Below are 144,179 nucleotides of genomic sequence, written 5' to 3' on the forward strand. Positions count from 1 at the left end.
TCAGTTACAACTATATCAGCGAGGTCCAAGATTTGATGCTAGATTTTAACCAACCCATGGCACTAATTAAATATGACAAGAGATTCTCTCGCAGTGAGGGAACAGTCAGGCAACAGCACCGAAAGTAGACTAATTGGAAATTCATCTCAGTGCTATTGGAGGACCTTGCTTTATAAAAAAAAGGCTACTGTGTTTACATGGAAAACACCAGTGACTGCACTTCAGAAGGCGATGCGTTCACTGTGAGGTCATGAGGTGGGCATGATATAAATGCAACTTCAAAGTAATTCAGATCATTCCCTTTCTCCCAGTATTTGTGTAATATAATAGATTAACTGGGGAAGAGTTTATGAATTAAGGCCCCCAATGCTAATCGTCATGGCAGAAATGGGTGTCAAGAGGGCAAATGCTGCCTTCAGTAACTCTGTCACAATTTCAGAAATTGCCTATTATCTCTTTGGAATATGAACCATACCTTACCAACTGTTCCCTAGCAGTGTGTATACATCATTCCTCAAGAGCAGGATTGAATTTTTCTCAATAGAGATTCAGTTCAATTCGATTGGAATAGTATTACAGCTCATTCCCCTCGACCATCCCCCCACACCTCCCCTCTGTTCAATTAGTCTATCATCAGTGTCATCCCTCACCTTACTAAGCAGCAAAACATCATCAAAAAACCATTATCCAAAGTTTCCCTTTAAAGCGCTCATATTACGCTTCAATCCTAGACATTAAAACCGAGCAGATAATGACGGAACCTAATGAAGCAGTATTACACATTCACATACTGTAAAAGCATAATTTAAAACAGTCAAAATCATCTGCTCATCACCTCTGTTAACACTTCAATCTTCAACTAAAATATCCTAAGCAGTTTCCTGGAAAATTCAGCTGGGAGGTGCCATTTCAAACATTGGAGACTCAGATGTAAACATGTTGCTGCATTAAGCTCTAAACAGTGGCATGAAGATAATCTGAGTATATGATGCAGTTTAAATGCAAGGGAGCAATACTGCATTTAATTATCCCCATGATCCAAAAAAATAAACTTATTGTTGACCTATTTACTTCTTCTGTTTTCTGCGTTAGAATCTGTTGGTAGGACGCATGAGGGGAAGCAAACATTTGACAAGGGACTTCTTCTCACTCTAACACCCTGAGTAGGGATTGCTCTCCATTAACTATTGTTGAAGAGCTACCTCTTGGATACCTACAACTAGTGGCTCTAAAGCATAAAACGGAGCAACAAGGAGCGACTGATAGAAATTGGCACATCGGCAATTCACGACAATTGGACTGAGGAGGAATTTCAGCAAGTTTTATTTCCCTCTTAAAGGACAATATTAGGGATGAGCATTCCCAATAATCTTGAAAGATCAGACTTAGCTTGAGCTAGACAAAATTCTGATTGCCCTTTCCTAAAGAAAGAAGGTCAAAAATAAAAGTAGACAATTTACATGGGGCACAAGCAGGTAGACTTTCTGTTGTGTTAAGATGTTCATTCTTCATGAGCAATCACTGATTCCAAATGAGTCAAAATTGGGATTCACCAAGAGTCGGAGCTTTAGTCTAGTTTTCATCAGTATGCGCACTGCATCTCAATAAGCATATACAAAGATTTCTTCCTTTCTAGATACAGCTGACTTTTCCATATGGACTTTAGTGCTGGAACTGGGACACAGAGCTGAAGAATGCATTGAGTCTGGGGTCATGCAATAGTAGCTAACTACAAAATGAACCCAAATACTCTCCCAGTGGCCTTGACTACAAAGAGACGACAACTTTATTAGTGAGGGCCAAGATATGATGCTAGATTTTAAATAAGCCATGGCACTAACTGAATAGGACAAAAGATTCTCTCACAGTGAAGGTCAACATTGCCCCAGAAACAACACCACCGAAAGTAGATTAATTGGAAATTCATCTCAGTTATTGGAAGGTCTTGCTTTATGGATATTCCATTTATGTGCAAAACACCAGTGACTGAACCTCAAAAGGTTCTGTGAGATCCTGTGATGGGTATGATGTATCATCTGAACTGATCTCAGCCAGAGATGACATCAATTATAGAAGACAAACCAGAGTGGCTTGCCTTTATAAGGGGCCTTTCACAACATCAGGATATCCACAAGTGCTTTCCACTCAGTGAAGTATTAGCCACTGTGAAAATGTGAGAGATACGCCAGCCAATTTGCACACAACTAACTTAAACAGCAATGTGATAATTGCCAGCTATTCTGTGCTTTCGGTGTAATTTGTTAAGGGATAACTATTGATTAGGGAGCATCCCTGTTCTCATCTTCAAGATTGCAGCATGTGTCCTTAGTTTAATGTCTTATCTGCAAGATGGCACCTCCAGCATTGCAACACTCCTTCAGTACTGGACTGAAGTGTCAGTCTTGGTCATGTACTCAAATCTCTGGAGTGGATTTTGAACCCACAACCTTCTAACTCACAGGTAAGAGCGCAGGTGAGTCGCCAGGGTGTAATTTCCAACCTACTGACAAAACTTGTTCCAAATCCATTTTTTTCAGCAAGAGTGCCTGGAACTCTGGGATTAACATTCCTTTTATTTTCAGAAAGTGAACAAAAAACCTGCAATGTTTGTGTGTGTGTGTGTGTGTGTGTACTTGTGTGCATGGTGCACAGGTGTGTGTGTGTATGCGGATATGTCTGTACGTGCTTGTGTGTGTGTGTGGGCACACATATATGTGTGCATATGTATATATGTATGTGTGTCTGTGTCTGTGAGCATGTGTATACTTGTGTGCGTGGTGCATGTACGTAAATGTGTGCATGTGTGTGTATATGTAAACGTGTGTCTACATGTATGTGTGTGCATTTGTATATGTATATGTGTGTGTGTATATGTATATGTGTGTGTGTGTAATGAAGTCTGGGAATATGACTCTATTAAAAGTAATAGAAAGAAAAGTAGCCATTTACCTAAGATGATTAATATTCAGTGCTTTCTCAAGCAGCTAAGGAGCCATTTAATAAGTGCAAACACTGAAAGATTCATTACTCCACCCTTTGAGTGGCAACTCTAGTAGAAAATGGGCCAACACTAGTTGAGTCATAGTGAGATTCATTTGCAGAACGATATGGGCACTTTTAAGTCAACAGATAGTTCGCAAATAAGCAAACAAGGAGACAAGCATAGCAACAGAGATGATTTAAAGAAGCTCCGAGACAGACCTAAGAAATAAGCTCCACAGTTTGAAGAACCATCAATGGAAGGTGGAGGCAGTGGTGGCAAATTTTGATTGCATTTAGACTGGGCCTTGAGCTGATGAACATCTCAAGATGCTGCTTAGAGCATCACATGGAATATTTGCTGAACCTTTGTGTGAGCAGATATATTGGAAATCTTGATTTGAAGAGGTGGCTTTTGAGAAAGGTTTTTAGAGTCTGGAAGGAAGTTCAGAAGTGGAGGGGCTTCAGAAAGGGAATTGCAGAGATCAATCTGAGATCACAGAAGCAATTATAAAGGGCATTGTAAGTGGCACAGAGCAGGAAGGAATTGTGGAAATGGGTAGCCTGAAGCTGTGGAAATATGTAGAATGTGCAGAGCACATTTCATTTGATTCAATGGGGAAGAGTGAGCCAGTGTATGTAATTAAGGGTGAGGGGATGGTGGTGAGGGCTGAGTGGGGTTCATTGTGAAATGCCAGCTGTGATAGGTATTTAGAGCTTATTGGTGATGAAGCTTTGAACTGTGCAGGAGGTACTGAGAAGTGAGGAAGGGATAGATAAACATTTTCAATAAATATTACTGCACAACAGGAGTACAGGACACCGGCAACAGAAATTCCTGAGGCTGTTCTGCTCAGTCAGTGTAACTTCAGTGGAAACTCAACAAGATCTCCACTCTCTTATCTAATTGCAGTTTCCAATAATCTTGCACCAAAGTTACATCAGCCAACTGGGAGAGACCCTGAGGAAATTCCCAACATCAAGGACATAACAGATTACTATTATTACTAATTTTATTACTAATGTTAATTACTAATGTCACTAAGATTACTATTAATATTATTATTATTATTTCAAAGTCCTTGCTGCTGATTCACTTCAGAAAAGCATCCCACATCCTTATCTGACAGTTGCTTGAAAATTATTAGTAATTATTACAGGTACTTCATACCTGGCTGATTTTTTTTGTTCAACAATTCTGCTACTTAAATTGTATTCTGGACCTCATCCAACTGAAGTCTGTGCTAAACTCCACATTAAAAAGTTATTGACCCGGTGATTGGCAGCAGCTTTGACATTACGTGCCGGGCAGTTGTATATTAGCATCCAGTTTCACATCTTTATCAATTTTTATTCCCTTTGACAATACATTTTACAGTGTCGCACCAAGAGAAAACTGCCACATTGCATGCAGAATTATAATCGGGATAAAAGAGCTCTTGGAAATGTTAAGAAAGAAACAACAAACTATATTCATATAAAGCCTTTATAGATATAGAACGTCCCAAAGCACTTCACAGGAGCAGTATAAAACAAATGATTTTTTTCAAAAAATAATAACCGAATGTTGGTAACCTTGAAATATTCCTTGTGAGAACATTGAGCTTGGTGCTGACAGTTGGTCTTTGCTTGTGGCTGACTGTGTGTTAAAAATGATTCACAGCTGTCTCAGGAGAAGGACTCAATGGTGAATTGACATTTGCTGTTCTTCCTGTTCCTTACCTTCGGCTGTGAGGGCACAGGGTCCACCCGCAGTCTCCTCTCTGACTTCTCATGCTAATTCCAACCTGGGGAATAGCACATAAGAAACCAACAGGGTTTACTTTACTGAGTCAGAATGATCTCACTGAGAATCAACTAATTATATGGGATCTGACCATTAGCAACTTCTGGCTGGTTTCAAAGGGAAGGAAGGCTTCAGCAAGAAAGTTCGCCTTTGAACAGTCAGTTCTTTAGTATTCATATTTATAATGTGCTGCGTATTATGGCTGGGTAACAGGTTCAGCTTGAATTCTCCTTTTGTTATTTTAAGTGTTGCTATAGCTGATTCATTATTAACACAGCACTTGGAAACCTCACCCAAACACATTCCGAAATAATACAAGGGTGGTGGTTCACTGAAAGTGGGCCAACTGCAGTTATGGCACAGCAGATTTCCAACTGCAAGGGTGTTTGATAAGGGCTGACGTGGTTACTGGAGACTTGATTCTTTGTGTGCTTTTAACCGGCACAAGCTTGTGAGAATGAAAGACTGCTTGCAGAAGTTGCTGCTGCAGTTGCCTTTCTTTGATAGTAGTGTTAAAGAAGCTGGGGGTGAAATTGGATGTGGGTGGGGATGAAGAATGTTTGGGGGTATCAGGTCAGTCACCCATTAGAAACTGTACCTGATATTCAGTACCACTGATTCAATAGGACCGGATATCGGAGCAACAAAAGTGATTCTGCTTGTGTTGTATCCCCAGGCCATATCCAATTTCACTCTGTCTCCCTCAGGAAAGGCTGCAGTGATGCACTCCACCAAATATGGCCATTTATCTATATTTGCCATATAGTTCCATTGACCATTTGCAAACTTGATGTTAGGAAGCCTGATGCCCCCACCCTACCCCTTCCAAAAAAACATCTCATCTCTCTCTTTCCTTCCTCTTTCTCCAAAAATTGTAGGATGAAATTTTAGAAACTGAAAATATGATTATCCTTATTTGAAGATAACTAATTACAACCTGTATGCATTTCAATATAGGACGGAAGGGTGTTGAGATTAATTTAAACTTTTATTTGGCTTCCAAGGTACAGGCAATTTAGATAAGCTCCTTGGACTATTTTACTACTTTATGTTAAATGTGCAATATGAATGAAAGTGGTTAGTGTTGAATATAACTTCCAAGTTTAAGGGATTTTCACCAGTTGTTCCTCTCTAGCTAAAGGTGGTGATTTACACCAGGGTCAAGAATCTAATACCTTGTCCAACTGACTATTCTTTATGTGTCAATGAGTGCCAACAATTGAATCACCCATAGATGGCATTAGTGCCAGGCCCAATTATGTCTTCACCCACACGTTAATGGATAGTGCGCAAGAACAAGAAATTTCAGTTGATTATTTTTCCCCCTGCTGGTAGCCCAATGAACAGTGAGGTCACATCCTCGCAGTTTGCTGAGTGGCCTTTCTCATTGGGCAGTGTATCTACCAACTGAGCCACTGGCTAGCTGTTAGGTAGCTCCAAAGAACCAAAATCCCAAAAGCTATTGTCGACCAGACATGGGGCAGAATTTTACACATGTCGTGTGCGTGCTGATTGGCCGGACCGGAAGCAGATGTGCTATCTGCTCCCACCCACAATCACAAACCAGACATGATTTCATGCTGAATAGCCAATGAAGGGCTGGCCAGCGTGAAACACACCCAGACATTGGCTCAACGCTACCAAGGGGTGCGCAGGAGCGTGGCAGGCACTAGGTCCAATGGTGACCCAAAGAGGGCTTTTAAAAGAGCACTGGCAGCTCCCGCAAGACTGCCAGGAGTTGGTGAGGAGCCTCAGGGAGCTATCCACAAGACAGTGTAAGATTTTCGGCTTGGCAGGAGTTATGGCCTCAGCACCCGCTGGGCAGCCAGGCGGGAAGGCAATGCTGGTTGGTACTGTCACTCCCGGTTCTCTGACGAGTGCCTGCACACTTTCATGGAGGCAGTGAGTACTCAGTGTGACATCCTTATGCCTCAGGATGGCAAGAGGAGGACACCCCATCAGACAAAGAAGGCCAGGGCTGAGGTGGCTGCCCAGGTGAGTGGGCATGATGATCTGCGCTGCACATGGATCCAGTGCAGGAAAAGCTTAAGTGATCTGCAAGGGCGAGTACCAACTTAGCATGGAACTGTGTATAGATGTCTTGAAGGGTGGCTGTTCTTTGTGGCGCTCAGAGGTGTGAGATGCAAAATGCCAAATGGCATTTATCCCTGTGCATTCCAAGGCTGGGAGGTGTGACCACTTGCCTTGGAAGTATAGAAGGGTGAGTCACGCTAATCTGATGGGCACTTCAACATGCATCTACCTGGGTTGGGGGATGGGGGGGTGGTGGGGGCTGATGTTGGGATGGTGTGAAAGGTAGAGGGTACACTAATGAATGCACATTTGCCCGTACAGGAGAAAAGAAGCCTCTGGATAATGCTCTGGAGCACGCATGGATGGGTGGTGGAATATCCAACCTGCTGATGCTTTCTAAGTTCAAGATGGATGCCCTGTACATGGAATGCGAGTGTAGAGCAAGGCCGACAGGTCACGAGAGGCAGGCGTCACGAAGGACGGTAAGAGTCCAGTGTACAGGTGGGAGACTGGGGATGTGTAAGAAATGTAGCATCGTCTCATCTCCAATGAGAAGTTCAAACCAAGAGTCCGTATTGCTCGTCCAATCACAATGCCTCAGTGCGGCAGTTGTCCATTCTGACAAGCAACCATCATGCAAGCACAGTCACTCTGTTACAATGTAACTAACTGACATATTCTCTTCCTCCATCAGAAGCACCTTCCCCACGATGCCTGAGAGACCCCGAGGACCCTCCCTTGTCACCCAAGGAGAAGCTGCGGACAGGTGCACCCGGGTCACATCGTCTCTCCGTCCCAAACACTAGCATAGACACAGGTATGTCAGTGGGCAATAGTGCACCTGCTCAGATGTTACTGCACAGTGGCGAGGGCACATCACACTCACATGAGGAGCTGATGAAGGCGGAGTGTTCCCAGGGCACCAGCAGTCGGGGGATTGTTGGAGACCAGGATGATGCTGAGTCTGAGGTGGATGATGAGCCGCTGGAGTCGTCCATCATGTGGCAGATGCTGGATGTCCAGTGGAATGCACGTGACGATCTGGCGATGATCCCTGGGGTCTGCGTGCCATGGTCTCTGTCTTGGAGGAGTCCATGCAGAGTGTGTGCACTGCGTTGACCCAGAGACCCTAGCGAACAGTGTCTTCCTTTGAGAGTAGTGACTCTCATGGAGGGCAGCTCCAGGAGGTTCAAACAAATCTCACACTGGCAGACAAGCTGCATGTTGGATCTGTGGGTTCCTCTCAGGGCACTCCAGACAAAGGCAGAAGTCCCTCCGTCCCTCTGTCAGTGGCCATCGCATCTGATGAGGCCATGATGACTGAGAAGTGCCCAGCTACGGTGCTGGATGCTCTCACCCAGGTGGTTCCTGCACATGTTCTGCCAGCCAGAGGATGTCTGCCAAGGTCATCAGGGCTGACAGGGCATCACAGTCAGCAAGCTGCCACTAATGCCGCTGCCAGTGAGGGAGGGTGGGGCACCAAGACGCAGCACTCGCAAGCAGAAGTTTAAGGCACTATAAACATAAGAGGGGTAGGCACAGGTGATTTAATTTCAGTTGAAAGGTGTTCAATGTTCAAATTCTGTAAACATGATCACTATTTAAGGATGTTATGATGTATCATGGCCTGAAAGTGCTTTATGTTTCTCACAGGTGTTGGACATATGGGAGTGGTTTATGACTGACAGGAAGGAATACAAACTTTATTTCAGAGGCCGTACCTTGACCTGAGGGTCACAGACCTCATCAGGAAAGTTCAGTAGGGAGGCATTACACTTGCCCTCACTTTCCTGCCAGCCTTGGGTGCCGAGCTGAGTGAACGGAGAATCAAGGCCTCCCTGGACTCCCTGCCTCCCACAAGCTTCATCACTTCTGCAGCCACATCCCCACCCTGGGCCTCCTCCGGCTCTTCATCAGGCTCATCAGTTGAGTCGTCCTCTGCGGCTTGGGGAGCTGCCTCTCTGTCTTCATCCTCCATTAGCGCCCCCACTTGACAGAGCGAGATTGTGCAACATGCAGCCCACAATAATAATGTGAGACGTCCTCTGGAGGATATTGCCATGCACCCCTGATTGGTACAGGCAGTGGAACCTCATCCTGAGCAGGCCAATGGTCCTCTCAATTACCGCCCTTGTAGAAGCAGGACTTGTACCTCCCCTCTGCTTCTGTCCTTGGGTGCCGCAGTGATGTCATGAGCCACCTTTTCAGGGGATAGTCTTTGTCATCCAGGAGCCAAGCACCCAACTGAGCTGGAGCAATGAAGAGCCTTGGCACCTGGGAGTGCCACAGGATGTACACATCAGGGCAGCTGCCCAGGTATCTGGTGCAGACCTGAAAATTCTCTGTCCTGTGGTGGCAAACAATTGATGGAGTGGAAGCCCTTTCTGTTGACGAAGGCACCCGGCTCACCCACTGGAGCATTTATTACCACATACGTGCAATCTATGGCATCCTGGGTGCAGGGGGAACCCAGTAACTGCAACAAAGCCTCTGGCACACTCAGCCTGACTGTCGGTCTGGAAATTACTGAAGTTACTGACCCATCTGAACAGAGTGTCAGTGACCAGCTTGCTACAGCTGTGTGCAGCAGATTGGGAAACACTACACTGATCTCCCACTGAGCCTTGGAAAGGACCTGAGGTGAAAATGTTCAGGGCCACTGTTAGCTTCAGAGCCACTGGCACCGGATGGCCACCAACACAGGTGGAGGTGATCTCTGGGCCAAACATCTGGCCTGTGGCGGACACAGTCTCCCTAGAGAAACAGAGCCTCCTTCAGCGCTGGATCTCAGACATGTTGAGGTAGCTGGAGCACTGCCTGTAGACTCTCGCTGCAGGATAACGGCATCTCCAGTGGACCCTACAGCCTTGCTCTTCCTGTTGGCCCTGCGCACCCTCTGGCTGCACCTCCCTTTCCACAGGTCGTTCTCTGGGACGATGCCTGCGGACATCAGGAGCAACATTTCCCCCCCCTTCGGGGGGGGATGTGCGGGAGTGAGTGTGGATGGGCGGGTTCCCGATTGGCACCCCCAGTTGGGGGCGCGCCACCATTTTACGTGGGTGGGCCAATTAAAGCCTGCCCAGCGTGACATCCGCTAGGAAGCGCTGTGCGCTCCCTGTGCAGGCAGAGGGATGGGTTCCCTGAGCCGGGAGCGCAGTCTTTTGCGTATGTGCACGGAAGAGCGCACAGATCTCCCTGAGGCTCAATGCTGCTTCAGGGCGATTGGCTCAGACTTGAAACTTCAAATAAACATGAGAAAAACAATTTGCTGCCATGTCCCCTCATGTGACACTGTCACATGAGTTGGGATATGTCCATAACTTTTATTTTGAAATATTCCGATATTTTTCAATCACTCATGAAACCTCATCCCGCCTGTGGATGAGGTTTCATGCCTTTTCAGAAGGCTGCCAGGGCTCGCAGCCTGCCCGCCAACCCTAAGGTTGGACAGGCAAGTCCATTAATGATTTCTATTATTTTTTTAATGGCCTTAATAGGCCTTTGACAGGTCGGCAGGCACGCAGCTGCCTGAAAATTTAGATGTTATTTTAAGCATTGGCAAGTGGGCTCTGCCCCCGCTCGCCAAACAGAAGATTCAGCCCCAGGCCTCCTTGCCCCTCTGGCCCTCTCTTCCTCTTCAGAGGAGCTTCCTCCAGCAGAAAAAACAATCACTATTTGCTGGAATACAGATGGCACAGGCCAGGGCCCTGAAGGGTGCGCTCAGCAGAAAGCATCTAAGAAAGCTTGGAAGCCAATGGGTCCTCCTGGAAGCACAGAAAATGCAATGAACTGTCAGGAAAGCACCGACAACCAACTCTCACCTAAACCCCTACCTACTCACATAGCCACAGCCCTGCTCCACTTTCAATCCGCCTTGGATTGAGTTTCAATTGAGAGCGGGATGGCTGCCTGCCCGTGTGCCAATTGCAAAATCGCACAGGCCATGTAAAGTTTGCCTTTTTAATCTGTTTTTTCAATTATTGATGGGCGCATACCTGATACCCGCGCGCACCCACCAACTGTAAAATGGTGCAATGGCGTGATGACACCGGGACGAACGCCCAATGTTTACTCGGGCAATTTCATGCCAGTTCAGGTCGGCCACATGCCCATTCCTAGAGCGTAAAATTCTGGCCACAAAGTTCCCATATCAGGCATTAGCTTGATTTAACCTGCATCAAGAATACAGGAGAAAATGTCTTTCGTTTCGATATCTGGACTGCGTGTTCCTTAGCATTTGATGAGGCTTGTCAAACTTGTTTTACGTGCTTCTGTTAAAAATTTATTCATGTGGTGTGGACATTGTTGGCAAGGCCAGCATTTAATGTCCATTCCTAATTGTCCTTGAAGGTGGTGGTGAGCTGCCTTCTTGAACTGCTGCAGTCCCTGTGGTGTATTTACTCTAAGAGTGCTGTTAAGAAGGGAGTTCCAGGATATTAAGACAGCAATGATGAAAGAAAGGCAATATAGAACAAATAGGAATGATATCTTTCTCAGCTCATTGCATCAAGTGTTGAAGTGTCCATGGATTACGTCAAGTATGACAAGAGATGTATGTATTTTCTAAGTAAGACAGACAAATGAAAAAATGTTCAATGAATAAATTGAAGCAAAAAGTCTTCATGTGAAATTTTCATGCAGGATCTGACTGATGGATGGAGCTGGATGGGCTGAATGGTCTCTTCTGCATGGTTACACTCCTACATAATCACCAGATGCAGCAATGCTAATGCACAAGACTGCAGGACCTGCAATTTTCGACTGACTTATTTTAATATCTGCAACCCAATGGAAAAAATGAAAATGTGGCGTTTGTTAAAATGAGCAACTTCCTTTCATTCTTCTCATATGAATAATGAACATTAAAAGTTCTCGGAAGATAATGAGGCTGGAAGGAAATTTTCAAAATGGGAGTGTCGGTTGCAATAGCGCTCATCAATGAGAGGAGAGATTTGAATTTCCGAAGATTTGCCATTCCCTTGGCTAAGACTGCTTCGTGTATGCAGACACATCCAGCTAGCATCCCTCGAAGCACACGATTCAGCATCTGTCATCTAAACATACCCGTGACAACATATAGTCTCACAAATCTCATCAACACCAAGGCAGCTCAAGCAATTAAAGATAATCAAAGCAGAAGTAAAAACTCTGCAGATGCTGGAAATCTAAAATAACACCATTAACTGCTGGGAACTCTCAGAAGGGGCAGGCAGCATCTGCAGTGGGAAAACAGGAAATATTGCAGGCTGATTACCTTACATCCAGGCTGAGAAGAAACAATAACTTCTACATTGTGCCTCTTCAGGACCTCTGAGTATAAAGGCATCAAATGTACTGACTGTTGTTCTGTAAGCAACATGGCAAGGGATTTTTCTGCACAGCAAGATCCCACAGACAACAAATGCAAGATGAACCATTTTTTGTTTGTGTTAGTTAGTTTGTTAGTTAGTTCATGTTGGTCAACACACCAGGAGGAGTCCCTGCCTTCCCTCAAATAGTGCTATGTGTTATGACACAGCCGATGGTAAATGCTGAGCTGCTCAAATCCCAAAGGGAAACTTGAAACAACTGCCACAACTGTTTTGCAATTTGTATAAATTTCAAGGTACTTGCCTTGAATTCAATAGTAATAAGACCACCATGTCATATAGGTTTCTTACAAAACTAAATTAAACATGTATTAATGAAGAAATGATTTTAAATACACACGTAGATCTACAAACTACTATTATGATAGCTTCTAAATTAGTTAATCAAACTCCCAGGTACACTTTCGCTAAGGCAACGGTAAGACACATAAATTTTAAATCGCCCAGGCAAAGAAACATGATACCCTGAACAATCCAATTCAAAGTGAATGTTCTTAACTTCAGTTCTTTGTAGACAGCAGCTTGAGGTGTAGATGCTGAAGGCTTTGCACACTTGGTAGATCTTAAAATTCCTGCCTTTACACACAATCTTCGCTCCTTTATACATATGTTCCCCTTTGAATGCAAATTCCCATTGTTTCACTGTGTCTTTGAAATTTACCTCTCTGATAATAAAATCTCTCATAGTGCTAATTTTACCAGTAATATTTAGGAAAAATAAACACACTGTTTTGGAACTTCACCTGGCTAGGTGACACATTTCACTCCTCCTTTGAAATCAATCTACTCTGGCTTATTTAAAAATGTAAATGTTCCCTTTACACCTATGTCTACCTACTTGACATTTCAACCCTAGCTTATCTCCTAATGTATCAAAGCCTTCAGACAAGCTGCCTTTAATTCAATTAAATCACACACACACAGACATTGACACAGGCACCACTATTACTCTACATAAGAATAAATTCCAATAACATTATAACAATTATTATATATTCCTGACATATGGGATCTTTCACATCTACCTGAATAGACAGACAGGTTTAATTTTTCATCCAAAATACAAAAATGGCAGTAGTTCTTCTTTTACTGAACTGATATCTATGCTCCTGTCTTTGAGTGGGGCTTAGGGCCACAACCTCCTGTTGTGGAAGCGGTCATGCCAACTCTACCAAACTCAGGAGTAGCTCAGAGGTGTGCTCTTACCTCTGAGTCAGAAGGTTGTGGAATCAAGACCCATTCCAGAGACTTGAGCACATAATTAAGACTAATATATCATTACAGTATTGCACTGTTGGAGCTGTTGAGGTGAGATGTGAAACCGAGGCCCTATTTGCCCTGTTGGTTGGATGTAAATTGCACTATCTGATTAAGAGCAGGGAAGTTCTCTCTTGTCCAGCTATTTATCCCTCAATCAACATCACTAAAATAGATTATCTAGTTATTATATTGCTGTTTGTTGGGAGCATTATGTGTGCAAAATGGTTGCTGCATTCCTTACATTGCAACGGTGAATAATTCCAAAGTACTTCATTGACCGTAAAATGCTTTGTGACATCCTGAGATTATAAATGCAAATTCTTCTTCTTTCATCAGTGAAAACTGTGATCAGCAGTACTGCAATGATATATCAGTCTCGATATATAGGCAGGCCATGTATTCCCTGATATTTTCAACTGAAAAACCCTTCATGAAGAAATTGCACACACCTTATATAAGGGAAATGGTTTGAAAAATAAGTTGCTGGCTATCAAAAGGCAACAATTTTAAAACAATAAAAGTGAGTCTTAAATAAAGTATAAAAACAGTCTAATGATGTCTCTGTGAGAAATGTGTGCAGGATAACTGTGTGCAACTGGGACAGTTAAACTTCATCTTCTGAAAGATGTCTTTGTTGCAGTGTTCACTGTCAAGACATTGGCAAGTCATGAGATCAAATTCCATTCTATGAGAACCTTACAATTACACAGCTAGTTTGAGCTACTGATGAGGGAACATCATTTTCAGTTCAAGTATTTGAATGTTAACATCAGTGGGTTGGCCCTGGGAGCTGCTTATTAGTGCCATAAATGAAGCACAGATTCCCTAGGGTGCTGACTTTTAGCAACCTCTGTTATGTAGAAATGGTATTCAAAAAGCAACTGGAATCCACACAGCTCATTCAATAAATATTCTTCTTTATCTGCAGCCAAGCCATTTTACATTTAGATTTTAATTACTTCTGTTGTACAAATTTCAATAATGTAAATAATAATCCAGCTGTAGTTTAAGAATACAAGGGGAGGTTAGAATAATTATTTATCATGTAAAGGGTTATTTAGAGTATAGAATACATTACCACAAGTGGCAGTTGCAGTTGTGTCAGTCCCAGCATGGAGGAGAAAGCTAGATAAATTCTTGAAATAAAACATTTAAGTGTGTGTGTGAGGGATAACGAACATTTGACTAGAGGAGATAGCTGTGCTTTGGAGACAGTGATGGTACAAGCAAAGGGGTCTAATACAGCTTCCTCCTCCGCATAAATTCCATAGGAAATGCAAACTGCGACTTGGACATTGAGTTTACAGAATATGAGATAAGAGGGAAGGAGTGGATCTAACAAGTTTCTTCTGGTACTAGAATTTCAGATTTGTCAGGCCTGTGATCAATTGAAATAAGTTGAAAATGTGGTTCAGCGTATTTGGCATCAGCTGTATGACTGTACAAGTCCACTTGGAATATGAAATGGGTTATTACATTTTACAAAATACAGCTCACGCGCTGATTGGACTCTCTAGTGATGCAACAGTCAAAAAGTCAGCCAACACTGAAAATAAAATCAATTTAGAAATAGTGAGGGATATTTTTTGCTCAGCTTCTTTAATTCAGATGAGAGTTTAAACTTAGCAGATCAGAATTTCCCACTCCAGGACTGATGCTGTATGTGCCTGCATGGCATTGTAATATAAAGGTGCTCAGCAGAGTAAGAGTTAACATGGAACTGGAGAATAGCACTGCCTATGATATGGTGTATAGAGTCACATGGTAATAGACTGAGCGAACAGGGTAGAAAGGACATTCTAGAAGCAGCCTGCATGGAGACAACTTCATGCATGCCTTGGATCTCTAAACAGCTAAAGACTACCAATAAATGGTCCGTGTTTAAATAAGTTCTCATAGTTGAGACACCACAGCTCACCATAGTACAACATGGTTGGCAGTGGCGGCAGTTCCTAAAAGATGAGAGGTGGCAGCATTTTAAGTGATGAACCCAGATACGAAAAACTAAAAGCAGCTGAAGCTGAACTAGAGAGACATGCGCCCAAGAAGAAAAATTGAAGAAACAATTGAAACAGTTTCGCTACAGACTTAGAAGTTGAGGCATCCACCAGAGTGAGTGAAAGTTTATTGCAGGGCCCCCAAGTGACGCAGAGTAAAAAAGAAAAAACAAACCTGGGCAGGTCAGGGAGATCTGTGAGCAAAAATACAAAATTTCAATGCCCTGAGTGACTCAGTGTGAAGAATACTCAATTTCACGAGATGGTGAGCAAAAATATAAAAATTGCAAGGCTCTGAGTGAGTTAGTGTGAAGAATACTCAAACTCACGAGATTGTGAGCAAAAATTACAGAAAGAAGGTTCAGCATATCTATATAGAAGCTGAAAGGCAGCTGCAGTAAAAAAAAAGTTAAAAAGACTGGCAGAGTTAAACAGAGAAACCAGCAGTGCACAGTAAAAATAAAGAAAACGCCTACAGTGTTTAAGAAAAAGGGAGCCGTCTTCAATCGGATCCCTGGCTTCATGTTAGAGGGAAAGCTGAAGAGTTAAAGTGGGAAACCTGCAGAGATTTTAAAACAGTAAAAAGACAGCAGAATTTAAAAAAAAAATGGGTGTTGCTGCAGAGTTGCCAGCTCGCAAGTTTAAAAACAAAAGGCCAACCACCGAATGGCTGGGAAGAACCCCTGGAGTACAGAGCATTCAAAAACAAGAAGAAATAGTTCAGAGTAAAAAAGAAGAAATCATTGCTGTGTTTTTTTTTTAAACAAGAGAACACTTTACAAGTTTAGAAAGTTTAAGAGGAAGCACACGATCGCTGGCGAGCCTACCAAAACCCCAAAAAACATGGTGAATTCACAGCACAGAACCAGCAAACTGCAGAGGCAGCCCAAATGGGAAAAAAACAATTACATCACTGACAGCTCTTAAAGTGGGAACGTGGTTTAAAGTGGCAACTACAAGAAAACAAAAATGGTCATGGACAGCAAATTGGAACAGCCAGATGAATTTCTGCTATGAAAAGTGCTAAACCAGACCCAAGGGTGGGAGTCTTAGAGGAGAGAATTTTTACTGTGGAGGAGATGTATAAGATTAAACAAGGAATCAGAAGCAGTACAAGTTGAAAGGTTTTTATTCATCTTTGGTTCATTTGCTGATGAAGCACACCATAACCAACATATAGATCAATACTCGGCAACATTGGATGAGGTATTAAAAGGCTTTGTCTGATATTTTAAACTTCAAGCTGTGGAGTGCACAGACCCCAGAAGAAGATCCAGCACATCCCCAATACAGCGCCAAGGGCAACAAGAGACATCAGAGAGAACACAACAAAAGACCCAGAGAGAGGGCAACAAAGGTCCTCAGAGAGAAGACAACAAAAGACCCCAGAGGGACGGTACCAAATGACCCTGGAAATAGGGCAATTGAAGTCCCCAGAGAGAGGGCAACAGAAGACCCCACAGTGTGAAGTAACTCAAAAGAAGCAAAAGTAAATGAAGCTGTTCTGCAGGAAAATGTTTGTATCAGAGCTGAACTGGAAGATTTGAAATGCAAGATTCAAGCTGAGTATATACTTGAAAACATATGATAAACTGAAGTCTTCAATGAACCAAACTGTTTGAGATCTGAACAAATGGGTTTCAGAGATGACACAAAGGTGTCAGAAGGAAATAATGACCATCAATTCCACAGTTGGCAAATCAAAGCAGGACTTGGGAAAACTCAAACAGATGTGCAGCCAGGCAAAACAACAGGCAGACAAGGTACACAACGAAGTTGCAACCCTAAAAGAATCCTTGAAGAATCAGCATGTAGCCATAGAAAAATATGAGGAACTAAAAAGAAAGTTGAATGTTACCTCAGAAAAAGCTATGTTGGACCTATCAGTGGCAACAATATGATGCACTGAAGTCCAGAGTGAGTTGGCAAGACGTCATCAAGAAAATAAGCAGTTGAAAGAATAATTGATTGTCAGGTCAAATGCAAAAAGAATGCATAACCATTCAGAAACATGACAAATAAAGACTGTCTTAAACAGCAGAATGAAAGCACAGCAGAAGAAACTCGTGGACACTCTGCTGAGTTACAGGAAGATTCAAGATGAAGCAAGGAAGCTTCACAAAGAAAAGGAAAACCTGTCAAAAGACCTTCACATACTACAAAAATCCCTTAGATCAAAGTTAATTTTTCTGGAAAATTACGAAGAGAAGGAAAATGAATTTAATTTCACTCTGAACAAACTGAAGAGCCAGTTGGCAGAGATGATTCAACAATGTTGAATATTCTAGAAGGAAACCAAAAGCTACGACAAACAGACTGAAAAGCTGAAGCGGCAGTTGAATGGAAAGAAGGAGGCATTGAAAGGAAACGCCTTTCAACTTTCCAACCTGCGAATGAATAATGAAGCCATGAATTGCACTATTGCAGAACTGAAACAAGTTAGGACTTCACCAGAGCCAGACCTGGCCAACAGTGAAACCAAAATGAAGGACAAGGATAAGGTTCTGTGGCAGACAGAGAAAGAAAAGACAGAAATAAGATTGGAAAATGTGAATCTGTCACTGAAGTGCAAGGAACTAGAAGAAGAAAGAGCAACTGGGTGTCTCAAACGTACTGAGAAACATTGAGCTGAATGAATGGGGTCATAAGCTTGCAAGATGATTTGAGAACAAATGTTTGGCTGAGATTGCAAAGCAAATGAAAATGAAAATTGCATTTGTGAAACATTGAGGTCCAGCAAGAACATGATCGACACCACAGAAACAGCAAATTTCAGTCCACTCAAGGAATGAACAGAGTGCACATTCCCCTTGGAAGGAATGGGACAAACCCACAGTGTCCAAAAAAAGCAGACGAGTTGTTAATAAAGTGAGATGCAACTCAGAAGAATGCAAAAAGTGAATCAAATGGAGATAGCCAAGTACTAGAAGCACAAAGTACTACTACTATTCCTCCAAATGTGACAGAACGAGATGTGGAACAACTGTCAAACCACAAGACCATCTGAATTTATAAAGTCAGAAACTTGAGATGGTGGAGCAGGGAAGTAAAGAATGCATTACAAATAGTTATACTCTGTCGGAAAGGAAAGTTTTCTTTGGAGAAAAAAGGGAGATGTTGCATGATGTTGTATGGGCCTGCATACCATTGTAATGTAAAGATGTTTTTTTTTATTCATTTATGATATGTAGGCTATGCCAGCATTTATTGCCCATCACTAATTGCCCTTGAGAAGCTGGTGGTGAGCTGCCTTCTTGAACCACTGCAGTCCATGTGGTCTAGATATACCCACAAAGCTGTTAGGAAGGGAGTTCCGGGATTTTGGCCCAGCAACAGTGAAGGACCGGCAATATATTTCCAAGCTAGGATGGTGAGTAACTTGGAAGGGAATTTCCAGGTGGTGGTGTTCCCATGCATCTGTTGCTCTTGTCCTTCTAGATGGTAGTGGTCATGGGTTTGGAAGGTGCTGTCAAAGGAACCTTGGTGAGTCCCTGCAGTGCATCTTGAAGATGGTACACACTGCTGCCACTGTGTGTCAGTGGTGGAGGGATTGAATGTTTGGGGATGTGGTGCCAATCAAGCAGGCAGCATTGTCCTGGATGGTGTCGAGCTTCTTGAGTGTTGTTGGAGCTGCACTCATCCAGGCAAGTGGGGAGTATTCCATCACACTCCTGACTTGTGCCTTGTAGATGGTGGACAGGCTTTGGGAAGTCAAAATGCTTGGCAGAGCAACTGTTACCGTGGGGCTGGAAAGCAGCACTGCTCATAGTATGATGTGTACAGTCACATGGTAATAGACTGCAAGAAGAGTCTAAAAATGACACTCTGGACCCAGCCTACATGGAGATAACAGCTCCATGCATGACCATACCTTGGATCTGTAAATAGTTAAAAACTACCAATGAAGAGTCCATGTTTAAATATACAAGTCTCAAGATGTCATCACTGAGGCACCACAGTGCATCATAATACAACAGGTGTGATACTTCTGTCTCAGTATTTTTCCCCCATTACTCTCCGCTCTGATTGTGGCAAGTGTGTCTGCCATTCTCTGCTACCTCCAGTAAATAAACATTCTTCTTGTATACACCCAGAGTTATCAGCTTTGCATTGATATGTTGCTGCTGCCATGTCAAAATACATCAAAGTGCCCCATGTAAAGAGAAAAGGAAAAATATCTGAGAGATTGGAACTGGGAGCCAAAGACTTAGGCTGAGATATTACAGCCACTTGGTGGTAGGATGGCAGGCAGGGTGGATGTAAAATTGGCTGCCATGCTATCAGCGCTGTTGCCGCTGCCTACTCATCCAAGTCCACCCTGCTGCAATTTTACCAGTGCAAGGGGAGACGTCAAGCAGCCCATTTGCCCACTGAGGCCCTTAAGTGGACAATTGATGGCCACTCAAGGGCCTCCTCCAGCTGCCATTGGGATTTTACCTGCAGGGGAGGTTGGCGCTAAGTGTCCAGCCCTCCAGGTGAAGACTGTCAGACTGGTGGCTGAGTAAGTGGGTGGGGCTCCTTTTCTGGCCTCTTGTGCCCATTGGAAGTCCCCTCCCCACCAAGGTATTCCCCCCACTGCCTTTCCCATCCTGCCATCCTGTCCGCCCTAGCAGCAGCCACCCCCCTGCGGATGTCTCTGGGATCTGCCAGCCTAGGTCCAGTGAGATCACGGACTTAACTAACAGTCCAGATCCCACTGCAGCACACTTCACTTGGGGACTAACTTTAATCCCAACTGTGGCCACTGCTCCTACTGGCGCTGCTAGGACAAGAGAACTGACAGCCATTTGATTGGGCTGCAGCACTCAGAGGTGGGGCTTCCTCCCCAGTGGGGTTGGAAGTCTCACCTCAAGGCAATTAATGCCTCTAACGGCTGCGGAACAAGCCCACTCTCACCCGTGGGAACATCACCCCAGTGTAGAATTCAGCCCATAATCAAAGAGGATTGTTTGGGAGGACTTTAGGAAAAGGGTGGGAGAGGGAAAAGGCATAAAAAATGGGCAAAGAATTCCAGAGGTCAGGAATGTATTGGGTGAACACAGGACAGCCAAGAGTGGAGCTAATGGTATGGGGGCAATGAGGGGAGATGTGACAGGAGAAAGGGTACATACAAGGACAAGGGAGTGCTCAGGGATACATGATGAAATGGGGCCACAGAGGAATTTGAAAACAGGAATGCAAACTGGTAATCAACAGACCAGGCGGCAGGAGATAGAGGAACTTGGAGAGTAGGTTGCTATGGGACTGTGGAACCTGGCGTCAGTGAGGACACTGGTTGCTGTTTTTGGAAAGAGTTGAACCTTTTAATGAGTTTAGGTGAGGAGGCCACCTTAGAGATTGATACTGAAATCAAGCCTTGAGGTGATAAGGGCATAGACTGGCATTTTGGCAGCAGGATGAAGATAAAAGGCAGAAATGGGCAGTGTTGCACAGGTAGAAGAAAGTAGTAACCAAAGCAGAAAACAATGGAAACACTCCGCTGATCTATCAGAACTGGAAAGATAAACAGCATTTAAAAAGGAACAGAACAAGATATAGAAAGACTTTTTAGGTGTTTCATCGGAAAATGGGAGAAGACTAAATGAGGGATGAGGGACCCTCTGTAAGAACATTGCATTGGCAGTACAGTCTGTACCCTCAAAGTCAGTCTGTTTTTCTCCTCCTCAGATTTTTGGATTCTGTTCTGCTTTGGCAGCCTTATCCAATTCAGCCTTGCCATACCCCTATCCTCTTAGCTTTCTCAGCATGTCCTGTATCCTAAATGCATCTTTAATTTTTTTTATTATACTTCTTGCTAACATCTCACCTTGCCGTCATTCCAAGCACTTAACTGCCTCTTATTTTCCTTTAAAGCAACTTCCAGATTGTGCCAACTCCTCGCTCTTATGAATGCATTCTCTTTTTAGCTCATTTCTCTCTCCCTCATTCTACCCTTTCTGAATTTTTTTCCTTTTTTTTATTGGGTTCGGAGGCAACCTGAAGTGCACATGTCCGAACCTTCCTTGGTGATGACCAATCTGTTGAGTAGTTCTGGTATTTTCTGCTTCTGTTTCAGATTTTCAGCATTTGTGGTAGTTAGTATATTTTTTATTTAGTAGGTAGTATATTTTTTAGTTAGTAGGTAGTATATTTTTTAGTTAGTATGTAGTATATTTTTTCTGCTCCTTTTTGAGGAGAAATGTTATTTTATAACAGAGATGATATGGAGGAAGAGGTAGAGCTCAATTTTGAACAGAACATCAATGCTTTATACTTCTCAACTCAGTTTGAGGTGACAAATGAGGAGGAGGATGGAATCTAGGCCAAAGGCACAAAGCCAAATATGAAGGCCTTAGTCTTTATAAGATTCAGAAGAATCCTGATATCATAGGATGGATTATGTTCCTATTGATAGATATGGCAGAGTGGAGAGGACCTGGGAACATGTATTTAAACTGCGCTTAAGTCAGAGCAAGCTAGATGTAAACAGGTCTTTGCTTCCATGAGAGTTGTGAATCTCTAGATGATTTGATAATGAATGTCAGTAGGCTATTCAACTAAGGAGATGGCTCAGCCCGACCTGATCTCATCCATTGTCCACACACACACGTGGGCCCAATTTTAACCCCATGCGGGATTTGAATGGGTTAAAATTGAGCTGGTGTTTTTCAGCATGTTTGGGTGCAGGATCTTTATCAGAGCTAAGCTGTTGAAAAATGAAGTTGAGGGGATGGATGGGGGTGTGTGGTTATTGAAGGGCACAGAATAAACAATAGGTGTCTGGCAAAGGGCCAACACCTGAAATGCTAGCCTGTCTTTTCTCTAGACGTTTGAAGATTGGCCTGTTGTGTGTTTCCAGAACATCCTTTTTTAACCTCTGAACAACATGCTTCCTCACAAGTTATTACGAGAACTCCAACAGACCAGTTATGCACCACATGTTGCATCGCTGCAAAAAGGTTTTCTACTTCACAATAACTCCAACTGTGAAGTGTAATTTGGCTGTGAAGTCACCCGATCAAATTTAGGCAGGTGGTGTGAGATTAGTTCCAGAACAGAGCTCCATATCACATCAGCTTCACATTGGCTGTAGTTTAGCTTTCTAAGATCTCATTTTTAATGCTTATGATGTCGGCAGAAAGCCCACTACTCTGTGAGCTTCTAATATTGAAATCTTAACTGGCAGTTTGACATCAGCAAGCATATATTGCATGGATGCACCCACACAGCTCCATTTTCCCTGGTTAAAGCGTAAATGGAAGTAGGGACAATCGCAGTGCAACAAACGAGTCACACGCAGTGAAGGGGAATTAAAGGGAATGTTGATCAGCATTTCACTGTGGTCTGCTAGCCCTGTGCTGCTCTATTAGCTACCAGTTTTGAGCTGATAGACAATATTCCACCTTGGACCTTGATATATTGTCTATCAATATTCACACAAGCAGCTGTTCCGGAGTAAATGGGATTGAGCATCGATGGATAACCTTCCCATCAACGTGTGGGAGGGTGATAAGCCACCCTGTGAATATATTGAACTATGAAGGACAGAAATGACAGGAAAGGAAATATTTAGTATTTCCATGTATATTATGAATTAATATTGCGAAAAAAACAACAGAACATGGCTTCCCCATTATGAGAAGTGAAAAATGCTAACCTAATTGATCTGGTGATAATACCATAGGAACCAGACAACAAGATAAAACTATTCAGCTCAACGAATTCATTCCACCACCCAAGGACCCTTTATCATTTTAAAAAAATTTACTAGCAGATCTCAGGTGGCATCACTCGCAGTATAGATAATAAGGAAGGAGGTGTCATACCATGTGGCACTCAGTGTGTTCGTCTACTGCAAAGGTGCAGCTGCCTTTAGCCTTGTGTGTCACCTGAAGGCCATCAACTTTAATTGCTGTATTTAGAACATCCTGTGGTCAGTTGGAGGTTAATTGCTCCATATGAGCAAAGTATACAGATTGGAGAGATGCTTCAAGATTCCAAGATAAAAGAAAGCAATAAGAAACAGTTCTCTCTTTGGTCTCTTTTAATAGTTTGGATGTTTGCAGAGTGTCATGTTTGAAGCAACCATGTTAAAAAATCTTTACTTATTTGTTATCAGATCTCCAATGGCATTGCTCATGCTGAGTCAAGTTACAAAAAGCCTTTATACAACTGATCAAATGAAAATGGTGGGAAGGAAAAAAGTTGAGAGAGTTAGACACATAAAAAGCAGATAATAGATTTAATGGCCTGTATCTAGATTTTAGAAGGCCATAAAGGGGAGTAAAATGCAAGGTGCTATAGAAAAATATGAGACCAAAAACTATTTTGCTATAATGAGAGAGGCTTGCAATAACAAGATCCTTTCCATTAAAGTGGAGAAGACTATGAGGAGGTTTAATTGAAGTCTTTAAAATCAGGAAAGGGCTGATAGTGTGAATAGGAAAATGATTATTTCTTCCTGTTGCAGGAGTGAACAAGCCATCACCAACTTAAATTCTCAATAAGGGAGTGAGGAGAAAGATTGGGAGGAATTTCTATTTTGTTGTTGGTGTAATAGTGGGATTAATATTTTAATTCACGGAAACCATACAACAAGCTACAAGGATTTCTAATTCCCACTGTGGCTGTGAATCCAATTGTCTGCTCAATGAATTATATGTGTTGGGCTTTATCCAGTTTGCCTTTTGTCAGGATTTTTTGTTCTTACTGATTCATCATTTCTTGAAGGGAAAACAAAGTCAAATGGATGTGGAGAGAATTGTAACCAGGGTAGACTTTTCATTAACTAAACCCTGGTGACTTCTGGAGGCATCAGCCTCAGTAATGCAGTACACTGTCATCGCCCCAGTGCATGCCCCAACATTCTTTATTCAGTACTCACTAGCCATTTCTGCATTGGAACTTCAGTCTTTAAAGAGAAATTCCTCCCAGAGAGAGCGCCACAGGAGCAAAGACAGTATGTAAAATTCCATGCACTTTTACAGAATAGGGAGATGGATCTGTGCAGCTCCAAGAATACACATGAAAGTTTAGCTGATGCACCACGAACACTGTTATGATCCTGCTCTGATCAGAATGCTGTACAACAATGACAATCAGGCCATATCTCCTGAAGTGACATAGGATTATGTCTCTGTATTTCTGATCTAAATATACACTTCTTTAATGTAAGAAAAAACCTAGTTCTTCATTCATCTCTTTCATGTACCTCTCTTTGTTTTACCCTTGTTGTTTTTATTCTCATCTATAATAATCTCCCTTGGTCTTTGTTTTTTTTTAAATTCTGCATTCTTTTGCAACTAGTTGTTTTCTCTCTCTCTCTCTTTCTCTACCTATTCATATCACTTGAACTGTCAGCGTGCTCCTGTTATATACTGGACTCTGTCCACATGACCTCATGATACCTCAGAATAAAATGTATTGACATTCTTAATGCTTTTGCTGCTCATATAGCTGTTTGCTACAACACTATTTTGTATTGATTTCAAGCTTTATTCCATATCTTATCTATGTTAAGATTGAACACAAACCACTAAAATCAATAGTAACATCTTATTTTGTAACATCGAGGTTGTAGCCAATAACTTGTATTTGAGTCTTTTGCATTTTTACAGGAACAGTGCTAAATAAACAGACTGAATTTGTTTAGTAGTGAGTTGTTCAAGCCCTCAGCAAGATAATCTTATAAATCCTTTAACTGGCTCATTGAATGGTATCAGCTATAGTTCGGTGTGCTTATTCTTCATGTCTCAGTCAAGAAGCTTATATATTGTGTGCACTCTAAGATCCAAAAAGTCAGATTTTCATCTCTCAGAGTTACAATTATTTAATATTGAGCAGATTCCTTTGGACTTAGTTAATAAAGCAGTTATGTCTTTAATTGCCTTCTATATGCCCAGGAAGAAAGCTCAGGGTTGCAGTCAGCACACGGTGGAACTATTGTTCCTCAACCCAATGACCCATTTTGTTTATCCTACTTTTCCTCAGTATAATGAATGGTGCAGACTGAACCTGCATAGGATCTATTCCGAATTCTCATTCTATTTTTAAGTGCAATCCTGGTCCCACTGTTATCTGCATCTGCACTTTTGATCTTCAACACTGCTCTATGTAAGCATGGTGCAACCTTAAGGAATAGTGCCATCTTCCAAGGTACTTTGGCCTGAACAGTGAATTAAACAATTCAGAGATAAAAACAAAAAAACTGCGGATGCTGGAAATCCAAAACAAAAACAGAATTACCTGGAAAAACTCAGCAGGTCTGGCAGCATCGGCGGAGAAGAAAAGAGTTGACATTTCGAGTCCTCATGACCTTTCGACAGAACTTGAGTTCGAGTCCAAGAAAGAGTTGAAATATAAGCTGGTTTAAGGTGTGTGGGGGGGGGTGGAGAGAGAGAGGGAAGTGGAGTGGGGGGGTGTGGTTGTAGGGACAAACAAGCAGTGATAGAAGCAGATCATCAAAAGATGTCAACAACAATAGAACAAAAGAACACATAGGTGTTAAAGTTGGTGATATTATCTAAACGAATGTGCTAATTAAGAATGGATGGTAGGGCACTCAAGGTATAGCTCTAGTGGGGGTGGAGGGAGCATAAACGATTTTAAAATGTTTAAAAATAATGGAAATAGGTGGGAAAAGAAAAATCTATATAATTTATTGGAAAAAAGGAAGGGGGGAAACAGAAAGGGGGTGGGGAAGGGGGAGGGAGCTCACAACCTAAAGTTGTTGAATTCAATATTCAGTCCGGAAGGTTGTAAAGTGCCTAGTCGGAAGGTGAGGTGTTGTTCCTCCAGTTTGAGTTGGGTTTCACTGGAACAATGCAGCAAGCCAAGGACAGACATGTGGGCAAGAGAGCAGGGTGGAGTGTTAAAATGGCAAGCGACAGGGAAGTTTGGGTCATTCTTGCGGACAGACCGCAGGTGTTCTGCAAAGCCATCGCCCAGTTTACGGTTGGTCTCTCCAATGTAGAGGAGACCACATTGGGAGCAACGAATGCAGTAGACTAAGTTGGGGGAAATGCAAGTGAAATGCTGCTTCACTTGAAAGGAGTGTTTGGGCCCTTGGACGGTAAGGAGAGTGGAAGTGAAGTGCAGGTGTTGTATCTTTTGCGTAGGCATGGGGTGGTGCCACAGGAGGGGGTTGAGGAGTAGGTGGTGATGGAGGAGTGGACCAGGGTGTCCCGGAGGGAGCGATCCCTACGGAATGCCGATAGAGGCGGTGAAGGGAAGATGTGTTTGGTGGTGGCATCATGCTGGAGTTGGCGGAAATGGCGGAGGATGATCCTTTGAATGCGGAGGCTGGTGAGGTGATAAGTGAGGACAAGGGGGACCCTATCATGTTTCTGGGAGGGAGGAGAAGGCGTGAGGGCGGATGCGCGGGAGATGGGCCGGACACGGTTGAGGGCCCTGTCAACGACCGTGGGTGGAAAACCTCGGTTAAGGAAGAAGGAGGACACGTCAGAGGAACTGTTTTTGAAGGTAGCATCATCGGAACAGATGCGACGGAGGCAAAGGAACTGAGAGAATGGGATGGAGTCCTTACAGGAAGCGGGGTGTGAGGAGCCGTAGTCGAGATAGCTGTGGGAGTTGATGGGTTTGTAATGGATAATGGTGGACAGTCTATCACCAGAGATTGAGAAAGAGAGGTCAAGGAAGGGAAGGGAAGTGTCAGAGATGGACCATGTGAAAATGATGGAGGGGTGGAGATTGGAAGCAAAATTAATAAATTTTTTTAAGTCCCAACGAGAGCATGAAGCAGCACCGAAGTAATCATCGATGTACCGGAGAAAGAGTTGTGGAAAGGGGCCGGAGTAGGACTGGAACAAGGAATGTTCCACATACCCCATAAAGAGACAGGCATAGCTGGGGCCCATGCGGTTTCCCATTGCCACACCTTTTATTTGGAGGAAGTGAGAGGAGTTGAAGGAGAAATTGTTCAGCGTGAGAACAAGTTCAGCCAGATGGAGGAGAGTAGTGGTGGATGGGGATTGTTTGGGCCTCTGTTCAAGGAAGAAGCTAAGGGCCCTCAGACCATCCTGGTGGGGGATGGAGGTGTAGAGAGATTGGACGTCCATGGTGATGAGGCAGCGGTTGGAGCCAGGGAACTGGAAATTGTTGATGTGACGTAAGGTGTCAGAGGAATCACGGATGTAGGTGGGAAGGGACTGGACAAGGGGAGAGAGAAGGGAGTCAAGAAAACGAGAAATGAGTTCTGTGGGGCAGGAGCAAGCTGAGACGGTCGGTCTACCGGGCAGTTCTGTTTGTGGATTTTGGGTAAGAGATAGAAGCGGGCCGTCCGAGGTTGGGTGACTATCAGGTTGGAAGCTGTGCGAGGAAGATCCCCAGAGGAGATGAGGTCAGTGACAGTCCTGGAAACAATGGCTTGATGTTCAGTGGTGGGGTCATGGTCCAAGGAGAGGTAGGAGGAAGTGTCTGCGAGTTGACGCTCAGCCTCCGCGAGGTAGAGGTCAGTGCGCCAAACAACAACAGCACCACCCTTGTCAGCGGATTTGATGACAATGTCAGGATTGGACCTGAGAGAATGGAGTGCAGTAAGTTCAGAGAGAGACAGGTTAGAATGGGTGAGAGGAGCAGAGAAATTGAGACGACTAATGTCGCGCCGACAGTTCTCAACGAAAAAATCAAGAGAAGGTAAGAATCCAGAGAGAGGGGTCCAGGTGGAGGGAGAATATTGGAGATGGGTAAAAGGATCCGTTGAACTGGGAGAGGACACCTGCCCAAAGAAGTGAGCCTGAATAAAAGGTGTGGCTATGGGTACCCGCATGGGCCCCAGCTATGCCTGTCTCTTTATGATGCTACCTTCAAAAACAGTTCCTCTGACGTGTCCTCCTTCTTCCTTAACTGAGGTTTTCCACCCATTGTCGTTGACAGGGCCCTCAACCATGTCCGGCCCATCTCCCGCGCATCCGCCCTCACGCCTTCTCCTCCCTCCCAGAAACATGATAGGGTCCCCCTTGTCCTCACTTATCACCCCACCAGCCTCCGCATTCAAAGGATCATCCTCCGCCATTTCTGCCAAATCCAGCATGATGCCACCACCAAACACATCTTCCCTTCACCGCCTCTATCGGCATTCCGTAGGGATCGCTCCCTCCGGGACACCCTGGTCCACTCCTCCATCACCACCTACTCCTCAACCTCCTCCTGTGGCACCACCCCATGCCTACGCAAAAGATGCAACACCTGCCCCTTCACTTCCTCTCTCCTCACCGTCCAAGGGCCCAAACACTCCTTTCAAGTGAAGCAGCATTTCACTTGCATTTCCCCCAACTTAGTCTACTGCATTCGTTGCTCCCAATGTGGTCTCCTCTACATTGGAGAGACCAAACATAAACTGGGCGACCGCTTTGCAGAACACCTGCGGTCTGTCTGCAAGAATGACCCAAACCTCCCTGTTGCTTGCCATTTTAACACTCCACCCTGCTCTCTTGCCCACATGTCTGTCCTTGGCTTGCTGCATTGTTCCAGTGAAACCCAACTCAAACTGGAGGAACAACACCTCATCTTCCGACTAGGCATTTTACAGCCTTCCGGACTGAATATTGAATTCAACAACTTTAGGTTGTGAATGCCTCCCCCTTCCCCACCCCCTTTCTGTTTCCCCCTTCCTTTTTTTTTCCAATAAATTATATAGATTTTTCCTTTCCCACCTATTTCCATTATTTTTAAACATTTTAAAATCTTTTATGCTCTCCCCACCCCCCACTAGAGCTATACCTTGAGTGCCCTACCATCCATTCTTAATTAGCACATTCGTTTAGATAATATCACCAACTTTAACACCCATGTGTTCTTTTGTTCTATTGTTGTTGACATCTTTTGATGATCTGCTTCTATCACTGCTTGTTTGTCCCTACAACCACACCACACCCCCTCCACCTCTCTCTCTCTCTCTCCGCACCCCGCCCCCCCCCCCCCCCACCCCCCCCCCCACCCCCCACACACACCTTAAACCAGCTTATATTTCAACTCTTTCTTGGACTCAAACTCAAGTTTGTTGAAGGGTCATGAGGACTCGAAACGTCAACTCTTTTCTTCTCCGCCGATGCTGCCAGACCTGCTGAGTTTTTCCAGGTAATTCTGTTTTTGTTAAACAATTCAGAACCTAATTGTACCCCTCTAAATTTCCCATTGAATGCTCCCATTCACACCCTACTGCACATCTTGCTCTTGTGCGTGTGTGGTGTGTTACAGTTCATTCAGGGAGTCCTAGTTGCTGTGGCAAAATGCACTTTTATATGCATGTTGCAGTCTGGAGCTATGGGTGGTGATGGTAGAGGCCCCAACATTCTTTCCCTCACATAGATGAACAAGAATCTCTCCTGTTCTTACCACCTGCCATTGGTGTGTGTGTTGGAAGGGTTAATCTACAGGGTGCTACTTAACTTGCTTGGCCACGTTGTGAACCCACCTTCTGTGGCAAAACAGTCCTGTGGTGGGACTCGAACATAAAGTCTCTTGCTCAGAGGCAGGGATGCTACCCACTCCACCAGAAGACTTCCCACCGTTCCCCTTGGGTGCTGTTATTGGTTTACCTCTTATGTCTTTCCAATTTTTTTCCCATACGACTTTGAAAGCCTAGAGGCCAGAGAGGAAGCGTATATCTTTGCCAAGTCTTTCCTGGAATGATGCAATATTATTCAACTGTCCTGCTCTCCCCTCATACCCTTCATCTTCCTCTGCTTCAGATATTTTTCCTCAATAAATGCCATGGGCTACGCGTCAACTGATTTCTGTAGCAATGCATTCTGTTTCAAGTAACTGCTTCAACACAGTTCACCTAAATTTTCTCTTCACCCATATAGAAAAGGGAAAAGAAAGACTTGCATTTATATCATGCTTTTCATCACCACCGGGCATTTTACACTGTTGTAATGTAGCAGCTAAAATGCAGAGAGCCAACTCTGACAAATGGCAATGTTATAGACCAGGCAATCTGTTAGTGATGATGATGGAGGAATAAATACTGGCCAGAACATCAGGGATAACTCCCCTGCTCTTCTTCAAAATAGTGCTGTGTTTCTACAGTGCTTTTATATCCACCTGAGCAGACAGATGGGGCCTCAGTTTGATGTCTCATCCAAAAGGCATCACCTCCAGCAGTGCAGCACTCCCTCAGGGGTACCAGCCTTAGTTTTTGTACTGAAGTGGGATTTGAATACAGAACCTTGTGACACAGAGGCAAGAATGCTATGCACCAAGCCACTCCAAGTGAAACACTTAGCTAATATGTAAAAAGGCAAGTCTAAAGGCACTGTATCTGAATGCATGGAGCATTCGCAATTAAGTAGATGAATTAACAGCGCAAATAGATGTAAACGGGTACAATTTGATTGCAATCACAGAGATATGGCTGCAGGGTGACCAAGGCTGGGAACTGAATATCCAAGGGTATTCAATATTTAGGAAGGACAGGCAAAAAGGAAAAGGAGGTGGCGTGGCATTGTTAGTTAAGGATGGATTAATGCAATAGTGAGAGAGGATATTGACTCAGAAATTCTAGATGTAGAATCAGTCTGGGTGGAGCTAAGAAGCAACAAGGGGTGGAAAACATAAGTGGGAGTTGTATATAGGCCTCCAAATAGTATTGGTGAGGTAGGGGACTCTATTAAACAGGAAATTAGAGATGCATGTAACGGGAGTGCTAAATGTGAGAGGAAGACTCTGGGACAGGCAGTCAGCAGCACCTAGAGGAGTGTACAAGAGGAGGATCCTGGGACAGGCAGTCAGCAGCACCTAGAGGAGAGTGTGAGAGGACAGGCAATCAACAGCAGCTGGAGGAGAGTACGAGAGGACAGGCAGTCAACAGCACCTAGAAGATCTATTCTATCTAGATGACCTAGCATCTAGTTTATACTCAAGTAGGAGTAAGGGTAAAAGAAAATCAAGGGTCCATTTTCTATTTAGTTACGATATGTCTGGGGAGCTCAGTCCTGTGATTTGCACATCCTGTGCTATGTGGGAAATCCTAGATGCTGCTGGCGGTCTGGTTGACTTTGTGTGCAGGAGGTGCCTCCGACTGGAGCAACTCGAGCTCCGGGTTTTGGAGCTTGAGTGGCAGCTGGGGGCACTACGGTGCATTCATGAGGCTGAGAGGTACGTGGATAGCATGTTTCAGGACGTGGTCACCCTGCAGCTTAAGGAAGTGCAAGCCGAGAGGGAATGGGTGACTGCCAGACACAAGAAGGGGACCAGGCAGGTAGTGAAGGAATCCCCCGAGTGCATCTCACTCGCAAACTGTTCTTCAGCCGTGGAAAATGGTGAAAGTGACGTTTCCCCTGTGGAGACCAACCAGAGCCAAGGCCATGGCACTGTGGGTGGTCCAACTGCTCAGGGCGGGAGAAAAAAGTGTGGAAGGGCAATAGTGGCAGGGGATTCATTAGTGAGGGGAGTAGACAGGTGCTCCTGTGGCCATAGACTTGACTCCAGAATGGAATGTTGCCTCCCGGGTTCCAGGGTCAAGGATATTACGGAACAGCTGCAGGGCATTCTGAAGGGGGAGGGTGAACAGCCAGAGGTCGTGGTCCATGTTGGGACCAATGACATAGGAAGAAAAAGAAATGAGGTCCTGCAAGCAGAATTTAGGGGAGTTAGGTAGGAAATTGAAAAGCAGGACTTCAAAGGTAGCAATCTCCGGATTACTCCTGGTGCCACGCAGCAGTGAGTATAGGCACAGAAGGATAGAGCAGATGAATGCATGGCTGGAGAGATGGAGCAGGAGGGAGGGCTTTAGATTCCTAGGACATTGGGACGGTTTCTGGGGGAGGTGGAACCTGTACAAGTTGGGTGGGTTACATCTGAACAGTAACGGGACCAACATCCTCATGGGGAGGTTTGCTAATGCTGTTGGGGCAGATTTAAACTAAATTGGCAAGGGGGATGGGACCCTGAAAAGTAGTTCAGAGGGGAGAGAATCTGAGATGCAATTAGAAGTTAAAACGCTAGTAAGTGAGTCTGGAAGGCAGAGGAAACATAGGCTTAGGTAAGAAAGAAGTGAGTTTAGCAAGGCTAAATGGAATATATTTTAATGCAAGGAGCCCGAGGAATAAGACAGAAGAGCTGACGGCACAGAAAGGCACATGGGAGTATGATATCATAGCTATGACCGAGACTTGGCTAAAAGGGCAGGATTGGCAGCTCAACATTCCTGGTTATAGGGTATTCAGATGAGATAGGGAAGGGGATAGAAGAGGAGAGGGGGGGTCGCAATATTGATCAAGGAATCATTTATAGCAGCAAGGAGGGGTGTTATCTTGGAAGGATCATCAAATGAGGGCATATGGGTAGAAGTATAAAACACAAAAGGGACAAACATGCTGTAGGGTGTGTACTATTGGCCCCCAAACAGTCAGGGAGCAATAGAGGATCAAATGTCTAATCAAATTTCAGAGAAATGTAATAATAAGGCAGTAATAGTAGGGGATTTTAACTACCCAAATATTAACTGGGATAGTTTTAGTGTGCAAGGTAGGGAGGGAGCAAAATTCTTAAGTTGTATCTAGGAGAACTTTTTCAGCCAGTACGTAGAAAGCCCAACAAGAGAGGGGGCAGTTCTAGATCTAATATTCAGAAATGAGCTCCGGCAGGTGGAAGGTGTATCGGTAGAGGGCATTTTGGAGATAGTGATCACGACTCAGCTAGATTTAGGATAGTTATAGAAAAGGATAAGGTTGGGCCGGGAATAAGTTCTAAACTGGGGAAGGGTTAAGTTTACTAAGTTGAGATATGATTTGGCCCAAGTGGACTGGGAGCAACTACTTGCAGATAAAACTGTGCCAGAGCAGTGGGGGCATCCAAGGAGGAAATAGCGAGAGTACAGGGTAAATATGTCCCCATAAAGACAAAGGTGGGTACCAAGTCCAGAGAACCCTGGATGTCAAAGGACATAAAGGTTAGGATTAAAAAAAAAGAGAAACGTCTGGCAGATACCAAGGGCTCCATATGGCTGAGTCCTTAGAGGAGTATAAGCCGTGCAGAGAGGAACTTATAAGGGAAATTAGGAAAGCTAAGATAGCGCATGAGAAAGCATTGGTGGGTTGAATGAAGCAAAACCCAAATGGTTTTTTTTTTAAATGTATAAAAAGCAAGAGAATAACTTGGGAAAGAGTAGGGCCAATTAGGGACCATAGAGGTAATCTGTATGTGGACCCAGAAGGCATGGGTACAGTCCTCAATGAATACTTTGCGTCAGTTTTCACAACGGAAAAGGACGACACAGGTGTAGACAATCAGAGTGGTGGACTGTGAAATATTAGAGGAAATTAACAGATAGAGAAAGGAAGTATTAGTGGCTTTATTGGCCTTAAAAGCTGATAAATCTGCAGGCCCAGTTGAGATGTATCCCAGGCTATTGAGGGAGGCAAGAAAAGAGATATTAGGGGCCCTGCCAGTAATTTTCAAATCCTCTCTGGCCACAGGTAAGGTGCCAAAGGACTGGAAGGCTGCTAACATTGTCCCATTATTAAAAAAGGGAGGAAAGGATAGACCAGGAAATTACAGGCCAGTCAATCTAACCTCAGTGGTGGGGAAGTTACTTGAAAGAATTCTAAGGGACAGAATATATCTGCACTTGGAGAGACACAGATTAATCAGGGATAGTCAGCATGTATTTGTTAAGGAAAGGTCGTGTTTGACAAACTTGGTTGAATTTCTTGAAGAGGTAACCAGGAATGTGGATGAGGGTAATGCACTTGATGTGGACCACATGGACTTTAGCAAGGCTTTTGATAAGATCCCTCATGGCAGACTAGTCAAGAGAATAAGAGTCCATGGAATCCAAGCAAAGTAGCACATTGGCTGAGAGAGAGGAAGCAGAGGGTGATGGCAGACAGATGTTTCTGTGACTGGAAGTCTGTTTCCAGTGGGGTTCTGCAGGGCTCAGTACTGGGGCTATTGTTGTTTGTGGGGTACATAAATGATTTGATTTAAATGTAGGGGGGATGATCAAGAAGTTCACAGATGACATGAAAATTGGTAGGGTGGTAAATAATGAGGAGGATAGCCGTAAACTGCAGGAGGATATCAATGGACTGGTCAGATGGGCAGAACAGTGGCAAATGGAATTTAACCCAGAAAAGTGTGAGATAGTGGTCGTGAGTTTGGAAGGTGCTGTCTAAGGAGTCTTAGTGAGTTCCTGAAATGATGAAGTGTGAAGTTATCCCCATTGGGTTCAGAAAATAGAAGAGCAGAATATTTTTTGAAAGGTGAGAGAGAGGAAAATATAAATATAAAGGGACCTTGGTGTCCTTGTACATAAGTCATGGAAAGTTAACATGCACATGAAACAGATAATTAGAAAGGCAAAGTCTATATTACAATAAGTTAGAGTTTAATAGAAAAGTCTTATTATAATTATATAGAGCTTTGATGAAACCACACCTGATGTACTGTGTAAGGTTTTGGTCTCCATACTCAAGGAAGGAAATAATTGTGTGACAACGAGTGCAATGAAGGTTCATTAGAATGACTCCTAGGATCAGTGGAATGTCTTATGAGGAAAAATTGAGAACACTAGGCCTATATTCCTTAGAATTTGAAAGAATGAGATTGAAACCTATAAAATTCAAAAGGGGCTCGGCAGGTTAAATGCTTGAGGATGTTTCCCCTGGCTGTGGAGCCTAGAACTAGAGGTCGCTGTCTCAAGATAAGAGGGCAACTGTTTAGCACTGAGTTGAGGAGGAATTTCTTCATTCAGAGGGTTGTGAATCTTTGGAATTGTCTACCCCAGAAAGCTGGAGACACTCAGTCGTTGAGTTTGTTTAAGACAGACGTCAGTAGATTTTGGGGTACTCAGGGAATTAAGGTTTACAGGAGCAGTGTAGGAAAGTGGAGCTGAGGTAGCTCGGCCATGGCCTTACTGAAGGGAGGATCAGGCTCGAAGGGCTGGACTGCCTTCTCATGTTCCCATTATATATCATTTATTAGGTAATACTTGTCCTCTCTAGTAGTTAATTCAAGTCTAAACCCTTGGAGCATTTAGTTTTTTTCAGCTCTTGTCTGCCTTAGTATGAATTGAACCAAAGAAGTTGCACAGAATTGCACTTGGCCCACTCAATGTATGTTAGCTCTTTGCTACGGCAATCCAAATCGAATCATGCTGCTTTTCTCTCTCTCTCTCTCTATAACCCTGTAATTTTCTCTGCTTGAAATGTTATTCCATCAAAGTTTGATTTGTCTCCAAGATCCACAGTTCAACGACGTCCAACCTTAACTCTTCTTCAGGTGAAGCAAACCTGGGCAGTTGCAAATCCTCACCACCAGCTGCGGCCAGCCACACTGCGAGTTCCTCAACGACTGAGTTAGAAAATCTCCCAAAGCCCGCCTTTTTTTGTCTTATTTTTACTGCATGCTCCCAGCCCTGCCTTAGTTACATATTGCACGACGCGGAAGAGAAAAAAAAATCCTGACAATTCAGGATGACGAATGGCCGACGGCGGGGAGGGGGTGTCTTTAAATAAAAATCTCTCTCGAAAAGTGCTCCGGTGTTTAAAAAGAAACAAAATCCCCACTATCAGAGGATGCAGCTGCTTTCGTTTCTCAAATTCAATTTAACCCAATAACTTGTGAAACTTGTTCCATTCAAAGCAGAAAATGAAGCAAAGTGGAGGAGCACGTAAGTTAATAGATCCTAATTAGTATGCATCTTTTGATAATTATGTTTTTTAAGCTATCTGATTTCCTGCCAAGCAACTAATTGGAATAAAAACAAGAAATGATTCACCTTTTTACTGCAAGAAATGTGTTTCCATGGTTTAATGATTATTTTAATTTAGTTTAAGCTTTCGTTTTTGCTAAAACAAATTATGGAGGATGGTGTCATAAGACTGTTCCTTCTTTCCATCATTCTACAGCACTGAGCACATCACTGATTCAGCCCAAGAAACATTTGGGAGGTTTTGTTCTATTCATTCCAGGATGCGGCTATGCTGTAAGTCTGACTTTGATTGCCTGGCATCAATGCCTTTGAGAAGATGGTGCTGAGCCAACTCCTTCAATACAATTGATTGCCTAGCAAGGCTATTTTCAGAGGGTAGTTAAGAGTTGGGTTTTTACAACAAAATATTAGATAAAAGCAAAAAACTTCAGATGCTGGAAACCCAAAACAAAAACAAAAATACCTGGAAAAACTCAGCAGGTCTGACAGCATCTGCGGACAGAGATACAGTTAAAGTTCCGGATCCGAATGACTCTTCATCAGAACTAAGGAAAAGTAGAAAAGAGGTGAAATATAAACTGGTTTAAGGGGGGGTGGGGGGGCTGGTGGGACAGGTAGAGCTGGATAGAGGGCCAGTGATAGGTGGAGATTGCCAAAAGACATCATAGACAAAAGGACAAAGAGGTGTTAATGGTGGTGATATTGGCTAAGATATGTGCTAATGGTGACATTATGGTAGAAAGCAGGATGAGCAAGGTACAGATAGCCCTAGTGGGGGTGTGGTGGGGGGAAGGGATCAAAATTCTTCCTTAACCGAGGTTTTCCATCCACCCATGGTGGTTGACAGGGCCCTCAACCGTGCCCATCTCTCGCGCATCTGCCCTGACACCTTCCTCTCTCTCCCAGAACCATAATAGGGTCCCCCTTGTCCTCACTTATCACCCCACCAGCCTCCGCATTCAAAGGATCATCCTCCACTATTTCCGCCAACTCCAGCATGATGCCACCACCAAACACATCTTCCCTTCACCCCCCCCGGCGGCATTCCGCAGGGATCGTTCCCTCCGGGACACCCTGGTCCACTCCTCCATCACCCCCTACATCTCAACCCCCTCCCACAGCACATTCCCAGGCAACCGCAGAAGGTGCAACACCTGCCCCTTTACTTCCCCTCTCCTCACCGTTCAAGGGCCCAAACACTCCTTTCAAGTGAAGCAGCATTTCACTTGCACTTCCCTCAATTTAGTCTACTGCATTCACTGCTCCCAATGCGGTTTCCTCTACATCAAGAGACCAAACGCAGACTGGGTGACCGCTTTGCGGAACACCTTCGGTCTGTCCGCAAGCATGACCCAGACCTCCCTGTCACTTGCCATTTCAACACACCACCCTGCTCTCATGCCCACATGTCTGTCCTTGGCCTGCTGTAATGTTCCAGTGAAGCTCAACGCAAAATGGAGGAACAGCACCTCATCTTCTGACTAGGCACTTTACAGCCTTCCGGACTTAATATTGAGTTCAACAATTTTAGATCATGAAGTCTCTCCTCCATCCCCACCCCCTTTCTGATCCCCCTTTTTTCCAATAATTTATATAGATTTTTCTTTTCCCACCTATTTCCATTATTTTTAAATGTATTTCCATCCATTGTTTTATCTCTACCTTTTAGCCTATTTCGATCCCTTCCCCCCACCCCAAACCCACTAGGGCTATCTGTACCTTGCTTGTCCTGCTTTCTACCCTTAATGTCACCTATTAGCACATTTCTTAGCTAATATCACCACCGTCAACACCTCTTTGTCCTTTTGTCTATGACATCTTTTAGCAATCTCCACCTATCACTCACCCTCTATCCAGCTCTACCTGTCCCACCCCCACTTAAACCAGCAGATATATGGGGCTGCATTTTACATGGCGGGTGTGTTTCCCGCTGCGGGGGGGCAGATAAAGTGGGGCGAGCACCTGTTATATTTTACTGCAGGGTCGTTTTGCTCATGAACCGGTTGCATGCTTATCTGTCGGCAGGTGAGTCGATTACAATATACGGCAGACGCAGAGACCATTATGAAATGAAGCACATGCTATTTATTTACACAGACAACAGAGCACTAACATGATGTGTGCTTCTCCAGGCAAACCCTACTCCAGATTAACATAAACATGGTAGCCTGCATTACACAGCTGTTGGGTCTTACACTCACCTGGTCAATCTGCTCACAGTTTCTTAAAGGTGTGCAGCACCTCAAAATACCACAGCACCCATCTGACCACCTTCCCGACCACCCCTAGTGCTCTTATTCCCCAGTTTTTACTGGTGTTCCATTTTAAGGTATACAAGACCAGTTCAGACCAGTGCTCTTATTTCTCAGTTTTCACTGCTATTTTCTCCTTCTTGGTCACCCCCATAACACGAGAGGCAAGCAGGTGCCAAAATCAGCAGCCCACCTGCCATATTTAAATCAACAATTAAGGGTCAATTAGGCTTGTTATTAAGCCTATTGACCCTGATAATACGCTGCCCATGCCATAATACGTTTGGCATGGACAGCAGGGCAGCAGCAGGAAGCCTGATTTTTAACCTGTATTGGTTAAAGGGCAGGGAGGAAAGGGGGCTCGCTCTTCAGGGACTGCTCTTTGCCGATCGTGGGGCGGCCCTGCGCTTAAGCTGAACACCTCCTTCCTTCCTACGGCTCGCTTCCTTAAACCCAGCCCCACCCGGCCCCCCTTCTCCATCTCTCCCTAACCTCCCCTAACCCAGCTGTCCCGAGGCCTCAGACCTATCTGCTGCCAATGAGGGGTGGAAGTCCCACTCAGCCCTCATTAATGAGCCCCACAGTGCTTTATTGCTGTGAGGTGGGTGGGCGTGGATCATGTCAGCTCCATGCTGACATAATCTCTGGTGTGGGGGATGGAGGGACCGTGCTATCCGGCCCCCCAGTATTTTTCCACCCATGGGCACCATTACTGATACTAGCTTTTCATCTAGATTTGGTTAATATTTTTAAACATTGTTTACGGAATGTGGATGTCACTTGCAGATACACCTACAGTGGTTTTAGAGAGCGGGTTCCAGGATATTTACCCAGTGACCCTGAAGAAACAGTGATATATTTCCAAGTCAGAATGGTGTGTGACTTGGAGGGGGACTTACAGGTGGTGACAGTTCCCATGCATCTGCTGCCCTTGTCCTGCTAAGCGGTAGAGGTCATTGGTTTGGAAGATACTGTTGAAGGAGCCTTGGTGAGTTGCTGCAGTGCATCTTGTAGATGGTACACACTGCTGCGTCTGGGCATCAGTGGTGCAGGGAGTGAATGTTTGTGGATGGGGTGCCAATCAAGCAGACTAATTTATCCTGGATGCTGTTGAGCTTCTTGAGTGTTGATGGAGCTCCAGTCATCCAGGCAAGTGGGGAATATTCCATCACACTCTTGACTTGTGCCTTGCAGATGGCAAAGAGGTTTTGGGGAGTGAGGAGTTGAGTTACTCACTGCAGAATTCCTAGCCTCTGACCTGCTCTTGTAGCCACAATATTTATATGGCTGGTCCAGTTCAGTTTCTGGTCAATAGTAACCCCCAGGATCTAGATCATGGGTGATTCAGTGATGGTACTGCCATTGAATGTCATGGGGTATGGTTAGATTCTCTCTAGTTGGAGATGGTCACTGCCTGGCACTTGTGTGACGTGAATGTTACTTGCCATTTGTCAGCCCAAGCCTGGATATTGTCCATGTCTTGCTGCATTTGGACATGGACTGCTTCAGTATCTGGGGGGTTGCAAATGGAACCAAATTTAAATTTCCCAACTGCTATGGTAGGATTTGAGCTCATGTCTGCATAATATAATCACTCTGCTACCATTCCCTACACTCCTGTATTGGAGTTTTGGAAATGAACACATGTTGGCAAATCACAGGGTGAGTAACTCATGACCTTCCATCCAAAATGATGGGGATTCATGAGCCATGTTTACAGCATTTCCCAGTGTAAACTCTGTGCATCTGGATTTTTGTGCCAAAAGCACGTGATTGGAAAATTTATCCCATTGATCGAAAAGTGGTCCCCCACCGGGGTAATAAGTAACTACATGTGCTGTACGGTCCAGTATTGAGTCGTACGGGTGTGAAGGAATTCAGGTGCAAATCCAGATCGATGCTGAGCTCATTGCTCTCAACCCCAAAGGCTGTGAGGTTTTACAACTGCAACTCTAGGGGCAGGAAGGGAAAGATCAACAACTTCTGCTGGCTCTCAGTGCACTGCTGGGAAGCGTTTAGGTGCAGGGGACAGGCAAAGACAGGACTGTGCTTCATTTTTTGTGCCACCACACAGCACCCCCACCCCCCACAACCAAACACACTATCAAATAGGTTACTAATGCTTACTATCTGGGTTCATGGTGAAGAGTAGCCATTTGGATGAAGTACCTGAGAAAGCTTACCCCAGCTAGAAGAGGGAGAACAGGGAGAAGAATGGGAAAAAATGTGAGAGAGAAAAATAATTTGGTCTTCCATAGAGCATTCCCCATTTTCATTTCCCTTCACCGCCCAACAATTTATAAACATCCTTCAAAAACTGAAGTCACCTGAGTGAGTATTGCAGAAATTTACTGCCCATGTAAGAGCTGGGCCAAGATTTTCATACATCAATATTGAAACCTCATGGAAGGATGACACATCTTTCCCACTCCCAGTCCTTCCCGCTCCCAATCATTTCCACTCTGCAGCCTTTTTTTTGCCCTCTGGCAAAACTTTACGGGCCCCACACGCCGATGTGTAAAATGACGCGTGGTGAAGTCGGGCGAGCGTCCTGGTGTCACCGCACACCAACGCGATATTTAGGTGGGCAGGCATGTGTTGTTCTCGGATGCACACCCAGCATTAATTAATCACCCATTTAAGACCCTTGAGGCAGCAATTGGCAATTTTTCAGAGCCCGTGCAATCTCCTGGATGTTTAGGTCAGGACTCCACAGTAAAGATCATTTTTGGGGCCTGCAGTTTTCAGGAAACCTTCCCTTAGCCTGGGAATGGGAGTTGTGCTCTCTACTGGAGGCACATCCTCTGAGGAGGAAGGGAGGGCCAGAAAGGGAATGAGGCCAGGAGTCCATATTCAGCCTCCTGGGGAGCCACCTTTGGGAGGAGAGGCACAGGCACAAGAGGCACAGGGTCAACAGGAAGTGCAAGGCAGAAGGGGCCGCAGAAGACGCCACTATCCTGCTGCCAGGGTATACAGGCGGCGAAGCAGCTACCTCAATATGTCTGAGGTGCAGTGCCGAAGGAGGCTCTGTCTCTCAAGGGAGACAGTCAAATATATCTGTCAGTTGATAGGCCCTGAGATCTCCCCTAACTGTGTAGGTGGACACTCTATGCCAGTGGCACTGAAGGTCACAGCTGCCCTCAACTTCTATGCCTCCGGCTATTTCCAGGGTCCGGTTGGTGATCCTTGTGGAATCTCCCAAACGGCTGTCCACACTTGTTTCAAGTTGGTGACAGATGCTCTGTTCAGGCATGCATTGACTTTCATCCACTACTGTATGGACGAGGCCAGCCAGACAGAGTGAGCCAGAGGCTTTGCAGCCATTGCTGGCTTCCCCCACTTCCAGGGTGCAATAGACTGTACACATGTGGCCAACGAGGCACCAGCAGGTGAGCCCAGTGCCTTCATCAACAGGAAGGGCTTCCATGAACTCCATGAACGTGCAGATAGTGTGTGATCACCGGATGCAGATTCTGCAAGTCTGTGCAAGGTATCCTGGCAGCTCCAACGACGCCTATATCCTCAGACACTCCCAGGTGCTGAGGCTCTTCAGTGCTCCAGCTCGGCTGGGTGGTTGGCTGCTGGGTGACAAGGGCTATCCCCTCAGAAGGTGGCTCATGATGCCTCTCCGCCATCCAAGAACAGAAGCTGAGCAGCGGTACAATAGGAGCCCTGGCTCCACAAGGGCTGTGGTGGAGAGAAACATCGGTTTTCTCAAGATACGCTTCCGATGCCTGGACCGTTTAGGGGGTACACTCCAGTGCCCCCCAGATTGTGTGTCACTGAAAGTGGTTGTATGCTGCACTCTCCACAATCTGGCGCTGGAAAGGGGTATCCCAGTGAATGAGGAAGATGTTGACGCAGTTGCTCTGGATGCTCACGATGAGTTCAGCAGTGAGTCCGAGGATAAGCACACACAGGAGAACGCTGAGGGGGTAGACGCTGAGGGGGTAGACGTTGAGAGGGTAGACACTGACCTGGGCATACTCCAGGGAGGCAGGGACACCCGGGAGGCTTTAATCCAACAATTCTGCAGCTAGCACACCACAGAAGGACCTTCAACACTCGCCAGGGCTGCAGGCTCCACACTCGATACCTGAGAGCTAAATCAGCTTGGATACTAACATTATCTAAGGCCTTTGTCAATAAAGCCCAATGTCGAACAACATACTCATAACATCAGGGGTTCCCGTCCGCTTGCAGAAGGAAGGAATCACCCTGAGGCATGGTAAAAGGTCAAAATTTATTGAGAGAACAAATGTAACTTCATAAACCAAAAATAAAGTGTTGGACATCACACCAAGTCTTCAATAAACTACGAGATAAAAACAAAAAACTGCAGCTGCTGGAAATCCAAAACAAAAACAGAAATATCTGGAAAAACTCAGCAGGTCTGGCAGCATCGGCAGAGAAGAGCAAAGCTGATGTTTCGAGTCCTCATGACCCTTCAACAGAACTGAAGTTGAATCTGTTGAAGGGTCATGAGGACTCGAAATGTCAACTTTGCTCTTCTCCGCCGATGCTGCCAGACCTGCTGAGTTTTTCCAGGTATTTCTGTTTTTGTCTTCAATAAACTACAATGGGCCAACATAAAAGCACCAGAAAGAAACACGTGATGTGCCTAAGGTGCCTTAAATTTACGCTTACAGGTGCTATGTCTAGGTGCTGTCTCCTCGCTGGCACTGGCACCTGAGACAGCCTGCTCACTGTGCTGTCCTGTTGGCCTCGATGACCTTGGCAGACGTCCTCTGGCCCATTGAGCCTTTGATGGCCCCGCCTGGGAGGGAGCGGCCAGTTCCACAGCTGGCAACTCCCCAGTCACCTCAGCCTCATCAGATGCTACAGTCACTGGCAGAGGGGTGGAAGAGCTGCTGTCCTCATCCAGAGTGCCCTGAGAGGAGCCCGCAGAGACGCCATCCATCCAGCTACTGCACCAATGTGAGGTTGCTTTGGACCTCCCTGCTCACCGTAGATGGATTGGCACTGAGCTGGGATACTTAGTGCTCAAACCATCAACCACACTGGCACTGACCAGCTGAGGTCAATGCTGCTGTGAGGGCTTGCAGGTCCGAGGGCAACCCCAGGAGGCCCTGATTGTTCTCCTGGGGATGCCTCTTCATGAGAGTCACCACTCTCTCCATGGAGGAAGCATGGCACTCGGCGCTGAGGCTCAATACATCAGTGATGCTCCTCATAGACTCCTCCAGCACAGGCACCATGCCACGCATAACTTCATGTATCTCCACCAGATCCTCCCACAAACCCTGCTGCATTTCCAGCATTTGCTGCCTCAGGGGCGACTCAAGAGGGACCTCATCAACCACCGACCGAGCATGTGCCTGGTCCCTAACAGTCCTCCAACTGCCGGCAGCATAGGCACTCTCTGTCTCTGCCTGCACCTCAAGTGAGTGTGAAGTGCCCTCACTGCTGTGACCCGGGACACTAGCCGATCCTCTAACTCCCACTGAGGTGTTAATATCTGCGCTGGTGCCTGCCTGGCAGAGATGATGTGACACTGGTGAGTGGATTTCCTCTGAGCCCTCAGGGGTGAGAGGCAGGCCCTCTGCCTCCTCCTCCCAGCCCTGCTCCAGTGCTGCTGAGAGGAAGAACAAGACAAAGACATTTGATTAGTTACAGTGCAGACAATGTCAGCTTGCATGCTGCTCCCCCAGATCATTATGCGCTCATCCTTCCACAATCAATGGTCAACCCATGTTGCAAACTTCAATCACTGAGCATTCAGCAGTGCCGTGGCTTCTGGTGACCTGAATGCTTGCCAAACATACCTCCCCGTGGCATCCCAGCCTCACCGCCACCTGTGGACCTGGGGGCAAGGTGCGTCTCCAGATCTATGACCTACTGCTGGTAAGTCATTAGGATGGCCAACTGCCAGTCCGCATTTGCTCTGACGCATTGTGCACAGTCTTCTGAAAAGGAGAGAAGAGCATTGATTCGTCCAGCCTGTACCTGGATTCCCATCGCATCCTTGCCACCCCAGCCAGAGTGGGACATTGCAGGACTCCAGCTCTTTGTTACCCCGAGGCTGCCGCACAACAACCCAAACAAGCCAGGGCTGACCCTTGCCCCCCCCCACCATTGCCTAAATGCTGCCTCCTTCACATGTGGCACCACAAGGTGTCATTTTGCTAAGCAAGGAGACACAAGCACGTGGAACGCAAAGAGCAGCAGGTGGATTGGTGCCCCACCAACTGGAAGCTCCCCTCCCAGCCTGTTAGCACCCTGACTGTGACATGCTTCCCAGTTCCAGCACACTGCCTAGATGCAAACCCTTGACTTTGACTCCCATTCTATACTCTGGGTGTCAGTGTCACACATGTTGTGGATGCAGAACACATCCTAGCTCAACCCTCTCAGGGTGAACTGGGCATGGGCAATATCTGTTGACCCACCCACCGAGGGATACAGGCCGTGAAGCATTCAATGCCGTAACTGTACTCAGGGTTGCCGGGGGTGGAGGATGTGGTGGTGGTGCAGGGTGTGCTGGGGGGAAAGGGTGATGGCTGCATTAAGTGACTTGAGGTAACATGGTACCCACCCTTCCAGAGCGCAGAAGATCCTTGAATCTTTTACGGCACTGGACCCATGTGCGCCGCACCACATCATGGGAGCAGACACTCTCGACCACCTCCTCCTGTGCAAGTTTGATCAGGTGGGGGGGTCTCTGCCTCCCGTTCCTCAGAATCAGGACCTCCCACCGTGCTGCCACCTCCTCCAGGAGGGCAGCTAGGCACTCATCGGAGAAACGAGGAGCACACTGCCCCGATGGCCTACCCTCCGGCCTGGCCTGCACCATTGGCCTACCCTCCAGCCTGGCCTGCTCCGCTGCCCTAACCTCCCGGCCTGGCCTGCTCTATTGACCTACCCTCCGGGCTTACGTGATGCACAGTAGCCCTCTGCTGTGCTTTTCTCCCAGCCATTGTGAGGCTGCTAGGCCCTCACTGATACAAGCTGCAGGGTCACCATTGGACCCAGCAGTCTGTGCACGCCCACCGCTGCCTGCCCACTCCCGCTATCCTCAGGAGCCGAGAAATACTCTGGGTGGGCCTTAATTCGCCCGCCCGTGTAAAATGGCAGTGCGGACCTGAGCACAGGCGACAATCAGGTCCGTGCCCACTCCCGCACAGCCTGCCTGACATGGGGAAAATTCTCCCCGTGTAGTTTATAGCAGTGATTGCTAGGTAGCCCTCATTTCTCCTTCCAAGTAAGGACCATTTAGGCCTTGTTGCAGCCTTAGCCAAAGTCCATCAGCAACAATTTATGGTATGATTCCTGGAGAGACTGGTAACTTTGAAGAAAAGATATGAATTTCCCAGTGATCAAATGCAAAGAGTCACACAACACTTCACGTTTTAAGACTTTTACTATAACAAATTAAAATCAGCATTGATTAATCATTACATTACTGGCAACTAATACACTAAACTACAGAAAAGTTATTCTCCATTAACTTCGTAACGCAACTGAAAACCCCATGCTGCATTTATACATAACATCACAGTCTCAGCAGAAATGCAATCTTGTGTTTAAAGTTCCCAAGTTCCCTCCTGGCTGTTAACAGGGCCTCTCTTCCCTGCCCCACTAGAGTGAATATTCCAATGTCCTTTTTAAAACAAAGCCCCTTCACTCAATCATCTGAGCATACTTGATTGGACTTCCAGTAGTACTGGCAATTCTTTGGTTATTAACTCTCAGCCATAAGCTTTGTTTCTTCAAACAAGTGATCCATCCTCACTAGTCCTCAGCTTGGACCTCAACCAGAAAAGAGTCCTTTTCTTCTGCCTGGCGTAGTAGCACCTGTTGTTTGTCTTCTTCCCCAAAATCAACCTGGCTGACTGCCCCGAGAGTCTGTAAGTCTATACACAGCAAGGGCAGGTACCTCCTCCTTTATGTCTAGATATTAAAACTTGCACCTTATATTCAATAAGTTTTGATTTGGCCCCATTCCCCATGGCAACCAGGTCACGTAGTCTTGTCTCTGAGAAGATTTAGTAAGAATTCACATGGGCTTGTCTCTGGGCAGATTTAATAGGAGATCACACACCCCTCTCTACACACCCTTCCTTTTTATCTTGAATTAAAGGGGACATTGACAAAATTAACCGTCTTAATAAGTCTAGTGGTTCTGACACCTGGGTGTTAAATGGAATGATCATCCGTTCAACTAGCCTCACAACAGGTGTAACCTCGTGGGGAATAGTAGCATTGTGATTATGTTACTGGACAACTAATTCAGGGTCTAGGCCACTGGTCTGGGCCATTGATCTGTCAACCTGCATTCAAATCCTACAACTGAAGTTGGGTTATTCAAATTCCATTGATTAAATAAATTTGGAATGAAAACCTCTGTCAGTATTTTAACTACCAGATTCTTATAAAAACACTAAGATAAAAGCAAAAAACTGCGGATGCTGGAAATCCAAAACAAAAATAAAAATAAAAATACCTTGAAAATCCCAGCAGGTCTGGCAGCGGACAGGAGCACAGTTAATGTTCCGAGGCCATATGACTCTTTAACAGAACTAAGTAAAAATAGAAGAGAGGTGAAACATAAGCTGGTTTGGCGGGGGGGGGGGGGGGGGGGGGGGGGGGAGGAGGGGGCTGCTGGTGGGACAAGTAGAGCTGGATAGAGGGCCAGTGATAGGTAGAGATAGCCAAAAGATGTCATAGACAAAAGGACAAAGAGGTGTTGAAGGTGGTGATATTATCTAAGGAATGAGCTAATTTAGGGTAGAAAGCAGGACAAGCAACGTACAGATAGCCCTAGTGGGGGTGGGGTGGGGTGAAGGAATTGAAAAAGGCTAAAAGATAGTGTTAAAACAATGGATGGAAATACATTTAAAAATAATAGTAATAGGTGGGAAAAGAAAGATCTATATAAATTATGGAAAAAAAAGGGGGGAGAATCGGAAAGGGGGTGGGGATCGAGGAGAGAGTTCATGATCTAAAATTGTTGAACTCAATATTCAGTCCGGAAAGATTTAAAGTGCCTAGTCGGAAGATGAGGTGCTGTTCCTCCAGTTTGCATTGAGTTTTAGTGGAACAATGCAGCAGGCCAAGGACGGACATGTGGGCATGAGAGCAGGGTGGAGTGTTGAAATGGCAAGCGACAGGGAGGTCTGAGTAATGCTTGTGGACAGACCGAAGATGTTCTGCAAAGCGGTCAGCCAGTCTGCGTTTGTTCTCTCCGATGTAAAGGAAACCGCATTGGAAGCAACGAATGCAGTAGACTAAGTTGAGGGAAGTGCAAGTGAAATGCTGCTTCACTTGAAAGGAGTGTTTGGGCCCTTGGACGAGGAGAGGGGAAGTAAAGGGGCAGGTGTTGCACCTTCTGCAGTTGCATGGGAAGGTGCCACGGGAGGGGGTTGAGGTGTAGGGGGTGATGGAGGAGTGGACCAGGATGTCACAGAGGGAACAATCCCTGTGGAATGGGGGTGGGGGGGGGGTGCGGTGGTGAAGGGAAGATGTGTTTGGTGGTGGCATCATGCTGGAGTTGGCAGAAATGGTGGAGGATGATTCTTTGATTGCAGAGGCTGGCAGGGTGATAAGTGAGGACAAGAGGGACACTATCATTTTCCTGGGAAAGAGAGGAAGGTTTGAAGCCAGATGCGCGGGAAATGGGCCGGACACGGTTGAGGGCCCTGTCAACCACCATGGGTGCAAAACCTCGGTTAAGGAAGGATGACATGTCAGAGGAACTGTTTTCGAAAGTGGCATCGTCAGAACAGATGCGACAGAGGCGAAGGAACTGAGAGAATGGGATGGAGTCCTTACAGGAAGCGGGGTGTGAGGAGCTGTAGTCAAGGTAGCTGTGGGAGTCGGTAGGCTTGTAATGGATATTGGTGGACAGTCTATCACCAGAAATTGAGACAGGGAGGTCAAGGAAGGGAAGGGAAGTGTCAGAGATGGACCATGTGAAAATGATGGAGGGGTGGAAACTGGAAGCAAAATTAATAAATTTTTCCAGGTCCAGACGAGAGCATGAAGCAGCATCAAAGTAATCATCGATGTACCAGAGAAAGAGTTGTGAGAGGGGGCAGGAGTAGGACTGGAAAAAGGAATGTTCCACATACCCCATAAAGAGACAGGCATAGCTGGGGCCCATGCGGATACCCATAGCCGCACTTTTTATTTGGAGGAAGTGAGAGGAGTTTAAGGAGAAATTGTTCAATGTGAGAACAAGTTCAGCCAGAAGGAGGAGAGTAGTGGTTGGATTGTACGGGCCTCTGTTCAAGGAAGAAGCGGAGAGCCATCAGACCATCCCCCTGGGGGATGGAGGTGTAGAGGGATTGGATGTCCATGGTGAAGAGGAGCTTGGGGCTAGGGAACTGGAAATTGTTGATATGATGTAGGGTGTCAGAGGAATCACAAATGTAGGTGGGAAGGGACTGGACAAGGGGAGAGAGAATGGAGTCAAGATAACGAGAAATGAGTTCCGTGGGGCAGGAACAGGCTGACACTATCGGTCTGCCGGGACAGTCCTGTTTGTGGATTTTGGGTAGGAGGTAGAAGTGGGCTGTCCGAGGTTGGGCAACTATCAGGTTGGAAGCTGAGGAAGGAAGACCTCCAGAGGAGATGAGGTCGGTAACAGTCTTGGAAACAATGGCTTGATGTTCAGTGGTGGGGTCATGGTCCAGGGGGAGGTAGGAGGAAGTGTCTGCAAGTTGACGCTAAGCCCCTGCGAGGTAGAGGTCAGTGCGCCAGACAACAACAGCACCACCCTTGTCAGCAGGTTTGATGACAACATCAGGGTGGGACCTGAGAGAACGGAGTGCAACAAGTTCAAAGAGAGACATGTTGGAGTTGGTGAGAGGAGCAGAGAAATTGAGACGACTAATGTCACGCCAACAGTTCTCAATAAAAAGATCAAGAGAAGGTAAGAATCCAGAGGGAGGGGTCCAGGTGGAGGGAGAATATTGGAGGTGTGTAAAAGTTTCAGTTGAACAAGGAAAGGATTCCTGCCCAAAGAAGCGAGCAAAGAGACGAAGGTGGCGGAAGAAGAGTTCAGCATCGTGCCGAGCCTGAAATTCATTGAGATGAGGGCGTAAAGATATGAAACTAAGTCCTTTGCTGAACACTGAACGTTCAGCATCGGAGAGGGGAAGGTCAGGGGGTATGGTGAATAACGGCTGGGGCTGGGATTGGAAGACGGTTTGGGGACAGAGGGACAGGCAGGGGTGGAGGGTCCTAGATGGGTGTTGGTGTCAATGAGTTGTTGGAGCTTGCGTTCCTTTGCACCTGAAAGAAAGAGACAAAGTTTTTTGTTGAGGCGTCAGATGAGACGAAGAATAAAATGAAACTGGGGGCACACACAGCTTTGAGAAAGGGTGCGGCGGTGCTGCTGGAGGGAGAGGTTGAGTGTGTTCATATGGCGGTACATGGAACTGAGTGTGGATCTTAGAATGCGACGAGAACAGCAGTCCGAGGAGCATTGTATGTCCCGGAGATACCTATAATCCTGGGTGGGTTCGAAACATGAGGGATGGAACTTCAGTTGAAGTCCATGTGGGATAAGTTGGAGATGGAGACAGTTACTGAGGAAGGAAATATGGCTGTGAAAGCAGGTTTTAGTAAACACCTTGTCAAACACCAGGAGAGAAATGGAAAGCAATGAAGGTGAACAAGGCAAAAGAGAGATACGGAAATCCTGTCAGAGAGAAGAGCAATACTTCTTCAAGGTAGGCATTCCTTGAAGAGAAGTGGCAGTCAATTAAACACTAAAATAAAAGCAAAAAACTGCAGATGCTGGAAATCCAAAACAAAAATAAAAATACCTGGAAAAACTCAACAGGTCTGGCACCTTATAAAACCACATCTGGTTCACTAATGTCCTTAAGGGAAGGAAATTGTTTCTCCCTTTTCATAAGTGCTTTGGGGTGTCTATATTCCTAAATGTACAATATTAACGTATATGATTACTATAGGTGCTGCCTTCTTGGAGAGTGATTGCACCACTTTTGGTGAAAGTTTTGTACAAGGCTTTCTCCTCTGGTCAGAAAGTGCCCTTAGAGTGACCACTGCTGCTTTTGAGCCATGCTGGAAAATTGGTTTGCCATACTATTTTTCCTTCTGTTATTTCTTAATTTATTTTTTTTTTTTTTTGCAAATTTTCGTAAATGAAAGTATGTTGGGAAAATAAGGAAACATTTACATTTGTAGCCCATGAAGGGAAATGTTTAGTGCATGTTTGGATGCTGCAGCCATCTCATAAAACACGATAGATTCTGTAGGCAAATTGACAGTGTAAAATGAGAGCTTAAGACCTGGTTGACTCGTTGATGTTTTAGTTATTTTTCCTCATCTTCCACTTCGACATGTCATCCTATGAGAATCCTTATTGATATGGAACTATTGTCATTGTCACATCTTTAAGGAGATTAAGTTTATCCCTTCTGCTTGGTCCTGGTGTTCTATCTATCATATAAATGTTTTTAAGCACTTTCCTTCCTTCAGTGTCAGTTCTTAAAAAAAATGCACTGCCCTTGTTCCCAATAGCTCACATTTTACTTAATTAGTCTCCCTTGTTATAAACCATATATGTGAAAACAAAAACCATTTGATGTTTTTAGCATGTAAAACTCAATAGCTTAAAAATTAGCATTGGTGATAACAGTGAATGAATGTTTCATGTGCTCTAATGACATTCCTTTGTTGGCCATTTTATTGCAGCTGGTAACTGATTTATTAATGTGTTAATGTCACCATTAAAATAAATCAGGTGTGCATCCAGTATCATTAATAGCTATTTCTACCCTAGTATTTGGCCATAAAACTGGTTAGCAATATTCCTATAGGGATAGTTCTGCACCTCCTGTGAGAGCTGCTGCATAAGCGAGTATAGCGTGGACTCAGCATTGTACAATATTGTAATGACAGTTCTCCAACAAATGGAGAGTGCAAATGTGGCTCTTCTCAGGGGCCACGGGGGCACAGGGTTGCCTCTTATTTTTAGTTATTTCAATCTCTGTATCTAGTAATCATTACCGTCCTGATTTATCTTTGTAATCATATCTCTCACTCTCTCGCTATAGGAGTCACTCTCAATCATTATTGTCCCATGATCTTCTGAGGTCAATGTCGAGATGTGATTCTATGAGCACTGTTCCTCTCTCAACCCCATCATGGCATATGCCCAATGGACCATTCTCTCCAGTGATGGCATTCGCACCAGTGTGAATCACTAAGTAGCAATCCGATATAGAAATCCAGACTGATTTGCCCCTGTCTAGTGCAGGGAGCAATGAGTCCAACTGAGGCATCCTTCTGCCATCCTGTTTGAGATCTTCTCACTCAAAACAGGCCACGGATGGAATGTGGGACCACTGGGGCCTGTGTGGTCCACACTGGGCAGCAATTTAACAGCATTTGAGCCTTCAGCAGGAGCCCCATCATTTTATTTTACTTCAAGCTGCATTTGGGAAAAAAAATTATTGTGTAGTGTTATTTATGGCAGAGTATGAAACAGATGGACTTGGCTTGGTATATGGCACTGGGAGAGTATCATGATGACCAGTGTAGGAGAATGTGTGTATAATAGTGTGGATAAAAACTCAGGGGGAGATATAGAGTAAAGAGTTAACCCTAATGATAGTTGCTGAACATGTGCTTAAGGAGCTATGACACAATGAAGTCACTCACTGAGAGGAGATGATTGTGAAGCACCTCAAAGTAGCTCCAGCTATGCCTTGGCATAAAATAATGGGGTAGGTAGCAAAACTCAAAATGATTTATGAAATAAAGCTTTTCCCTCACTGTTTATTGGCTTGGTTCTGGTGAAAGAAGATTACAAATTTTGGATATCTTTCTTATTCCTTCAAATTATATGAGGCTAAATCAACTGAAAAGTTTCAAAATACAGAGTTAGTATTTTTATTAGGCGTTTATAAGAAATATGAAATCAAGGTGGATAAATGGAGTTATGAAGCAGATCAGGTTGATCAAATTGATGGGGCAGAATTTTACCGTCGGTGAGCAGGGGGCGGGGCCCACTCGTCCATGTGTAAAATGACGCGGGATGAAGTTGTGCCGAACCCCTGACGTCACGCCACCCCATTTAAATTTTTAGGAAGGCGGGGGCGCAGCAAAATCAGCTGTGGGCTTGCCGAGCTGTCAATGGCCAACTGAGGCTATTGACAGGATCAATTAAGCAATTGAAGGAACTGCCCGTCCAACCTTAAGGTTGGCGGGCAGGCCAGGAGCCCCGGCGGCAACTAGAAAAAACATGAAACCTCATCCAGCAGCGGGATGAGGTTTCATGCAGGGTTTTAAAAAGTTTAATAAAGTTGTTCTGTAAATTATGAACATGTCCCAACTTGTGTGACATTGTCACATGAGAGGGACATGTAAGGGATTTTTCTTTTCTCTATTTTTAATATTTTTAAAAGTCGAAGCGATCTCCCTGAGGCTGCACTTAGGGCACTTAGGAATCCGCCCAGACCGCACAGGGAGCGCATAGCGCTTCCCGGACGATGTCACGCTGGGCGGGCCTTAATTGGCCTGCCCATGTAAAATGGCGATGCGGCTCTGATCACTGGGGGCGATCGGCTCCGCGCCCGCCGGCGATTGGGTCAGGCCCGCCTGCCAGACAAACGCAAAATTCTGCCCTTGTTGTGACATAGAAACATAGAAACTAGGAACAGGAATAGGCCATTCAGTCCTTTGGGACTGCTCCGCCATTCAATATGATCATGGCTGATTCTCTATCTCAGTGTCATATTCCCACTTTCTCTCCACAATCTTTGATGTCACTAATATCCAAAAAAATATCAATTTGTTCCTTGAACGTAGTGACCTGGCCTCTACAGCCTTCTGTGACAGGTTGACCACCCTCTGAGTGAAGAAATATTTCCTCATCTCAGTCCTAAATGGCCTGCCCTGTATCCTGAGGCTGTGGCCCCTGACTCTAGACTACCCAGCCAGGGGAAACATCCTCCTTGGATCTAGTCTGTCTAGCCCTATTAGAATTTTATAGAATTTTCTATCAAATCCCCTTTCATTCTTCTAAGCTCTAGTGAATACAGACACAGTTGAACCAATCTCTCCTCATGCGACAGCCCTGCTATCCATGGTATCGGCCTAATGAACCTTCCCTGCACTCCCTCAATGGCAAGTATATCCTTTCTTAGGTAGGGAGAGCAAAACTGCATGCAATACTCCAGGTGTGATCTCACCAAGGCCCTGTATAACTGTAATAAGTCATCCCTACTTCTGAACTCAAATCCTCTTGCAATGGAGGCCTACATGCCATTTGCCTTTCTAATTGCTTGCTGTACATGCCTCTTTACTTTCATTGACCAGTGTACAAGGACACCCAGATCCCTTTGTACATCCACATTTCCCAATATATCACCATTTAAATAATACTTTGCCTTGGTGTTTTTCACACCAAAGCATCTAACTTCACATTTATCCACGTTATACTGCATCTGCCATGTGTTTGCCCACGCACACACCTTCTCTAAATTGCTCTGAAGCCTCCTTGCACCCTTGTCACAACCCCACCCAGCTTTCTGTCATCAGCAAACTTGGAAATATTGCACTTGGTTTCCTTATCCATGTCATTTTTATATATTGTAAATAGATAGGGCCCAAGCACTGATCCCTGCAGTACACCACTAGTCACCGCCTGCCATCCGGAAAAAGAACCATTTATTCCCACTCTCTGTTTCCGATCTGTCAACCAATTCTCAATCCATGCCAGTAAATTACCCCCAATCCCATGTGCTTCAATTTTTGCCCTCTAGCCTCTTATGTGGGACCTTTTCAAATGCCTTCTTTAAATCCAAATACACCACACCCGCTGGTTCTCCCTTAGCTATTCTACTGGTTACATCCTCAAAAAACTCCAGTAGAATAGTTAAGCGTGGTTTCTCTTTCATAAATCCATGCTGACTTTGTCTAATTCCGTTAATGCTTTCCAAGTGTTCTGTTGCCATGTCTTTTATAATAGATTCTAGCATTTTCCCCACTATTGATGTTAGGCTAACTGACCTGTAATTCACTGTTTTTCCTCCATCTCCTTTCTTAAATAGTGGGGTTACATTTGTCATCCTCCAATCTGTAGGAGCTGCTCCAGAGTCTTTAGAATTTTGGAAGATGACCACCAATGCATCCAATATTTCCAGGACCACTTGCTTCATTAATCTGGGATGTAGATTATCAATCCCTGGGTATTTTTCAGCCTTTAACCCCAATAATTTCTCTACCACCATTTTTTTCACTAATACTGATTTTCCTCCCTCTCATTAGGCCTGTGGTTTCCTAACATTTCTGGGAAATTATTTGTGTCCTCATTTGTGAAGACAGAACCAATATGTGTTCAATTCTTCTGCCATTTCTTTGTTCCCCATTATAATTTCCCCTGTTGCTGATTGTAAGGGGCCTGCATTTGTCTTTGCTAATCTTTTTTTTCTTCATATATTTATAGAAGCTTTTATAGTCAGTTTTTTTGTTCCTTGCAAGTTTACCTTCATACTCCAATTTCCCCTTCTTGATCAATCTTTTTGTCCATTCTTGCTGAATTATAAACTGCTCTCAATCCTCAGGTTTGCTGCTTTTTCTGGCAATTTTATATGTTTCCTCTTTGGATCTATTACTATCCCTAATTTCTTTTGTAATCCATGGTTCTGCCACCTTTCCTGTTTTATTTTTGAGCCAGACAGGAATGAATAATTGTTGTAATTCATGCATATGTTCCTTAAATATTAACCGTTGCCTATCTACCGACATCCCTCCCAATCCATCATTGCCAACTCGCGCCTCATACCCTCATAGTTCCCTTTATTTAGACTCAGGACCCTAGTTTCGGATTCAACTTCTTCACTCTCCATCTTAGTGAACAACTCTATCATCTTATGGTCTTTCTTCCCCAAGGCACAACAAGATTGTTAATTAATCCTTTCTCATTCACAGTACACAGTCTAGGGTAACCTGCTCTCTAGATGGTTCCTCAACGTATTGATCTAAAAAACCATCACATACACACTCCACAAAATCCTCCTCCACAGTATTATTGTTAGTTTGGTTTGTCTAATCTATATGTAGATTAAAGTCATCCATGATTACAGTTGTACCCTTATTGCATGCTTCTCTAATTTCCTGTTTAATGCCTTCCCTCACATCTCCGTTACTGTTTGGGGGCCTATAGACAAGCCCCACCAATATTTTTTGCCCCTTGGTGTTTCTTATTTCCACCCAACCAGATTCCACATCATGATTTTCCAAGCCAATATCCTTCCTCATTATTATATTGATTTCCTCCTTTACTAACAGTGCTACCCCACCTCCTTTCGCTATTTATCTGTCCTTCCTAAATATTGTATACCGCTGGATTTTCGGTTCCCATCCTTGGTCACCCTGCAGCCATGTCCCCATAATTGCAACTATGTCATATCATAACCATTTATATCTATTTGCATTGTTAATTCATCTACCTTATTGCGAATGCTCTGCGCATTAAGATACTTTAGATTTGTCTTTTTTAACCTTGTTAGTTGTCTTAACTTTATTTTGCACTATGACCCCATTTGTTTTTTGCCCTTGTTTTTTCTGCCTTCCATTTTTGCTTCTTACCTTTCTGTCTTTCGTTTCTATCCTTGTTACCTCCTCCTCTGTCTCCCTGCCTCAGATTCCCATCCCCCTGCCATTCTAGTTTAAACCTTCCCCGACAGCACTAGCAAACATCCCCTGGGAACATTGGTCCTGGTCCTGCCCAGATGTAATGTAGCTGTAATCTGCCCAGTTTGTACTGGTCCCACCTCCCCCTGAACTGGTCCCAATGTCCCAGGAATCTGAATCCCTCCCCTCTACACCATTTCTTCAGCCACATATTCATCCGATATATCCTGTTATTCCTACTCTCACTAGCATGTGGCACTGGTAGTGATCCTGAGATTACTACCTTTGAGGCCCTACTTTTTAATTTACATCCTAACTCCCGTTATTCAGCTTTTAGGACCTCATCCCTTTTTTTTAAGTGTGATGTTGGTACCAATAATTACCATGACCACTGGCTGTTTGCCCTCCTCCTTCAGAAAGCCCTGTAGCCTCTCTGAGACATCCTTGGCTCTGGCACCAGGGAGGCAACATACCATCCTGGAGTCTCTTTTGTGGCCGCAGAAATCCCTGTCTGTTCCCCTTACTATTGAACCCCCTATCACTATAGCCCTGCCACTCTTTTTCCTCCCCACAGCAGAGCCATCCGTGGTACCATGGACTTGGCTTCTGCTGCTTTCCCCTGAGAAGTCGTCCCACCCATCAGTATCCAAAACGTTATGTCTGTTAGAGAGGGGGACAGCTACAGGGGTCTCCTACACTACCTGCCTTCCTCTGCTCTGCCTGGCGGTCACCCATCCCCTTTCTGCCTGTACAATCTTTACCTACGGTGTGACGACCTCACTAAACATGCTGTCCACAACAATCTCAGCATCGCATATGCTCCACAGTGAATACACCCACAGCTCGAGCTCTGAGATGCAGCTAGCCAGTAGCTGCAGCTGGACACACTTCCTGCACACATGGTCACCAGGGACACTGGAAGTGTCCATGACTTCCCATATAGCGCAGATGGAGCATATCACAAGTGCGAGCTCTGCTGCCATGACTTCCCTTTAGATTAAGCTCATTAGTTACTCCCTTTTAAAGAATACTAACTATACTAGGGGCCTTATTCCACTCCTAGCGCTCCCACTACAGTCCAAAATCTTCACCTTATTTTGTTTAAGCTAATGGACTGCAGCAGTTTAATTAGTAGAAACAATAGTAGAAGTACTCATGTGACCCTACTTACTAATCAGCTGCCTCCCCGTGTCAGCTCACTTTATAAATCATGACACCACTTCGAACTCCACCACCTGAAGGTCCTGAGAGTACACCTCGCCTCTCCAGTCTCGGTCTCTGATTTTCACACTCTTTTATACCACTCTCGCTGCCTCTCCTCTCCAGTATAGAATTCACCTTCTTCCAACCCTAACAGCAACTTTTAGTTAATTGCTAAATTAAAGAAAGATTAGACTTTAGATAGAACTCAACCCTTAATTTAATGCTTAAACTCCCTCACTCACCAACCTCCAACTGAAGGTCTCTACTGCAGCCAAACACAGCACTCCAGTGCAGACTGGGAGGGGCTGAATGGCCTACTATGTTCCAAGTTTCCCAAGCATGCTTAGACCCACCTGATCTGTATTGAGTTAATAGATCACACCCTGGGTGCTGGTAAAAAAAAAAGTTTTATAATTGGCTCTGCCCCTTCAAACTAGAGAGGGAAAAAAATCAGCCAGAAGCTCACTCTGGTTTACTATCTAATGATATATACCAGAAAGTGATCCTGGATAATGAGGAACTTGGAGCTTATCAAGGTTAAGCAGTGTGTTATCTGTTATCCACTCTTCTTAACTGATTAACAGTCAGCTTTCCGGTTGTCCTCCTATAGAAGGGAGCACAGGTGCCTGCAGCAAAGGGGTATATCCAAATTGCTCCGTTCAGTGAGATCCTGTTTAGCTGATCCTGCTGCAAGTGGTCCTGTTTAGCAAAGTCTTGTTTAGCAGGTCCCATAGCATGGCATTGTTTAGAGCTGAGTACCAGCATCTAGAGAAGATTATTGCCAGATGAGCCTGGATGGCAGTGTCTGGGAGCAGAGAGCTATCTGAAAGATTGCCTGTTATCTCCCTACACACCAAATCCAGGAAATGGTGAGGAAGGTAACTTGCCACAGTAACCACCAGTCACATTTGCTTCACTTTTGCAATGTATTATAATGCATTGTTAACCCAGTGCAAGTTTATTGCTGCAGCAGCACAGGGGAAGAATAAGCATCACCACAGAAGTGGATTCACATATTTAGCAAATGTACAGGGATGTCATAACACAATTTACCCATGGTCCATTGCATGTGGCAAGCAACAAGCATGAAGGTTATAGGCAGCATGCATGTACACAGGTGGCTCCTGTATCGGGCAATTAGTGACACACATCTTCTCACTTATTTCTTATTCCAGCATATGTTTCTTTTCTATATGCTTGCCACAAAAGGCTGCACACAAACATGTGGCATAGCTGCCTCTAGCCCATTTGGAGGTGGGGGGCTGGAGGCTCCCTCTAAGCACATGGTTGGTATTGTCGGAGGTTAATCACACTGAGGCATCATTGCGTCGTAGAAACCCCATTTATTATTTGTGCACAAGGGAGAACAATACGCGAGAGTTATTGTACTGTCTCAAAGCGGAATACACAGAGACTTGCTTAAAAGCATTTTACAACCAATCAGTAAATTTTGTACATCTCAATCCACTTATTTGCATAAGTTTACTGACCAATCCAGGTTCCAGTGAATTTCCATTCCTACACCACAGGTGCAGTTGTTTATAATTTGACAATCACAACTTTGATTACTTTCAGCCTAAGAAGCTTGGCCTAAATAGCCAAGTGATTATGGTACTGGGCTTGTAACCCCAAGAGTAAGAGTTCAAATCTCACAATGGCAAACTATGAAGCAATGTAACTTCATCTGAATAGGAACAGATGGAAAACGTGTTTGTACTCAAAAGAGTTACATTTGGCCTGAGAGAGACACATGGAATGTCTCAAGGCCCATTCTACTAAAGTGGTCAGACAAGATGCTATTGTTCTTCAAGGTTGCAGTGTTTTTCTCTTAGGCTCAAGCATTTAATTCAATTGCTCCATTAACTCTTTCAATACTGAGTGGGCTCCCCCTATAGTTGTCTTTAGGCCACCACACTCCCCCCTTTTGTCCTGAAAGGACAATCCTCCTCTCTTAGCCAAATTCGATATAACCTAATCTCCGAGCTTCTTCCTCAATGGAATCCTGATTCCGGGGGATGGGAAGAGAATAGGCAACTTGCTTATCACTAGGGTTCTGGAAGTTCTGCAGTCGGCAGATAGAACGAATGCAACAGAGGATAAGCTGAATAATAACATACAAAACAATAAGCAAGGCAAGACCTATAACAAGGCATTTGAGCATGATTTTAAAAGGCCCTCCAAACCATCCCCCGATATTAGAGAGCCACCTCCACCAGTCAATGGGTTCCTCCTGGGCAACTGCATGGAGAAGGCGCACTTGGTCCTGAATAAAATGCACATCAGTCTCAATCCTTTGGTCTCTGTTAATATAAAAACAACATGTCTCATTAATAGCTGCACAGACTGCCCTTTGCGCTGCTAATAGGAAATCTAGGGCCATACGTTTCTTAGAAAGGGACTTGGTTTCTAACTACAAATTCTGGATGGCGTCAACGGTCTTATTCTCAATAAGTTCCATGGTGGTGGAAATATTGATAATGGCCTTTTCCAGTTCTGAGACACCTAGACCTGGGATGAGGGCCCGCACAAATTGGTGAAATCCGGTGTTGCGGGTTACAAGTGGGTTCCAGGTTGATCATTTATGACGCTTCACAGGTCCTAGATGATTGTGGAGAGAATGAATAGTAAGTTTCTTGACCCCAAAGGCCTCAGGGACAATATAGCCAATGATGCAGGTGCCTGCCCAAGCAAGAGGGAGGGTTTTATAAGCCCTGTTCCCGCACAGCCAAAATGAGCCATTGCGGACAAGAGTAGGATACCAATAGGTGGAATTTTGACAAAAGTTAAGCCACCTCTCTACAACAAGAGGTTTTGCCTGGGCATACCAGTGAACACAGCAGGTTCGACTGAATTGTAACGCCCTCAGAGCCAATAAGTCAGGGCATCCAGACTGATTTTAGTAATTGCAAGACTTGGACTCTTCAGTATAGTAGCCATCAGAGGTCCAAGTGGAGGCGGAATTGTTTAGGGTGAGATGGTATGACCGTTGGCAATCACACCCATTCCTATCAAAATATGAGAGTATATCTTCAGATTTTGGGACCTGCGAAAGACACTTCACCTCATTAGCTTTACATTCCCAAAAGGTAGACATAGGACCCGACTGGTTGTAGATTCGGAATCGAGCCTCCTGATAGTTATAATCAGCAAGATAGGCACAGGTACCCTGTGACAGCTCACCCACCTGAACACTACCCCGGTATAATTTCTTCTGACACATAGCCAGGCCTTTCCCTTGACAACCACAAAAGTAGGTTCCCGCCTCCAAATGGGTGCGTGATGGATGAGGGCCCCTGTATTGCCTTGGGGCCATGCTGCACCCGCAGGGAAAGCCAGAAAATGCATCTCTGCAGAGGAGGTGTCAACAGGAAAATGAGTACAAATCCAACATTCAGTCTGATTAGTATGCGAGGCTACAGCCTGCATGCGTTGAACCACAGAATTAGTGGACCATGCAACTGCAAGGACCACACAGGGCAGGACCCAAATCAGAGTCAGCATTCTGATGGCTCAGTTAAAGTTCTTGTACAAACACTTCTGTTCGAGGTCAGCGTCCGCTTGATGTGCAATGTGTGGATCCACAAGTGACGTCCTTCAACCTTCACGGCCGTATGGGTGGTGAACAGGACTTGGAAAGGCCCCTCCCATCAAGGTTCCAAATAGTTCTTTCTCCTGAAGGTCTTTACCAGGACTAGGTCCCCTAGGCTGATATTGATGTCAATCTTCAATATTAGGCTTCTGTGCTTTGTGTATGCAAACTTTTGAGAGAATTAGTAAGCACTATACAATATATAATCATTCCCTCATCCATAGCGTGGATGTTCATTTCCCCAGCAGAGGTGGGGCCACTGGGAGGTGCATAGGATGTCCCATTATAACTTCATAAGGAGAGAGACAAGTGGTACGGTTAGGCTGAGAGCACATAGTCATAAGCTCCAAGGGTAAGGCTTCAGGCCATTTCAAACCAGTTTCTTCCCACAGTTTAGCTAATTTGTTTTTCAGAATACCATTTTGTCTTTCCACCGCCCCAGTAGACTGAGGGTGGTATGGACAGGAAAAGCGATGGCTGCATTGTAAGGCCTTCAAAAGTTCCTTTATCACTTTAGCAATAAAATGAGGTCCATTATCATTCAATAAAATCTCTGGTATCCCAGATCTGGGTATATATTCATGTAACAGCAATTTTGCAACAATAACAGCGTAATTTCATCGGGTGGGATACGCCTCCACCCATCATGAAAACAAACACACTATAACTAAAACATAATTATACCCCATATATTTAGGCATTTGTATAAAGTCCATTTGTAAGTAAACAAACCCGTGCCAGCAGTCACTGTGGGCATCTTGCCTGGGTTATGTTGTTGGCAAAGCAGACATTGTGAAGCTATTTTAGCTGCCATGGCGACAAACCCAGGTACAAACCACATCTGTTTTGGATTTCCAGCGTCCGCTGTTTTTTGTTTTTATCTCTGTGTTTAATTGACTGCCACTGCTCTTCAAGAAATGCCTACCTTGAAGAAGTTCTGTTCCTCTCTGCGACAAGATTTCCATTTCTCTCAGTTCTGTCGAAGGGTCATGAGGACTCGAAACGTCAACTCTTTTCTTCTCCGCCGATGCTGCTGGACCTGCTGAGTTTTTCCAGGTAATTCTGTTTTTGTTTTGCAAACCACATCTGTTGTGCCATTCTGTTCATCCCCCCTTTGCCCGCATGGGAAAATTAATGTAAGATGAGGTCAATCCAGGGCAGGAGTGAAGCAGGGGCAACAGCACATCCGTCAGAAGAAATCCAAAGACTGTCGGAGCGTTGTGTACATGACACTTGAATCCAACTGTCCCGTTCATGGGTAGATGCTTGGGACTGCAAGTGAACAAGATCAGTTAGACTAGCTACAGGAGAAGGGGTTGCAGCCTGATAACAAAGGGGAACCACAGACCCAGTGAGACCGGCCGCGGCTGCACGGGTGGCATGGTCAGCCCTGTTATTACCGTGAGAGGCAAAGTCATCGTCCTGTGTATGGGCAGAACATTTAATAATAGCAAGGGAGGAGGGGAGCTGGACAGCTGTTAAAAGGTTAGCAATGAGCTGCCCATGGTGAACGGGGGTCCCAGCTGACATGAGGAAACCCCGCAGTTTCCAGAGTTGTCCAAAAACATGTGTCACACCGAAGGCATATCGAGAGCCGGTATAGATATTAGCCAATTGCTTGGCCGCATATATACAAGCTCGTATAAGGGTGAATAGTTTGGTGGCCTGGGCAGAGCAGGAGGCTGGTAGACGCGCTGCTTCAATAACAGAATAGGAATCACAAATAGCATGGAAAAACTCAGCAGGTCTGGCAGCATCGGCGGAGAAGAAAAGCGTTGACGTTTCGAGTCCTCATGACCCTTCGACAGAACTTGAGTCGAAGGGTCATGAGGACTCGAAACGTCAACTCTTTTCTTCTCCGCAGATGCTGCCAGACCTGCTGAGTTTTTCCAGGTAATTCTGTTTTTGTTTTGGATTTCCAGCATCCCCAGTTTTTTTGTTTTTATCTCAAATAGCATAGCCGGTAAGTAAATTGCCATTTGGTGATTGAGAAGAGGAACCATCAACTAAAAGAATGAGGTCAGGGTTTAACAAAGGATGATCCTACAGATCTGGATGCGGTAGAGTGGAGTGCTGAACAATGGTGACACAATCATGAGGCTTGCCGTCTTTCTCTGTGGGTAACAGGGTAGCAGGATTGAGGGTGGTGCATCAGACAATACTTAACTAGGGATACCCTAAAAGGGTCGTTTCATACCGGGTGACATGGGCAGTGGTGAGGTGTTGGGTGGCCGAACGAATAAGGAGGGCCGCAACTGCATGGGGGACATGCAAAATAATAGGGTATCCGAGGATAAGGGACTGAGCGGCAACAACAGCAAGGTAGGCTGTCGCAACGGATTGGATACAGGAGGGATAACCACGCGCAACAGGATCTAAACGAGTTCTATAATAAGCAACCGTCTGCTGGGCATCCTCATGGGACTGAGTAAGCACCCCTTGTGAGAAACCGCAATGCTCATGTACTTAGAGGTGAAATGGTTTAGTGTAATCTGGAAGGCCCAACGCAGGAGCAGAAATAAGGGCCGTCTAGAGGGCCGCAAAAGCAGCTTGGGAATCAGAGTCCAAAGCGAGGTTCTCAGGCGCCGACGGGAGAGCGAGATCCTGCAAAGGCCTAATGAGTTCTGCATAATTAGAGATCCACTGCCTACAATACCCTGTCAAGCCAAGAAAATGAATGAAGTCCTTTTTAGCACAGGGAAGGGGAAGGGAGATTATGCTCTCAACACGGCGCTTAGACAGGAGCTGAGCAGGGCCATCAAGAACATGACCCAAATACTCAACATGGGATCTGAAAAATTGTAACTTTTCACGAGAGGCCTTATGGCCTTTACGGGCTAAGGCTTTCAGGAGAATGAGGGAGTCATCGAGACAAGTCTGCTCAGATGAAGAGCAGAGAAGCAAGTCATCAACGTACTGAAGGAGGGTTAAACTTCCCTGAAAGGAGATATCGGCGAGGTCTGCCTGGAGAGCGGGGAAGAAAATAGTTGGACTTTCGGTATACCCCTGGCGTAACGGGTCCATGTATACTGAGCACCATAACAAGTGAAGGCAGAAAGGAATTGAGAGTCAGGTATAGGTATAGAGAAAAAGGCTCCACAGAAGTCAACAACCGAATAATAAGTAGAGTTAGGGGGAACACAATTGAGTATGGTAGCCGGGTTGGCTACTATTGGATAGGCCGGAATTACACAGGCATTGACTGCCCCCAAGTCCTGGACAAAACGCCAAGTATTCTTAAAAACAAAAAAACTGCGGATGCTGGAAATCCAAAACAAAAACAGAATTACCTGGAAAAACTCAGCAGGTCTGGCAGCATCGGCGGAGAAGAAAAGAGTTGACGTTTCGAGTCCTCATGACCCTTCGACAGAGGGTCATGAGGACTCGAAACGTCAACTCTTTTCTTCTCCGCCGATGCTGCCAGACCTGCTGAGTTTTTCCAGGTAATTCTGTTTTTGCCAAGTATTCTTGCTTGGTTTCCATACCGGGAGTATAGGAGTGTTACAGGGGCTGACAGTAGGAACAATAATGCCGGAGCTTAGAAGGTCCTGAAGGACGGGTTTTATGCTTTCCATCGCCTCAGGGTTAAGGGGGTATTGAGCTTTCCGAGGGAGAGATTTAGAGGGATCCAAATGCACCCAAAAAGGCTCTGCTCATAACACCCCACCAACATCATTAGGACCCTCAGCCCATAAAGTATCAGAGATAGTCAGCAGGGCCCTCGGGAAATCAGTGGTCATACTGTCTAAAGCACAGTGATGAAAATAGGAAGGGTATTCAAGGGGCATGGAGAGAACAAATTGAATGGCCTGTTTATAGACATTCAGGCAGCCGTTCATCAACGGCACAGATGACTGGGGATCTGCGCACTGTAGACAGTACACCATAGGACCAAGGTCCCTGGCCTGATATCCAACGGAAACACAAAGGGTGACATGGGGCGCAACATTCTCCCTGAGTCGAAATAATGGTTGGGCAGCTGGAGGAAGGGATACAAAAGCCGCAACGCCTTCTGCTCCAATGCAAAGGGAGGATATAGAGAGAACATAACACTCAAACAGATGGCCTGTTACCTCACAAGCATACTGGTGATCCGAGCAGGCAGAGTAGTAAGCTGTACAGTGAAGATCCCGAAGCCAGTGCTGCAGGGGCGGGTGGACAGCCATTACAGTGGAAACACGGTGGTCAGCAAGGAATCGGAGCAGCAAAGTCTTAAGCTTATCAGATAAATCACAATGTCCAAAATTCCACCACTAAACATAAGAATGACGAGGAATATCTTCCTGTAGAAGGCCAATGACTGTGGAATAAGTGGATTCAGGAACTTGAGGAGCAATAGAATTCTTAGAAAGACAAAAGTACATCCAAGTTTGCAGAGGAGATCACGACCCAAAAGATTAACCAGAACGTCGGCTCTGAGGAGAAATCGATGGGACCCTTTCCGCCCGTTCAGGTCAAACGACATTTCTTCAGAAATTGGCAGTGAAAGCGGCTGTCCCAAAACTCCGACAACGGAAATGAAATCCCTCGAGGGAATGACTTCAGGAACTTCGACGGGGCGAAGGAAGGGTTGAATAAGTCGCCCCAGTATCGATAAGGAAATGCAAAAGACGGCCATTAACAGACAAAGGAAAGGTGGGTTCCTCAATGGTAATGAGAGGTAAAAGGGCGTGGCAACCCTATCGCATCATATCCCCAAATGGATTAGCTACTGAGTAGATGCTCATCTGAGGAGAATTTGATTGAAGGGCGGGATAGGGATCTGATTGGGGGGCAGAAAAAGGATTCAAATGTGGGCCGGGAGCTAACGGCCGCTGAGGCACAGCTTGCTCCGAAGCAGCTGGCGGCTGAGGGCAAGTATGCGCCCAATGCCCCCCCTCACCACAATTATAACAATTTAAGTGGCCTTCCCCGCCTTGGTCCTGCCCAGCGACCGCTCCACCTGCCATACCTGCGAGTCCCCAGGGCACCGTGTCGCCACATATTTTGAGGCCACATTGCAGGTTGGGTAGTGATAAAAGTTAGACAGCTGAGAAGCCAATTGAGGGCCAACATAAAATTCAGGGGCCAAAGAAGGTACTGTGAACAGAGGTGCAGGTGGGGGCGTTGCCACCGGAGACTCTGGGTCGTCTACCACCGGTGCCATTATGCCTTTCTCAAGGGGTTTCTGGCATGGGTTCAATTTGCGCTCGCAATGCTGGAGGGAACTAATAATTTCTTGAAGATTGTCCTTACCATCCCACCCAATGCAAGTAAGGGTAAAGGCTTTCTTAAGGTCAGGCTGCAATCCCTGTACAAGAGCATTTATAAGAGCCGGAATAGAATCCTGAGGATTAACACCAGAACATTTTAAAAACACATTGCGGAATCGTTCAACATAATCACAAACATCCTCATCGGGTTTTTGCACTGTATTATGGATTTTATGCTGATCAATTACATCAGGAAAAGCCTTTCGCACGGCTGTGCAAATGCGCTGCCAAAGTTGTGCCTCCTGATCTGCAGTAAGCAGATCATGGCCAAGCAGTGGCCACTCACAAGTGTCCTGAATTGGTCACCAGCTCTGAGTACCCAAACAAGTATCAAGAACCATATCCATATCATCACAAGTAGGGTTATGACGTTTACAGAGAATCTCAAGTTTCTGTACAAACTTCTCAAACCCCCTCTCTAGGGTCTGGGGTGGATTCAACAATTGCTCGTAAGTCGGAAGGTGTCCATGGACGATAAATATGCACTTGACCTCCCGCGAGATTAGGGTATGCTCTCGTTGGCATTTGCATCGCGGCGCCAGAGGGTGAAGGGTCTGAATTCCGTCTCCGTTGGGAGCGGGATTGGGTTCCTACACCGGTAGTACTATCAGGTTCTGGCGCGTCCACAGGGGGCGGTGGGGCCGGTGGAGTAGCAGCCGCTGCGAGTGGAAGCTGCTCAGGATTATGATAAGGAGGAGGGGACTGGTAGACAGGCCAGTCCTCTTCACTTTGCTCATCATCAGATGGCAGGGGTGCTAGGGGCTGCGCGGTTTGCCGCACGACCAGGATCCTGGATTTCTCTTTATAATTAATTTGCTTGAGCTTTTTCTCGCTTTCCTGACTTCTTTTCCTTGACTCATCAGCTCGTTTCTGCGTGTCGTCCTTCCATGGACGTACGCAGGCCAACCCACATTCTCCTTACCTGACTTCTCTATTTCCTTTAATACCAATGCCAAGCACTCAATCCTATTCCGATTAAAAGTTCCGTCTGGCGGGAAACTCTCTCCCTTACCTTGGGTCCATTTTACCCAATCAGAAACATATTGGACACTTTCAGCTCCATAATGAACAAACATGTATGCATTTGGGGTTCCCTTCAAAGGCTTTCTTTGATGCCATATTTCCCTTTTTTTTAACTTATTAATATACACACACTAAAAAAAACACAAAAATTACTTACTTTTCACCTCCGGGGGATTCGAACTCCTGGGAATACTACTACTACTTTTTTCCACCAGGGGACTCAAACCCCTGGTAATACTACTACTACTTACATCATATTACTAGCCAAATTAATCTCCCAAATATTTAAATAGAGGACTTACCCTGAGAGTCAGCCACAGGCAGGCGAAGGCAGATCGCAGATCAATGAACCCCAGAAGCCCAAGTGAGGCTGCCGCGGACTGAGGAGTCCTTGAACCGCGAGGTTCTAACACTGGCACTCTGGGGCTCAACCCCAGGGGTTATTCATCTCGGTAGAACCTCCAGAAACTGTCGGAGATTAATCACACTGAGGCATCATTGCGTCGTAGAAACCCCATTTATTACTTGTGCACAAGGGAGAACAATACAGCAAGAGTTATTGTACTGTCTCAAAGCAGAATACACAGAGACTTGCTTAAAATCATTTTACAACTAATCATAAATTTTGTACATCTCAATCCACTTATTTGCATAAGTTTACTGACCAATCCAGGTTCCAATGAATTTCCATTCCTACACCACAGGTGCAGTTGTTTATAATTTGACTATCACAACCTTGATTACATTCGGCCAAGAGAGAGACACATGGAATGTCTCAAGGCCCGTTCTACTATAGTGACCAGACAAGGTGCTATTGTTCTTCAAGGTTAGGCTCAAGCATTTAATTCAATTGCTCCACCCTTTCAATACTGAGTGGGCTCCCCCTATAGTTGCCTTCAGGCCACCACAGTATCATCCCTAGTTTCACACTTTTCCTTTCCTTAATCATCACTCCCTCAAACTCGGACATGCACAGGATTGCATACCATGTAGGTATAACTATGTAAACACCGTTGTAATGACTAGTTTACTGAACATTGTATTAAAATAGTTCTTATGCTGTTCCTCTACAAGCCCATTAATAGGAACTGGCAGACCCCTCTGCCCAAGCGTCACAAGGACCTCACAGCATCCTGAAGTCACAGGGTGGAGGTCAATCATCTCAGTGCCAAGACATCAATTGTAGGAGTTCCCCAGGGTAGTTTCCTAGGCCGACCAACTTCAGTTGCTTCATCAATCACCTGTCCTCCATCATAAGGTCAGAAGTGGCGATGTTCACTGATGATTGCACAATTTTCAACTGCATTCATGACTCCTCAGATACTGAAGCAATCTGCGTCCATATTCAGCAAGGCCTGGAAAATATCCAGGCTTGGGCTGATAAGCGGCAAGTAAATTTTGTGCCACACAAGTGCCAGGCAATGACCATCTCCAACAAAAGAAGATCTAACTCTCTCCCCTTGATGGTCAATGGCATTACCATCGCTGAATCCCATCCCCTGCTAGCAACATCCTGGGTGCTGCCAGTGATCAGAAACTGGACTAGCCAAATAAATACTATGGCTACAAGAGCAGTCAGAGGCTGGGAATTCTGTGGAGAGTAACTCACCTCCTGACTCCCTAAAGCCTGTCCACCACCTACAAGGCACAAGTCAGGAGTGTGATGGAATACTCCCCACTTGCCTGGATGAGTGAAGCTTCAACAACACTCAAGAAGATTGACACCATCCAGGACGAAGCAGCCCACTTGATTGGCACCCCATCCACCAGCTTTAATGTTCGCTCCCTCCACCACTGACGCACAATGGCAGCAGTGTGTATCATCTGCAACAACAGACCAACTTTCCTTTGAAAAAACCTTCCAAATCCGTGACCTCTGCCACTTAGAAGGACAATGGCAGCAGGTACATGGGAACACCCACACCTGGAAGTTCCCCTCCAAGCCAATCACCATCCTTACTTGGAAATATATCACCGTTCCTTCACTGTCGCTGGGTCAAAATCCTGGAACTCCCTCCCTTACAGCACTGTGGGTGTACCTACACCACATGGACTGCAGTGGTTCAAGAAGGCAGCTCACCACCTGTTTCTCAAGGGCAATTAGGGATGGGCAATAAATGCTAGCCCAACAAGCTCATATCCCATGAATGAATAAAATAAAAAAATCCTGCAAGGGCTGGCACCACTGCTAATGAATTCACTCTGTGGAGTCTTTTGGATGAAAGGTTAAACCAAGACACCAAGTGCTCTCTCACGTAGGCATTAGCAATGCTTTGGCTCCATTTTGAAGAAGAGCAGAGGGTTTCCTGCCAGCTCTTGGTCAATTTTTATCTTTCAATCAACATCACAAAAAACAGATTAAGCATTCATTATCACATTAGTGTCTTGGGAGTTTTCTGCATGCAAATTGGGTGCTACAATTTCTACATTAGAACTGTGACTGCTGAAGGTTTCTCAAAATTCCCACATTTTTCATATCATCAACAAGGATATGACTTTTAAACTTTTACCTGAAACCAGACAATGAGAGGAGACAGAATATACATTCTTCCCATTAAAACAATCAACAGGAAACCAAAACCATCAAAATCTTGCATAAATAATCGTTACTAACTACGGGGGCAGGAAGATCACAATCAATGCAATAACGCAAACCCATCAATACTCCACACATACAATGGCTTTCAGTTCAAAATTAGTTATGGGGGCAGGAAGGCAATGATAAACATCATGCGAGCCCATTAAAAACAATGAGACATCAATCACCTGGGGAAGCCCACCAAAATCAAACAAAGAATTAACCTTGATTTGGATTGAGATAAGAAATTAAAAAAAAAACAGTATAACTGGGCCAGGAGATCTGAAGTGAGCAGTTTTTGGGCAGGGACACAGAAGGGGGAACAGTTTTGAAAGCTGACACAGGGCAGTGAGCAGTTGGGAACAGTTGAAGCCGAGTTTAAGCACAGTGCTGAGCCAAGTGGAGGTAGAAGATCTAGAGGTTTGCAGGCCCGCAGGCAACATCACGGCGAGGGGCACGGGGTGGCAGGCTCAACCGAAGACAACAAGGCTGCAACCGCAGCCCTCCACGAAGATCGACCACCCACAACCGCGCCCTCCACCCAACTGAAGAACTTCCTCAGATTCCACAGACCAGGACTACGTGGGAACAGCAGGCCCCAAAGGACACAAAGAGCATACCCCAAAACTACAACTGGCTTACTTGGCTGGATTTCGAACTGTCAAGGAACCCTGGTTGGTGAGCATGATCCCTGACCTCTCCTCGTTCAATTTAGTAAGGTTTTGGGGGGTGGGACAAGGATGAGGGGATTAGTAGCGTGATTTTCCCTCATTATGCCATGTGTTCCCCATTCTTAACTAAGTGTACATTGTAGGTCTGTATAATCTCAGTGTAATCTTAATGTTATAAGTTCATTTGTGATTTCAATAAACTCAGTTATTTTCTTGCACCAAAACCAGTTGTCTGCTGCACTTTGTCACAACCCTCAAAAAAGTCCAAGTTCTAGAACCCAGGGAGTGGGAGCGATTTGGACTGCCACTTCAAAAAGTACTTCATTGGCTATATAATGCTTTGGGGTATCCTTTTATCATGAAAGGTGCAAGTTTTCATTTTTGACCTTAAGGAAGCTTTTCTAGCCATTATAGTATCTTATTTAAAGAAAGTTGTCTTAACTGGTGAGCTTTTTGATTTAGCTGATAAAAGTGAATGCTGTCGATAATGGGAAGATAAAATGAAACACAAAACTAATGGCTGACCTTTTAATTTTAGAATGGCTGGGACACAACAATTGACAGTAGAAGCTTCAGTTTATCAAGGGAAAACTTGGTGTACAATCCATATCCCTAGATGTTATGTTCTCTTGTGGGGTCACTTTGCTTGCGAACTGGTTGCATGCTTATCTGTTGGCAGGTAAGACGATAACAATATACTGCAGACACAGAGACCAATATGAAATGAAGCTCATACTATTTATTTACACAGACAACAGAGCATTAACATGATGTGTGCTTCTCCAGCCAGACCCTACTCTAGACTAACATTTACATGGTAGCCCGGGCTACACAGCTATTGGGCCTTACAGTCATGTGGTCAATCTGCTCACATTTTCTTAAAGTTGTATTACACCTCAGATTGCCACATCCCTCCCCCTTTACTTGAAAGTATATTTTAACTATTTACACAAATAAACTATTTACAAAGTCAGTCTTTCAGGAAGCTTTTCAAACATGTCAACCATTGTAGTTCTATGACTTTGGATGGTTTATCTGAGTCCTCCCTCTCAGGAGTTATCTGTCCACTAACCTCCCCAGTAGGAACCTGTAAGTTTGCCTCTTCGACTCTCTCAGGCTCAACAGGTCCTACAGGTACTTCCAAAGCAAGAGGAGTTCCTTCTACCTGTGGTATAGACTCCAATGGGAATGTTTGGTGCACCTTTTCTTGTGGATCTGTTTCTCTTTTCCTGGGGTGATCTATGTGTCAACTGATATATGGTAGGACAGGGGTCCTATCACTCCACTGACCTTACCTGATAGCCATTTGGGCCCATCTCTGAAGATCTCTGCAAAAACCGCTTCCCCTACAGTGAGGTTTTGTTCACGGCTGTAGTAATCGTGTTCATTTTTCTGGGCCTCCTGACTTCTCTCTACCCTCTCCCCTAAATTCAGCCTAATGAGGCTCAACCATGTCCTGAGACATCTCTTCATTAATAACTCTGCAGGAGCAATATCGGTGACATAGTCCTACAGCTAAGCAGGAAACATTTTGTTGCAACAGAGTCCCCATCTAGTTTTTTCATTCTGGCCTTGAAGGTCTGGACTGCCCTCTCAGCCAGTACATTGGATGCAGGATGGTATGGTGAGGTCTTGACATGCGTTATGCCATTGAGATATGTAAATCTTTGGAATCCTCCGCTGGTGAATGCCATTCTATTATCCGACCCTATTATCTCTGGTAAACCATGCATCACAAAACTCTGATGCAATCTGTCCATGGTGGCAGCAGATGTGGGTGATCACACTTTGTATACATCCATCCATTTGGAATGAGCTCCGATAAGTAAGAGGAAAATTATGCCCAAAAAAGGCCCCACATAGTCAATGTGGAGGTGGACCCATGGCCTTCCTGGCCATTCCCAGGGATGCAGTGGAGCAGAAGGAGGTAATTTCTGCAGCTGTTGGCACTGCATGCAGCTCTTGACCATGTTTTCGAATTCAGTGTCCATCCCCGGCAACCATAAGTAGCTGCGCGCCAATATTTCCATTCTGAAAATGCCGGGGTGAGCGCAATGCAATTTTATTAATAGTGGTTGTCTTCTTCTGGGAGGCAAATGACTCTCGCTCCCCACAGTAAGGTGCCATCCTGGCAGGTGAGCTCGTATCTCCTGTTAAAATAGGCTTCATTTCATCTGACTTTGGCTCGTTAGACTATCCCTGCAAGCCATGTTCCCTGACGTGAGACAAAACTGGATCATGGTCTGTCTATTCTCTGACCTGTTTGGCATTCACTGTGATGAATCCCAGAAAGTTTAATAATGAGACAAGTTCTTGAGGGATGGGGACATTCACATTGCTGACCTTTAGAGGTAATCGGCTCAGTGAGTCGGCATTGGCAATCTGGCATCCTGGCCGGTAGATAAAAGCATATTTGTAAGCAGCTAGAATCAGTGCCCACCTTTGCTTTATCTTTCCCAAACAAGCCGAGCAGTGGCTTGTGATCGGATACAATGGTGAAGTGGTGACCATGGATGTATTGGTGGAACTTCTTAATGTCAAATACAATGGATAAACCTTCTTTCTCTATTTGTGAGTATCTTCATTCTGCCACACTGTGCATTCTTGAGACATAGTCAATAGGCTGTTTGGAGCCATCGGTCATCCAGTGGGTGAGTACTGCCCCTACTCCGTAAGGGGATGCATCGCATGGTAAAATCAATTGTTTCTTTGGGTTGAAATGTACCAACAGGGACAATGAATGTAGTAACTGCTTTACTGCAGTAAAAGCCTGTTATTATGGAGCTTGCCAAGTCCAACTGTGGTTTTTCTTGATTAACCCATATAATGGAGTCAGTGCTGTCGACAAATTTGGGAGAAAACAACCGTGGTAGTTGACCATTCCACTGGGTGAAGGCCCTGTGAGCCGACTCTATGACCCAGGTAAACCACTTCTTGGGCTTGGAAGATACATTTTTCCCTTTTCAAACATACTCCAGCTTGTGAGAAACACTTCAATACCTCTTCCAGATTAACCAGGTGTTCTTCATCAGTTAATCCTGTTACCAGGACATCATCAAGGTAAACCACCACATGGGAAGGACCCCTTGACGTAAATTTTCTACAGTCCATTGGAAAATGGCACAAGCTGATGAGACTCTGAGGGGTAACCTGGTATACTGGTATAACCCCCATGTGTGTTGATTGTCACAAAATCCAGAAAGGTCTTTTCTAGCTCATTGCTGGTAAGCGTGGCTCATGTCAAGTTTCGTGTAAGTGGTTCCCCCTGCCAGCTTGGAGTACAATTCATCAATTTTCAGTATAGGGTGCCTACCAAACCAGTTTGTTAATGGTCAACTTGTAGTCCCTGCACTCTGGTCAGGATTTAGTAATGAAACTGGGAAAATTGTACATGTTGTAAGACTCCCAACCTGTTCAGCCTGTCCAATTCAATATCCATCTTCGTAATGAAGGTGGTGCCTTCAAATATCTGGGGGTTGCCCCAGGATCCATGTGGATTTTAGTTTGCAGCCCCTGAAGCTTCCCAAGTTCTTCCCTGAGGACAGAGGCATGTTTCTGTGATAATTCTTCCAGGTCTTTCATTCTGAGTTTCGACCAAGCAGAGTTGGGCCCTCCCCTGCTACCACTATCAGGGGTAGATTAGCAGACTGGTTTCCATATTGTACTGGAACATTGCATATACCTTTTACTCAGATGTTTTCACCAGTATAAGTCTTCAGTCTGGCCTCTGAGTTTTCCAGCTTTAGTGAGTGGCCTCCTGCATTCAGATACTTAAACATGTGTTCCCTATAACTGTCGTGATTGTGCCTATATCCACCTCCATTCAAATGGGTTTTCTGTTGACTTCCACTGTCACATAGACTGGCTCCGTTTTATCCATTTTTAATTTGTGTCGTGAGTAAATATCTGTCTCTCTTTCTTTTGGTTCCTCCATTATATACATTTCACAACTTCTGCCTTTTTGTTTGAAATTTTGTCTCAACCTCTCTTTACCATATTGCATAATGTGCCCATTGTGATGGCAATAGAAACATTTGGTTCTTTTAAATTGTGAAAAGCAAAGAACTGCGGATGCTGGAAATCCGAAACAAAAACAGAAACAGAATTATCTGGCAAAACCCAGCAGGTGTGGCAGCATCGGTGGAGAAGAGCACAGTTGACATTTCGAGTCCTCATGATCCTTCAACAAAACTCAGAGGCCAGATTGAAGGGTCATGAGGACTGGAAACGTCAACTGTGCTGTTCTCCGTCGATGCTGCCAAACCTGCTGAGTTTTTCCAGGTATTTCTGCTTCTGTTTTTCTTTTAAATTGTTGTTCTTTTGTGGGCTGTCTGGTTCCAATTCCGCTATTATGAATGTGGTTTTTATCCATTAAGCCATTGCTTTTTGCTGATCTGTTAATAGTGGCTGTTTCCCGCCTTTCCGCAGAGCCCTGAGTTTCCGCACCATTCCTAGCCAGTACCTCCCCCCTGATGTGATGAACAGAGTCATTTTGTTTTCCCTTGATTTCTTCTGAACCCCTGACTGCGTCTCCATTGTTAGCGCCAACTCCAGCATCTTGCTGAAGTCTAAATTCGTTTCTGACAACAACCTTTTTTGAATGGCATCTTCGTTAATCCCACATACTAACTGGTCTCTTAACGTGGCATTAATCGATGTCCTGAACTCACAGTGCTCTCTTAGTTGTTTTAAGGCTGCTACATAACAAGCGACTGTCTCTCCAGGGGCACGACACCTCAAATTGAACTTAAAATGCTGCATTGTTACCGAGGATTTTGGCTGCAAGTGGCTTTTCACAAGATTCACCAACTCATCGAAGCTCTTGGAATCTGGGGCATTGGGTGCAGTTAGACTACGAATTAGGTTTTTTATGTTGAATTATGTTTTACTGCCACATGTCAATAAGAGGATGGCCCTCCTCTTCACCTCCCCCATTGTTGGCCAAAAAGACAAATTCTATATAATGTGACCAGTCATCAGTGCTCTGATCAAACCGCTGCGACCAAATTGTGGCATACTGGAGGGAGACAACTTCGATGCCTATGGTGATGACATACAATTGTGAAACACTTACAATCAGCCTGCAGGCTTGGCTGATTCACTACAGCTGAGCTTTTGCAGCTTTCCTTGGCATCATTGACTGGTCGTGTTTTGCTTCGTCGCCAGTTGTTATGTTTTACTACGGGGTCGCTTTGTTCGCAAACCGGCTGCACACTTATCTGTCAGCAGGTGAGTCGATTACAATATACTGCAGACGCAGAGACCATTATGAAATGAAGCACATGCTATTTATTTACACAGACAACAGAGCACTAACATGATGTGTGCTTCTCCAACCAGACCCTACTCTAGACTAACGTTAACATGGTAGCCGACGCTACACAGCTATTGGGTTTTACAGTCAATCTGCTCCCAGTTTCTTAAAGGTGTATTACACCACAGATTACCACACTAGAGTAATCCCAAAGGGTAGATTCCAAGAAAGAAGGACAAATCAGTTCAAACATTTCAAATCCCAGTAAAAAATCAGCCACACTGGCATCATTAATACTAAGGCATTATTACCTGTGGCAACCCTCACTCTGCCCCCACCATCCCGATATAAAATGAGACCTCCAGTTGGCCTACAAGATGATTGAATAACATTTTACTCTCCGTGCCCGGCAAATGTGGATTTCTGGGCAATATTTATCCTTCAACCAACTTGATTAACAGGGAGCGCCATTTTTCAATTGAGACATTAAACTGAAGCTGCTTCTGCCACCTCAAATGGATGTGGAAAATATTCAAATAAGAGCAGCCGGGGTTCACCCCCAGTTTCCTCACTGGTGAACATTTACCCCCCCAATCCTTAAAACAAATCCTCTGGCCATTACACTTCAAAAATGACTTAATTGGCTGTAAAGTGTTTTTGGTCATCCTGGGATTGTGAAAGTTGCCATGTGAATGCATGCTTTTACATCCTTCTGGCTCGGAGGCAAAGGGTGCTGCTTAACCCACGTTGAACGTCAAAGCAATATGTGTCTAAAGAGAAACAAAGCTGCAAATATCGGAAATCTGAAATGAGACCAGAACATTTTAGAAAATACACGGCGGGTCCAACTCAACCTGAAAGGGGAAGGGCACAGCAGTTAGATAAAGGCAAAATCCTGCAGATGTTGGAAATCTGAGACAAAAACAAAAAATGCTGGAAAAGCTCAGCAGGTGTGGCAGCGTCTGTTGTGAGAGAAACAGAGTTAACGTTTCAAGTTTGTATGACTCTCCTTCAGAGGATGAAACTGTGTTTTGAACTCAAAACTATAGGATAAACTATTAAAGCCATTAGAAGAACAGACAGAAGTCACAAGCAAAGTCTTATCACCTGAAAGCAGTCAGTGGGTTTAATAGCCTGCAAACAGGTTTCATTAAAACATTGGGAAGAAGTAAGAAAGTGCTGGCTGATATTTAAAGATCATCTCAGTCAAGCATTAAGCAGCACTCGAAAGACAAATAGTGCGCAAAAAGTGCTTGGGAATGGCAGGGAGGGAAGTGGAAGACGTTTATTGTTCACTCATCACTTGATAATGAGAGTCAGATGCAGTGTCCATTATAAATAATCATATTCAATGTCAAGATTGAGCAAGATTCTCTTACTGTCCTTAATACATTAAAAGACAAGCAGTTACCTTGATATACACTCAGAATTTCCTGTTGCAATCAGGTAATTTTCAAAGTATCCTTGTGGGATTGTAACATTTTATAATACCAGACCTCAGAAACTCTAACAAGCCATTAGCAAGTAAATTATGCATTTAACACATTGTATTGGCTAGCCAGCAGGCACTAATCCATGACAGGGTCTTGCGCTCCTGAATTTGAATGTGGTTCATCTATTAATATAGTCTCCAAATGGCTCTGTTCTGAAACAGGGGCCATTTACTTGATTGAAACTATTTTGCCGTGTTGTATCTGTTTTCCATTCCCCAGTTCCAAAGCAGTCCTGCGCGCAGTGAATACTGCACTTTAGCTACACATTTTTTTTAAAAACCTGTCGTCAGTAGAGCTGTAAAATTCAGAAATTAAACATATCTGCCCCAGGTCTGCTCATCATCATCAGAATGAGGTTGTGCTTGAATTTAGACGATTGAAGTGTTACGAAAGGGACATTTTTCTCTCTCCTCAGGAGCAAGAGAGGAAAACTGAGGAAATTGCTCCTTTCTCAATCAATCACCAAGCACTTGGGTTAGACAATATCGCAGCAGTGCTCTGCAATCTGTAGGAAACTATCTGTTAGGTAGGGGGCAGTGAAGAGGAGGCAATGCAGCATATGGAAATATTCCAGTATCTATTTCAGTTGCCCTACTTTTGCAAGCCATCAAAAGACAAAAAAAAAATACCATGCCATCAATCACCTTTCGAAATCTCTGACAGTACCGCCTTGAGGAATTCTCAAACTGTAAGCTTTTTTAATGTAGCCTTCCCAGTTACATGAAAGAGTCGTAATGTGTGCTGCATCTGGCTCATAAATGAATGGGAATGAAAGAGTCTAATACAAAAGATAGCTGAAAATGCAGTAAGAAAAAGGGAAGATGGGGGTAGGGAATGAAAAACGTACAACTACAAACAAATTAAAATATTTGCAGTGTGGATTTTATCATCTGTATCCAATAGATAAATATGATGTAGAACTGGGCATACTCAGATTTAATACAATGCTCTGAGGTATTATCCCTAGTTTAACAATGCCTTGCATCAGCAATTCCATTGAGCTGAAGTACTTAGGTCTGAGAGGCCTAAGAGGTTGAAGAATGGAAACAATAAGTTGAGACAGTTGGAGTACAAGGGACCAAGAGTTCAGTTTGAATTAGGCCTTAAGCCATCTAAGGTTGGTAGATTTAAGGTTTTTTTTTGGAATAATCTTGATGAAGGGCCAGGATCTATACCCAACACTAGAGGAAATGGAGAAGAATAGACTAACCAAGTAGTGATCATCTGACACCAAGCCTGGAGTTTCAGATGCCTGCAGTTTTTGACAGGGGAGAAAGGCCTAGAAATATGACCATTCAGCTTCTGTTTTGACTGCTGCTGCAGGGTTGTCACAGATCTGATGGTCAGCCTGCTATCCCTGTACACAATATGCTAGAACCTCCTCAGAAAGCCCAGTGGCAGAGGATAGAAAAATTGAGATTCTAAAATCTGTCTCCGATCATAATTGGTAACTCTTTCTCTGTAGACTCAATACTTTGGATTCTGAGTGCTGTGTGATGTTTCCATCAGTAAGAACTTTGTATGAAAGATCATTATCTATTCTTTCTGGAGGTAGTTTTTGGGGTAGTTAGAATTAGTTTTACTTCATTTTAATTCAGTACTAACAATTGGCTAAAGGAGTCAGTTTGATTTTATACGAATGTCTTAAAAAAGATCAATCAGTCACATTTCTAAGTTAATTGATCCTTGATTGAGTTATGCATGTTTTGCTTATGTAGCTTTAATTATGCAAAAGTTTAAAGAATCAGTTTTTAAAAAGCTTGTTGTAATGACTTCAGTTGCAAGTTTCATTGTGCGTGTTTCAGAACAAAGGAGCTGTGAACTCTGGTAAAGTCATACAGCATGGAACTGGAGAACTGGCGGAAACTAAATCTAACTAGCTCTAACCAGTTGAACTAATAGGAATCTTCACATTCCTCCACAGCTAGTGTCTTATCACCTCCATGGTCCAAAATTAGAACTGATCGGACACTGATCACACAGTGTCTAAGCCGACCAGCGGGCAGGAAGCAGCTCTGAATATTGTGTGATTCAATTGTCAACAAGGGTTAAAAAGCCAGAGTTCACAGGGCCTGATTGTGCAGAAACAGAAGAATTTCAGTGGTGCAAACTGCAGGCTTAGTAAACAGAGAGACTCCAGTACATGGAGTAGCAAAACCAGGAAGCCATCAGAGCAGAAAAATCCATGAGAGGTGTCAAGTGTACCATACAGCCCCCAGGACTCAGACAGAAAGTTAAAACCAGACGAGTGGTCAGGTTGATGCCTTGGTTTGTTAAGAATAACTTGTTTCTTAATGCAATCAAACAATCTACAGTCTTGTCAAACTTAATCTTGAGTGGACAATAAACCCACATTTCTTTCAAGTGTCTTGTGGGTTGAGCCAAAGGAATTCTTTACAAATTGTGTCTTGTACAGTGTTGTGTTGGAATGCAGAACGATCCAGCAATATGACACATCTGCTGGGCCCTCATGAGACTCTTAAGCTTCTCTGATCCTTCATCAAGACTATGGAGTATGACACCTTGTGCTTCTTCACAATTCTTTGGAAAACCCAAAATGTTTGTTTCTGGCTGAGCCAGGATGTAAGAGTGAGTGTAAGTGTGGGTGGTGAGAATTTAGCCACAGCACAAGATGATCTTCTGGTTCATGCTCCAAATAACTACTTTATCTGCTATTATCTGTGAAATTGTGTGCAATGTGTCAATACTATTGAATGCCCAGAGCATTAGAACGGCCCTCGATGTGACAGCACAGGAATGTTAATCTTACCTAACCAGCAAAAATATAGTGTGAATTTGTGACATACTAAATGACTCCCTCTGAACTGCTGAAGAGTTTTTGCGTGAAATTGTGGTCGGGGACCAATCGCGGATGGTTATCTATTCCCCAGCTGCTCCCAGGCCCGCCAATCACACCTGCACGCTGGCCTATAAATCCTGCCCATAATCTGGAAGAGGTGGGCTGTGACCACTGGAGGCAGAAACTCCTTGGGCAGGATTTTCCCCTCATCGGGCAGGCCTGCCCGGGAGCAACCGCGGAGCTGACTGCCACCCGCGATTGGGCCCCGACCACGATTTCAGGCTGGGGGGGCCAATTGAGGCCCACCCAGTGTGAAACGCGGCTCCGCACTGGCTGGGAAGGTCCGAGCGGTGTTGGGGGCCTGTCAGCCAGCAGGTCCAATGGCAACCCAGCGGCCTGTTTAAAAACGGCACAGGCAGCTCCTTGGAGGCTGCCAGGGAAGGACGACTGTCTGCCGTTGTGGCAATGGAGTCGTGTACGGCTGCAAACACCAGGCGGGAGGGCAGGTCGGGTGGGCACTCAGCCCTCCCGCATTTCTGATGAGTACCTCGTTGTCCTCCTGGAGGAGGTGGCTGCCAGGAGGGACACCCCGTCCCCAGAGATGGAAGAGGAGGCCACTGCACCTCACCAAGAGGGAATGAGAGGAGGTGGCAGTCCTGGTGAGCAGCCATGATGTGGTGCGGCACTCCTGGGTGCAGTGCCAGAAGCACTTCAATGACCTGCTGCTCTCAGGAAGGGTGAGTATCATGTTGGTATGGGTCAGTGTGCAGAAGTTTTAAGGTGTGGCCATCCCCCTGTGGACCTCAGGGGTGGTAAAGTCTGAGTGCCAACTGTCAATGATGCTGGAGCTGGCTAAGGGGGTGAGCCCTGGCTGCTTGGACTGAGTGCCTTGCAGCTCGAGGGCCACGACTCAAATGAGCCCTGCAAGGTGCTCCTCAGTTGGGGCTGGCCAGGCTGCAGTGGTGCTGCAGGTAGAGAGCGGACTAATTAATGCTCCACTGTCCTTTCAGGAGAAGATGAGCCATAACCAAGCCGAGAGGGCACATATAGGTGGAGACCCGCCCAAGCTGCTGCCCCTCTCCCGGTTCGAGCAGGACACCCTGGAGCTGGAGTGCCGATACGCTCCCCATGCAACCGGGCATGGAGAGGCCGGGGTGCCAGATGAAGGTGAGACCGCAGTGCTCAGAGGTGACATTCTCAGATTGCGAAACCATTCTAGTGTAGTCTCCTTGTTGATGGGAGCCTCGGACCTGGAGACCCCATTGATCGTTGGAAGACGATGGCATCATGATTCAGATCTCAATTGTCCACCAGGGTGCCTTGCATGCACAGTGACAGTGTGATGACTTTAACTAATGACATGTCATTCTGCTCCCTTTTAGGTTCGCTAGCAGGTGTCTCATTTGCAGACCACCCCGACACTGGAGGACCACCATGCATCATTTTCACTTACGTCACACCCGCTCTCTGAAACAGACACCAGCGCAGGTACCAGCACCTTGGTGGGCATTAGAGCAACAGCTAGTATCTCGGTGCACATTGGTGAGGGCACTTCACACTCGCTTGAGGTGTAGGCGGAGGCAGAGAGTGCCCAGGGCACCAGCAGTTGGAGAACTGCTGGGGATCAGGACGATGCTCAGTCGAAGGCTGATGATGGGCCTCTGAAGTCGTCCATTAGGCAGCAGATGCTGGATGTCCAGTGGGGTGTGCGTGAGGATCTGGCGGAGATCCATGAGGGTATGCATGCCATGGTTTCAGTGATGGAGAAGTCCATGCGAAGCACGAGTACTGTGTTGACTCTCATGGTCGAACGCACTGCCTCCTCCATTGCGAGAGTGGCGACTGTCATGAAGAGGCAGCTCCAGGGACAGAATGAGGGGTTCCTGGGGTTGCACTTGGATCTGCAAGCCCTCACACAGGCAATGACCTCAGGTGGCCAGTGTCAGTGTGGGAGATGTATGAGGCACCCAGTATCCCAGCTAGGTGCCCATCCATCAATGGTGTGTAGAGAGGTTCAGAGTGACTTCACGTTGGCACATGAGCTGCCTGTCATCTCTGCTGGCTCCTCTCAGGGCGCTCTGGATGATGGCAGCAGCTCCTCCGCCCCTTTGCCAGTGACTGTGGAATCCAATGATTCTGCGATGACTGGGGAGATGCCAGCCATGGCACTGGCCATTCAAAGGTTCCACTCGCCTGAAGACGACTGCCAAGGCCCTGAAAGCCATCAGCACAGCAGAATGAGCAGGCTGTCTTCAGTGCTGGTGCCAGTAGGGTGGGGGGCATCAAGACATAGCACCCAAAAATGTAAGTTAAAGGCACCATGAGTACAAGAGGTACAGGTCACGGTTGAGTTTATGTTCATTAATGTTTACTTTATCTACGCTGGTCAGGGAATGAAGATCAGAGAAGTTTATGTAAATAGTTTGGAATGGTCAAAATGAGATAAATTTTGTTTTTGTCGTCATGGCCTGAGTATGTTTCAACTTTTTATTTTATTGGTGCAGGGTCCGCCAGTATGTGATGCTGGATGTAAGTAGCTCTGAACTTTATTGCACAGGCACTGAGTATTCTTTGTGTTCAAATGAAAGGGTCCTTTCAGACATCCAGGATGGAGGAGGCAGCCTTGGCATGGGGTTAAAGCTGATCTTTGGTAGCCTAGCTGAAGGAGCATTGGATCAAGGCATCCCTGGTGTTCCTGCCCCCCTGGAAGTTACCGAGGTCTGGCTCCACGTCCTCAGCGTTCTCCTCACCATGCTCATCTTCAGACTCACAACTGGACTCATCATCTGTGGCCCATGCAGCTGCGTCAATATCCTCTTCCTCCAGAGGGTCCCCCCTTGCCAGTGCCAGATTGTGGAGAGTGCAGCATGCATCAACTATCAGTGACACCCGCTCTGAGGGATATTGTAGTTCTCCCCTTGAACACTCCAGGCATTGGAAGCACATCTTCAGAAGACCTATGGTCCTCTCTACCACCACCCTTGTGGAGGCAATGACTTGTATTGTAACGCTGCTCTGCCTCTGTTCTTGGGTGACAGAGAGGTGTCATGAGCCACATCTTCAACAGATAGCCCGTGTCACCCAGCAGCCATCCATCCAGTTAGGCTGGAGCACTGAAGAGCCTCAACATCTGGGAGTGTCTGAGGATGTACGCATCATGGGAGCTGCCTGGGTACCTGGCACAGATTTGCAGAATCTGCATCCTGTGATCACAAACTATCTGCACGTTCATGGAGTGGAAGCCCTTCCTATTGACGAAGGCACCCGGCTCACCCACTGGCGCCTTGATGGCCACATGTGTGTGTCTATTGCACCCTGGATGTGGGGGAACACAACAATCATTACAAAGCCTCTGGCTTGCTCAGCCTGGCTGACCTCGTACATACGGTAAAGAACAAAGGTCAGTACCCACCTGACCAGAGCTTCTGTCACCAGTTTGACGCAATTGTGGACAGCTGATTGGGAGACTCCACCAAGATCCCCCACTGAGCTCTGGAAAGAGCCAGAGGCATAGCAGTTGAGGGCCACTGTGACCTTCAGAGCGACTGGCATGGGGTGTCCAGCCACACAGTCAGAGCTGATCTCAGGGCCGATCATCTGACAGATGGAGGTCACTGTCTCCCTTGGGAGGCGGAGCCTCCTTCGGCACTGCACTTCAGACATATTGAGGTATCTGCATCCCCGCCTATATACCCTGGCAGCAAGATAGTTGGGTCCTCCGTGGCCCCTTCCGCCTTGGACTTCCTGCTGGCCCTGCGCCCCTTGTGCCTGTGCCTCTCCTCCCACAGGTCCCTCCCCTGGAAGCTGCATTGGGACACCAGGCCTCCTCTCCCTTCTGCCCCTCTCTTCCTCCTCAGAGGAGGTGCCACAATCAGCAGAGAGCACAATCCCCATTACCAGGGTAAGGGAAGGCTGTCTGATACCTGGAAGGTTCCACACAGTCTGAATCCTCCGGCGACCTGGCAAACAGTAATGAGTCCTGAAATGAGGACAGGAAATGCTAAGAATGAAGCCCTGAAGAGAGATGAAGTTAAGTTGCCAAGTACCAAAAAGCAACCAGCTTCAAAACATCTCCAAAACTCCTCACACCTTACGCTGGCAATGCTGCTGACCCTTTTTATCCCTCCCTTGGATGAGATTTGTGAAAATGTCAGTTGGCTGTCTGCCTGTTTACCTGTGCGATGAGCAGAAAATCGCACGGGCAAGGAAAAATGACAGACAATTGGATTGTTAAGGGCCTTAAGTGGCCCGTTAATTAATGGAGGGCGCCGCTCCGGCAGCTGTCCATGCTTGCCGAGCGAAATATCACGCACTATTTTACTCTGGTTCGGGTCGGGCGCGCGCTCACCCACAGCACGAAAAGTCTGCTCCTAGTGTTTTCTAATCCCTTCCATGGACAGCTGAAGCGACCATCATTTGGCAATAAATATTCACTCATCAACAGGCTTGGTGCTTGAGCAGTGTGAAACTTGCTGTCGGTACCAACATAGGCCAATTTCCTACAGGAGGAATTAACGATTTAGTGAAGCAGAGAGTCACCAAACACAAGCCCAGACGTTTTCACCAGTTTGATTGATGAGTGCTCAGCATGAAGTCCACACTGAGTAATTACTGACTTCTCATGGAAAGAAGTCATTCAATCCAGTCTTTAGGCCAGTCAGTACACACAGCTTTCCTGTGCAATGCATTAATTTGATTTTTGCCTTACCATCTAGCAGCAGTTCACATGTCTATCTGTCCCCTATAATACAGGCCTATATTCTGTCTATACTCTATCCTCAGAGGTGTTACCTGAGGGTTTAGCAATTACACTAACCGTATTGTCTCACTAAGTATATCAGACCCATGTTGCACAAACAGGTTAATTTTAAAATGCTGTTTATTGCCACATATACCACAGGTTTGCAAATTGAAGACATTTTTTTATAAACAGGTAAACAGTTATATGAAGTGCAAAAGGACGCGAAGAAAGAAAGAGCTTACACTCACGGTACCCCAAAGAAGTACAGTATAAACATAAATACATTGAGAAAGTCTCTGGCAGGTCACAAGGATGTCTTCAGAGAGTCTCTGTTGATTCATGCTCTTGCAAATCTTCTGTACAAATTTACCCTGAAAGAGGGGAGCACTCCTGAGCCTTTTGTTGTGATTAAACACCATCTTTCAACACTGTTTCAAACTATCTGCTTCTAACCCATTAAGAGTCAAAAGCAACAGTTGCAGATGAAGAGGTTCCCAGAGAAACTTACCAATGCTTCATACATATTTATGTGTATTAAAAAGACTCCTGTAGGTGCCATGCTTTTTTCCTGTAACATTTTGCTGTTTCACACCTTTCCTTCATGTTATTTCTACCATACCTGTCTGTCATTATTAAAGTTACTTACTCATTTTACTTGCCTCTGACTGAGACCTCCAATCTTGGTTTCCAAGGATGTTTTGTTGTGTACTTTATTGCTGAAACCTCTCCATCTCGGCTCCAAGGCAAGCCATGCTGCTACCCAGTGCAGGCTGTTCCCTCCTTGATGACACCTTGCAGCTCATTCATTCCTTCTCTCTGCCAAGGCGCATCCAAGTCAGACCTAAATCTAACCTAACACAATCATTATTGACTTTGGAATCACTGAAAGTAGATGCAGGATAGAAACTTGTTCCTTTGGAAAAGGTCACAAATGTTATTTTTCAGCCTGGGGGGTAAAGAGGTGGGGTTGGGGTTGGGGGTTGGAGGTGGGCAGGGCGTGGTGGGGGGGCGTTGGGTGTTGGGGGTTAGGGGCTGATGTTTGGTTGTGGTTGGGCTTTGGTGAACATTGAGATGCAGGAGTTGGAAGGGGATACAGCGACAATGAGGGGGGTGAGGATGAAAATCTTTTAAAAGACTTGCCCCAGAGATAACTGGAAAAACCCATACTTTTTACAATATACACGCAGCAGGATTTGTTTTTTATCTGTACTCTGGGTATTACTAATGAAAGGAATTAATTCTGCTTCACCTCCCAGTGGAGCCATTCCCATTCACTCTGAGCAATTGTATCTTCCTCCCTGATACTCCACCTTGAGCCCTCATACCTTAGCCCCTCCTGTGTAGTTACTCCTGTCTGCTCTGAGCATCTATGCCTTCCCTCCCTCCCCATTCCCTCCTGTTGCTTTTTGCTGCTCATGTCCACAGCCAAGCCGAGCACCATGTCTGTCCCCCATCACAGCTACTCCTTTTGGCAGTAGGTCTCCACACTTTGCCCCCCATTTTTCACATGCCACAGGGTGCACCTATGCCTCAGGGTCCTTTTTCCATGCACAGGACTCTCCCAGTGTTCCCAGACTTTGACACACTCTTCGCACTCCCATCAAGGTGTAGCACTCAGTGCTTCCAAACAACATGATTACTCCTCATGGTGCCCTCACATCAAGAAATGCCACTCATAATTCTCAGGTACCCGCCATGCTCCAGCATCCTACTCTCAATGCCCCCGATCTCAGGGATTGCCCTATCAGAACATTCTGCTCCCGCCCCTACCACTCCTCACACTGCTATACGTTGTACCTGCTGCCTTCCTCCTCCTCACCTGCAACCTCAGGCACCTCCCTCATCTTTTTCTTTATCCTCAGCCAAAATAAAAAGCAAGAAATAGAATCAACAGTTAAATGGGTATTTAGTACAGATCAAGACAACTAGATCTACAGGGGAAAGTTGTAACCCTTAAAAACTGGAGCGTTGAGGGTAAGTGGGAAGTAAAAATGTTAAAAATCAGAAACCATCCTACCTGCCTCCAACAGCCCACTTCTGGTTTGAATGGAGATGGGATGGGAGTGGGGCAGAACCTAACCTGCTTGTAGGAGGCATGTGTAATATAAAGGATTAATAGCTGTTATGCTGGGTATGTTACGTTGGTGTATGTTAGACATACCCTAGGACCGCCAATGATGATACTTCAGCAAATTGGTCATTTAAATATTATCATGAGACTAGAGGCCTCAGACATAAGCAGTGTTTTAAATTTAACCCTGGCTGACTGGGTTTCCCAGGCTAACTGGAGACAAGGACTAATGGATCCAGGAGATAAGAGTCTCTCCACTTACCTGCTAGATCCAGTGTACCTGTTTCACTCACTCTCTCGTAATCGCACATCTCACTATCACTGGGCAGCAGGCCTTTCCCGGTATCAAGGACCACAGGGGTAGAAGTCCCACCCACTGAGAGGTGCCAGCCAATCAGAGACTGGCAGCTCTTCATTGCTCATCGGCACCACAGAGGAGGCGATGGCTTTTGTTGGTAATGCATCCACCTGAGGCCCCAGATTGTGGAGAGGCCCAGGCCACAGATAAGTGATGCTACGAGGGATTTTTGGGGTGGGGGTCAAGGGGGAGAGGAGTCACCATCAAGGGCAGGAAGGAACTTTCAACGGGCCTCCCCTTCCTGATGCCAGGTACCTCAATCAGGTACTGAGTGCCTTTGAACAAGGGGCCCTCGCTGGCAACTCACATGGTTTGCTTTTTGGGTTCCTGAATGGCGAGTCCACTGCCCACTGCTAGGTTAATACCAGTGGCGGGGGACTAGACCCTCAAGTGAGCATTAACTGCTCACTTAAGAGCCTCAGTTGGCGATGGGGCAAGTAGGCTGTCCACAGGCCTGCTGTCCTGGACTTAACGGGGGCAGAGAAAGAAAGGTGGTGGGGTCCCCACCCACCACTGTCCCACCTGATTAAATGCCCCCCTACCTGCAAACTCGCCATGTGGGAGAGCATTAAATTCCGCCTCTGGGTTGCAAACAGACTGACTTGTTGAGTCTCAAACTGTTGCCAGAGAGAGGGATGGAGACTGAAAAGAAAGGCTTCAATCTTCTCAATAGTTAATTGGAGTAAATATTTGCTCATCCAGTGCTGAATGTCAAATAATCAGACTGACAATTCAGCAACTGCAGAGGAGTTAGAAGAGATGTCTGTGAATTACAGCTGGGTGCTGTCAGCGTACATGTGAAAACTAACACCATGCCTTTGGATGATGTCACTGAGGCGCAACATGTAGATTGGAAATAGGGGAAGGCCAAGGATAAATCCTTGGGATACACCAGAGGTGATGGTTCAGGAGCTAGATTGTTTGTCATTCTCTGTCTCCAAATAGGTAGATAAGAATGAAAGCACGTGAGAGCAGTCCCACCCAACTGGACGACAGTGTAGAGGCATTGAATGAGGACGATGTGGTCAACCATGTCAAAAACTGCAGACAGGTTGAAAAGGACAACTTGCAATTGTATAGTGACCTTCACAAAATCTGAATGCCTTAAAGCACTTACCAGCCAATGAAGTACTTTTTGAAGTGTGGTCCATACTTGTAATGGAAAAAAAGTGGCAATCAATTTGATAATGAACAGATGATCTGTTTTTGTGATATTGGCTGACAGATACATATCAGCCAGGACACAGTAGCACTTGGAATCTTCTATATCCACCTGGGAGGGCAAATAGAGCTTTGATTTAATATCTCATTTGAAAGATGGCACCTCTGTGCAGCACTCCTTCAGTGCACTGAAATGTCAGCCTAGATTTTATGTCCAAAGCTGCTGGAGTTAGACTTGAACTCAATCTCAGAATTCACAGGTAAGAGTACAATCCACTGAGTCATAGCTGATTTTAGTCATTATGTCTTTCCTGTGTAATGTGCCCCTTTTTCTACAGAGTTTATAATCTACTCCTCACATTGTATGGACTGCAAGCATAATATGTTCTTCATTCTCAACAGCTTATTATGCGTTTGACAACCTTTGCTTTCTCTGCTTTACTGATCCAACAGTGGTCACTGCTACACTAAATATCCTTCAAGTCCCAAAAGCATTGTCTTGCATTTTTTTATCCTTTCATTGAACCTGAGCATTACTGGCAATGGCTGCATTTGTTGCCCATCCCTAATTGCCCCTTGAACTGAGTGGCTTGCTTGACCATTTCAGAGTCAACCATGTGGATCTGGATTCACACATCACCAGATAAAGTCAGCAGATTTCCTTCCTTGACTTACATTAGTGAACCAGACAGATTTTTACAACAATCATTTTTAATTCCAGATTTTTATTGAATTCAAATTTCACCATCTGCTGTGGTGGGATTCAAACCCAGGTCCCCAAGGCATGTCCTTAGGTCTCTGGATTACTGGCCCTATGACAATACCACTACATTAATCAGGACTCATCACACCAAAGTCACTTTTACTCAGGATTTCAAAATCACGCAGTTCCTTACCTCCCTCGGCATTTTCTTTCTTTTACAATCTCGAGGTTTTTAAGATGTGACTGGTGTTACCCTTGCTTTATCCATTCAATTTTCTCAATTATACTATCATCTTTAGATTTGTCCTGCACAGCAAGACCTTGGCCCTTCACTTGGACTCCCCACTTTCACAGACATCTGGATGTATCTGATACGATATTCAACTGACCGCATGCATCAGCCAGCATGTTTCCTATCATTTCCCTCATTTCAACATTCGATGCGAAAGATGCCTGCCCCTGGCACCCACCATTGCTATAACAGCAGGAGGGGGTGACTGGCATTTTAAAATATAGAAAGTCTCACAATCGATTAAAAACTATAGCACAAAAAACTGTAGCACAGGTTTCTTTTATTATTTAAAATAAAATTATTTTTGATGTTTCACTGTCAGCTTGGAAATGTGACTGGCTGTGCCATACTAAAGTAAGTCTCCCAAGCAGGTCTCCAGGTCCACTAGCAGACAATAGGAAACCTGCCAAAAGCACTTAAGTGATCCCAGTATCAGGAGGGCATTTTTGTTCTGCAATTCCATAGATGAAGATTTAAGCCCTAGTTAAGGCCACGTTTGTATTGTATGACTTTCAACAATGCACTGTTCCATATCTATATCACTCCCTCTGAGCTACAGGCATTGATAACAGTAAGGTGGAGGAAACATTGTCATTCCTGAGTATGTGAAATGAACTGAGAAATCAGAAACAGTTGTTATGTGAAATTATTTAAAACTGCCCTTGCAAAGACCTGCACAGAGTTAACAGCATAGGTTAGTCTATGCTGCAGCTTATGCTTCTTCACATTAGCTTCTTCTTGAGTGAAACAACCATTACCTATTGGCGTACTACAAAGCCAGTAGGTTATTATGGTAATCTGAGGTGCAATACACCTTTAAGAGAATGTGAGCAGATTGACCAATTGTTGTATAACAATTGTATAATCCAATTGTTGTTAGTGCTGGTTACAATGTTAATCAGTAGTTTAGAATAGGGTCTGGTTTGAGAAGCACACATTGTGTTAGTGCCCTGTTACTTGTGCATGTAAACAGCATGTGCTTCATCTTACATTGATCTCTGCATCTACAGTGTCTTGTTTACCAACTCACTCAGCAGTAGGTAAGTGCGCAACCAGTTTGTGGGTAAAGCGATCCCACAGTAGAACATAACTGGTGATGAGGCAAAATACGACCAGTCAACGGCATCAAGGAAAACCGCGAAAATTCCACTGAAGTGAATCAGCCGTGCCTTGCAGGGCAATTGTAAGTACAGCCCTCACTATAGTCGTTGAAGTTATCTCCCTCTAGTATGCCACAATTTTGCTACATCGAACTGTTTGGCTGGTCACATTATGTTGAATGCCGTGAGTTCTTCCTTTTGGCCGACAAAATATTGGGGGAGGAGAAGAGGCGAGTGATCCTCTTATCAACATGTGGTTGTAAAACATACAGCCTAATTCATAGTCTAAAGGCACCCAACGCCCCAGATTCCAAGAGCTTTAATGAGTTGGTAAATCTTGTGAAAAGCCACTTGCAGCCAAAATCCTCAGTAACAACGCAGCGTTTTAAATTTAATTTGAGGTGTCACACCCCTGGAGAGACAGTCACTTGCCATGTAGCAGACTTAAAACAACTGACAGAGCACGGCGAGTTCAGGATGTCAATTAACGACATCTAAAGAGACCAATTATTATGTGGGATTAATGAAGAAGTCACTCAAAAAAGGTTGTTGTCAGAAACGAATTTAGTCTTCAGTAAGATGCTGGAGTTGGCACTCGCAATGGAGACGCAGTCAGGGACTCAGAAGCAATCAAGGGAGTACAGAATGGCACCGTCCATCATGTTGGGAGGGAAGCACTGGTTAGAAATGGCGCGGAAATGCTGGGCTCCACAGAAAGGCTGGAAACAACTGCCATTAACAGACCCAGCAAGAGCAATGATTTAACAAAGAAAACCCACATTAGTAACTGCAGAATTGGAAACCAGACAGCCTGCAAATGAACAACAATTTAAAAGAATCGAGTGTTTCTACTGCCATGGTAATGGTCACATTATGGTCAGACTGTAAAGAGAGACTGAAACAAAATTTTAAACAAAAAGGAAGAGGTCGTAAAATCCACTTAATAGAGGAACCAGAAGAAACAGAAACAGATATTTAATCGTTACACAACTTAAAAATGGGTAAAACAGAGCCAATCTACATGACAGTGGAAGTCAAAGGAAAACCCATCCGAATGAAGGTGGATACAGGGGCATCCACCACAGTTATAGTGGAAAATATGTTCAAATATCTAAATGGAGGAGATCACTCACTAAAGCTGGAAAACGCAGATGCTAAATTAATGACGTATACCTTTCATTCACAGGATGTGGGCTTCGCTGTCTGGGCCAGCACTTATAGCCCATCCCTAGTTGCCCTTGAGAAGGTAAAGGTGGTGGTGAGCTGCCTTCTTGAATCGCTGTAGTCCATGCAGTACACCCACAGTGCTGTTAGGAAGGGAGTTTCAGGATTTTGACCCAGCGACAGTGAAGAAACAGCGATATATTTCCAAGTCAGGATGGTGAGTGACTTGGTGATCTGGAGCTTCCTGGTGGTGGAGTTCCCATCTATCTGCTGCCCTTGTCCTTCTAGATAGTAGTGGTTGTGGGTTTGGAAGATGCTGTTGAAGGAGCCTTGGTGAATTCCTGCAATGTATCTTGTAGATGGTACACACTGCTGCTACTGTGCGTCGGTGGTGGAGGGAGTGAATGTTTGTGGATGTGGTGCCAGTCAAGGGGGCTGCTTTGTCCTGGATGGTGTCAAGCTTCTTGAGTGTTGTGGGAGTTTCACTCATCCAGGCAAGTGGGAAGTATCCCATCACACTCCTGACTTGTACCTTGTAGATGGTGGACAGGCTCTGGGGAGTCAGGAGGTGAGTTACTCATCGCAGGATTCCGAGCCTCTGACATGCTCCTGTAGCCACACTATTTATATGGCTATCCCAGTTCAGATTCTGGTCAATAGTATCCCCCAGGATGTTGATTGTGGGAGATTCAGTGGTGGTAATGCCATTGAACATCAAGGGGCGATGGATTCTCTCTTGTTAGAGGTGGTCATTACCTGACATTTGTGTAGCACGATTGTTACTTACCACCTATTAGCCCAAGCCTGGATATTGTCCGGGTCTTGCTGCATTTGGTCATGGACTGCTTCAGTATCTGTTCAATGGTGCTGAACATTGTGCAATCATCAGTGAACATCCCCACTTCTGACCTTATGATGGAAGGAAGGTCATTGATGAAGCAGCTGAAGTTGGTTGGGCCGAGGACACTACCCTGAGGAACTCCTGCAGTGATGTCTTGGAACTGAGGTGACTGACCTCTAACAACCACAGCCATCTTGCTTTGTGCTAGATATGACTTCAACCAGCAGAGAGTTTCCCCCCGATTCCCATTGACTCTAGTTTTGCTAGGGCTCCTTGATGCCACACTCGGTCAAATGCTGCCTTGATGTTAAGGGCAGTCACTCTCACCTCACCTTGGGAGTTCAGCTCTTTTGTCCATGTTTGAACCAAAGCTGTAATGAGGTCAGGAGCTGAGTGACCCTGGCGGAACCCAAACTGGAGGTCAGTGAGCAGGTTATTGCTAAGCAGGTGCCACTTGATTGCACTGTTGTTAACTCCACCCATTTCTTTATTGATGATGGAGAGAAGACTGATGGGACAGTAATTTGCCGGGTTGGATTTGTCCTGCTTTGTGTATACAGGACATACCTGGGCAATTTTCTACATAGCCAGGTACTGTACTGTAACAGCTTGGCTAGGGGTATGGCAAGTTCTGGAGAACAGTACTATCAGAATATTGTCAGGCTCCATAGCCTTTGCACTATCCAGTCCCTTCAGCCATTTTTTGATATCACGTGGAGTAAAATGAATTGGCTGAAGATGGCATCTGTGATGCTGGGGACCTCCAGTGGAGGCCGAGATGGATCATCCGCTCAGCACTTCTGGCTGAAGATTGTAGCAAATGCTTCAGCCTTATCTTTTGTACTGACGTGCTGGTCTCCTCCATCATCGAGGATGGGGATATTTGTGGAGCCTCCTCCTCCAGTGAGTTGTTTAATTGTCCACCACCATTCACGACTGAATGTGGCAGGCCTGCAGAGCTTAACTCTGATCCATTGGTTGTGGAATTGCTTAGCCCAATCTATTACTTGTTGCTTATGGTGTTTGGCACGCAAGTAGTCCTGTGTTATAGCTTCACCAGGTTGACACCTCATTTTTAGGTATGCCTGGTGCTGCTCCTGGCATGCCCTCTTGCACTCTTCATCAAACCAGGGTTGACCCCCTGGTTTGATGGTAATGATGGAGTGGAGGATATACCAGGCCATGAGGTTACAGATTGCATCCGAGTACAATTCTGCTGCTTCTGATGACCAGCAGCACCCTTTGGTTGCCCAGACTTGAGTTGCTTGATCTGTTCAAAATCTATCCCATTTAGCATGGTGGCAATGCCACACAACACGATGGAGTGTTTTCTCAATGTGAAGGCAAGATTCGTCTTCACAAGGACTGTGCGGTAGTCACTCCTACCGATACTTACAAGGACAGATGCATCTGCGCAGGCAGGTTGGTGAGGATGAGGTCAAATATGTTTTTCCCTCTTGGTTCCCTCACCATCTGCTGCAGACCCGGTCTAGTAGCTGTGTCCTTTAGGACTCGGCCAGCTCGGTCAGTAGTGGTGCAAGCGAGCTGCTCTTGGTGATGGACATTAAAGTTCCCCATCCGGAGTACATTCTGTTCCCTTGCCACCCTCAGTGCTTCCTCCAAGTGGTGTTCAACATTTAGGAGCACTGATTCATCAGCTGAGGGAGGGCAGTACATAATCAGCAGGAGGTTTCCTTGCCCATGTTTGACCTGATGCCATGAGACTTCATGGGGTCCGGAGTCAATGTTGAGGATTCCCAGGCAACTCCCATCTGACTGTATACCACTGTGCCACCACCTCTGCTGGGTCTGTCCTTCCGGTGGGACAGGACATATCCAGGCATGGTGATGGCGGAGTCTGGGACATTACCTGTAAAGTATGATTCCGTGAGTATGACTATGTCAGGCTGTTGCTTGACTAGTTTTTGAGACAGCTCTCCCAATTTTGGCACAAGCCCCCAGATGTTAGTAAGGAGGACTTTGCAGGGTCAACAGGGCTGAGATTGCCATTGTCATTTCTGGTGCGTAGGTCGATGCCGGGTGGTCCATTTAGTTTCATTCCCTTTTTGTGACTTTGTAGCGGTTTGTTATAACTGAGTGGCTTGCTAGGCCATTTCAGAGAGCATTTAAGAGTCAACCACATTGCTTTGGGTCTGGAGTCACATATAGGCCAGCTCAGGTAAGGACAGCAGATTTCCTTCCCGAAAGGAAAGATGGATTTTTACCACAATTGACAATGGTTCTCTGGCCATCATTAGACTTATAATTCCAGATTTTGATTGAATTCAAATTCCACCACCTGCCGTCCAGTGATAATGCCACTACGCCATCGCCTTCCTGAAGGTATACGAGTAAGACGTAAATGCAAGGTTCCAGTACAGTATGGAAACCTGTCTGTTCATCTACCCCTAATAGTGACAGCAGCTAGAGGACTGGGTCTCCTCAGAAGAAACTGATTAAGAGAGATCAATCTGAAAGATTACTGAGATCTCAATCAGAAGCAGGAAATGTTAGTTTGGAAAGAGAGGTATGTAAATACTCAACAAAATGAACTCGTAGAGGTGATGCTTCAGGTCAGAGTTCAAGTTGAAGTCAATAACCTCCAAAAAGAAAAAGAAAACCTGCTGAATCTCAGATTCCCTGAGATCCCATTTGTACCACTAAAAAGGGATGAGAAAGAATTCATCATATTTCTGGCTGAGATGAAGAATAAATTAGCCAAGAAAACACAACAATGCTCAACTCCCCAGGAAACAATTAACAAACATAAAAAAGGAATGAAAGAGCTGAAGAACCAGCTATGTGAACCTAGCCTGGCCAATAGGGAAATTGAAAATAAGGCCAAGATTAAAGTCAGCACTGCCAAGAAGAAAACCCATCAAAAGAAGCCATGTAGAAAGAGAAAGCAGAATTACTAACAAGGCCTCAATTTTTTTTAATTTACATAGCGGGATGCTGATCATACCATGTTGAATTTAGGCCTGCCCAACATCCTGATTTTAAGAACTTTCCTGACAGTTGACCTTCATATTGTTGAACTAGGAGGGGAGGGGCAGCAGGAGTGCATACGACTGGGCTCAAAAGCGGGTGAAAGCATTCCCGTTAGAGTCTACACCACATGTGGAAGGAGCTCCTTTTGGTTTGGAAGTACCTGTAGGATTCATTGAGCCTGAGAGAGTCAAAGAGACAAACTTACAGGCTCCTACCGGGGAGCCTAGTGGACAGATAACTCCTTAGAGGGAGGCCTGGGATAAACTATCCAATTCATAGAACTACGACGTTCAACATGTTTGAAGAAGCCTCCAGAGAGACTGAATTTGTAAATAGTTGATATATTGTAAACATTGTAATTTGTACTTTCGAGTAAAGGGGGATATGGTAATCTGAGGTGCAATACACCTTTAAGAGAATGTGAGCAGATTGACCACGTGACTGTATTACCCAATTGCTGTGTAGTGCGGGCTACGATGTTAATCAGTAGTTTAGAATAGGATCTGCTTTGAGAAGCACGCATTGTGTTAGTGCTGTTACGTGTGTTAATAAACAGCATGTACTTCATCTTACATTTGTCTCTGCGCCTGCAGTATATTGTTTGCCAACTCACCCACCAGTAGATAGGCGTGCAACTGTGTTTGCGAGCCAAGTGACCCAATAGAAGGAACATAACAATTATCATCAACAGAAATTAATTCTCACGCATCCCTCACATATACCCATTCCCCTGCTAATAAGGACTGAAGGCATTTCTACTATTTCAATCTTCAAAATGGTTTTGCCTTTGGAAAAGGTTACAATGGTTGTTTAAAAATAAATGCTGCTCTTGTTTGTGGAAGGATATCATCTTTCGAGGAAGTGATGACCCATAACCTTTAGTTGCCCTCTGCTTAGTCATGAATTAATATTTTATAAGAATAATATTTGTGCTGACGAGTCGCTCTCTGTCAAAACAAACTGCCTGTCACCGCTGCATCAAACACCAACCAGAAAATTGGGTGAAACCCATTTCACAGAGAAAGCACTTGTTTTTTTTCCTGCAATTTAGCTTCTCAAGCTAATGAACAAAATGACCTGTGGTGCAAAGCCTTAATTATCTATTTAAGATAATGAGAAGTGACTGCTTTTTCTTAAAATATGACATTTTCCTCAATTATTAGTCAGTGCTGCGATTCAGTGTGGGGCCGTAGCTAAATAGATTACCACACACAAATGCTCAATCGGCCTAATTAAGCCATGAAACTGCTACAGCACCACAGTTACATTTTAAGTATTAGTATTGGGTTTTCATAAAAGAAGGATTCAACAATTTGAAATGTTTTCCGCATAAAATGTTCAACTCCAATGCTTCTTGGTGATCTACATTGGCTCCTGGTCCTCCGATGCCTTGATTTTAAGATTCTTATCCTTGTGGTGACATGGGAAGTTAGGATCAGAGGTAAGCCATTCAGACCTTTGGGCCTTTTCCGCCATTCAATTTAATCATGGTTGATCTGTATCTTAACACCATCTGTTTGCTTTGGTTCCATAACCCTTAATACCCTTCCAAGCATAAAACTTATCATTCTCAGATTTGGAAATTTTCAACAGGTTTTTTGGGGAGGGTGTTGAAGATTTCCAATACCCTTTTGTGTGAAAAAGTGCTTCTTAACATCACACCTGAATCATCTAACTCTTATTTTAAGACCATATTCTTTTGTCTTGGACTCCTCCACCTGCAGAAAAGATAGTTTCTATCTAACCTAAAAATCATTTTAATCATCATAAACACTTCAATTAGAACACCCCTTCATCTTCTAGGCTCAAGGAAATATGAGCCTAGTCTATGCAATCTCACCCCATAATTTTAACCCTTGTAATCCCAGTATCAATCTGGTGAATCTGCCCTCCAAGGGGGCAATGTTCTTTCTGAAGCTAGTGCCCAGGACTGAATGCAGTGTTCCTGATGAAGTCAAACCAGAACTTCACAGCGGGAACATAATTTCCAACCCTTTGGGTGGGGTTTTCTGGCCATTCCCGCTGGCGGGATCTTCTGGTCCCGCCAAAGTCAATGGAGATTTAAATGGCTCTCTGCATCCTCCACAGGGGAAGCAGCCACAGCAGGGATGCTAAATGCTGGCCTTTGTATTCTAGCCCTCTTGATATAAAGGCTAACATTCCATTAACCTTTATAATTATTCTTTATATCTGTCCACTAGCTTTTAGTGATTTCCGTTCATGCATCACTAAATCTTTGCACTCATCTGCAATTCCTAGCTTCTTACAAAATAGGAAATACTCTGATTTATTTTGCTTGGGGCCAATATCTACACTTTCTCCCTCCACCTGCCACGGTTTTGTCCACTTACCTCATCAATCGATGTCCTTTGGCAACTTTCTGCTCCCATCTAGACTATTTACTGTCATTAACGCCGTCAGCAAACTTGGATATTTCTCTTTTCCTGTATTCCAAGTCATTTAGAAATATAGTGAAAAGCTATATTTCAGCACAGATCCCTGGGGGACATTAGCTGGTCACATTCTGCCAGTCTGAGCATATACCAATTATAGCAGATCTCTGCCTACTACCTCCTAATAACTTCCCCATCTAAACCAATAAGTTGCCTCTAATTCCATGCACCCCATTTTTGTTAAAATTACATGGCACCTTGTAGAATGCCTTCTGGAAGTCCATAAAAATAACATCCGTAGACACTCTGCTACTTCAGAATTCAGAAAATTCAATTCGGCTCATTAGCCTTGTTTTATACTCTAGAAATGCATGCTGGCTCTCTCTCTCTGATAATCTCACATTTGGCTAAATGCTCAGTCACTCTGTCCCTAATAATAGATTCTAGTAAATTCTGCACAAATGATGCAATTAGATTATTATTTCCAAGTTTATCTCTTCTGTCTTCATTAATAATAGTGACACTGATACATTTTCATTCCAAGGAGACAAGTGTTATACCCAGAAATTTTTAGAAGATTATGGCTAACACATGACTAACATATGATCATGACACATGACTAACATATGATCATGACTAACACATCAACAATTTCCTCATCTATTACTACCCTGGAATGAAAACTAAAGGGCCCTGCAAATTTGCCTATCTTTAATCTTATTAATTTCTACATTACCATTTTGTTTACTTACATTGATTCTAGTTAATCCTCCCCTTGATTTAGGGAGGATATAATGTAAGACCATTGTAGAATGGGAATTTTGGATTGTGTTCAGTGGAACCTTAATCAAATGAGGTGATCACAAACAGCCCAGCAGGAAAGATAATGTGTTTGCTGTCTCCTTGGTTCCTGTTTCTCCTCCTCTGCTTGCTCTATTAGCTTATTGAAGTCTGTTTCAGGTATAAGGACAGCAGTCTTCTTTAGTGTGTATCTGTGATATGTCATTACTGAACTGGTCCTAAGATATCTGCACCCCGAGCAGTGTGCCTCATACCAGAGTCACATGACTATGACAAGCCAGTTAGTCAGTAGAGCATTGCATTTCCAAACCCAACCATCCTCTTTCTCATATTAAAAAAAGATACAAGCATCCCTTTTTTTCCAGTGAATAAGAGGCACATTTGCACGATTATGTGTGACAGTGATTTACCCAAGTTGCCCCCAGTATACACACTGTTCTCATGCCTAGACAAATGTTTGGTCTACTATTCAGTCTCCGCACATGTATTGCACACAGGGGTGGTATCTTCCTAGATTTGCACTAAGTGCATGAAAAAAGACGTCTTACCCACCAGCTGAAATGGCAGGGTTTCATGTTGCATCGCCCCCTTCCTGTCTCATTAATTATGCAGTCATAGGAAACATGTCGTCCTGTTGGCGAGCAGCCCCCAATTTTCCCAGCACGCCATTACCTCAGCCTTTCCTCACGCAAAACGCCATATTTAAACTGCAGCCATGTGGACACTTGTCAATACTTGCAGCTCAGGACTTCTCCGGTGAAGACATGTCCCAAAAGCCAAGAAGAGTGCAGTCCCGCCGATTCAGTAATGCATCCCGGGATGCATTCTGGATGTCATGGAGGCCTGCTGTGATGACCTCTCCCTCCACTCTGGCCGCAGGAGGCCCATCAGTCTCACCACTCTAACTTGGGATGTGGTGGCAGAGGTGGTCAGTGCTAATGCTGTACAAAAGAGGTCGGCCATGCAGTTCAGAAAACAGATGAATGATCTCATCCATGCTGCCAGGATAAGACAGCCATCTCATCTCTCTAAACTCATACACTCACACATTCACTGGCATCTCACACACTGCCAGCTTAAGGGACATCACCACTCACTCTCTCACACACCCTCATATGTCCATCTGGCCTTATCTCCTCGGAGACTGCCTCCTTATCCCTCACCATCATGAGACCACTTGCACAGATCAACATGTGCCCCCATACACACCCTGGGATACCCTCATTCCCCAGTACAACCCTCGCCATGCAGCCTCTTCCCTTGTCTGAGGCCACTTCTCTCCATTCCCCAAGTAAGCCCTAGCCCTGCAGCCATTAAAAAGTCACCCCTGCCTTATAGCTGGTTTGGTAGCTAGAGACCTACCCATGAGCCCCCCTAAAAGTGATGTGGTGCTGTATAATGATCGCGAGAGCTGCCTGAAGCAAGGTGGGCAAACAAACCTCAAAGTCCCAAGAGAAGTGCAGCTCGCCAGGTGCATGTCGCATATGTACAGTTGTGAAACATGTTGGCATGCAATCACACCGACATGCCTGGGTGATCCACGTGGGGGCTTGATTCTGGCAAGCAGGGCTTATTATGAGATACTAAAGTATTGAAATTAGGTTCCCAATGTGTGGCAGCGGGAAACACGGCCCAGAATTGATGGGTGGAGTAGACAATCGCAAACTGGTTTCACGAAAGCATAAATCCAATTTTAGGCCTTCTTGCCATATTGTCTGCTCATGCCCACCATGACATCCGCTGCCAACAGCACCGGACGATTCCACGCATAGTCCTTAAACCATGCAGGTCTCTTAATGGAACATGTACGTGTTGACATTGGCTGTTCATCTGAGCAATGCTCCTTGTCTGGAGAGTGTCATTCCCGTGGCATTTGTTGCCTTGGCGACTGTTGTTGTTACATTATTGTTTTTGGAGACTCTGGGATTGCTGGTAGCTCTGTACTTATTACAGCTGGTAAGATCCTTTCTCCCTGACCAGCTGATTGCTGAGGAGGAATAGCTTCACTAGTTGAGCCCATATATCTGCAGTTGCATCTGTATATATGGTTGAATTTTTTCAACTCCCGCTTTGAGTTGCCAATTGTGGAATTGTGGGTCATTCTTACCTCCTGGTATATTTGTGTTGTTCCTGAAACTGGTTGAGTCAGATCTCACACAGCTTGGTCCATTGAAGACTTCCGTTTATTGTGCACTTTAAAAGGAACATTGCCCTCCAACTCTTCCAGTTCAGCTCTGATTTGAACATTTCCCTGCAGAACCTTTAACTTCGGCTTGTACGTTTCATTGCACTAACATGGTCGGCAACCATCTTGTGGTTTGCTTCAGTATTGTCTCCCTCTTCCTGGGGTCTTCTGTCTGCCTCACTCAGGGGTCTTTTGTTTCCCTCTCTCTGGGGTCTTTTGTTGCCCTTTCACTGTTGGCACATTCAGGGTCAGCAGCCCAAGCTTTAGATTGCTCCAACTGAGATGAGTGGCCGTTGCATTCCATCTATGATCTGGAAGTCGAGATCTTCCTTCTTGCCATTGCATTGGGCTATCAGACTAATTTGTCCTCTCGGTCTGAGTCATGTGCCATCATATAGCTGCAATCTTACTCTCGAGGGTTTCATTTTCGGATCGTCACATTGAGCTACTTCTGGTCTGTGAAGGTCATTATGTTGCATGACGCACCAGTATCTTATCTGACATTCCTTATTCGTTTGATACTCTCCCTCTGGGGTCATTATTGTAACAGTCACAAACCATTTGTCATCTATGGATTTGACTGAACCAAACTGTTGTATCGTGTGTAGTTCTTCATCAGACTCATCTGCTGATATCTCTACAGCGGCCATCTACATAGGCTTGTTTTGCTTTTTTCCAGTCAAACACTTGTGTGTGAAATGATTTTGCTTCTTGCAGTTAAAACGTTGCTTTCCCAATGCTGGGTAATTCTTCTTCTCCTGCGCATGCTGTCTTCCGCAGCATTTGCTTAGCAACATGATGTCATCGCACAAGGGCAGCACAATGGCATCGCACAAGGGCAGCACAACGGCATCGCACGAGGATAGCATGATGTCATCGCACAAGGGCAGCACAACGGCATCGCACGAGGGCAGCACAACGGCATCGCACGAGGGCAGCATGACACCATCGCACGAGGACGGCATGACATCATCGCACAAGAGCAGCATGGCATCATCGCACGAGGATAGTATGACGTCATCGCACAAGAGCAGCATGGCATCATCGCACGAGGACGGCATGACATCATTGCATGAGGGCAGCATGACTTCATCACTATAACAACACCTTAGCTTAAGAAGTTGCAAAAATAGCAGCTCAACATCCCTAGATATAGAGTTTTCAGCCAGTATGGTGTGGGGGTGGGGGGAATAAAAAGGGGTATAGCATTGTTGGTTAAAGAATCAATTACAGCATTATTGGTTAAAGAATTAATTACAGCTGTGAGGAGGGATGATATAATAAATGATGCATCAAAAGAATCCAAATGGGTTGAGCTCAGAAATAAAAAAGGGGCAGCCATACTGCTAGGAATGTACTACAGACCCCCAAATAGCGGAACGGCTTATCAGAGATGTAAATGGTAACTTGTGCGTTGATGCAGAAGATGTGGGCATGGATCTCAATGAGTGCTTTGTCTCTGTCTTCACAAAGGAAAGGGATGATGCAGACGTTCTAGTTAAAGAGGAGGAGTGTGAAATATTAGATACAATAAGAATAGTGAGAGAGGAAGTACTGGAAGGACTGGCATCCTTGCAGGTGGATAAATCACCAGGGCCTGATGGATTGTATCCCAGGCTGTTGAAGGAAGCCAGGGAGAAATAGCAGATGCTTAGAGGATCATTTTCCAAATCTCACTAGAAACAGGCAAGGTCCAAGAGGATTGGAGGTCTGTGAACGTTGTACCAATATTTTAAAAGGATGTGTGGAATAAGTCAGAAAATTATAAACTTCGGTGGTGGGAAAATTATTGGAAACAATTCTGAGAGACAGGATAAACTGTCACTTAGAAAGGCATAGGTTGATCAGGGATGGTCAGTGTGGATTTGTTAGGGGAAGATCATGTCTTACTAACTTAATAGAATTTTTTGAGGAAGTAACAAGGAGGATTGATGAGGGTAGTGCAATGGATGTTGTCTTCATGGATTTTAGTGAGGCATTTGACAAGGTCCCACATGTCAGACTGGTCAGGAAAGTGAGACCCCATGGGATACAGGGGCAGGTGGCAAGTTGGATCCAAAATTGGCTCAGTAACAGGAAACAAAGGGGTCGATGGATATTTTTGTGAATGGAAAATGGTTTCCAGTGGCATTCCACAGGGCTCAGTGTTGGGGCCTTTGCTGTTTGTCATATATATTAATGATTTAGATTTAAAGTGGGAGGCATGATTGGGAAATTTGCACATGATGCAAAAAAATGGCCATGTAGTTGATAGTGAAGAGGATAGCTGTCGACTTCAGAATGATGTCAATGGTTTGGTTGATTGGGCAGAGAACTGGCAAATGGAATTCAAAAGTGTGAATAATGCATTTGGGGAGGGCAAACAAAGCAAGGGAATACTCAATAAATGGGAGGATATTGAGAGGGGTTGAAGAAATGAAAAGTCTTGGAGTGCACATCCACAAGTTCTTGAAGGTGGCCGGGCAGATGGACAAGGTGGTCAAGAAAGCCTTCGGAATGCTTTTCTTTATTGGATGAGGTATTAAGTACAAAAGCAGGGATGTAATGATGGGAACTGTATAAAATGCTGGTTTGGCCATAGCTGGAATTTTGTGCACAGTTCTAGTCACCACATTACAGGAAGGACATAATTGCCCTGGAAAGAGCACAGAAAAGATTTTACAGGAATATTGCCTGGGCTAGAAAATTTCAGCTATGAGGAGAAATTGGATAGGCTAGGACTGTTTTCCTGAGAACAGAAGAGGCTAAGGGGTGACCTAATTGATGTGTACAAAATTACGAGGGGCCTAGATAAGGTAGACAGGAAAGACTTATTTCCTTGAGCTAAAGGGGGTATACATTTAAGGTGATTGGTAGGAGGATTAGAGAGGACATGAGGAAGAACCTTTTCACCCAGAGGGTGGTGGGCATTTGGAATTCACTGCCTAAATTGGTGGTTGCTGAAACGGTCAACTCATTTAAAAGGTACCTGGATCTGCATCTGAAGCGCTGTAACCTGCAAGACTACAGACCAGGTGCTGGAAAGTGGGATTAAAATGAGCAGCTAGTTTCTTTTATCTCTTTTTGGCTGGCGCAAACACAATGAGCTGAATGGCTTCTTTCTGCACCATAACCTCTCTTTGATTCTACGGTTCTACTTGCACCTTGCCCTTTGTCTGTGTGTGCTTCTGTACTGTCTCTCAGCATAATGTATCTCCTGGTCTGCTCTGCCATACATATGCTCTAGCTGACTCCCAAATTTTGACACATGTCTATCACTTTCTTTAGCATCAGTTTCTCATCTTTAGGTAGGCTTGTTCTCACTGAAGGATCTCTGACACCTAAGACTAATCTATCTTTATTCAGATCACCTTTTAGTTGTCCAAATTCACATGATTTTGCAAGCTGCATTATTGCCGTGACATACTGTTCAATGGTCTCGTTTTTATTCTGAACTCGTGTTGAATACATAACGTTCATATGTTACATTTACTCAGGGTTCAAAATGTGCATTCAAGGCTTACAAAATCTCTGTCGTATTTTTTCTTTGGTTGTCTTTTAGATTTAGGGTGGTATACACTTTGTAGACGTCCCTCCCCAGCAGTGTTAATGGTGTAGCTACTTTTATCGGTTCAGGCTTATTCACTAAGTCTGTTGCAATCTCATTGTTTTCCCATTGTGAGTGGAAAAGCTGCCAGTTTTTCAATTGAACTGGAGATGGAATTGGAAAACTTACTGCAGCCATTGTTTATTCACTCAGTAATTTTTACTTGCAACCTCTGTTTGTGTTACCTTTGTCCTTTTTTCTGCAGCCAGTAAATTCACTTGCAACCTTTGCCTGTTTCCCTTGTTCTTACCAATAGCATTTTTTTTTTTTGCAGCTTTGAACCTTTCTGCGTTCCTGGATTCTCAATGTCTTCTCTGCTTCTTTTACAGGATTTAAAAATCTATCTTTTGTCTTCACTTCTGTACACCATGTTTCAAGTATAAGGGCAGCAGTCTTCTTCAGTGTGTGTCTGTGAGACATTTTTATTGAACTGGTCCTAAGTTCAGAGGCAGAATGTCTGATAGTCACATGACTATGGGAAACCAGTTATTCAGTACAGTATTGCATTTCCAAAACTAAAACAGAGTTTGTACCTTCATGATGGCAATGCAGGACACCATGATGAATTGGGACACAGACTCCAGCAAATACTGGAAGGCTCCTCTGGAGAGGTTCACACAGTGAAATCACTTCTTGAGCACCCCAGTAGTCTGGTCAATGTATGATAGCATTGCTGCCACATGTGGTTGGACTGCACAGTGGAGCCATAAGCCAGGTGTTAAGTGGAATGCCCTGTCATGATGGCTCTAATACTGAAAGAACATCATATTGGTGCAGAATGAAGACTGCAGCCCAGGATGATGTGCTGGCAATGGACATTCATCAAGCATATATAGAGGGAGTGAAACTCTCTGGCCAGAGAGAACACAATGAACTCCCCTCCCCTGGCATAAAGTGAACCTGTGGCTTTTCTTGTACAGCGGTGGAAAGTGAACTGGGGGATGTTACAGATGTTGCTTTCCAGCCTGGAAGGATCCTGAAGAAATTCAGGGCCATGGCCACCTTCACAGCCATTGTCAGTGTGACCCTTGCTCTGTTCTGAAGCTGCAGCTCTGCCTGAAAGAGGTGGCGAATTTCCATGACCACTTTCTTTATAAAGCGCAGGCAAGGGACACACTATTCCTGGCTTAGGTTGATGTAAAGGAAACACTTTAAGAAGGCTGTGGTTGGATAAGACCTCCTGCTGGAACCTCTTTTCTCCCACCGCCTCCTCCCTCTGTGAGCAGCTTGTCCCCTCCTTTGCTGCCTCTGCTCCATCTCCCTCTCATGCTGCAACCCAAAGAGACTGATTATTAATACACCAATGACTGAGAGCAAATGATCTGAACTGAAGCCTTGAACTCAGAATGAAGGCCTTCTCCATCTCCAGTACTGCTCTGTATAGACTTCATCAACTTTACACCACTTTGCAAAGCATCAAGCATCTGACAAACTCAAACAAAGCCAGCAGAGATTAATCAGCACCTGACCTGTGAGTGGGTCCTTTCAGCTACTGAATACATGTTCGGCTGTGTGTGTTTAAGAGTGGGTATTAGCTGGAGCAGCAAGGTCAGAAATGGCAGCACTGGTGTCAAATCAGCATCTAACTTTGACTGGCACCACCATCTGCCGACTCTGCCTACTTTCGACACACTCCCTAGCACCCATATTATTGACCTCCCCAAAATGACATCTGGCATGTGCCATGCTGAAAATATGTGCGCACAATGTGGATACTAGTATGAGGCCAAAACAGCACCCTAATGACAAAGCGATGGACATGACAGAGCCAAATTTTGCAGCTGTGCAGTTGGGAGGAAATTTATGAACTCTGCTCTGCAGACTGACTTAAGTGATCAAAGACTGTGGCTACATCATTACTGACAGAATAACATTTAATGAGGGAACATTTGACTGGGGTATGAGAATGCATCTGAGCTGAGTGAGTTAGAATCAAATGTTGGCAGAAAAGATGGTGGCTGATCAATGGGACACCTTCAAAGAAAAGATATTGCAGGCAACGTCAAGGTATATTCCCTTGAAAGTGAAAGGTAAGACAAATAAATCCAGAGGACCCTGGATAACGAGAGAGAGAGAGGTGAAGGTGAAAAGGAAAAGTGCATGTACAACAGATTTCTGGTGGAAAATGCAGTGGACAATCAGGCTGGAAATAGAAGAACCAGAGGTGAAGTGAAAAAGTAATAAGGAAAGCAAGAAGAGAGCACGAAAAGAGACTGGTAGCTAATATAAAAGAGAATCCCAAGGTCTTCTATAAGCATATAAATAATAAAAGGATGGTAAAAGAAAGAGTGGGATAAAAAAAAGGGGACTTGCACGTGGAGACACAGCGGAGGTATTAAGCGAGTACTTTGTGTCTGTCTTTACAAAGGAAGAAGATGCTACCCATTTTGAGGTGAGACAGAGGGTAACTGGCACACTCGAAGAATTTACAGTTGAGAAAGAGGAGGTGTTAGAAAGGCTATCTTTACTTAAAATTGATAAGGTACCAGGACTGGATGAGATTCATCCAAGGGTACTGAGGGAAGTGAGAGTGAAAATTGCAGAGGCACTAATAATAATCTTCCAGTCTTCCTTAGACACAGGGAAGGTGCCAGAGGACTGGAGAATTGTGAATGTTAACCCTTGTTCAAAAAGGGGTGCAAGGATAAAGCTGGCAAATACAGACCAGTCAGTTTGACTTCAGTGGTAGGGAAAGTCCTGGAAACTATAGTTGGGAACAAAATTAATAGTTATTTAGACAGATGCAGGATAATTAAGGAAAGCCAGCATGGATCCCTTAAGGGAAAATCATGTTTAACTAACTTGCTGGAGGTTTTTGAGGAGGTGACAGAAGGTGACTGCTGATGTAGTGTATATTGATTTTCAAAAGGCATTTGATACAGTGCCACACAACAGACTTGTGAGCAAAATTTTAGCTCATGGAATAAAAGGGCAAGTAGGCAATTGGATAAGAAATTGGCTGAGTAACAGGAGACAGAGTAATGATAAATGACTGTTTTTCAGATGGAGGAAGGCTTGTAGTGGAGTTCCCCAGGGGTCAGTGTTGGGACTCTTGTTCTTCCTGAGATATATTAATGCCCTAGACTGTGGTGTTCAGGGCATGATTTCAAAATTTGTAGATGATACAAAGATTGGAAATGTTTTCAACTGTGATGGGGATACTCTTGAACTTCAAAAGGACATAGCCATGTTGGTGGATTGGGCAGACAAGTGGTAGGTGAAGTTCAGCGCAGAGAATTGCGAGGTGATTCATTTTGGCAGGAAGAATATGGAGAGACAGTATGAAATAAAGGGAGAAACTCTCAAGGAGGTGCAGGAACCGAGGGACCTCAGTATATATGTACATATGTCATTAAAGGTGGGAGGGCATGTTGAGAGAGCAGTTAATAAAGCAAATAGTATCTTAGGCTTTATTAATAGGCGCATTGAGTACAGAGTAAGGGAGGTCATGTTGAACTTGAATAACACACTAGTTAGGCCTCATCTGGAGTACTGCATTCAGTTCTGGGTGCTATACTTGAGGAAGGAAACGAAGGTATTGGAGGGAGTACAGAGGAGATTCACAAGAATGATTCCAGGGATAAAGAACTGTAGCTATGAGGATAGATTGAAGAGGTTGGGACTGTTTTCCTTGGAGAAAAGAAGGCTAAGAGGAACTTGATAGTGGTATTCAAGATCCTGAGGGTTATGGACAGGGTAAATAGTGAGAAACTGTTCCCACTCCAGAGAGCATCAAGAACTAGCGGGCGCAGATTCAAAATAATTGGGAAAAGGAGTAAATATGATGTGAGAAATTTTTTCTCACCCAGAGAATGGCTGGAGACTGGCATGAGCTTCTTGAGAGGGTAGTGGAGGCAGGTTTGATCAAGATATTCAAAAGGGAATTGGATTGCTATCTGAAAGGAAAGAATGCAAGATTACAGGGATAAAGCAGGGGAGTGGGACTAGGCAGAACGCTCTTTCAGAGAGCCAGTGCAGACTCGATGGGCCGAAGGGTTTCCTTCTGCACTGTAAAGATTCTGTGATTCTGTGACTGAGGTAATTTGCAACAGTAAATGTCAACGGAAAAATATGTGGTCAGGAAATGCTTATCCCACGCAAGATGTTAGAGTGATAGACACACATGAGGCAATAAATAAATGTACACACAGACAGAGAGAGCAACAATGCGTGTCTACTTGTAAAAGTAAATGAATAATATCTCCCTCTAAAGATGGAAAAACCCAATTTTTGACCTCTACATAGGCCAGTTATCAATCATCAGATGCAGTAATGAGGACATATGACATTCCTTGCAGGGAATCAGAGGAATTGGAGCCTATCCTCTCTGCTGGAGTACGCTCTATAAACCGAATCAAGAATGGATTGACCCTCCAGTGCACTGTCATCTAATCACATGGTCAAGGAGATTGCATGCAGCAATTTAAGATAATAAAAGACCTCATTAAAAAAAATAGAAACAAATATTTGACCTCGCTGTTCCTGAGTTGGGGAGCTTAAAAAAAAGACAACATCACTACTTCTGATTACTACCCAATATTCTCTATTGGGAACTGTGCATGTTTACGTATTGACTCAGAACAGGATCAGGTTCAACCGTGATGCCCACCATAGGTGAATAGCAGTGCTGTGAACAGGATTAGGTACAATGGTCACAAACCTCATGCTTGAAAACCCCTGCCATACATCTTTTTTGATGATTTTGTGAGGTTTCTTTTTTAAATTTATTCTTTGATGGGATGTGAGCATCACTGGCAAGGCCAGCATTTAGTGCCCATCCCAAGTTCCCCTTGAGATGAGTGGCTTGTTGGGCCATTTCAGAATCAACCGCATCATTGTGGTCTGGAATTACATGCAGACCAGACCAGGTAAGGATGGATGGCAGATTTCCCTGTTCGAAGGGCATTCAAACATTAGTTACAACAGCTTCACAGCCACTGAGACTACCTCTTAATTCCATATTTTAACAGTATTTAAATTCCACAAGCTGCCATGGTGGGATATGAACCCATGTCCCCAGAGCATTAACCTGTGTTGCTAAATTCAGTAATATTGCCACTACACCACCTACTAGCTTTGTGACTGTTTCAGTTACTATCTACCTCATTATATACCCTATTATATAACTCACGATCAACATTCAGGGGGTTACCATTGACCAGAAACTGAACTGGACAAGCCATATAAATACTGTGGCTACAAGAGCAGGTCAGAGCCTAGGAATCCTACAAGGCAGCAGTCAGGAGTGTGATGGAATACCCCCTACTTGCCTAGATGAGTGCAGCTCCAACAACACTCAAGAAGCTTGACACCATCCAGGACAAAGCAGCCCACTTTATTGGCATCCCATCCACAAACATTCACTGCCTCCACCACCAACACACAGTGGCAGCAGTGTGTACCATCTACAAGGTGCACTTCAGGAACTCACCAAGGCTCATAAGGCATCACCTTCCAACCCACGACCACTACCATCTAGAAGGTCAAAGGAAGCAGATACATGAGAACACCACCACCTGGAAGGTCCCCTCCAAGTCATTCACCATCCTGACTTGGAAATATATCACTGTTCCTTCACTGTCGCTGGGTCAAAATCGTGGAACTCCCTTCCTAACAGCACTGTGGGTGTACCTACACTACATGGACTGCAGTGGTTCAAGAAGGCAGCTCACCACCACCTTCTCACGGGCAATTAGGGATGGGAAATAAATGCTGGCCCAGCCAACAATGCCCACATCCCATGAATGAATAATAAAATGTGCCTCCTGTGGTACTGTTGTAACATCTGTGGCTGCTATTCCTTTTACATTGGAGAATGAATGAATCTACTGGGAGAATCATAAAGAAATATGTTTTTAAATCTTCCTTTTATTGGTGCTGGTTGCCATTGATACCAAACAGATTTAACACAAACTCTTGGTTGATTTTGGAGCCTGATTTTAGTCACTTTATGTCTGACACCACCAACAAAATGGAATCAGAAAGCTCTGAAGAACCTAGGGACATTCTATGACATTGGAGGAGCTGTATAAATGCAAATTATTTTACTTGTATATGGCATTGCAGAGCTCACTTCTGCACAAGGACCCTGACTCTATCCCAAGGTAAAGGAACAGTGACATTGAATGATCAGGTCAGACAGCCCATGTCTTTAGGAACACATCAAGTGTGCCAGCCCCTGTAATCCTTCCTAGGGCAGATGGAAGACAGGAAATACATCTGCCACGGAAGCTATTAGTTATCTTCATTTAAAGTAAGTAATCAATCTTTTCTGGGATCTGTTACCTTTGCCTGATGAGCTTATGGGCCTTTCAGTTGACAAGCGTTCTCTGTTGAGGCCTCAGAAGGGTATAAGAGCTAAAATTCTTGGGGCGCTAGGGGTGAGGAGGGGTTCCATGAACTTAAGACATGCCCCGTACTACTGTAGGAGGGGCTGCTCTTCTCCTGTGCTATCAGAATTGGGACAGGGCTCTACCTAGGAAACTATGTTTTACCCCAGTTCCTGCCAACTACATGAAGGAAAACTATTTCACACTGTTCCCCGAAATAAAAACTTCAGCCCCAATGCATCCATGCATTTTCCTATGTATAACACATTCCAGTATATGCAGCATCACCTGTACGGTACACTGCAGCTGGGGTGTTAATGGCTCAAACCTATGAGTCACATATAAAACACACACCATGCTATGCATTATTCACGCACTGCAGGGCATGCGCTGTCTAACTTACACATAACTGCTTATCTTAAATGCAGAAAAATACCCAACTGTGTTTCACTGGGGAATGGAGAGATTCAGACACCAGAGGAGGAATTTATTGCCCTCCCCTGAGGCCCGTTTAGTGGCGCTCGACGGAAGAAATTTAATTGGGCAAGAGGGTGCTGGATGGGGATCTTGCTGCTTTCCTGCCTCTATCCCAGTTAGGTTCGTGGCGGGAATGCTAGTGAAGGCCTTCCCACCCCACCAATAATAGAGGTCCTTAAGTGAGCATTAATGTCCAGTTAAGTGCTGGAAAGGCATTTAATAAAGCAGGCCTTCCCCAGGGCTTTTGTTAACTCTCAGGTTGACAGGCAAGACCTCTGTCACCTCCATTAAATGCTGTTATGCAAGGAGCCGGTTGCAGGCTTCTGGGAGGGGAGGAGATGGGGAGCCTCATTGTCAAGCACACAGTGCCTAATCGAGGGATCTGGCATGGGGAGGGAGTTGGCCCTTCCCCTCCCCTACAGCACTCACCCCATGATCAACCCTCTGCCATCACTGACCTGTGGCCTCAGTGATCCTGGGCCTTCTGGCGGGTGCATTTCCAGCAGCAGCCACATTGCGCTGCTGAGCAATGAGGAGCTATCAACCTCTGATTGGCCAGAGGCTCTCAGGGGGTGGGTGGGGGAGGAGGGGAAGCACTTGCACCCATAGTCGTCCTTGATCCCAGGGAAAGCCCACTCCTGCCTTCCCCAAAGGAGGTGATGTGGGGCTCTTGTCAGCTCTCCCGCTGACAGGCAAGAGTCCTGTTGCCTACATTAAATTCCACACCAGATGCAGATTGGGAGAAGAGTTAGAGGAGTTGATTGAAAGAGATGATAAAGAGGTAGCTTGTGAGGAAACTTTTGAAAGTGAAAAGAGACAAAACAAGGAGGAAGATTTGTAGGATCACAAGATAAATGTGCATGAGGAAAGCTCTTTGTCTTGTTTTATTTCACTTATTCAGAACCAACAGCCCCTTCATTGTGATATTCAACTGTTTCGTAGGGAAAGATTTTCCCCCTGAAGGGTGGGGGGGGGTGTGTCGGCATGCCTCTGATTGGTTCCCACAATCAGGGGCGCGCCGCCATTTTATGTGGGCGGGCCATTTAAGGCCTGCCCAGCATGACATCCACCAGGAAGCACTATGCGCTCCTTGCGCAGGTGTGGGGGTTGGGGGGGGGGGGGGAGGCGCGTTTCCCTCAGCCGGGAGTGCGCTCTTACACACATGCGCAAGGAAGAGTGCACAGATCTCCCTGAGGCTAAGTGCTGCCTCAGGGAGATCGGCTCCAAATTAAAAATTGTAATACAAATGGTGGAAAAATTTCCCTGACATGTCCATTGATGACTTTAATTAGTTCTTCGATGGCCTCAATAGGCCGTTGACAGATCAGTGGGCGCACAGCTGACTGGGCTGTGCCTCCACCGACCTGAAAATGGAAATGATGTGGAGTGACATCAGGAGATCCACCTGACATCATCCCGCATCATTTTACACATCGGTGAGCAGACCCCACCCCCGCTCATCAACTGGAAGATCCTGCCCTTAAACAACCCAAGGGGATGTCTTGACTATTTTATCCAGTAACCGATTCCTTAAGTTGATTACTCTTTCCATGAAGAAATTCCTGACATCTGTCCTTTAATTGTTTGAACCTGGTTCCTCCCTTTTCCTGCTCCCGCTGTTTTAGTCTGTGATAATTTTCCAGAGCTACCTTTTTTCATAGTCTTTACCATTCTTTATTCTTTCATGGGAAATGGGTGTCAGCTGGCAAGGCCAGCATTTGCTGCCCATCCCTGATTGCCCTTGAACTGAGTGGCTTCTTAGGCCATTGCAGAGGGCAATTAAGAATCAACCACATTGCTGTGAGTCACATGTCAGCCAGACCAGGTAGAAATGGCAGATTTCCTTCATGTCTCCACAAGATCACTTCTCCTTTCACCTCACACTGTGGCTGAAAAGTCCAGCTTTCCCCAGCCTTTCCTCATGCCTCAGTTTTCTGACATGAGGTAGGAGGATTTTGGGACATGACACTGCACATCATTCCAGCCATGGCTGCAATTTTCCCCTTGCCTGCCATGGGGAGCTTAGAGCCCTTCACTTAAAGTCAGGCGGATTTAAGGCAGCTTCTCATTTTACGAATTGAAATCCTGTACCATTTTAGGACAGTGCTGAATTTTTCTGCACAATTCTGTCGTTCCATTTCTGGTAATAGTCATCATCAGAAATTTGCAATAAATCTTCATGCCATTTGAAACAAAACTGGGGCAGATTCTGGAAAGGCTTAGAGAGAAACAATCTCAGTACGGTATTTATCATTTGATTACAGTGATCATCTACCGCATTGGGTATTTGTTAGACCTAATTAATATTCCATGTAAATAAGCTCCAGATCAGTACTGTAGCTCAACACAGCTGGTCTGGAAGGAAGGCAGAGCTAATTGGGCAAAGGCTGAGCAATGACTCTTCGGGACTTAGCAATGGTGCAATTATCCTGTGTGTGGGTGAGAACTCATCCAGGCTGCAGATTAAATATGTCGCAAGAGTAATAAAGGAAAAATAAGTCAGTTAAATCACTGATCAGAACACCGGCAGTTTGTAAAAGAACAAAAACAGCAAGAACACACACAGCCTTGCAATGACTGGTTTTCTTATCAATTGGTAATGAATTTCCTTAAGGTAAGGTTCTGACTAACAATATCCACCCAAAATATAAAGCTGCTGTTCTTTACTTAGGTGACTGAGCTTCTGTGCTTCTGAATTCTCAATATTGCTGGTATCAGTGCTGGGGCCTCAACATTTTACAATTGAAATGAATGAGTAGGATGAAGGGACTGAAGGTATAGTTGCTAAATTTCCTGATGACACAAAGATAGGTAGGAAAACAAGTTGTGAAGAGGGCATTAGGAGACTACAAAGGGACATAGGTTAAGTGAGAGGGCAAAGACCTGGCAAATGGACTGTAATGTGGGCAAATGTGAAATTATCCATTTTGGCAGGAAGAATGAAAAAGAATCTTTTTATCTAAATGGTGAGAGATTGCAGAGCTCTGAGATGCAGAGGGACCTGGGTGTCCTTGTGCATGAATCACAAAAGTTTAGTATGCAGGTACAGCAAGTAATTAGGAAAGCTAATAGAATGTTATCATTTATTGCAAGGGAAATGGAATACAAAAGTAGAGAGGTTATGCTTTAGTTGTACAGCACACTAGTGAGACCACATCTGGAGTAGTGTGTACAGTATTGGTCTCCTTATTTAAGTAAGGATGTAAATGTGTTAGAAGCAGTTCAGACAAGGTTTACCACACTAACACGAGGAATGGTTGGGTTGTCTTACGAGGAAAGGTTGGACAGGCTAGGCTAGTGTCCACTGGAATTTTGTAAAGTAAGAGGTGACCCGAGTGAAACATTTAAGATCCTGAGGGTCTTGACAGGGTGGATGTGGAGAAAATGTTTTCTCTTTTGGGAGAATCTAGAACTGGGGGTCACTTTTTAAAAATAAGGGGTCTCCCAGTTAAGACAGAGATGAAGAGAAATTATTTCTCTCAGAGGGTCATGAGTCTTTGGAACTCTCTTCCTGAAAAGGTGGTGGAAGCTGAGTCTTTGAATATTTTTAAGGCAGAGCTAGATAGATTCTTACTAAGCAAGGGGATAGGTGGGAACGTAGAGCTGAGGTTACAATCAGATCAGCCATGATCTTATTGAACAGTGGAGCAGGCTCGAGGGGCTGAGTGGCCTACTCCTGCTCCTGATTCGTATATTTATATGTTCTCCCTTTGCTGTGCCATTGTTGCTGGACAGCAGGGAGTGGAGAACTTACCTGGTAACAAAATATATGTCCTCCTATCGCTGAAGTTTTGGGTACGTACATTTAACATGCTTAGGCCAAGTTCTTGTCTATGCTACTTTACAATAAGTGCAGCGGATTTGCTTTAAGGGCTGAAACTTTGGTTAGAACAGCTCAGACAGGAACTAGGGACTGGCATGATCACTGTTTATCCTGAACAGCACTGATTGGAAACGTTGTCCAATGTGCACCTTTGTTCAATTGACCTGACTTCTGAGTCAGAAGGCTGCAAATTCAAACCTCACTCCAGGACTTGAGCACATGAACATGGCTGACACCATAGTGCAGTACTGTGGGAGGGAGATGATCGAGCTAAGGCTCTAGGATGGCACTAATGACCCCATGGCCCTATTCAAAGTGGTGGAGACTTCTTTCCACAACCATCAAATAGAAATTAATTGCTGATTGTTTTTCTACATTACAACAGTGACTGCACTTCAAGAGTACTTCATTGTCAATAATGTGCTAAGGAGCAGCTTGAGGACATGAAATTTGCCAAATAAATGAAATTGTTCCTTCCTATTTTTGCTTAAGGGATCTTGCTGTGTGCAAAATGGCTGCTACATTTCTTTATCTGACAACTGTCACTTGCGCTCTAAAAATACTTCATTGTTTGACGCACGTTGATGGTGAACAGTTCCCCTGGATACTCCTGATTTCCCACTCTAATGCCATTGGATGATTGGCTGAGAGCTCAGAACAATGATGTGAATGGCCATTGACGCTCTGTCTCTGGCCTTCCTGCTGGCCTTCTGCTATTGTTCTGATGGGAGATTGGAACAATGCCCACAGGTAAATTCTTCTGCTGAGCTACTTCTGATGGGATAAGGCGTCGTTAAATTAACAGTATTTCTTCCCTTGAGCCTAAGCAATGCCCAATGCATTGAGGATGACTGGCCAAGATGATCCTCAGTCTGTGCTGAGTCAGTGCTGCAATTGGCCTCAGTACCCCAAGCTGGGAAGAGACAAGAAAATCAGCTCCCAGTCATTATACCACTGATTCCTGCAGGAAAGTCTGTTTACGAAAGCTGGGTCAGCATCAGTCTCAACACTATTGCCCTTCACCATCGAATAACTTGTACACTTGGGCTCACTAATGAAAAATGGACACTAGATGTACTTGGAGAGCACCAGAACTCGTGAAGCTGTCTCTCAGGGTGGGCCAGTGCCTTCAGCAGAAGGTGAGAAAGAAACAGAGAGAGGGAAAAGAAGCCAACCACCTCGGCTGTGAAAAGCTCATGGACTGAATAGTCTGAGGAGCGGCAATCATCATGGAAATAACCACTCTGCTCCTATTTTTTTACCTTGCACTGGGGCTCCGCATTTCTAGCCCAGGCTTCCAAACCAGTTCGCTTCAGAAATGACCTTCATGGGGCAAGTTCATCAGGGAAAACCAATACACACCTCCTTTCTACAGCACTATCTGCCATGTTTTAGTAAGTCTTCATTCACTAACACAGTGAAAAACTTTGGGACATTGGAATAGCTTTTCATTGTGTTAGTGAGGTAAGGGTGCCAGCTGGTATGGTGGCAGGCTGGATAGAGGGGATAGGATGCTGAGGTCGGGATGGTCAGGGGGGAGTTGGAGGGTTGGGGAAAGTCAGGGATGGTCGTGGGGGAGGTCGGAGTGTCAAGTGGCTCGGAGGGTTGGGGAGGGGATACGAGCATACAAAATAAGAGCAGAAATCGGCCATTCGGCCCCTCAAGCCTACTCCACCATTCAATAAGATCATGGCTGATGTGTTTGTGTTTCGATTTCCATATTCCCATCTAACCCCAATAACTTTTGATTCCCCTGCTTAACAAGAACCTATCTACCTGTGCCTTAAAAATATTCAATGACCCCACTCCACCACCTTTTGGGGCAGAGAATTCCAAAGCTGTACAACCCTCTGAGAGAAAAAATTCCTCCTCATCTCTGTCCTAAAACAGCAACCTCCAATTTTAAAACAGTGCACCCTAGTTCTGGACTCATCCACAAGAGAAACATCCTTTCCACATCCACCTTGTCAACACTGTTCAGAATCTTGTATCTTTCAATCAAATCACCCCTCAGTCTTCTAAACTCCAGTGGAAACAAGAACAGCCTATCCAACCTTTCCTCATAAACAACCTGCTTATCCCAGGTATCAATGCAGTAAAAGTCCTCTGATCCACCTCCAATGCATTTACATCCTTCCTTAAATAAGGAGACCAAAACTGCACACAGTATTCAAGATGTGGTCTCACCAATGCTTTGTATAGCTGAAGCATAACATCCTTACTTTTATGTTCAATTCCTCCTGTGATAAAGGATAGCATTTCATTAGCCTTCTTAATTACTTGCTGAACCTGCGTACTAACTTTTTGTGACTCATGCACTAGAACACCTAGATCCCTCCATACTCAGAATTCTGCAGTCATTCTTCATTTAAGTAACACTCTGCTTTTTTATTCTTCCTACCAAAGTGAAGAACTTCACATTTCCCCCATTATACTCTATCTGCCAAATTTTTAACCACTCACTCAACCTTTCTATATCCGTCTGCAATCTCCTTATGTCATCTTCATGACATACTTTCAGAGTCGAGGGTCAGGGGTTCGCAGGGTTGGGTAGATCTTGAGGGTCGGGGTGAACTGGAAGGTCAAGAGGGAGTGTTGGAGGGTCAGGGAGGAGTCAGAGTGTTGGGAGGAAGTCAGAGGGTTGGGGGGAGTCGGAGGGTCGGGGGGAGAGTTGGAGGGTCAGGGAGGAGTCGGATTTTTGGGAGGGAGTCAGAGGGTCGGGAGGAGTTGAAAGGTCAGCAGGGAGTGGGAGGAGAGTCAGAGGGTCAGGGGTGGGAGTCAGAAGGTCGGGGTGAATTGGAAAGTCGGGGGGTGTTGGGCTGTCGGGGAGGTTGAAAGGTCAGGTTGTGGGGTAGGAGTTTGATGGGGTACTTAGTGTGATTTACTATGTATAATTACCCAGGAGTTAGAACTGTTGTCTTCTGTCTAACGTTTCCTGGGAAACTATCTAAGTAAGTGAGTCAAACTCTCCGGTCTCCAACTCTAACTCAGAGTTGGAGACTTTTTCAGAAGGTTCCGGACACAGAAATTGCACATCAGTGGTCCAAATGTCCCAGGCAATTTCTGCTTGGTCAGTGCTTTGGGATTTTCGAGGGGTCCCGTGGTACATATTGGGGAGTATGTCCGGGGTAGGACCATCTGAAGATTGGAAGTTCTGGGCCCTGTTCCTCAGGGTAGTCACAGTTTAATATGTTTCATCTGATATTTGGGGAAATACAACAGCAGCGTCTCATCAATAACCAAACAGATGGTTACATGATTCATTTCAGAACCTCCTCAATAACAACTTCTTATGTGTAATCCTAGATATTGAATGTCATCAGACCATTCTCTTGTGACAAGCATTACAGATTCTGTCACTGTGGTTTTATCTCAGGAGTAAGCTTCTTACTCTAGAAGAGATTTTGTTGGAGGCAGCAGTGTTTTGTTGAAAACACATTTGTTTACATACTATTTACAAAGGTTAAGTAAGACCAAGGCCTAGCTGGAGCTACTCCCTCGGATGCTGTTCAGTCCTCTTCCTTCAGTGAGTGACTTCATTGTGACATAGCTCCACATGTACATGCTCAGTAGCTATCATTAGAGTTAACCCTTTACACAGATGAGCTTAATCCTGCTCACCTAATATCAACATCCTGGGGTTACCATTGACCAGAAACTGAACTGGACGAGTCATATAAATGCTGTGACTACAAGAGCAGGTCAGAGGCTAGGAATCGTGTGATGAGTAACTCACCTCTTGACTCCCCAAAGCCTGTCCACCATCTGCAAGGTGCAATTCAGGAGTGTGATGGAATACTCCCCACTTGCCTGGATGAGTGCAGCTCCCACACCACTCAAGAAGCTTGACATCATCCAGGGCAAAGCAGCCCGCTTGATTGGCACCCCATCCACAAACATTCGCTCCCTCCACCACCGACACACAGTGGCAGCAGTATGTACCATCTACAGGAACTCACCAAGGCTCCTTCAACAGCACCTTCCAAACATCTGACTACTGCTATCTTGAAGGACAATGGCAGCAGATAAATGGGAACACCACCACCTGGAAGTTCCCCTCCGATCCACTCACCATCCTGGCTTGGAAATATATCACCATTCCTTCACTGTCACTGGGCTAAAATCCTGGAACTCCCTTCCTAACAGCACTGTGGATGTACCTACACCACATGGACTGCAGTGGTTCAAGAAGACAGCTCACACCACCTTCTCAAGGGCAATTAGGGATGGTCAATAAATGCTGGCCTAGCCAGTGACGCCCACATCCCATGAATAAAAAAAAAGATCCAGAGTCATTTTCCAGCAAATGGTAAGAGAGAATTTGGATTTGTATAGCAACCTCCACAATGCCACTGTAAAGAGGTTTACAATGGTTGAAACAGTTCCTGGAATGTAGTCACTATTGCAAGATAAGGAAGTCAACAGGCAAAATGACCTGATTCATTATAGTGGGCTGACTACCCCATTGACTCAAAGTAGCTAACTTGGTACAGACCAGGTATTGAACCCCTGACTTGCTTGGCCAGCGTAACTCAACATTACAATCAACCTTTTCACAACCAATCCCTTGACTGACTCTTGAGAGAACAAAAATAAAAGATACAAAAGATGCTCTGCAGCCAAATAGAGTTAAACCTTTGAATAGCTTGTTTGTTTTTAATATTAACCCCAGGTCAAAATTGGTAGCCAGATGCCAAAGGTGAATTCCTGCCCTCAAGGAGCTGTGTTGCTTAAATGCTTTGTGTTTTATCAACTCAAGGGGCTGAATCTTCCCTGTGTCGGGGGGACTGGGTGGGAGCGGAGCTGATCACCGCCCACGATCGGCTGCGCGCCACCATTTTATGTGGGCGGGCCAATTAAGGCCTGCCCAGCGTAATGTGCATGCCATAGCACTCAGTGCTACCTGTGCGGGCAGGAGGGGGAGGGAGAGTTGGGGCCTGCACTCTTTCACGCATGCACAGGTCAAGGTGCAGCAAACTCTCTGAGACACGGAGCTGCCTCAGGGTGATTAAATGTGCAATAAAAGCTCTTAAAAATTCAAGTAAAAAAATTACTTAAACATGCCCCCTCATGGGACAGTGTCAAGTTCACCAAATTTATTTATTTATTTTATAGAACCTTTTGGAAACCTCATCCCGCCCGTGTACATTGGCTTTCCTTTACACATGGCATTATCATTGTCGAGCTGAACATGTACTGAAGTAGATGAAAAGACTTTATTGGCAAATAAGAAATGATTTGAAAATTGAATGAAAGACAGGTTTACGTTGATTTTATTTATGAATCATTTATTGTTTGTGAATTAAATAGGGATTCTGGTTTCTTCTTCTTCCCTTCTGAAAGCTCATGCTGGACATAAGAGTACCTGAGTCTAATTGTAACGCTCTTACTGTTGTTCCACTTGAGTTCAGCTTGCTCAGGGCAGGCCAAGGCTAGAATATAGAAACAGAGAAAATTTATACACAGAAGGAAAGCATTTGGCCCATCACCCTATGCCAGCCAAAAAAATGTTACCCAGCTTAATCTCCCCTTCTGGCTCTTAGCTTGTAACCTTGCCAGTTACACAATTCAAGCATATGTATCAGAGTATTTTTAAATGCATTGAGAGTTTTTACCTCAATGACCTTTTCAGACAATGGGGAGGATTTTCCCCTCGTTGAGCGGGCGGGCCAATTAATGGCCAGGTAGTGTGAATCGTGCACTGAAATGCTCAGCGCTGCCTGGGTGGTGGGATGGGGGGAGGAGGGCAAGTGTGGAGGTCAGCGCATGTGTGTGCAGGTGCGCTCAGTGAAAGCTCCCTGAAGACACAGATCTGCCTCAGGGAGCTGAAGATTTTCAACTTCACAAATAAAGCTTTTAAACTTAAGGAAAACATATCCCTGCTGTCCCCCACCCCCCCAACTGCACCCCTCCCCGCCACCCCCCATCCCCTGCACCCCCCCCAACTACCCCCCACCCCCACCCCCCCACCCCACCCCCACCCCATGTGACTACAAAAAATGCAAGGGCCGCTTGGCCTTTTTGCCTGCCCACCGACTGTAAGGTTGGACAGGCAGTGAAAAATTCAATTCAATTAATTGATTAAGGGCCTTAAAAGGCCTCTTAATCGTGGTCAGGCACGCGGGCACCACTTGCACACTCCCGCTGACCGAAGTATCGCGCGAGTGCGTGGTGATGCCGGGACGCTTGCCCAACGTCATCACGCACTATTTTTCTCCCGCTCTGCTCGGGCACACATCCGCCCAATGAGTTCCAGACTCTCACCATCCAAAGGTGAAAAAAATTACCCCTCAAATCCCTTCTAATTCTTCAATGTATTCCTTACAACACCCCTGCTTATTGACTAATAAGGGAAATAGGTCCTTCTGAGCCACTCTATTTAGGCCTCTCATAATTTTTTATACCTCAATTAAATCTCTCCTGAGTCTTCTCTGTTCCAAAGAAAGCAAGTGAGTCTATCCAATCTTTTCTCATAGCTAAAATTCTCCATTCTTGGTAACATTGTTTTTTTACGACCTCTGTACACTCTCTGGTGGGATCTTTTGTGTAAGCAGGGCGGGGAGGGGTTGGGGTTGTGGGGTGGGGGTGGTGGGTAGTGACCGGAATGTGTGCCGTAGTCTAACTATTGTTTTATATGTTTCTAGCATAACCTCCATGTTCTTATATTCCAGGCCTCGACTTCATTAATCACCGTATCTTCCTGTCTTGATGCCTTCAGCGATCTGTGGGCATACGTTCCAAAATCCCTCGGTGCCTCTACAGTTCTCACTATCTGACCATTTATTGCATATTCCCCTGCCTTGGTTGCTCACTCAAAGTGCATTACCTCATACTTCTCCAGATTGAATTCTACTTGCTACTTTTCTGACCACATGACCAGTTCATTAATACCTTCCTGCAATCTACAACTTTCGTCCTCACTATCACACTGAACCTGTATCATGTACAAATTTATGTCTGTATCACTGATATATATATACCCCAAACAACAAGGGGGCAGAACCGCACTGGAAACAGCCTTCCTGTCACCAAAACACCTCTCAATCATTACCCTTTGCTTCCAGTCACTGAGCTGATTTTTGTCCCAAATTGATATTTTCCATTGGATCCCATGAGTTTTTAATTATCTGACTTGCCTGCAATTTGGGAGCTTGTCAAAATCCTTGCTATCATCCACATAGACTACATCAAGTCCACAACCTTCATTAACCCTCCTTGATACCTCCTCAAAAACGTCAATCAAGTTAGCCTGATACAACCTTCCCTTAAACAACTCCATACTGACTGTCCATAATTAATTCATGCCTCTCTGTATGACCATTTCTACAATCTCTCAGAATTTCTTCTGGTAATTTGCCCATCACTGAAGTTAGACTGACTGGCTTGTAATTACTTGGGCTATACCTTTCTCATTTTTTAAAAACAAGTACAACGTTAGCATCCTTCAGGCCTCCAGACAGAGTTGGAAAATGATGGTCGGAGCCTCTACTATTTCTTCCCTTGCTTCTCTTAGCAGCCTGGGATACATGTCATCTGAGCCTGGTGGTTTATCCACTTCCAAGGATGTTAAACATCCTCAAATTTCTTCTCTCCCTTTGCTTATCCCATTCCTTTCACAAGAACTACTATACCTGCTTCATCCCCACTTTTGTGAAAACAGATGTTAAGTAATCATTAAGGATCATATCTGAGCCTTAACCCTCCTCACAAACATTGCCTGAATTCTTCCTACTCTTTTCTAAGTTATCCTCCTGCTCTTTATTTATTTACAAAACATCTTTGAGTTTTCCTTGGTTTTACTTACCAATAATTTTTAATGCCATCGCTTTGCTTTCCTAAGTTCCTTTACATTTTGTACTTTCTATATTCCTCTTCTGCAATTTTGAGCTTATGGCATCCTATAGGGTTTCTGTTGAATCCTGGTCACTAGTTTAGTTGGACTAATGGATCCGCTTGTTTCGGGATGGCCGGGTTGGCACCATAGACAGAGCAGGTCAGCAGACAGTTCTTATGTAGACACATTCTATTTATTTATTTACAAAGGAACTCAGCAGTTACAATTGTGTGCTTTCAACTCAAAACCTGTCTCTACATTACAGACTCTGAACCTGGACTACTCCTACTGACTACTAAGGTAGCCCACGCTACTCTGCTATTGGTTACTAAGGTCATGTGATCTTCCATTATAACATTTTTCTTGAAAGTATATTACACATCATATTACCACAGTTTCCCTTTATTTGCCTTATCTTACTCTGTATCCTCTTTGATTCCAGGGTTCAAGATTTGGGAGTCTTTGAGGGAACATATTTGTTCTGTACCCTCTGTCTCCTCCTTGAATTTCTCTCACCATACAGGGGCCCTTACTGATCTGTACGGCTGCGTTTCACTTCAGGCACTCACCGACTGAGCCAATGTGGCAACATAATTGGTATGGAGGAGGCGGTGGCATAGTGGTATTGTCACTGACTAGTTTTCCAGACACCCAGGGTAATGCTCAAGGGACCGGAGTTTGAATCCCACCAAAGCGGATTCAATAAAAATCTAAAATTAAAAGGCTGATGACGATCATGAACCCATTGCTGCAAAAACCCATCTGGTTCACTAATGCCCTTTGGGGAAGGAAATCTGCTGTCCTACATGACTCCAGACCCACAGCAACCTGGTTGACTCTGAACGTGGGCAATTAGGGATGGGCAATAAATGCTGGCCTAGCCAGCAATGCCCACATCCCATGAATGAATAAGAAAAAATTCTGATCCAGAGGAGAGTCACTGGCCCTGAAATTACACTCCTGACTGCATTCAGCTCTTTGCAGTTATTTGTTTCCATGGGAATTCTACTGGTTCTCCGGAGATCTGGAGAATTTCATGGTCACCTGATGCTGAGCACCAACAGGGAGGAGCAGGGGACCATAGTCTTGGCCTGTTGAGTAACATTGGGTGGTAGCTGACAGGCCATTCACTGATACCTACTAGTGGTCAGTATGAGCATTACAGTTAAGGATATTTGATAGGGGATTGCTATCTGGCCAGCAATCATAGAGTTAACAACATCCAGCCCTCCTCCATTTGCCTTGTACAAATGACATCTCGCTCTTAGCCCCAGCCCTCCAATTATTTTTAAGAATTGCAGTACAAGTTACAGTACAAAAGAAAATTGAACTGACAGATGCAGGGAAATGTCTAACTAATGCGTACAAAACAAGATGCCATCCTTCAGCAAGATCCGTCAGTGTCCATCAAAAAAAGGTTCATTAGCACTTATTTTTTTAATGTAGACCCTTTAGTGCTGAGCCCTGAGAAGCATTTAATCAGCTTTTCCCACAAATGTTTGCCATGACAGTGCGGTAAAGCATGACGTGTCCTTGTCGAGCCATGAATGTGGAAATGTCTTCAGGCTTGCCATCAGTGCTGTTATCTGACAGGCCAGCAGCTTTCAAGCTGGATAACCTAACTCCCTGATGGCATCAGACAGCTGATATTATACTTGGGCTGGTAGCAGCCTGTTAACAGAAGGAAGGATCTTGAAACTCCTGCTTGCAAGTCAATCTTAAAAGGCTGGAGGGAACGGAAGCATGTATCGCAATGTAGAGTTGGTGAATCACATGGCAATGTAAGGAGGGACCTATATAGAAAGTCATTTTGGTGGATAAACACTGTGCTGGCTCCCATGGTGCCATTGACATTCATGAAGCCATAGACCAACAGGAATCAATGGTTACAGGAGTGGAAGGTTGAGAATAAAGAATGGCTTTAATTTAACCTTGGGATTCACATCACATTCACAAGTGATGTCCCCAAATACACAACAGTTGTATTACTTAGCTTCAGCCAAGCATAATTAGTTGCATATCCCTTGCATATGTCATACATTTATTAGTAAGTAACTGTGGAATAAGAGCCCCCTGCATTAATTTGTTCTTAAATTGTTTAGCAATTATATTGGCAGCAATCCATACAACTTAATCTTCTGTGCATAATTTTGCTTTGAACACTAATGAACATGGAATAACCCAATCTACATCCAAAGGAGTTTTCCCAGCAAGCCATAGTCCATATTGTTCCCTGAGATGAAGAGAAAGTAAGAGAAGTGACCCTTTAACATGAGGGCAATTCATTCTCTCGTCACTGGGGAAGAAAAGCAGATTTTCAGCATTTGAATTAGCGTGCTTTTTAAATCTCTGCTTGGTTGTTCCCTGGGGGAGTCTACACTCCTTGATAATATTTATTCAAGGATTTGTTCCTTGCTTTGCAGTTTGTTTTTGCACAGTTGTACATATTGGTAGAATTGTGAAGCAAAGATTGATGCCATCAGCCTGTTGAGGCATTTTACCTTGTGTAGCAGCGTCAATTTGGTCAAGCTGCTCATATTCTTGTCTCTGAGTTATGAGTTCAAGCTCCACATCAGCACTTAATCTAACCACACATCAATGCTGTATAGGAGTGTGAGGTCGGATGAGATTTAAACCACGGCCCTGGCGCTTCAAGTAAAGTGAGTCACCGTTTGAAGCACAGTGAGAATTCTCCCAGTGGCTCACCAACATTCCACCCTCAAATCAATATCACCAAAAGAATATTAATGTGTCATTCATCTTATTACTGTTTATGGGCTCTTACTATGCATGGAAAAATTGACTGCATTAAAAGCAATGGATAGAATGTGAGGCAGTTTGGGACTTTGGACCTCAGGTCTCATTTCATTGGAGGGAACCAAAATCAGGTGACTGCCAGCAGCCATGAGATAAATGAGGGTCGGGGATTGGGAGGTCAGACGCCAGGAGGGAGATAGGGTGGGGGATTGGAGGCCTGATTTGGTGGAAGTAGGGAGTGGGTCCTGGCTGCCTATTTATTTTCTTCACCAATGCAGGGGGTGGTGCACTTCCAGCCAGAAATGTGCATATGCTTTCTCCCCACCTGTGGTAATTATGGTTTTACCTAATGTAAAATATACCTTTATGAAGAATGCTGTTAAGGAAGATCGCATGACCTTTAGTAACAAATAGAAGAGTAGTGCAGGCTACCTTTGTAGTCAGTAATCTGTAGTTAGTAGTTAGTAGCATGGAGATAGGGTTTGATGTGAAAGCACATGTGTGTAGCTGCTGAGTACTTTGTAAATAAACAGAATGTGTTCCGTTTAAGAAGTGTCTGCTGATCAACTCTTATCTATAGTACCAATTCGGTCACCACTTACAACGAGCGTGCAGCTGGCAATTAGGAAAACGGGAGGATCAAGCAAGGAAAAAAACGAGGATAAAGCCAAGATACAACAAACTGGCATCAAGAGTAAAACAAGTTAACAGAAGAAATCAAGAGAAATGAAATCAGGCTGTACCTCACACAATAATTATAAGTAGAATTTCTGTTCAAATCATTGAAGCAATCCCCTCACAGAATGCCACAATTTGGAAGAATTGATCCTTTCGATCCAGCCATGGACAATTGGTCTCATTATATTAAATACCTCACATTCTTTTTCCAAGTGAATGACATTATGGGAGAAGAGAAGAGGCGAGCGATCCCCTTATCTATATGTAGGAATAAAGCCTACCACTTGATTTGAAGTTGCACAGTACCCTGTGCCTCAGATTCTAAACATTTTGATAAATTGGTGGACTTTGTGAGGGGCCATTACCAGCCAAACTCTTGGTAACAATGCAACAGTTCAGGTTTAACTCAAGAAGTAGAACACCAGGGAAGGCAGTTGCTTGTTATGTGGCAAGTTTGAAACAGTTAACAGAACATTGTGAGTTTGGTACATCTCTAACCATCATGCTAAGAGATTGTTTAGTGTGCGGTGTGAGTAAGGTTATGATTCAGAAGAGATTACTATCTGAAACAAATTTGGACTCTAAGAAGGTGCTGGAGATAGCATTGGCCATGAAAAGCACAATAAGGGATTCAAAAGCCATACAGGGAGCACAAAATGACACCATCCTCCACATGGGGCAGGAAGCCCCAGCCAAAAAGGGCACAAAAATACAAAACTCTGCTGAGAAGTGGGAAACAGCCACCACTAGCAGCAAAATAAGAATAAATGACTTAGCAGTGAAAACAAGGAATAATGGCAACAGAGGTGGGAGCAAGCAGTCGAGTAATAATTGAATGTTTTTAGTGTCATTGAAATGGACACATAATGAGACAGTGCAAGGAACAAATCAGGTAGACTTTCAAAAAGATGTCTACAGTATAGAAGAGCCTGAAGCAACAAATTCAGATATTTACAAAAAACAAAAAACTGCAGATGCTGGAAATACAAAACAAAAACAGAATTACCTGGAAAAACTCAGCAAGTCTGGCAGCATCAGCAGAGAAGAAAAGAGTTGACGTTTCGAGTCCTCAGGGTCATGAGGACTCGAAACGTCAACTCTTTTCTTCTCCGCCGATGCTGCCAGACTTGGTAAACTCAGATATTTATTCATTATTTAATTTGAAGGTAGGAAAGACAGAACCAATGTATATAACAGTGAAGGTAAATGGCAGGCCTGTTTGAATGGAAGTGAACACAGGAGCTTCCACTACGGTAATTGGTCAACACACCTTCAAATATCTGAATTATGGTGAACATAAATTAAATTTGGAAGAAAGAGATGCCAAATTAAAAACTTACACGGGTGAAGACATCCAAGTCAAATGCACAAATAAAGTAACTGTCCATTATGAAGGCCAATTGGTAAAGCTATCAGTGTTGGTATTGAAAGGCAGAGGACCAAGTCTCCTAGGGAAAAACTAGCAGAGGGAAATTAGTCTTGAGTGGCCACTGAGATTCTAAAAGGAAGCTGAAAGCATGCTTGTTTTGGGAAAAGAATGTGTAAGAACTCAACAACCTGAAGAAACACAGGCTATCTTATGTCAAAACATGGTAGAACAGCAAAACGAATTCAAAGAGACCATGCTTAATAACAGAGTTCAAGATGAGGTGAAAAACCTCCAAAAGGAGAAAGAAAACCTGCTGAAAGATCTTCACATGCTACAAGATTCCCCCAGGTCAAAGTTTGTCCCTCTGGAAAAGTATGAAGAGAAACAGAAATAATTCAGCACTTCTGTGAATAAACTGAAGGATGAGATTGCAGAGAAGTCACAACAATGCTCAATTTTCCAGGAGGCAGCAAACAAATACAAAAAAGAGATGGAAGAGCTGAAGAATCTACTACATGAGGTCAAAGAGGCTTTGGAAGCAAAAGTCACAGAATTTGCTAAGAAGCAGACAGAAGATGAAATTCTGGGAGATTCAACCACTGAGCTCACTCAATTTGAGCTTACATCTGAGAGTAGTCTGGCCAATATTGGAGTTGAAAAGAAGGTCAAGATTAAAGTCAGCTCTTGAAGGAAGAAGGCACATAGGAAGAAGGCACAGAAACACAAATAAAGCTTTAATCCTGGCAGCATATGAATACACTTTTGTACATAGGCCTGGAAATCAAATTGGAAACATTGATGAACTTCATCGTTCGCCTTTACAAGAAAGTGATGAGGATGTCCCAGTTCCATTGTTAAATTTCTTAGATTCATCGCTGGTATTTTCTAGACAGATCAGAGACCGGACAAGTAGGGACTCAGTCCTATCTCAAGTACAAGAACAAGTGCTTTATGGTTGGTCACAGGAGTCTGTATCTGATGAAATGAAACTGTACTTTAAGACATGAACTCATGAAATAGCCAGCCAGGATGGTATTTTTGGAGAGAGAAACAGAGTTAACGTTCCGAGTCTGTATGACCCTTCTTCAGAGCTAAAGAGAAGAAGGGTCTGAAGGAGGGTCATACAGACTCGAAACATTTACTCTGTTTCTCCACTGATGCTGTCAGACCTGCTGAGTTTTTCCAGCATTTTCTGTTTTTATTTCAGATTTCCAGCATCCGCAGTTTTTTGCTTTTATCAGGATGGTATCTTATTGTAGGGAGCACAAGTGATTGCTAATCCAAAGTAAAGAAAGTCATTGTTAATTGAACTACACAGTGCACATCCAGTATTTTCCCAAATGAAGACCATAGCACACAGATATCGTTTGTGGCCTCGGACGGATGGAGAAATAGAGAGTTTAGTGAAGAATTGTGTGCAGTGTCAGCAATTGCAAAAGTTATCTTCAACAGCTCCGTTACACCCTTGAGAGTGGCCAGGAAGACTATGGGTGCGGTTACACGTTGTCTATGTGGGACATTTCATGGGAATAATGTTTCTGCTCATTGTTGATGCCCACTCAAGATGGATGGACATATATGAGGTGGAGTCACCAAAGTCTTCTGCTGCAATTGATAAGCTATGTTAAAATTTTGCTATTCACGGACCACTAGAAGTAATCATTTCTGATAATTGCACAGCATTTACAAGTGCTGAGTTTCAATGGTTTCTCAGCCTCAATGGTATCACTCATGTCAAAACTGCACCATACCACCCTTCCTCAAATGGACTGGCCAAAAGGGCAGTTCAAATGTTCAAGGCAGGCATGAAGAAACTAACTGGAGATTCCTTAACAACCAAGCTAGCATGCTTTCTTTTCCATTATAGGATCACCCCCACATAACAATAGCTGTCACACCTGCAGAGTTATTAATGAAACACCGTCTCAGGACGAGGTTGAGCTTAATAATGCTGAATTTAGGGGGGAAGGTGGAAAGGAGGCAGGAAAGTCAGAAAACTGGACACGACTGGTATTGTCACGAAAGGAAGTTTACCGCGGGAGAGCCGATATATGTGAAGACCTTTGGAGAAGGACCAAAGTGGTTACCAGGTGAAATAAATGCAGTGACTAGACCTCTATCTTATCACATGAAGGTGGAAGGCTGAGTCATATGGAGAGACATGTGGATCATCTAAGGAAAGGAGAAACAAATCACCTAGAAATGATTCCGTCAGTATTCACGACCGGATCAATGTTTCCTGTTGAGAGAACTCAACCTAGCAAAGACATGTCTGATGTGTCTGTTGTACCTGCAAGAGTTGAGGATAAGGTTTGCAGGTGCCCAGCAAAGAACCTGATGTTTAGACAACTCAAGAAAAGGAAGGTCCTGACAAAGCATCAGAAGTTGTAGAGCTGAAACACTTTACATGCCAAAGGAAACCCCCAGAAAGATTGAATTTATAAATTACTTATCTGTGTAAATAAGTTGCTATTTTGAGAAAATTGTAATTGTCGAATGTGTTTCCAAGTAAAGGGGGAGGGATATGGTAATTATGCTTTTATCTAATGTGTAATATACCTGAAAGAAGAATGTTGTTAAGGAAGATCACATGATCTTTAGTAACAAATAGAAGAGTAGCGCGGGCTACCATGTAACCTGTAGTCCGTTGTCTCCAATTAGTAGTCAGAAGTATGACGATAAGGTTTGGTGTGAAAGCACACATGTGTAGCTGCTGAGTACCTTTGTAACTAAACAAAATGTGTTCCACCTAATAAGTGTCTGCCAATCAACTCTACCTATAGACCAACTCAGCAGTCCCACAACAAGTGTGCAACTAGGATTCACAAGATCTAATACCGCCAAGTAGGGAGTTTCGTATTAGCATCCAAAAAAGAAATCCAGCATAAGAAAATTCATATATCAGGGGGCATTCCAAATCAGGAAAGGGAGTCAGGGGTGGGCAAGAAGCTCATTTTAAGGCAGCAGCATTTTCTAAGCTTCAGAGAGAACATTAATTGAATGAGTAAGGGCAGTGGGGACTTGCTGGGAGTGACAGTGAGGATCCAGCAGAGTGTGAGGATTCGAGAGTGTTTGGAATGACAGCAAGGGTTCAGTCATTCTGGGAGTGACAGCAAAATATGAACAGTAATCAGTGTGCGAATGAAGAAAAAATAATGTTCAGTGTGAGAGTGAGAATTCAGCCGCGCTCAAAGTAATGAGGAGGAACTCGTTGCTGACCACAATATAAGTAGAGTGCTAGTGCTATTTATGCATGCATCCTGGCAACACATTGACTGGATTTTATGACACTGCCGAGTTGGGGGCAGGGCCACAAAACGAGGCGAGCCATTCAAAAGTCCTTTGACTTTGGTGGGACTGTAAAATCCTGCTGGTGTAAAGTCCCAGCTATTGTCTTATTCTCTGGTACACCAGCAGATTGTGAACTGCAAAATGCACTTGGCCATCAATATTGGCCTTGTCCCCAGTTACTTTCTGACATGGTTTCAAACTCTGAAGGATGAGAATTTTTTCTCCTGTTTCCAGAATCTTCTCTCATTGCTGCACATCTGACCAAAGGGATAAAAAATTCATAATCTACCCAACAGTCCATTTTTATTATTTAAAGGATAATTTGAACGTCTGCAGAGACCATGCCTCAATTAATGTCTCATCTATTTCATTGCAGTGCTTCAGTGAGGTGTTTTAATTCACATCCCTTCGCTGTGTAATATTAGACTTAATATGAAGCAATACATCAAACGCGCCAAGTGACAGGCTCTTGTTTACTCTTAATCAAAGTAGAAATGGCAGAGACGGAAAGACTTTGGCCGGAATTTTATTGGCACACCGTGGCTTCCAATGTCAGGACACAATGGAGGCCCTGAGTCTGCGTGAGCGAATGGCGGGACTGCAGCATCAATTTTACCACCCGCTGATTAAGAGACCGCCCACCAGCACTGCCATCTCATGAAGGAGGAGGCGTGCATCTCCGAGCTGCCAGCCCAATCAGCGGGCCGGCGACATGACAGCCTTGGCAGTTCCATCGTTAGGGGCGGATGCTGTAAGAGGAAAGAGCAGGTGCCTCTATTTTGACGCACCCTTCTTGGGCTGGGAGCAAAAATATTGACATGCCGGGTCCTGGCGGGCAGGCCATGATGATCTTAGGGGTGAACCCTCCAGCTGCAGTGTCGGGGCCAAGGGTTGTCGGGGGGTGGGTGGGGGGCAGCCATTACTTCAGTGGGGGAAGTGGGGGTTCCTTCATAGAACATGGAGACTCTGGAAATGAGGGTCACCCTCCCCCTCAAGAAGCCACTGGGAGGCTGCCTCATTGTAGCTGGCAGTCTCTCCATGCGGCGGGAGGATCCTACTGATGATAGTAAAAACTCAGTGGCCCTGGTAAAGTGGTCGTCAATAGGTTAATTAATGGATTATTTGGCCTCACCTCCATTCAGCAGGCAGTCAAGCCGCTGTCATTCCCACCACTGGGAATATTCCCTGATGGCAGAAACATGCCAGGCTTCCGTCCCGTTGCCATTTTAACATCCATCCCACCAATGGGCTGGTAGAGTACAAGTGTCAGCATTTTTTGTATCTATAAAACACCTTTCATAATCTCAGATCATCCCGAAGCACTGTACAGCCAAAGAAGTATTTTTTGACGTGTAGTCACTGTTGTAATGTAGGGAAATACAGCAACCAATTTGTGCACAGCAACCTCCCACAAACAGGAATGAGATAATGACCAGATCATCTGCTTGGGGTGATGTTGGTTGAGTAATAAATATTGGCCAGGGTCAGGGAGAATTCCACCTGCTGTTCCACGAATTGTGCCATGAATCTTTGTTGTCCACCTGAGGGGGTTTAGTATTTCAGCTGAAAGGCAGAAATCTTAGGACTGCACTGGAAGTGTCAGATTAGATTTTATGTGCTCAAGTACTGGGGTGGGACTTGAACTCACACCCTTTGGATTCAGCACCAAGAGAGCTTCTCCGGCAAAAGTTCACTGAATCATCCAGTGATCAAAGACATGGTCAGAAGTGCCCAGGCTCAATGGCTGTCCTCTGCTGAATTAGCCAATCCTAACGAGGGCGGCGGCTCCAGGTTAGAGAGCAGGAGCAGCAATGTTTCCTGACCTTCACCTAGAAGTGCATGTGTGCCAATGTTATGTGCAAACAGGATTTGATTTGTTTGATTGCAAATGCCTACCACAATTGAATAGCTCACTGACAGCCATCGTCCAGAGTCATGAAGCGTGGCTCACCCTTGGATGAGAGGTCAGAGTATGCCCATACCCTGTTGAAATAAAAACTGGAATCCAACACTTTTAGGAGAAGTGGAGACAAAAACTGATGAAAAGAAGGAAGGAAATAAAGAATTATTTCATGGAATTATTTCATGGATAGGAATAGTAATTCAGTTTGATAAGCAGGAAACCACCAGTGATTGGAAAGTGCCCTCATTTAACTTTTTGAATGAAGGCTCTATAGTGTGGTCTGCCTGCGACAAAGCCCAAGGTTTACAATAGCTCTGCTGATCCATTGTACTCATTCTCAGCTTGTTAGAGCTTAGAGATGTGCTCCATGAAAATGAATTATATTCCTTTGGCATTACTATCTTCACCATAATGAGCGTACAAAAGGAAGGAGAAGTGCAAAGCACATTTCCTTTAACTCTTATGCCGCCCCAAGCCACCACTGACTTCTGACGTCTAAGAAACCCATCCATTCAGCGTCACACCACATTCGCTTTCACTCTGTCCCAGCTCCTCTTTCACTCTATCACTTACAGCTTAATGCCAGCAGTGGGTACGTTTCTCCAAACTGGGACAAAATTAATTGCCGCTTGGATTTGTGAAAGGCAAGGTGTGTCTGATAAAGATGACTGAGTACTTTGGCGACGCAACAAAGAGGCTTGATCGGTGTTATGTATATGGACTTCCAAAAGGTGCTTGATAAAGTGCAACATAACAGACTTATTAGCAAAATTAAAGCCCATAGGATTAAAGCAACAATAACAGTACAAGTGTGAAACTGGCTAAAATGACAGGAAGCAGACAGTAGTGACAAATGGGTTTGTTTCCAGACTAAAAGGAAGAGGTGCCCCCTGGGTTCAGTATTAGGGTCACCGCTCTTTTTGATATGTATATGAATGACCTGGATTTGGGAACAGTGGGATAATTTTAAAGTGTGCAGATGACACAAAATTCGATTACGCAGGCTTCAGGAGGATATAAACTGGTGAAATTGGCAGGCACACTGTCGTTTAAATTACTGCAGAGAAGCGGTGCATCTTGGTCGGGAAAATGAGGTAAGGAATATAAACTAAATGGTACAATTTTCAAGGGAACAGAGACCTGCCGGAGTACATCCCCAAATCTTTTAAGGTGACTGGACAAGTTGATAAAGCTGTTAAAAAAGCAGATAGGATCCTCAACTCGATGAATAGCGGCATAAAGTACAGAAAGAAGGAAGCTATGGTAAACAACGGAACATTGGACTTAACATTTTCACTGGTTATGCCTCAGCTAGATTCCTACCGGCAAACTTTAGGAAAGATGTCAAGAACTTAGCGAGAGTAAAGGGGCAATTTACCAAAATGGTATACACTTGAGGGAGACTTCAGTTACGTGGAGAGACCAGGGAGTGGTCTTCCTGCAGCAGAGGAGGGGGCTTTAATAGAAATGCTCGAAAGTATGAAGGTTTTGATGGAGCAAGTAAGGAAAGTCTGCTTTCACTGGCAGGGGTGTTGGTAACCAGAGGATACAAGTTTGCATAATTGGAAAAAAAAAACAGGAGGGTATAGAGAATTTGTTTTGACTTGTTTTTGAGCTGGAGTGTATGATTGACTCACACACTATGAAAGAATAAAGAAAAAAGAAGGAAGGGTGGGTGAAGCAGATTTAATACTAACTTTCAGAAGGAATTGGCTGCAAACATGAAAAGGAAAAAAAAATGCAGGGCTATGTTGAAAGCAGGGGAGTGAGACTTAATAGCTCTTTCCGAGAGTCAGCACAGATGTGATGGGCTGAATGGCCTCCTGCTGCACTGTAAGATTCTATGGCTGGAATTTCATGACCCCCAGGATGGGTTGGCAGGCATTATGGGGGGAGGGGTAGTCATAAAATTGGGCACAATGCCACAGGCACGGTTCCCAGCGCCTACTCTAGTTCCCAGTGCTGGGCCAGTTAATGGCCACTAAAGGGCAGCTGGCATTTAACCTGAGGCAATAGAGGCCCATAGAACCATAGAAAAGTTACTGTGCAGAAAGAGGCCATTCAGCCCATCATGTCTGCGCTGGCCAAAAAGAGAAAAAAGAAACTAGGCTCTCATTTTTAATTCCACTTTCCAGCATCTTGTCCCTAGCCTTGCAGGTTATAGCACTTCAGATGCAGATCCAGGTACCCTTCAAATTAGTTGAGCATTTCAGCCTCAACTACCAACTTGGGCAGTGAATGTCAGATGCCCACCACCCTCTGGTGAAAAAGTTCTTCCTCATGCCCCCACTAATCCTTCTATCAATCACCTTAAATCTATGGCCCCTGGTGATTGACCCTTCAGTTAGGGGAAACAGGTCTTTCCCCTCTACCTTATCTAGGCCCCTCATAATTTTGAACATCTCAATTAGGTCACTCCTCTGTTTTAAGTAAAACAACCCTAGCCTATCCAATCTTTCCTCATAACTGTAATTTTTCAAGTCCTGGCAACATTCTTGTAAATCTCCTCTGTACTCTTTCCAGAATAATTATATCCTTCCTGTAATGTGGTGACTAGAACTGTACACAAAATTCCAGCTGTGGCCTAACCAGCATTTTAGACAGTTCCATCATTACATCCCTGCTTTTGTATTCAATATCTCATCCAATAAAGGAAAGCATTCTATATGCTTTCTTTACCACCTTATCCACCTGTGGACATGCACTCCAAGGTCTCTCACTCCCTCTACCCTTCTCAATACCCTCCCATTTATTGAATATTCCTTTGCTTTGTTAGCCCTCCCCAAATACATTGCCTCACACTTTTCCGGGTTGAATTTTTTTTGCCATTTTTCCTCCACTCAGCTAAACCATTGACATCATTCTGGAGGCAACAGCCATCCTCTTCACTATCAACTACACAGCCAATTTTTTTGTTATCATCTGCAAATTTCCCAATCAAGCCTCCCACATTTAAGCCCACAACAAGCATCCAGCCTGGTAACTTTCGCTGTTCAGGCTGGTGTCCGGCAAGAGGCCAGACTGATCCCGGTGAGACCACTGAACTAACCCCCACCCCCACACCACCTCCTACCTTTGCATTCTGCTCTATCGATGACCATTGTGTGCAGTCCCCAGCAGTGGCCACAGCTCTCGGTGGCACTGTTGGGACCGGACAGCTGCTGGTCATGTGATTGGCCTACCATTCTTGGAGGCAGTCCTCCTTTCTTGATGAGGAGCAAAATCCCAGCTAAAGTCAACTGAGGATTCAATGGTCTGTAAATGGCTGTGTTGTGAGTAGACCAAGCGTGGTCAGGCTCACAACCGACTTTTACATTGGGGTGGGGGTGTGACGGGTGGTGGGAGCAGGGAAAGGGCGGGGTCCCCTACTCCAGTGTCAAATTCTGCCCTAAGTGCACAAAGACATAGAAACAAAAATATCTTTGTGCTGAGGTAGATGCCCTCAGCTAGAGTCCTGCAACTGACTTCACCATCTCCGAGCCTGGGGGCTGTACTACTATGTATTATGTATTTATACAAAAAACAAAAACTCTTATTCACAAAGCACCTTTTACAAGTACAGAATGTCCTGTTGTCCTTGTGCAAAGCAAGCTCCCACAAACAGCAAATGAGATGGAAGACCAGTTCATCTGTCTTTGATGTTATTGACTGAGGAAATTTTGAGTGGGACACTGTTCTGCTCTTCTTCAAATAGTTGCATGAGATCTTTTACATCCACCTGCTGGAACAGTGGTTTCACATTTCATTCAAAGGGCCACACTCATGAAGTCATTGAAATCTTCTAACATTTTACTTTTTGGTAATAGAAAGAAATATGAAAGAAATACTTACTCTTATGTAACAGCTTTCACAAACACAGAATGTCCCAATTTGCTTTACAGCCAATGTAGTATTTTTGTCATGTTGTCACTGTTGTAATGTTGGAGGAAACAGAGGACAGAGCAAAGATGGCTGCAACTGCCTCCTTGTCAATTCCTAACTATTGTAAACACCAACTCCTTAACGTGATCTGAACTGATGGCAAAAATAGCATTCGAACCTGCACTATGATGACCATCTGCTTTAGCACTATGAGTTATTCTTGACTTCTGAGCAAGGGTCTATCAAGCATTGCATTCTGTTGTGAGTGAGAGTTGCTGCTTCTGTACAATTTGGCAGTTTGTGATGGGAGCAGCTTTCATGTAAGATAAGATGCCCACTCTGAAAAGATTACAAGCAGCACGGAAAGAATAATAACTGCTAGCAGCTGAATTTCATCCTTATAATATCACATTGGAGTAATTCAGTAGTTCAGTAGTTCATGTCAACAACAACCATTTAATACTGGAAGATCTATCTCACAGGGTTGGTATTTAGCGAAGCAGAAACATTGAACTTCAGCAACAAATGAAAAGGGATCCAAGTCACCTTTGTCCCAATCACTCTTTCCCCATACCTCTAAATAAGATACAAAAGAAAGCTGGTGATATTTCTTTCAAACTTGAACCCCCAAGCTTCCTGGGGCAAAGTTGGACTCAGTAGTAGTTGTTGTTCAGGTGCTACAAGGGCCTTAAGCATCCAAAATGACGTCAGTGGGACGCATGCACACGACTGTACAGGACACCATATTTGTAAAGGGATTAGCGTGCACGCACCTACTGCCTGCTGGCTGTATGCACAGCAAGCAGATCATGATGTTAATCAGTGTGCAATGCTAATTTGATGTCAGTGCTGCTACTTGGGAGCTCCACACCCCAGCCTATGCTTTTTCTTATTCTCGTACATCTGAACACATCATTAAGCAGCATGAGGGACCCCCTCTCTTCACCATCACTATTTAAAGGGTCATAAATTACTTACAGGTTAGTTGCTGGTTTATTTCTTCTGTTTGTTGCTGCAATTCTACAAGTTAGGAATGTTTTCTATAGTTGGTTGAAGATTCAGTATCCTACAGGGAGTGATGTGCCAGATGCTGAAGAATTTTTTTTGTTTGCCAGCTTAATTGCTTCTGCCAAAATAATTGCTCCTAGACATGGGTGGATTAGAAATCCTTCCTCTTGACATTGAAAATGATTGGGAGAGTGCAGAGAGGTCATGCAGAGAGGGATAAGCTGTTAGAAGAAGAAGGAGGAGGGAGAAAATAGTCTCGACATGAAGCCATATCCACAGATATTTTTTAGAGTAGATTTGTTAGAGAACATCCCTTCATCTTCACTGTCTCCTTGCTGTACCCCCTTTGCATGGGCACATTGCAGTCATTGGGTATGTGAAATGAGGGCACGACAAGGCTAGGGTTCTGACATCTTCGAAATTTATTTGCACTTTGGTATCCAACACTCTGGTGGCAGAAGTCAAAGATGTCATGACTGCATGCTGAGGTTGCATGGCAGCAGTCTGAGCTTACACTGCAGCACTCAGACATAAGGTGGCTGCTACTCGTGCTACAATGGAAGCTAAGACATCAGCCTTCATATGCTGCATCGTATTTGGTTCCACAGATGTTTAGCTGGAAGCAGCTGCCTTTTCCGTGTTGGAAAGATAGGCTCCAAGTTCTGCACAAAACCCCATCCAAACTGGGACTGGACACCTCCATATTCCTTGACATTGAGAAAGTCAGCACACAGTTGACTTTCTGAAACGTTCCCAACGCACCAAGCATTTGAACGTACAAACATACGAACATACGAATTAGTAGCAGGAATAGTGCACTCAGCTCCTCAAGCCTGCTCCACCATCCAATAAGATCATGGCTGATCTGATTGTAACCTCAACCCCACATTCCTGCCTACCCCCGATTACCATTCACACCCTTGTTAATCAAGAATCTATCTAGGTCTGCCTAAAAAACATTCAAAGACCCTGCTTCCACTGCCTTTTGAGGAACAGAGTTCTAAAGACTCACAACCCTGTGAGAGAAAAACTTTCTCCTCATCCCTGTCTTAAATGAGTGACTCCCTTATTTTTAAACAGTGACCCCTGGTTCTGGTTTCTCCCACAAGGGAGAAGCTTATTATCTAAGTGGTGAGAGACTGCAGAACTCTCAGATTCAGAGGGATCTGGGTGTCCTAGTCCTAGGACACATCCTCTCTACATCCACCCTGTCAAGGCCCCTCAGGATCTTAAAAGTTTCAATCAAGTTACCTCTTACTCTTCTAAATTCCAGTAAATACAAGCCTAATCTGTCCAACCTTTCCTCAAAAGACAACCAGCCCATTCCTGGTTTTGGCCAGTAAACCTGATCTGAACTGCCTCTAACACATTTACCTAGTTCCTTAAATAAGGAGACCAGTACTGCACACAATACTCCAGATGTGGTCTCACTAGTGCCCTGTATAACTGAAGCATAACCTCCTTACTTTGTAATCAATTCTCCTCACAATAAATTATAACCTTCTATTAGCTTTCCTAATTACCCGCTGTACCTGCATACTATCCTCCTGTAATCCATGCATTAGGAAACCAAGATCCCTCTGAATCTCAGAGTTCTACAATCTCCCACTACTTAGATAATAAGCTTCTATTATATATTTCTTGCCAAAATGGACAATTTCACATTTGATCACATAATACTCCATTTGCCAGATCTTTGCCCACTCACTTAACCTAGCTAAGCCCCTTCCTAGCCTCCTTATGTTCACTTCACAATTTACTCTCCTGCCTATCGGTGTTTCATCAGCAAATTTAGCTACAATACCTTCGTATGATCTAAAATTCACCCTGTGGCCTGAATTTTAACTCACCCACCTCTGTCTCGTGGAAACCAAGCAAGGGGGAGAGCAGTAATAGTGAAGGTGCAGTTGCCACATCCAATCCTGATGCCTTCGCAACAGGAGTAAATATTTTTTGAGCAGCCAGACAGGACACCCACCCTAGGATGGTGGAGCTCTGTTAAATCTACAGATCAAGGCCCAATGGCATCATCTGATATTTCCGACCAAGGCCTGTGTGAAGGGAGGAATAACGGCTTCCCTGTCAGGCCAAGCCTGCCAGGGGGATGATACTGGGCCAGAAGGGGCCCAGGCAGCAATGGTCTCTCAGGCCTCACGAGAAAGGCTCAGGCCTCCTGTCCCCTGAGCTCCCTCAATGGCCTTCATCCAGATGTCACCCATCACTTACCTGAATGCAGGGAGGTGTCCCATAGGTCCCTGGCATATGATCTCCTGATCTCCCTCACTCAGATGAGAAATACTTCTGAAAAGCTTAAATGGCGGTATTGTGTGTAGATCAAGGGTGGTCAAGCTCGCCCCTGACTTTTACAATGCTGTGAGGGTGTGGGAGGTGGTGGGAGCAGGGAAAGGGCGGGGTCCCCTACTCCAGTGTCAAATTCTGCCCTAAGTGCACAAAGACATAGAAACAAAAATATCTTTGTGCTGAGGTAGATGCCCTCAGCTAAAGTCCTGCAACTGACTTCACCATCTCCGAGCCTGGGGGCTGTACTACTATGTATTATGTATTTATACAAAAAGCAAAAACTCTTATTCACAAAGCACCTTTTACAAGTACAGAATGTCCTGTTGTCCTTGTACAAAGCAAGCTCCCACAAACAGCAAATGAGATGGAAGACCAGTTCATCTGTCTTTGATGTTATTGACTGAGGAAATTTTGAGTGGGACACTGTTCTGCTCTTCTTCAAATAGTTGCATGAGATCTTTTACATCCACCTGCTGGAACAGTGGTTTCACATTTCATTCAAAGGGCCACACTCATGAAGTCATTGAAATCTTCTAACATTTTACTTTTTGGTAATAGAAAGAAATATGAAAGAAATACTTACTCTCATGTAACAGCTTTCACAAACACAGAATGTCCCAATTTGCTTTACAGCCAATGTAGTATTTTTGTCATGGTGTCACTGTTGTAATGTTGAGGGAAACAGAGGACAGAGCAAAGATGGCTGCAACTGCCTCCTTGTCAATTCCTAACTATTGTAAACACCAACTCCTTAACGTGACCTGAACTGATGGCAAAAATAGCATTCGAACCTGCACTATGTTGACCATCTGCTTTAGCGCTATGAGTTATTCTTGACTTCTGAGCAAGGGTCTATCAAGCATCGCATTCTGTTGTGTGAGAGTTGCTGCTTCTGTACAATTAACATTTGGCAATGTGTGATGTGAGCAGCTTTCATGTAAGATAAGATGCCCACTCTGAAAAGATTACAAGTGGCACGGAAAGAATAATAACTGCTAGCAGCTGAATTTCATCCTTATAATATCACATTGGAGTAATTCAGTAGTTCAGTAGTTCATGTCAACAACAACCATTTAATACTGGAAGATCTATCTCACAGGGTTGGTATTTAGCGAAGCAGAAACATTGAACTTCAGCAACAAATGAAAAGGGATCCAAGTCACCTTTGTCCCAATCACTCTTTCCCCATACCTCTAAATAAGATACAAAAGAAAGCTGGTGATATTTCTTTCAAACTTGAACCCCCAAGCTTCCTGGGGCAAAGTTGGACTCAGTAGTAGTTGTTGTTCAGGTGCTACAAGGGCCTTAAGCATCCAAAATGACGTCAGTGGGACGCATGCACACGACTGTACAGGACACCATATTTGTAAAGGGATTAGCGTGCACGCACCTACTGCCTGCTGGCTGTATGCACAGCAAGCAGATCATGATGTTAATCAGTGTGCAATGCTAATTTGATGTCAGTGCTGCTACTTGGGAGCTCCACACCCCAGCCTATGCTTTTTCTTATTCTCGTACATCTGAACACATCATTAAGCAGCATGAGGGACCCCCTCTCTTCACCATCACTATTTAAAGGGTCATAAATTACTTACAGGTTAGTTGCTGGTTTATTTCTTCTGTTTGTTGCTGCAATTCTACAAGTTAGGAATGTTTTCTATAGTTGGTTGAAGATTCAATATTCTACGGGGAGTGATGTGCCAGATGCTGAAGAATTTTTTTGTTTGCCAGCTTAATTGCTTCTGCCAAAATAATTGCTCCTAGACATGGGTGGATTAGAAATCCTTCCTCTTGACATTGAAACTGAGTGGGAGAGTGCAGGGAGGTCATGCAGAGCGGGATAAGCTGTTAGAAGAAGAAGGAGGAGGGAGAAAATAGTCTCGACACGAAGCCATATCCACAGATATTTTTTAGAGTAGATTTGTTAGAGAACATCCCTTCATCTTCACTGTCTCCTTGCTGTACCCCCTTTGCATGGGCACATTGCAGTCATTGGGTATGTGAAATGAGGACACGACAAGGCTAGGTTTCTGACATCTTCGAAATTTATTTGCACTTTGGTATCCAACGCTCTGGTGGCAGAAGTCAAAGATGTCATGACTGCATGCTGAGGTTGCATGGCAGCAGTCTGAGCTTACACTGCAGCACTCAGACATAAGGTGGCTGCTACTCGTGCTACAATGGAAGCTAAGACATCAGCCTTCATATGCTGCATCGTATTTGGTTCCACAGATGTTTAGCTGGAAGCAGCTGCCTTTTCCGTGTTGGAAAGGATAGGCTCCAAGTTCTGCACAAAACCCCATCCAAACCGGGACTGGACACCTCCATATTCCTTGACATTGAGAAAGTCAGCACACAGTTGACTTTCTGAAAGGTTCCCAACGCACCAAGCATTTGAATGTACAATCATACGAACATACGAATTAGTAGCAGGAGTAGTGCACTCAGCTCCTCAAGCCTGCTCCACCATCCAATAAGATCATGGCTGATCTGATTGTAACCTCAACCCCACATTCCTGCCTACCCCCGATTACCATTCACACCCTTGTTAATCAAGAATCTATCTAGGTCTGCCTAAAAATCATTCAAATATCCTGCTTCCACTGTCTTTTGAGGAACAGAGTTCCAAAGACTCACAACCCTGTGAGAGAAAAACTTTCTCCTCATCCCTGTCTTAAATGAGTGACTCCCTTATTTTTAAACAGTGACCCCTGGTTCTGGTTTCTCCCACAAGGGAGAAGCTTATTATCTAAGTGGTGAGAGACTGCAGAACTCTCAGATTCAGAGGGATCTGGGTGTCCTAGTCCTAGGACACATCCTCTCCACATCCACCCTGTCAAGGCCCCTCAGGATCTTAAAAGTTTCAATCAAGTCACCTCTTACTCTTCTAAATTCCAGTAAATACAAGCCTAACCTGTCCAACCTTTCCTCAAAAGACAACCAGCCCATTCCTGGTTTTGGCCAGTAAACCTGATCTGAACTGCTTCTAACACATTTACCTAGTTCCTTAAATAAGGAGACCAATACTGCACACAATACTCCAGATGTGGTCTCACTAGTGCCCTGTATAACTGAAGCATAACCTCCTTACTTTGTAATCAATTCTCCTCACAATAAATTATAACCTTCTATTAGCTTTCCTAATTACCCGCTGTACCTGCATACTATCCTCCTGTAATCCATGCATTAGGAAACCAAGATCCCTCTGAATCTCAGAGTTCTACAATCTCCCACTACTTAGATAATAAGCTTCTATTATATATTTCTTGCCAAAATGGACAATTTCACATTTGATCACATAATACTCCATTTGCCAGATCTTTGCCCACTCACTTAACCTAGCTAAGCCCCTTCCTAGCCTCCTTATGTTCACTTCACAATTTCCTTTCCTACCTATCGGTGTTTCATCAGCAAATTTAGCTACAATACCTTCGTATGAGCTAAGAATTCACTCTGTGGCCTGAATTTTAACTCACCCACCTCTGTCTTGTGGAAACCAAGCAAGGGGGAGAGCAGTAATAATGAAGGTTCCGTTGCCACATCCAATCCTGATGCCATCGCAACAGGAGTAAATATTTTTTGAGCAGCCAGACAGGACACCCACCCTAGGATGGTGGAGCTCTGTTAAATCTACAGATCAAGGCCCAATGGCATCATCTGATATTTCAGACCAAGGCCTATGTGAAGGACGGAATAATGGTTTCCCTGTCAGGTTAAGCCTGCCAGGGGAATGATCCTGGGCCAGGAGAGGCCCAGGCAGGAATGGTCTCCCAGGCCTCACAAGAAAGGCTCGGGCCTCCTTTCCCCTGGGCTCCCTCAGTGGCCTTCATCCAGACCACCACCTTGCCCATCACTTAACTGAATGCGGGGAGGTGTCCCATAGGTCCCTTGCATATGACCTCCTGACTACACCCTTCCTCTCCCTCAGTCACGTGAAAAGGCTAAGGTAGAATTTTTTACAGAGACAAGTAGGATAGTGAACAGCCCAGCACAACACAGGAAATCAGGCAACATTTAATAAAGGGGTTAATCAAATGAGCCAGTTAGATATTTCTCTTATAGAATTTGAGAGCGGTACTGCTCACAAAGTATCCTACCTTGTTCTTCCGTGAAAACAAAACACTGCTTTTATATGAATTATGTAAGCAATAGCTTACAGAACATAATATATCCCAATGCCCCATACTAAGACAAACTGAGCTGAGTCATAGTTGGAAATTCGATTGCATTATGTCCTGGATTTCACTTTGATCCAGAAACAGTTTGATTCCAGGTAGTTCTCAGCAGTCTGCCCTGTTGAAATTATAAGGGAAATACAGTATTTACAAAAC

This window comes from Carcharodon carcharias, chromosome 15, assembly GCF_017639515.1.
Source record: "Carcharodon carcharias isolate sCarCar2 chromosome 15, sCarCar2.pri, whole genome shotgun sequence".
In the NCBI taxonomy this organism is placed as follows: Eukaryota; Metazoa; Chordata; class Chondrichthyes; order Lamniformes; family Lamnidae; genus Carcharodon; species Carcharodon carcharias.